Raw genomic sequence first — 144179 nt, 5'->3', positions numbered from 1 at the left:
GTTCTGAAAAGGCCTCCACCGAGCAGTATCGACCAGGGATCTGGGCCACTGTCTCCCTGCTGGGCAGCATCCATCAAGGCTGTACCTGCACTCTTGGGAGCTGGTTTTCCAGCCCTGATGAAATAGGACCCCGGCAGGTTCTTTGCAGGAGCCAGTTTGGGCTTAAGTGTGCCCAAGAAAAGGGGAAACGGAAGGAGGATCGAAGAAACTAGGGCGGAGGGCTTAGCGAAGTTGAGATTCACTACCTCTGGGTGCCGTGGGCCTGGCACCAAGCCCCCTAGCCTGTGAGCTGGCCCCAGGGCCTTGTGCCCAGCTCCCTGGAAGAGCTATCAGTCACCCAGCTGATCAACTGACCAATAGGTCAGTCTTTATTGAACCATTCTCAATGTGTCCTGGAAAATGCCACCAAACTGAGGTGCTTGACCAGTGCCTTGGGGCCTTTGCTAGAAAGAAAATGTTGTCATTCACTTTAAAATGTGAGCCACTCTTGAAAGCTGACCAGTGACTTTAAATATGAAAGGAAGGAATGAGGAAGAGGGCCTGACTGTCTACATTGATTGACCTTTTTAGGAGAGCTGACTCAATGGTAGACGGTTAAATTCAAAAGTACTGAAAAACATTTTTTTTTGAAAAGCAATCTCTTGGTCATTATGAAAACCAGAAGGTGGCCCATGAGAAAGGCAGAGTTGCTGTGCGGAGACACTTTAGAGGGGAATGTGAAAGCCACTTCCAGCAGAAGTCACCAGGAGCCACTCAGAGGGCAGCGGGATGGAGAAGAAGGTGGAGTCTATCCCACAAGTGAAGGCAGAGTTGGAAGCATAAAGCATGTTTGGGGCACAGAGTCACAGGCCAGTCTGACTGGAGCCATGCCTGCCCCACATTATAGGACTGGGAAAAGTAGGTGTGGTGCCTGTGGGCATGGAATGCTAACAGCTCACCTGTGTATGGTGGTCCTTAATAGGTATATATACTACTAACTGGTGAATCCTTCCCACAATCCTATAAAGCAGGTATCATTATTCTCCCCATTTTACAGACAAGGAAACTGAGGTATCAAGAGACTGAGTAAGTAGCTCAATGTCACCTACAAGTAAATGGTAGAGCTGAAATGTAAACCCAGTATCCTGGCTCCCAAACCCTGAATTCTTAGTTGCTGTGTCATCCTGTCTCCATGAGTGTAATTGAAAAAGGGAGCCAGTGTGTGAGGAAGAGGATGCTTTCAGGTTGGGATCTGCTGTGGCACTGAGGTAGAAGCAGCCACCAGGCAATTGGTGATGCCGCCTGAAACCAAAGGTACAGAGGCAGGTGCCTGACATGATTTTCCAAGTCACCTGCTCACACTGTCCCTGTCCTTGGGCAGCGGGGGGAAAGCATTGAAAAATGCCTGGGTTTTGTTTGTTTGTTTGTTTGTTTGTTTCTGAACTTGTCTGCAGGACAAGGTTTTATAACTAGGTTAAAAAGATGGAAGCTATAGAAAGAGGATAGTATAGATGGAGAATGGATATATACACGCAGTCAACAGCGTAACACCCCTTTTCTCTTGGCTATTACAAAGGCAGAGAGGTCTTTATGCTGAGCCAATCAATGACCAGTCAGAGCATTCTTTTCATCTGTGAAAAAATCAATTAGTCAGCCTGAACCAACAAAGAAGAGCAACGGGACAACCCAAGTGATGAAACCTACTTCTGGGAAAACTTACACTGTGTAGTTATTTATTTAACCTTCAAAACAACCCTATGACATAGGTACTACTATTACATCCATTTTTACTGATTGACACATTTCCCATAGACAAAGGCCTTTTAGGTAAGACATGCATTTGTTGGTGGAAAGAGGCCTAGGCTAAGAATCAGAATACATAGTGTGTAGCTTGCACTTTGCTGCTTATAAGTGTGTGTTTTGGGGCCTTGGTCTTCTCACCTGTAAAATGGGAGCAGGGGTTGAAGTTCAGCATTGCTGAAGCTCATTTCTGCCAAGGCTCTATGGTTCCTGGAAAGCCCCAGGGCCTTGTCTTTCCACTGGCTCTCTGGGCCCAGGCTGGGCACTCGGCTCCTGCCCCAGCTGCCCCTCTCATAGCAGGCACAGGCTTGTGGCTTCCACCCAAGCTCGGCCTGCCACCCACTCCACACCCCAGTGCCTTCAGTAAGCATCTGTCATTGCTTTCCTGCTTCTTGGTGTGAAGTTGGGGCGGGGGTGGCACCCTGTGGTTCCTGGCCAGAACACAGGGCTCTCCTCCATCTGACTGAGGAGAGGGAAGGAGTGTGGCAGATGGCGAGCAGCACTGCTCCTACCCCCAGGCCTGGGTGGCTGTCATCTGCCACCTTCAGCTCACGCTGGCCATGGCCTTTCTTTGCTGGCAGCACCCAGCCCACAGCCCAGGGAGTCGCCCAAATGGCCTTTACAGACAAAACACACTGCAACTTGTTTTCATACTTCTCATCACTTTTGCTTTCTGAGTTGGCATTTTTCATTCCATTGCAAGAGGAAATTCAGATTCTCCTCTGCTTCCGGTGCTCTCTGGTGCTAAGTCAGAATCCGAAGAAGTTCAGTGGCCCCTGCCTCCTCCCAGGTGTCAGAAGGCCCAGGCAGAGTCACTTCAGGGACTCACCACAGTGGGACTTACCAAACAGACTTACCACAATGACATGGGTGTTAGGAGTGCCACAGGTCTGGGCTCTGGCCCTGGCTCTGCCGTTTCCTGCTGCTCTCAGAGACCGGAGCGTGCAATAAGGACGGGATGGCGTAGGTGACCTCTGGAGCTATTTCCACTTCTCAGGACCGTTCCTCAAGTCAGCGCACCACAGCCCATGGGTCAAACCCAGCTGGCTGGCTGTTTTTATAAATAAAGGTTTATTGGCACACAGCCATGCCCATGTGTGGTAGCTACCTTCATGCTACGGAGTTGAATAACTACAACAGAGAACATGTGTGATCCACAAGCCTAGAATATTTATTATCTGGCCCTTCCTTTATAGAAACAAGTCTGTGCCCTGGTCAGATAGCTCAGTTGATTAGAGTATTGTCTCAAAGCACAGAGGTTGCCAGTTTGATCCCCGGTCAGGGCACATACAGGAACCGATCGATATTCCTGTCTCTCTCTCTCCCTCTTCCTCTCTCTTTGCTAAAATCAATAAGTAAAAAAAGAAAAGAAAGAAATCTGTGAGCCTTGCTTTTCATAGCCATTGTCATAGTCACAGGAGCAAGCGGGATGGAAATACCCGCTGTTCTCCTTCTAGCCAAGGCTGTACAATAACACAGGTCTCCTGTGGTCAGATATATTTCAGAACTCAGAAGTGCTCCGATTTTAGTATAGGAATACATAATATATACAGTAGTATGTAGTGTATTGCATGTCACGTTCGATGGCTGAGGCAGCATGCCATAATCACACACATTATTTTTTATAGTAATATTTATTGAATATTCTCACTACATGGGATAAATAAGATCATCAACAAGTTTCCATCAATTGAAGCTAGCTCCTACCACCAAATACATCGGGTCAGGGCAGATGTGGCTGTCGAATGAGTTTTAAAAAATCACTTTTGGTTCTCATAGCATTATGGATATCAAAATAGCCACTAAAGCGTCATGTTGTAATTCTGATACTTCATGGGCACTTGGAGTGAGGGTGTGGCTAGGACAACAGTCTTAGGGAGCAATATGATTAACCTGTTTGATAGATTAGGAAACAGTTTCAGAGAAGGCAAATGGCCAAGGTTACCAGCTAATGAGGGACTGAACCAGACCTAAGCCCAGATTCATGTCCAAATTCTAATCCTAGCCTCTTTTTAAGACCCAGATTTAATTCCCACCCCCCACTCCCCTACCACCTTTTTTTTTATGAAGCACTCCCTGAAAATTCAGGTTACATTTACTTCCACTTATCTCTGACTTTCAAATTTTTTTCTTTCTCTCTCTCTCTCTCTTCTCTCTCCTCAAAAATCTAGCCCTTAATTCTATGCTACATGATGTTGTTGTGTCTGGGTGGAAGGGTCTGTGAATTCACTCTCTTCTTATCTCTTCCACAGTGATCGGCACTGGGCCGAGTGCTCAGTCCATCAGTGAGGATCCATTGTTGATCAAAGGAAGTAACTGACTTGGCTGGAAGTCTATTTCCTGCACATGGAAGAACCTGGAACAAGGGGAGGGGGAACTGCTGGGTGTGTGTCACGGAGTAGGGCAGACACAGGAGCAGACTCTACCTGCCTCTGGTGGAAATTTAACATTCTTTAATTGGAGTGACTAGACTCATAAGTACATAAATGTGCAATGGAAGAATATATGTGTCCTATTTTGTTAAACTGGAAAATGCCATGGGAAAGCTGTAGGCATAAAATCCAACTACTGTGTATGGACCCCTTGATGGTCAGGGGCAGCCGGAAGTCAAAGGTGGCCAGCCCTCTGTGGTTGGTGTCAGCAAGGAGGACAAAGACAGTCTGCATTTAGGAAAAGCATTTGGGTGAATCTTCTCACTGAGTGCTCCTGTGGGGCTTGGATAACGTTGATGAATATGTGCATTTTGAACCGATCAGGAGTTTGTCTGTAATCTATCACAGATAAGGATGCCTGTGGGGGCAACTAACCCTTTCTCTACTGCTGTGAAGTCCAACCCTTTATGAGGAAGGGGACCTGGGCAATACCCCACAGTCTTTATCATTATCAGCCATCCTTGCCAGGGTGAGTTACTGATGTGCCTGCTTGTGTCTGGTGCTTGAATAAAGCTCTGTCTAGGATAAGAGCCAAGTCCTCAACACTTCCCTCAGTGATCTTGTGGTCTATCCCATTTCAGCGTGTGTACTAGGAGATCACATGGTAAGGTAGATAAAGCATGGCTTCTGGAGTCCAATAAACCTGGGTGTAGATCCTGGCTCTGCCATTGAGTAGTTGTCTAGTTTTAAGTAAATTACTTCACTTTCTCTTGAGTTTTAGATTTTCATCAGTAAAAGGTGTTGTTAATAATATTTCTTTTTCGGGGTTATTGTTAGATGTAATGAGATGTCCACTATTAAATATTTGTGTAAGCAAATCTTAAGTCCCTTCCCTTCCTAAACACTCATTATTCTTCTAAGGCAAACAGTGACCACGGTTAGGAGGGTGTGGATGTGGAGCATGTGGTATCCCTGCTCTCTCCATGCGTGTGACAGATGTTAATAGTTAATCAATGCCCTGTGTTCTGTTCTGCTAATCTTACATGAGGCCCCAGAATCCTTAACCCAGTGTTCCAGGCTGCACACCAGTTAGGACCTGAACCACTTTCTCTACAACTCGTTTGGTTCATCCTTTAAAAGCAGGACCATTCCAGTTTGTGGACTACTGGGAAGCCCAGTAGAGGTCTGTTTATATGAGATACCAAGGAGCCCTCTGGAAAAGAATTTAGTTTAAGAGAAGAGGGAAGGGAGCCACAGAAGTCATATTTAAGGATAACAGCTCATGGTGTGGGAGCAAGGGTGTGGTTGTTACTGCTCAGAATGACCTAGCCCAATCCTAATTGAACTGATGTCAGGCCCTTATTGATGGAAAGGGCTACAAAAAATAATGAGATTACCTTCACAATGATAGTTCTAGTTGCCAGTTATCTAAGATAGCTGCTGCTTTGGGGCCAGCAACTGCTGCCTCAGAGAGATAGTGTCTCTCTGGATACCTATGTCAGGTATGGGACACAGGCAGGTGTGGGACATGAGCAGGTGTTGGACATGAGTAGCTTTAGCACAAGTCCCAGATAATATCACCAGCAGCAGAGCCCTTAGTGGTGCCCTAATGCACCAGGCTTTAGCAGGCACCCTCTGTGGCTACTGCACGTGGCACTGGTGATGACTGAAAACCTCAGCTCAGCAAGGCAGAGCAGATGATCAGGCTGGTGTCAGGCACCCTGAGTCCTCTATAAACAGAGAGTGTCACCCACTGGGACCCCTCAGAACTATTTGGGAAGAATGTGAGGTGCCATAGAATGGATAAGCAACAGCTAGAAAAATATTTTTAAAATAGTATTCCTAGGGTTCCTCTCCAACCTGGCCCCTGGTGGCCTAGGAAAATACAGAGTTGGTATGTAATGCTGAGCCATTATGCATCCTATATCATCGACATCTATGGATATCTATCTCTATCTATATCTATCTCTAGATCTACATCTATACCTATATCTATACCTATATTTATATCTGTACTGAGTTTTTGGGTTTTTTTTTTAGTGAATTTCTTGTATTGACACTAAAGACAGTAGCTGGATTTTATGCCTCATAGTGTCTTAGGTAGTCTCTAGAACAAGCTGGAATGATAGTAAGCCCTTGGAAAAAGCTTTGTCAAAAAGATGAATAAAGAAATAATGTAATTAATTCATGGATACATGACGTGGATGGGTAGATGGATGGAGTGCCATTCCTGGAAGCCAGTATTGATGGTCCTTTAACATTGATGTTTATTTGCATTTTGTTTTTCCTTCTCACCTCTCTCTTTTCCTTCCTCCAACATGTTTTTTGCTGCCTTAGTTTTTATCGCCTCCATTTTTATCTCCATTGTGAACTTCCTTTCTCATAGTTTCACCCTCCTAAGATCAGAAAGAAAGCCTGTGTCAATTTCCCATTAATTAATTAATTAATTAATTGAGTCAAGAACTACTTATTGAGCTCCAGCTGTTCCTTTGTCCATTCACACAAGGCACCTGACAAGATGCTTATTGAGCACCAGTGGTGTGTCTGAAGTGGTGCCAGGAGCTAGCCGATGGGAGAGCAGAAAGTTCCAAACAAGATCCCTGCTCTCTGAGGTCCAACAATCTAAAAGACAAAACCGACAAAAACTGGAAGCCGCTGGGCCCTGCTGACCCATCAGCCCCACCCGAATCAGTTGCCCCATATCAGGCTGCCTGGGGCAGTCCACTGGCCATGTGGCCTCCTGCCCACTTGCTCATTGTTCTCGCATCACTGCCTGGAGTGGCCATGTAATTAATGTGGAGTTTACAGAGGCAGCCAGGCCCTCTCTCCTCTCTGCCTCTCTTCACTCTGCTCTTCTTATTATTCCAGTGGCCTTGTCTTTAGTCTCTTATGCCCCTTCCTTAACTTGAATAATCGGTTCTCAGAATTAAGAAAGATCTTGGATTGCATGAGGTTTCAGCCTGCACCTTCTCGAACCCGGTCCCTGAGTGCTGGCCCACACCTCTAGCAAAAGCTTCCCCTCTCTGCATAATGGGTCTCTTGTCCCAGCTCCACTGGGGGAGATTCATATGTTGAGCTCAAGCTGACCGACTTTGTCTGCCAGAAGTTAAAGCTCAGGGTAATCCCGATTCATCTTTTGAGCTGCAGCCTGTCAGATATTGAAATTATAGCTATTATGTTTCTTTCCAGGATTTTCTTCTTGAGAGTAAATATTTCCAGTTTCTCAACATTTCCAAATTCAACTATGATCTGTCATAGTCTGAAAGGGCTTTCTCTGAAGAGATTCTAGTTTTCCTATAGACCCCACGAAATATGTCCTGTCCCCCAAATTGACTACTATTAAGTAGTCTACCTAGAAATTGAAGTTAGCTGGATTACTTGCCTTGTCTTAAGTGAGCATCTAGTCTACTGGTACACTCTAAGTGTGCATCTATTACTGTTTGCACACTACTGGCTCTTACTGAACTCACAGCCAACTAAAACTACCACATCTTCTTGACGGCTAAAATGAGATACTTATATGCTAAGGTTAAAATAAACTATAAGAATTATCTAGTAGTCCAATATACTAGTTTTCTTTTATTTTTTGCCAGATGGAAGAATTTTATGGCTTTGTTAACACAAACACAATGTGCACACAATCTCTCTATTCATTTTCTTTGCTGTGCAGCCTGGCATTGGGATTGGTGACTCTGAGGGCCAGCTGGATTGCTCTTTCCACAATGGTTCTGAGGTTCTTTGAGGCAATATGTGAGCAAGCTCAGCACAGTAAGATTTGTTGCACATCAGCAGCACTTCAAGGTCCTTGACCTTGTGGACCAGGAACATCTGAAAAGCAACGGGCAGCACGTGCTTTGTTTTCTTGTTGCTCCCATAACCAGTTCTGGGCATCCAGATCTGGCCCTTCACTCTTCTGTACACTCTATTGTCAATGCCTCTAGGTTTCTACCAGTTCTGCTTAGTTTGATATATCAGTCTGACAGGTGCCAGATGGACTTCTTTGTCCCTTTTTTTTTACAATCTTGGTTTTCATGAGGGGTCTGAGGGTAGCCATGATGCCAAGTTGGAGATGGCAGTCACCTCCATAGGCAGCGCCAAGCAAGAGACCAATCCACTAATTTTCCAGGAAAGGAAATTGAAGCCCAAAGAGGTCAAGTGACTCACAGCTTCTGTAGAGTGGGGCAGAGTAGGGACTCCTATCTCCTGATCTGGTTACTCTTTCTACTACCCCAGGCTGCCTTTTGACTTGTTGTCATTTCAGAAGGGAAGTGAAAAGCATCTTCTACTTCAAGGCAGTTTGTCTCACTCAATATGTTGCACTATTGGATTTTGGAACCCAATACATGACCTTGGGTTTAGTTCTTCTAGATTTCATCTTATTCATATCATTCAATCTGTCAAGATCTTTTCTGGCCTTGATTTGGTGATGCATTGTCGTGGCAGGTCCTCCCAGCCTTGTGCTGGAACGTCTTCTAGCTCTGAATGCTTTTTGTTCTGGATGCTCTGCCAGTTTGCTCCGCTGGAAGCTTGGCAGAGAAGACACGGTGCCAGGAGCCAGGCTCCCCGTGCGCTTTCTGCTCCCCACATCCATCTGCTTGGCTGTTGCCTTTCACAGCGGGTCTCTCTCCTCCCACTTGCCGCTCATCCTGCTTATTGGAAGCCCCACAGATCCATTTCAAATCCCACACCCAGTATGAGGTTTAGGGGCAAATATGACAAGCGGTATTTGTTTCATTTTGTGCCCTAGCCTTTCCTATGACTTTATATGTTGTAATGAGGAAAATCCCTGAACCAGGCATCACCCAGACACTGGTTCCTCTCACTTTAAGGACTCATGTTATTTCTCCCTCTTCAGTTTTCCCATCTGTATAATGGGACAATATGGAAACTCTCAGAGACATCTGCTCATAGTAGCTATGCCAGGGTCTTTGTTTACCATTTGTATTTCACCACAAGCCTACGTAGTAGAAAACATTCCCATTTCAAGAAATAGAAAACTGAGTCAGAAGTTTGTCATGGCACATCCAGTTAGTAAATGGCAGAATTTCTTCACAGCCTTTCCCTCTCTTGTTGAGTAATTATAAATAGCAAGTACTTTAGTAATAAATGTAAAGCTGCCTTACAAGGTATAGAGCATTCTGTAAATATAGGGAGTGTTATCAAAATGCTAAGCTTCCTCACATGCTCACTCTCCTTCTCCTTTCTGTCACCTCCCTAAAGTATAAGCAGCTGCTTTTGGTCCAGGCCTATCAAAGAAACGTCATAAAATCATTTTTCAAAATGTCAAATGCCTGTGTACTTTAGCCCAAAGTAATTAAGCCCTTTTATTTTCACTAAGTCACAATGCACAACCCTGGGATCGCCCAGAATGTGCCCTTTTCCTCCATCCTGAACTAATGGAAATCATCAAGGTTGAAGGCTGAGTTTGCAGGGGAGCCGACCAGAGCCCTTCAGGGCCTCAGAGGCCTGGCCTGACCTTGGTCAGTCTCCAGCAGTGACCACAGAATGCTAAATAACAACAAGGTTGAATTATTTATCCAGGGGGCAGTGACACATGATGGCACGAGTGCCAGGGTTCTGAGGTCTAAAATGAGTGGATACCAGAGGCAAGTCTGCAATCCTCATTTCTAGACCACCCCCCCAACCTCCCCCACCCCCTACACAACAGGCAGAGCAAGGGCACACTGCCTGAAGGGCAGCTAACATTTCAGTGACATTATTGGGTGTCGAAGCTGAGCTAGATATTTGTGCGTACATTTTCCCATTTCATCTCCAAAGCAATGCTTTGTTTCTCTGTGTTTCCTGGTAAAGAAACTGAGTCTCATCCGCCAGGTTACATACTTGGCAAGGGCTGGAGCCAGAATGAGAGCCGACGTCTGACTGATTTCTAGGATACCATATGGGCTTTCTTTTAGAATTTCTCTTTCCTGACACTTAGTTTTTTGTTTTTAGATATACAATACTTTTTATCATTAAAAATGTGACAAAGAAAAAAAGAAAGGAAAATCTTTAACTCCATTTCTGGTTACTTTAATCTTGGTATCAAAAGCAGATTAATAGGCCCTGGCCGGTTGGCTCAGCGGTAGAGCGTCGGCCTGGCGTGCAGGGGACCAGGGTTTGATTCCCGGCCAGGGCACATAGAAGAAGCGCCCATTTGCTTCTCCACCCACCCCCGTCCTTCCTCTCTGTCTCTCTCTTCCCCTCCCGCAGCCAAGGCTCCATTGGAGCAAAGATGGCCCGGGCGCTGGGGATGGCTCCTTGAACGCTGCCCCAGGCGCTAGAGTGGCTCTGGTCGCAGCAGAGCGACGCCCCGGAGGGGCAGAGCATCGCCCCCTGGTGGGCAGAGCATCGCCCCTGGTGGGCAGAGCGTCGCCCCTGGTGGGCAGAGCGTCGCCCCTGGTGGGCGTGCCGGGTGGATCCCAGTTGGGCGCATGCGGGAGTCTGACTGTCTCTCCCCGTTTCCAGCTTCAGAAAAATACAAAAAAAAAAGGCAGATTAATAGCAGTTTCAGAAAGAAAATAAATAAATATCACTTATGATAATAGACCCCCAAATCCTAAATTAATATCAACAAGCTAAATCCAACAACTTACGTGAATGTCAATAAAACTAGTATTGAACAACAAGACATTATGACCAAGCAGATTTTTTTTCCCCAAACAAATGCCATTCTCCTCCCTTCCTCCCTGAAACTCTCTGCTTTAACTCCCATGGTACTAGATAATGTCAGTGACTAACCAGTAAATTTCCTGTATTTGGCAAAGGTTTCTTTTTAATCCTGACCCCCTGTCATTCTCTCTTAAGGTACTGTTTGCTGAATTCTTAGAGATTTAAATGTAAATGTAGATGATGCTTCCAATATACTGACTGCTTAGATGCTTAACCTTCTCTCCTCAAGTGATCTGTCTTTTCTCCCACTCCATTTACCCACTTCTATCAAGACAGAAATTTCATACAATAACTGCTCTACTTTAGCCAAAACTGGAAAAAAAAAAAGTGTAGACACACACACACACACACACACACACACACACACACACACTGGCAAAGGCAGAGTGAAGAACCTTGCACTTTCTATAGGTGTTGTTGACAATTAATTTTAAAAGCACAGTGTAAGTTCAGGTGGTGCCAAGCACAGTCCTGCAGAGCAGTAGGTGCTTACATGGTTTTTAAAACTCTTCCTCTATGATCTTGTCCCATTCTAGTTTCTTCTTATTGCAGACACAATGTTTCCTATCGTCAGAATCATCTTGAAGCTCTTAAATACAGATTCTTAGCTCTCATTCCTGATTTACTGTGATCATAATACTTGATGCTGAGACCCAGGAATCTGCTTTTAAGCCTCCCAAGTGATATGATGAGTTGGTTAGGAAACCATCATCTTATACAAATCTTTTCTTTTATCACTTTCCAAATTGCCTTTTCTGTGACTTCACTCAGTGCCATAGACTTCACTTAGGCTGGCTTTTTTCTACTCCCACTCATCATTCTTTTATGTTTTAGCCCAGCTCACACTCCACCTATAAGGATCTTGATCACCAAGGCTGCCAGGAATGGCCCCAACACCTATCTATGTTCCATGAGCATCTTTGGTCTTCAACTAGCACATGTTAGTTAGGATGTAAATTTAGAAGCTGTAACAGAAATCCAAAATAACATTTATGCCTCACTTAACACCTAGAGATACATTTCTGTCTTCCCTAACAGTGCAAGAAAAATCAGTCCAGTGAGAACTCCAGGACACCGGGACCCAGGTCCCTGTTATCTTTTTGCTTAGCTCTAGGATAGCACCTTCCCCCATGTGGTCCAAGATGGCTCATCACCATGTTTACATTTCAGCCATGGGGAAAGGGAAAATGAAGTGAGGGACAGCAATGACCCAGGAGTTGCGTAGAACAATTTTAATCCCCTTTCACTGTCCTGAATTTGATCACATGGCCATGCTTAGTTACAAAAACGGTTGAGAGATTAAACATTATTCTACGTGACTACATGCCCAGTTACGACTGAGAGTTCTATATATTGTGTGAGTAAGAAGATTAAATAGATATTGGGGAATAACTTAACAGGTTTATAATTCTCTCTTTGTGTCTGTGTACCCAGCAAGACTGTAAGGTTTATGAAAACTGGGCTCCTTCATGGTGTTCAACATATGGAAGGCATTAGATGAATGCCTCTGGTTGACAAGATAGACTAGATTGGTTGATAAAGCTCTGGAATTTGGGGCTGGTTTTTATTCTAGTCTTAGTTCTCTATAATTTAGGAAAAGTTTCTTAACCTCTCTGGGTTTCAGTTTCATAGATCATAAAATTTAATTGGAAGACCCTTTAGATATTATCTATTCCAACCATCTCATTTTATAGATGACTAATCTGAAAAACAGAATAATGGCTTGCTCAGGATGCAAAACTTCATAAATAGAAGAGCCAAAGCTGAGATCTCCTAGCTGCCAACCCAGGCTCAACATTAAGGTATCTCCCCATATCCAGATAATAGGTACCAGGGACAGGTGACCTCTAAGCTGTCAACTCAGAAACTTTAATATATATATATGTGTGTATATATATATATATATGTGTGTGTGTGTGTGTGTGTGTGTGTATGTGTGTGTGTGTGTGTGTGTATATATATATATATATTATCACCTTTCTACTCTTCAGTCAAATTAAATACAAACCTGACAAGAGACCACAGCATCCTACTGAATCCTGCCATGTGCTTCAGCAGCTTAGATAGTCATTCAAGAGGCAGTCAAATTCGGAGCTTCAGGTTTGGAGGTCATCTAACAAGCAAAACTAGTTGGGGAAAGCAAAGGAGAGAAACTTGGATGATCTTACTCCTTGGTCACAAGCAGCAATATTCAATATTCTGAGAAGACACTGCTCTCAGTGCCATAGAGCAGCTGCCCTCAGGAAATTTAAAATCCAGGTCACACCCAGTTAAATAGCAGTGGGAGAAGGTATATGTAACATTAAACAGAAGAAATGTCACAAGGCAAACTGGCCGTAATAATAATAACAGCTTCCATTTATTGCTCAATTGCAGTGTGTGCCCCACTCTGTGATAGGTATTTATTTTACAGGCTTGATCTCATTAAATTCTCACGACAAGCTTCTGGGATTACTGAAGGTCATACAGCTGGTAAGTGGTGATTAATTGTCAGAGGAGTGGTGTGAAGACAATAAATTATGAAACAGTTCAGGAGAGTAGCCTGCGGAAAGAGTTGTCTGGGAAGGCTCTATGGGGGAGGAGAGATTTAACTGGACCCTGAAGATGGGTGGAATTTGTGGAAGGGGAGGAAAGGGGACAAGTGAGTATGAGTGACAAAGGCAGCATATAGACAGGGAACAATGAATAAACAAATTCCCAGGTAGGTGTGGGAGAAGTCAACACAAGGGCAAACAACTAAATTGTGGAATTGTGGGGCTAGGGAGTAGAGGAAGATAATGACACACCCAGTGATAATTTTTGGAGAAGGGGTGACAAGTCAAACTATAGTCCCATAGCCCACTGAAAAAGAAAAGAGAAAATGAAGTGACTGAGAAACTAAAGGCAATCTGTATAACTGCCTTATAAAAAAGTATGTCTCTTTTCATCCAGGAACCTCACTTCTAGGATTTACCTAAAGAGAATTTCAGAGACAGTGTGAAAGCTGAAAACAACCAGCTATCTAATAACAGGGGGATTGTTGAATATATTATGGTACATGTGTCTGACTAAATGTTATGTTGCTTCTACAAAACATACTTTGAAGAATGTGAAATGATATCCCATAATGTCAAGAAGCAGCATGCAAAGCTGTTGTACAAAAGTTTTTCTTTTTAAATTACATATAAAATGTGTGTGTATGTGTGTGTGTATACAAACTCACACAGAATAAAGACTAAAAGGAAAGACACCCAGAATATTTACTGTGATAATTATTGCAGAGTGGGAATATGGGTGATTTAATTTTTTCTTTAGACTTTTCTATATATGCTGAATTTTATTCAGTGAACATTCATTTTACAGTAATAAAAGTGCTCACTTTAAATCTTTTTAAAATATAAAATCCCCATACTCTGCCAGAAACACTATAATAAATGTCTTGCTTTGTCTTTAAAGATAATTCATAATTTCAGCCTCAAGTATAAAGGCACTAATATTCCAACCATATGATTATTCAGTAATTACTGCATCCATAGTTTTTTTGAAAATTCATTTAAACCTGGTATTTCTGGGTTCCCGTATAAAGTTCCTATCTCCATGGCTCCCATTGGATCGGAAACACTGAGGTCTCCCATTAATGTTCTCTGTAGCCATTTAGATAAATTGCCTTCCACAGAGCCATAAATCCTAAATGAACGACACCCTTATTTAGGGGACAGAGATCAACGCCTTTTTTAAACTCAATGATTTATGAATCTGTGGCTTTCAGAATGTCAGGGGTCCTTCATCAATACCCACAGGACCTTTCCCAGTTAAGGAACGTATCACATCAAATGGAAAGCCATTACTGTACTCGGGTCAATAGTTTTCACTTTTATCCTTCCTGCTTGGTTTGGTTTGGGGGCTTATGTTTATTTTTTTCTTTCATTGAAATAGTTAGGATATCAGCTAAGAAAGGCAGTGCATTAAATATGAGTTGATCAGAATCCCAGCCTGTCTTTGCCCTCACTGCTATAGGGGCAACATAAAGGTTAATAATGGAGAGAGGGCCCCATGCACTTAAACATAGTGCAGCACCCCATCGCCAAGTGACAATTAGGAACTCTCTGTGAATGCCAATGACTGGTGATCAGCGCTTCACCCAAATCAGGCAGACCTCTGCATTATATTAGCTCAGCTCTCCATTCATCACTGAGCTGACAGCCTCCAGAGCTCCATGTGGATGGAGCACGCAGCTTAGTCTTTCTGTTTTACCCACCGAAATGATCTATGTTACTAGGAGTGAGTGGGAGAGGTGCAGGGGAGGGAATGAGGGAAATGAAACAGGCTTGTCTTTGGCATGCTTGGGCAACAGCTTAAAGTGTCTGTTTGAGACTTGAGAAGAAATATCGCACAGTGATCTTGCTTGTCCCTGCTTGCAACTTTCTGGCTCTCAGACAAGGATGGCCCTACCTTAAATAGTTCTTTTCTTGCAGGCACTATGACAAATTAGAGCAAGCACATAGCTAGCTGTGTGATTTTGGACAAGTCAGTCTGGGCCTATATTTTCTCCTCCTTAAAATGAATGGGTTGAAAGGGAACAGTGGTTTTCAAACTGCGTTCCTCAAGGTCTTACAGTTCCACAGTGTGCCTCAGAACCTGCAAGGGCAGGGAAGTTGGGAGGTTAGTGATTGACAGGCACAGCTGCTTCACATAAGCTTATTGAAATTTACCGGTGGACAATTTTTTAAAGGTGCAGAGCATGGTCTTACATACTGATTTTATTTAATCTTCACAACTTTGTGAGGCAGTCAGGACAGATGTTACCATCTATTCCAGTTCCTATCGCAGCATAACAAACCACCCCAAAACCAGATAGCACAAGACAACGATTTTATTATGTTCATGGATTCCTTGCGTCAGAATTTTAGACAAGCACAGCAGGAAATGTTTTCTCTGATCCATGATGTCTGGAACCTCAGCTGGGAAAACTCAAAGGCTGAGGGTGACTCAATGGTCAATGGCTAAACTCATCTGGATGTGTCTTCATCCATATGTCTATCTATTGACTGGAACATCTATGCATGACCTTTCTCTGTGGTCTTGTCACAGGGACTAGTTTGGGCTTCCTCACACAACAGCAGCTGAGTTCAAAGAGCTGGTGTTCTAAGAGCAAGGCAGAATTATATGGCTTTTTAATAATCCAGACTAAGAAGTCACAGAGTGCTTCCTCTGTAGTATTCTATTCACTGAGGCAGCCCCGAAGTTTTATACATGATCAAGGAAGAGAACAAGAATGGTTGTCATCATGTAAAAAGAGCGTGTGGGATTGGAGATAGTGTTGTGGCCATGATTAGAAAATACAGTTTGCCAAATCCTCTTTATCTAAAAGATGAAGAGAAAGACAAAGAATTAAGACACATCTACTAAGGGCAGAGCTGGATCATGAACCACTTTCTTCAAATCTGAGCTCCTTCTGCTACCTTGCTGTTTTTGGCTCTGGGTTTTATCTTTCTGAATTGACTGGTCATTAATTTAATGAAAAGACTTATTCAAATATGAATTCTCATCACAGTGGTGCATGATCAGCCCAATAGAACAATACCTTTTAGTGCATGGAACATTTTGGTCTTGTCTATTCTCAGAAAATTGAAATGTTATTATGATGATCATTTTGCAATATATACAAATATTGAATCATTATGTTGTACACCTGAAACTAATATACTGTAATATAATGTTGCATATCAATTAAACCCCAATAAAAAAAGAAAAGAAAATTGAAATGGGAAATGTATATAAATTCCATTAAAATAAAATTAAATGGCTAACTTCTAGTCCAGCATTAGCAGCATAATTGGTACTTTAAAAAAGGTTGTTTTACTGTTTCCTGTAATGAATCAACAGTTGATGTTAAATCCTTTCCAAAGTGAGGGCCATATAAACAATCATTTTAGGTTGCTTTGATACTTTGATTATTCCTACCTGGAGTTTACTTCTCTGTTCATTCATTCTCACCATACCTACGTGTACTTACAATCTAGCAATGAGAAAAATGAGAGATGAGAGACCAAGAGAACCAAAGACATAGGTGGACTCTGGGGAAAGTTGTGAAGTAGAAAATTTTTCACTGATTCAGCAGCCATGGATTAGAAAGTGACAATGCCTGGTCATATGTTGGAATCAGAATCCTGGAACAAGTTAGCAATGGTCCCTGCTATTGAGGAATTCACAGCCTAAAGGAGAAGATATCAAACATAACCAGGGTTAAAGAGAGCCTGACCAAAGTGCTGATGGAGCACAGAGGAAGCAGCAACAAGTACCGCCTGTGAGATTGGCAGGCTTCAGAAGGGAGATAACATTTCATTTGGACTTGAAGGGAGAGGTATGAGCTGTCCAGGCAAACACCATGGGTGGAATAAAGTGCTGAGCATGAGGAATAGACATGGGAAGCACAGAGACATAAAAGAACGTGATGTGTTTTTAGAAAGATTGATATCTGGTCAGTGTTGGAGGCAGGGGTGAAAGGTGGGAAGAAGCTGGAGCTGTAAGTTGAGGTCACATTGTGAAGTAGTATCAGTAGCAGCCCTAGCTACCTCCCTTAGTGTGAGCTTTACCTTCCTCATAGTCCCACTTTACCCCCACTTCTGAGACCCTGCTCTCTGCCTCTCCACAATTAAAATCTGTTCCGGAAAGTGTCTGATATTAGTCATTTACATTCTAGTGAAAAAGAGATTCCTTATAGCCTATAAGCCAGTGAATTCTTTCGTGGAGAGTTTTGTTTTGTTTTGTTTGTTTGTTTTATAAATTTGATTTCAGCTTATAAAACAAAAGGCTGTGTCTCTGTTATTTGAAATAATGTTGTGGAAATTCTTTCTATGGCCAATGAAATTTTAGCCCACAATGAGAAAGTCTTGTGGGCAAACATCTGCCACTTTCACCAGACACTGAAGCCTGGGCTCAACTACTCAACTAACCAGTTGTCCAATTCAATGGGCTTGTATTATCCTTGGTCATTTTGAGCTCCCATAGTCTCTGGATGAGAGCTTAATTATCCTGAGGGCTGCTAACCACTTCTTTCAATAAAACACAGTATACCCCATAATGATCAACTGCAGAACTCTTATCCTTCACATATAACAAGCCATATTCCTAGGCATGGAACAGAATGTAGATGTTAACAATCTCATAGCTCATTGCCTATAAAAACTCTTATATGAGTGTAACAGGCGATTGTCCAGTGCCTGGAGCTAGAGTGATAATTTCACCTCCTACTAGCTGAATGAGATCAGTACTGATTTTCTGTGTGAGAACATACAGGTTATAGTGATGTGCAGAGAAAGCCAGACCTCCCAACACACTGACACAGTTCATCCACAGTGCTGCAAGGGAGGAATGAGGATGCTTCCTTGAGGTGTTTGGTTTCCTCTCCTTGTTGATTATTGCCAGGTACTGCCTGACCTTCTGGTGTATGAGTGTCCTTTCTCAATTCCCACTTGTTGCCATCCTTAAAGTCAACCTGACCAAGTATTAGAAGGCCACTGACTAATCATTAACTCTATTCTTGCTTTTTCTCAGATTGCTCTTTTAACCTCTTCTTGCTGCCATCTCTCACCTCCTGACCCTATAGATGATCTCCTGACTTTTGTCTCTCTTTCTGAGCTCTTGTTTCCAGACATTCCACAATATAACTGGCTTCCCCACCACCACCCCATGCTCTGCTGTCCACTGATTGCGATTGCCAAGGTGACTTTGTAACCTCCTCTAAGTACCACTCTACAAGATCCCTCTGAGAGTAGTATTACCCCAAGAGATTGACACTGAGTCAGCCATACTGTAGCTACTGTGGCTACTTTTTCTGTTCCTCTGAAATGTCCCAGGGCTAGGGAAGAGGTTCTTGCCTTGTTCTCCTGTGTCCAAGCCTTTGCCTGGTGCTGCAATCCTACTCACCAGCTTTATTTTATATCTTATCCTTTTGTTCCAACCCCTGTCCTGTCTGATTTCTTTCTAAATGCTCCATTTCATTCCTTTGGATTGAGGGTCATCTCTTGCCATCACCGTCCAAACTGTGCCCTCAGGAGCTGGAGTCCAGTGGGAGGGGAGCCCCAGTCCTTAGATCCCAAGACTCCTTCTTGTCATTCTCTGTTAATGACAAGCTATGGCTGCTAACACCAACTTGAAGACCCTGATCTGAACTCTGACCCCTTTCCTATCCATCTCATCTCTGGTCATTGCACTTTGTCACCCTCCATAGACTTCCTGCTGCCATCTGTTGCTGAGTCCAGAAACCTACCTTATCTTATCTGTTAGACCAACTGCTATGACAACCCCAAATCTCAGTAACCTAACAGATAACAAGTTTATTTCTCACCCACACTGTGCAAGTATTCACAGTGCAAGTATTTGACAGTCTACCACATGGTGGTTTAGGACCTGGCTCCTTCCCCCATCACTGACTACAACTAGTACCTGGCTGCACCTAGAAAATGCAGTCTTCCTGTGTGTCAGGAGAAAATGGAATGGTTAGTGTACAAATAGCATTGTCTCTGCTACATAGTAGAGGCATCTGTTTCCTTTTTCTTTCTTTTTCTTTTTCCTTTTCTTTTTTAGTGCGCACAAAAAAAGACAGGCAGACAGACAGGGAGAAACAGGAAGGGAGAGAGATAAGAAGCATCAACTTGTGGTTGTGGCACTTTAGTTATCCATTGATTGCTTTCTCATACGTGTCTTAACCGGGGGGCTCCAGTTGAGCCAGTGACCCCTTGCTCAAGCCAGCGACCTTGGACTTCAAGCCAGTAACCTTTGGGCTCAAGCCAGTGACCATGGGGTCATGTCTATGATTCCATGCTCAAGCCAGCAATGCCACGCTCAAGCTGAATGAGCCCTGAGACCTCAGCGTCCCAGGTTGATACTCTATGCACTGTGACACCGCCTGGTCAGGCAAGGCATCTCTTTTCTAAGTGATCTCCTCCTAATCCAGCCCACCTCCCACATCCCAGTTTATCATTCTGTCCAAAATGGAGCAAGGACTGGATTCCTGAGAAGACATCTTACAAGCAAGTGAAGATGTGAACCAGGCTTTCGCCTTTCCACCTGAGCAGAAGACAGATCTCAGGCACTCTGCAGAGAACCTCAGGCCCTACATAATCTCACAAATTGGGCTCTTTTTGACAAGTGTCAGCCTTTCATTTCTTCCAAGAAATATTCTCTTTTCCCTCCTAGGGACTTGTTCAAAGAAGAGATACTCAAGTGATAGGTGCCTCATAAATATCTAGATGGAGGGGGAAATGGCATAAAGAATAATTTAGAAAAAACAGTGTAGATTGCCATGGAAACAATCTTTAAAACACACTAGGGAGAAAGAATCATTGTTAACATGGTTCATATTTTGCAGAGCTATCCAATCATCAAATTCAATTCTGGACCCTTCAATCATTCTATTTCAAAATATTGGGATTGTTACAGTCAGAGAGCACATGCTGGTTTTCAGGGAGCCCTCTTCATATCCATCTAATAATCTTTACTGAAGATAATGCTTTAATTAAAGCAACTTATTGTTTTCTCTGTTGGTTAATTTGAAATCAGTGAAAGGTCAAGTTACCATTAACATGGTGAGTTTACTAAGCTATTCCAGAAGTATTTTTATTGTGACAGCAAAAGCTTATAAGTATTTGTGGAAATGTGCAGAAGGAAAATGAGAGGTTTATCCTTTTTATTGCAAGGAAAGAAAAAGAGAAGTCATCCTTAACTACTCAAAAACAGTTTTTCTCAGATATTTCTGCCCCAACATATGTACAAAAGTTTATAGGTATGGATAAACCTTGGTCAGTAATAATAATTTAATATGGCCATTTAAACAAAACCTCTGGAGGTTGCTAATGAACAGTATGTTCCAGGTGCTACTAAAGAAAAAAAAGGCCCTGGCCGGTTGGCTCAGCAGTAGAGTGTTGGCCTGGCGTGCGGGGGACCTGGGTTCGATTCCTGGCCAGGGCACATAGGAGAAGCGCCCATTTGCTTCTCCACCCCCCCCCTCCTTCCTCTCTGTCTCTCTCTTCCCCTCCCGCAGCAAAGGCTCCATTGGAGCAAAGATGGCCCGGGCGCTGGGGATGGCTCCTTGGCCTCTGCCCCAGGCGCTAGAGTGGCCCTGGTTGCGGCAGAGCGACGCCCCGGAGGGGCAGAGCATCGCCCCCTGGTGGGCAGAGCGTTGCCCCTGGTGGGCGTGCCGGGTGGATCCCGGTCGGGCGCATGCAGGAGTCTGTCTGACTGTCTCTCCCCGTTTCCAGCTTCAGAAAAATACAAAAAAACAAACAAACAAACAAACAAAAAAAAAACATGAAGCCTCAGAGATGTAGGGTCACTACAGTGCAGGTGCTGGGCCTCTAACCTGCAGGTGTGAAAATGCAGCACCTGCCATGGTTATCCTGCCACTAGTCTCACAGGGCTTTGTCCCCGCCCATTCTCCAGGTTCCCATCCTTCCTAGGGAAAAGTCAGATGTCTTCTCATTGGAAGGTAAATCCATTGTCTTCTCTCATGATCTCGGGCCAGCTGATCACAAGTCATGCTCCATGCACCCTGAGGACTTCTGGAGAATGTGTTTGTGTTCTCTTCTCCCGTTTTCTTGTCCCTATACTTCCCAATTCATGATATGTGCAGGCTCAGGGAGAAAAGAGTCAGTTCGCCTGCCTGAAAAAGATGCCAAACCTTGGTAAAATTATAGGATTCCTTTCTTATTTTCTTCCATTTTTTTCCTACATATATTTGTTGAGCATGTACTATGTACAGAGGGTCCTCAAATGACGTTTCATTCAATGTCATTTCATTGTAACATTGGTGAGGGGAAAAAAAAATGATACCTGGCTTGGGCCACTGTCTGTGTCTCTGTTTGTTCTCCCCACGTCTGCATGGATTTTTTTCCAGGACTCTGGATTTTTCCTACATCTCTAAGATGTGCACATGACCTGAACTGGCATGTCTACATTGTTCCAATCTGAGTGAGTATGGGTGGGTATGAGTGGCCCTGTGATAGAATGGTGGATGTCCGCCTTGTGCCCTGAGCTGCCAGGAGAGGCTCCAGCCACCTGCGACCCTGAACTGGAATAAGCAGGTTAGGAAATAATCCTCTTACTTGTTTCTATTAATTTTTCTTAAATGTATGTATAGCTCATATTTGATTTAGTGTTTAATATTAAAAAATGTTTTGGGTCTGTATTTAGAAGTTTGATGATATTTTTGTGACCAAAAATACTCCGTAAAAATGTATTATTGCCTGACTAGGCAGTGGCACAGTGGATAGAGCGTCAGACTGGGAGGCAGAGGACCCAGGTTCGAAACCCCTAGGTCTCCAGCTTGAACTCAGGCTCATCTGGTTTGAGCAAGGCTCACCAGCTTGAGCCCAAGGTTGCTGGCTTGAGCAAAGGGTCACTCACTCTGCTGTAGCCCCCTGGCCAAGGCACATATGAGAAAGCAATCAATGAACAACTAAGGTGCCTCAACGAAGAATTGATGTTTCTCATCTCTCTCCCCTCCTGTCTGTCTGTCCCTCTCTCTGATTGTCTCTGTCTCTGTCAGAAAAAAACAAACAAACAAAAAACATATTGTTAATATCAGTTGGCCTATGGTCAAATTGGTCTAGTTATAATTCACTTTGCTTAAAGTCAGTTTCCAAGAACCTATCCACATTAAGTGAGAACTTACTGTATCTGGCAAAGGGAAATGGAATAGTAGAGCTTGGATTAGCTCAAACAAGGTTCATTCCTGGAGCAAGGACATTGCTAAACTAAAGTAGGGTTCTGTTAGAAGGAAAGAGGGAGTGGGTTTCTTGCTGTTAGCTAGGAAATCAGGAGTGACTGCCCAGGATGCTTTGTCATTAACTTATCTGCTAATGATTGAGAACTTACCACATGCAAGGCACTGTATATTTCTGATTCTCGTCTAGTCCTTGTGGCTTTTTTTTTCCAATGGCAGAAACCGTGGCTTATGCACTTAGTAACCATCCAGTAAGTATTTGTTGATTTTTAAAATTGACGGCGAAAGGTTGAAAGAGGGCATAGAATTCAGTTTTTCTGGGATTTTGTGGTTCAAAGACTTAATTTTTGCCCTCACTGTTAAAGAAAATGAAAAATTACCACAGCTGTGTTATGGCCATTTAAATCATAGGAATGCAAATGGATCTCAAATATATCTTCTTAGCTAAGGTGACCAATTTTTTTACAATGAAAAGGAGGACAAAAATAAATTGAACAAAACAATATCGTAAATAAAAGAAACATTTTATTCATTGCAACAATAATACACTATAACATAATAAATTCATAATAAAAACATTTGTAATATTTTATATTGTAATTATGCTTACATGCCTATTAATTTTTAATAATAATTATAAGAAAAAGTACTCATTTAGTAAAACTAAATATCAAACAAAACCACTAATTTGGAGTGATATTCAGGTGTATTTATCATTTTCTTTTTTTTTAATTATTTTTATTTATTTATTCATTTTAAAGGAGACAGAGAGAGAGAGAAGGGGGAAGGAGCAGGAAGCATCAACTCCCATATGTGCCTTGACCAGGCAAGTCCAGGGATTTGAACCGGCGACCTCAGCATTCGAGGTCGAAGCTTGATCCACTGTGCCACCACAGGTCAGGCCTCATTTTCTAATTAAATAACATCTGTTTTATGCAACTATTTAATCAAAATGCATTATTAATAGGTATGGTTTGAGGTTAGATTTTCACTTTAAAACTCAAATTTCGGAGAAATACTTGTAAATAAAATTACACATATTTGGAAATTATTGAATAGATAATAAATTAATAAAACGTGAATTGTGCTTACTGTCTATGATTGAACATTCACTGAGAAAGAAATAATCGTGCATCTACAATGTTGTATGTGCCGTGTCGTGTTTCAGTAAGAAGTACACAAAGTCATTTGCATGCTGGGTATATCACGCGCTCTCTCAAGGTCTCCCATGCCCAGTGCATGCGTCTCATAAGTGCATCTTGCCGCACTGTACTGATCCTTGACTAATCGTCATGTCAAATACAAATACGTCACATCACACACAATGGATTGACTGCAGCGATCAAATACGGACATTTACAGATTAGTCTTCCAGTATCAAAAAGGAGGACATGTAGGAGGACACTTTTCAAGGGAGAACAGAACTTATAAAAGAAGGACTGTCTTCCCTAAAGGAGGACGATCAGTCACCTTATTCTTAACAGTAAGTTATCTCATGGTCAACTTGTAAATTATTTTACTCTGTATGTATGGTCCATCTATATGAATCTTATACATGTAAAATGAATTGAGACAGGCAATGGATATAACTTGACTAATTGGTCTCCCTCTTTTTTTCTTTTTCTTTTTTTTTTTTGTATTTTTCTAAGTGAGAAGCAGGGAGGCAGAGACACAGACTCCTGTATGCACCAGACTGGGATCCACCCAGCATGCCCACCAGGGGGCGATGCTGTGCCCATTGGGGCATTGCTCCCTTGCAACCAGAGCCATTCTAGTGCTGGAGGTGGAGGCCGTGGAGCCATCCTCAGCACTGGGGCCAACTTCGCTCCAATGGAGCCTTGGCTGCAGGAGGGGAAGAGAGAGATAGAGAGGAAGGAGAGGTGGAAGGGTGGAGAAGCAGATGGGTGCTTCTCCTGTGTGCCCTGGCCGGGAATCAAACCCAGGACCTCCACATGCCAAGCCAACAGTCTACCACTGAGCCAACCAGCCAGGGCCTGGTCTCCTTTTTATGTGCCTTTTTCTCACTTTTTATTTAATAGGAAAACTGCTCTCCCACTGAATCTTAATTCACAATGTTAAGACACCAGAAATACAGTTTTATATTCAGAAAGAATTTCAATCTCCTTACTGTCAAACACACTCTGCCCTCACATGGGCACTTAATATTGTCAGGATGTCAATTTAATTTTGACAGAGCCCCCAAAGATGGAATTTTCAACATTTTATTCTTAGTTAATATGGCTGGATAAGAGGGTGTTTGAGGGGTTTTTCCTCTCTGTTTTTATGGAAACATATGCTTTCTCATAAAATTGAATGACAGTAATATGTTTGTAAAGCACTCAAAGCCTTTGAGAGTAAGAAGTTTCTGTATTGCTCAAAACCTACTATTTAACTGCCCTGGTTATTGTCATCTCCAAATTCTATGCTGCTCTTACTAATCTCTAGGACACTGGGATCTTTGTTCCCACCAAGAAATGGTTTTCTCCACTTTCTTTTAGTGTAGCATCACTTCACTTTTAGATGTAACAAGTAAAGGTGACAAATCCATTGTTCTTTGCTCTTTAGGTCATGTTAGTGCCTGATGAATAGTAGGATGTGAGTTTTAAAATTTTGTCCAGGAGTAGGAATGGACTGAACTACTCTCAAGACTCTCAAAATGGCTAGCTATGGCTGCATAACAAATAATTTCAAAATGAGGTGGCTTAAAACAAAAGACATGTACTACCTCATACAGTTTCTGGGAGAGGCTTAGCTGGATGATTCTGGTTGAGGGCCTCTCATGACCTTGTATCAGAGTGTTAACCTGGGGCTGCTGGCATCTGAAGGCTTAATTGAAGTTGGACTGGATTTCCAAGATGGCTCACTCACACAGCAATTGGCTGGAAGCCTAAGTTTCTTTCAATGTGTGCCTCTGTTTGAATATCCCTAAGACAGCAGCTGGCTCCCTCCAAAGTGAGTGATCAAAGAGCGAGACCAAGGAAGAAGTTACAATGCCTCTTAAAACCAAGTCTAAGTCATACACTGTCACTTGTGCCATGTTCTCTGTATTAGAAATGAGTCACTGGTCTAGTCCATACTCAGGGAGAGGGGAATTAAGCCCCACCTCTTGAAGGGAAGTATATCAAAGAATTTGTGGACATGCTTTAAACCATTACAACTCTCTTGACTTCTCCCCTTTGTTACAGGTTATTTGCAAAAAACAAACCAAAGTCAGAGATTCATGGTCAGCAAGTGGACAGATGAATATTGCTCCCTTAATGTTGGGATAAGTCACACAGAATTTCAGCCTTCCAACCTAACCAAAGAGGTGCTCCATCAAAACTCAAAAAGCATGGAGTGGAGGCTTTGCGTTTCTTGTGAATATGCAGTGGCCAGGAGGTAGCTCTTCCTGGGGCATATGCAGAATGGGACAGCAGTAAGGATGGGTGTTGACCAGGGATAGATGCATTTGTGTTTGGTTATACTTGCCTGGACTAATAGGTCAAATACAGGCATCAGATGGAGATGTGTGCAAAGAGTTAGCTGGTTTTGTTCCGCTGCTGGTTGGCAAAGACCAGCCACAGATGGTAAGAGTGAGGCTATGAGTAGAATCGACTCTTGGGATCAAGTAAGCGCCACAGCCTCCTGCTGAAATTATCCACAGCACCAATGAGGGATGTGCAGAATCTGTGGGCGGAATTCTAGGCTTGGATTTAGAAAACAGAAACCATGGTGGTTCTGGCTCTTATTGCAGGACGTAAGGAAAGGAGCACTTGGTACCAGATGGAGAGGTTGTGAGAACAGAGCATGACTGTCAGGCCACAGAAGGAAGCATCATGCCATAAAGGCAGATGGTGAGAGGGGTGCCCCCGTCTGTGGTGGCTTACTGCCTTTTCTGTACTCATCCTGCCTGTGTACCCTTCACACAAGTCCTCTTCAAGAGCATCTACTTCCAATGCATTTTAATTTAAAAGTCAAATGTAAGTGTTCCCAGCTTTAGTCCAGGCTAAGAGCACTTCATACCTTTTCTTTTTTCTCACTAGACACACCTGGGACTCTGATACACTAATAAGAAACTGTAGAATGGTTTAATTTATGAAACCAGGCCAAAAAAAGGGATGTCATATAAAGACAAAGTAGAATGAAGAATAAAGTTTTCTTTTCAGTATATTCCTGCTAATAAGATACCAGTGGCAAGAGAAGAGGCAGTGGAAAGCAGAAAACACAGATTTATATACTGCTCCCAAAAATTAGGGGATATTTCAAAATGAATATGAAGCGATAAAATATCCCCTAATTTTTGTGAGCAGTATACTTCAAGATACAGATCGATTATACATGTCAATACGCTATTACATAAATTCAGTGACTCTCTGAGTACCACTAACAGATGCAGGTAAGAGAGGCCTGCCTTTAAAGTCTCTGTTCTGCCCCTTCTCCAGAACAGAGCTTCTACCTACCACACCATCAAGCCGTAAAAAGTGTACTCATCCAGAGCTGACTCGACCCCTTCAGACCTTTCTCCAGGCACCCAGAAGCCAAGATTCCTGTGCTGATGGCCCTGTGCCAGTTTCCGGGGCCCATATGGGATTCTCCTTTAGATCCTGAAATATTACTCCTGGATCCGTGGAATAGCCCAGAAGTGACAGTTTTATAGAGGGAAAAGTGGGAACAAAGTTTAGACATGTGGGCTGGAGTGCCCTGGGAGTAGAAAGTACCTTTCACTGCGGGGTTGAACTAGCTAAGGGAAGCAGCAGGGGAAGACTGCTTTTTGTGGAGACCAGTTCTCCCTGTTCTAGCAAAGAACTCTGAGAAGTCCCAGAATTCTAAGTGCAAACAAGGTTTTCCAATTTTTCCCCCCTTTTTTTCCCCAAAGTTAGAAGCTGGGAGGCAGTCAGACAGACTCCCGCATGTGCTCCACCAGGATCCACCCGGCATGCCCACCAGGGGGTGATGCTCTGCCCCACTGGGGCACTGCTCCATTGTATCTGGAGCCATTCTAGTGCCTGAGGCAGAGGCTATGGAGCCCCCAGGGCCCCAGCTAACTTTTTGCTCCAATGGAGCCTTGGCTGCAGGAAGGGAAGAGAGAAACAGAGAGGAAGGAGAGGGGAAAGGGTGGAGAAGCAGATAGGCGCTTCTCCTGTGTGCCCTGGCTGGGAATCGAACCTGGGACTTCCACATGCTGGTCAACGCTCTACCACTGAGCCAACTGGCCAAGGTTAAGGTCTTTCAATTTTTTAATTTCACATAATGTTGGCTTGTTTTATAACTTTTACATATTTAGCCATTTGATATGCAGGCCTCCAAGTGTAGCCGTTTTGTGGATCCTAAAATGTCATGGTTGGTTCTAGTTCCCTGTTTAATACAGAGGCAAGCTGAATCAGCTTGCCTGATTTTTAAGGCCTTTTACTATTGGATGCTCTCTGATCTGACCTCCCATTGCTCTTCTGCAGGAATCTTACATCCATCAAACTGAACTACCCATAGCCAGACTCCACCTACATCATTGTCTCTGTGCTCAGGTTTACTGAAAGTCCTTCATTTCTGCCCTATATTTCAATAGTTTGAGCTACTGTGTTAAGACTCAGCCTCAGAGTTGTGTCTCTTCCCTCTGGAGTCTTCTAATAGCTTTTGTCCAAGACACTTATTGGCACTCAAAGTGTACAATAGTGTATAGCTATTTTTCTTACTATGCACAATGTGTGCCTATAAGATAAGGAAACATCAATATGCTGGTTTTCAAACCAGGAATGATTTAAAAAAGAAGAAGAAGAAGAAAGAAAGAAAAAGAAAAGTCAGAAGAGGAGCTAGAGAATCAGGAAAATGTGGTTTAGTCAGGTACTAAAGGAGGAGATGGTCAGCATGGTCTAAAGGCTGCAGAGAGGTCATTGGGAAAGATGCCTTCAAATAGGCCATTTGCCCATCAGGAAAGAGGTCTTTTGTGACCATTGAGAGAACAGCAAATTGTGTGGGCAAAAGCACCATTGTAGTGGGGGAAAATAGAGATGTGAAAGTAGAGACAGCAAATATACTTTGATGTTTCTCGAGAAGTATGAATCTGAAAAGAAAGGAGAAGAAAGGAGATAGAGTAGATTGAGAGGGTGGATGAGGTAAGGTGGTTTTGTTCTGTTCAAGAGATGGAGGGGATTGAGTGTGCTTGTGGAAGAAAAAGAGCTAGATTAAAGGGAGAAAACCGATGAGGAGAGAAAAGATAGTTGATTAAACAAAATCTGGGAATGGCTGCAATCCAGTGCACAGTTGCTGGGGTTAACTTGGATGAGAGAGGGCACTTTTTGCCACTGTAAATAAGGCTATGAGGAGAGGACCATGAATGAAGGCTACAGGACAGGCATGACAATGAAAAGACTGGGTTTAAGGGAGTGGCTGTCCTTATAAAAGAAAGGTTTGGAGAGCCAGCATTTTGGGGGATGGATTCAGATGTCCTATATTTAAATGACATTCTTCATTCACTCCTTTCACATTTTTTCAGTGGCCTGCGTGTGCCAGACATTGGGGTCTACAGAGATACAACTTTACATGCAATCTGCTATAGTGGTGACTTACATAAGATTTTTTTACTTTTTACTTTTCTAGAAGCTTTAAGTAGAAATAAATGCACGAATTAGAAAAGAGCCCTTTGTCAGACCGATGTCTAGAGTTGGGGTTCGGAAAATATAGGCACCTCAACAATGGCACCATGTTAAAGTTGGAGAGGGAGGAGAAGCTGGGGTGGGGGAAATGTAGTTTAGACCCGGGTAACCAAAGAGGGTGTGCCTTCAACTAGGAAGATGAGAACCTTTTGCGCACTTCACAGCGCTGTAACCAAGGGTAACAGCGCTTCTGCCGAACAGGTGCGAAGAGCAGCTTCTACCCTAAATCAGGTAGGTGTATCTACGAAAGCTGTGCGGGTCCAGATACAAGCCAAGATCGCTATCCAATTTACTTTCCCCCCAACCGCCTCTGACAAGCTAAGGTCGCTGCTACCTTTGGCCCTAGTTTATTGATGAAGGGCGAAGGAGGGGAAGTAGTAGTGGGCGGGGCGAATCACCTTTCCTATTTTATAATTGGTCGTAATTGCTCTGAGTCCCGCCTCCTACACCGCCGCCAACACGCTGTGAGCGCTGTCACTCGAGCTGCCGCTACCGCCCCTCGCCGCGGCTCCGCCCCTCGTCGTGGCTGGGATCTCGCGGGAAGAGCGGCGGGCACGGCTGTGGCTGGGTCTCCTGGCTGCGCGCGGAGCGGGAGGGCTCTCTCCTCACACAAGCGCTTGCTCGCGGAGAGGTTGGAGCTGCGGCAGCCGCAGGCCTGGGCCAACCCTTCTTTGCTGCCTCCTTCGCTTCCTCAGGGCTCCCGAGTCCGCTCGCCCTCCGACGCTGCCCAGGTAAGGAAGCCCAGAGCGCGTCTCCGCCGAGGAGCAGTCGAGGAGCCGGGACACGGAGCAGCTGGGGCAGGCGGGCTCCCGACGGGGGCGGCTCCCCCGGCAGCGCGGCGTTGCCTGTGGGCGCAAGGCTTGTCAGGGTTCGGGAGTGCGTGGGGTGAGGTGGGAGTGTGGTGGGATTGGGTGCGAGCACCCAAGGGCGGCGTAGCGGGTGCCAGAGCTCCTCGGGGTGAGGGGCGGTTTATTGGGGGTCCTAGGGCTGCGCTGGCTTTGCGTGGCGTGGGTGGTGGCGTTGAAGGTGCTGGGTCTTTGGGATAGGAGACTTAGCGGGGTCCTGCGGTTCCTTAAGGTGGTATAGCGGGGTACCGGGACAAGGGGTCCATTTATCGAGGTCTTAGGCTCTTTGGGAACAGAAATTTCAGTTTAGCAATGTGCTAGTAAGTCTCTGAAGGGACAGATCATTCGGGTGTGGGGAATCCTTTGAGCAGGAGTGGATGTCCGTTTCGCATTTCTGGAAGGAAGAAGTTTATTAGGGTTCCGGGGAAAGAGGTCTGTGTAGAGGGGTCTCCGGGCTAGAGGGCGATTTATCTGCGTCCTGCAGGGGCCGGGCCGCCTTGGTGTGCTTCGGGGGGCGAAGGGTGTACCGCAGAGACCAGCATCTTTACTGGGGTTTTTGCTTTGCCCAGAGGGGGGCGGTAACTTGACATAGTCTTCAGTCTTTTCGGGGGCGACAGGGCGAGTTAGCGGGTCGCTGAGTGATCTTGAATGGAGGGTGCGGCTCAGCAGGCGCTGGGGCGGCTCGCAGCGAGAGGCGACTTCAGTGGCATCCTGAGCCGGCCCAGTAGACAGTCTGTGGCTGATCAGCATCTTGGAACAGGTCTTTCAAGATAATGCACTCAACGCTTAGTTGGAAGATTGATCCGTTTTGTTGTCTAGTAGGAGAAATAGTGGGTTTGTTCTGCAGTTTTCTTTCCTCTGCCCCAGGATCCCTGTGGGGCCGTTCTAACCTGGCTGCTTTGGGAACAAGATTGGCAGCACCTTAGATAGGGGTGTAAACTGTAGGTTCTTTAGGAGGTGAGTGTCCTCAGGTTGAGCGTGGGAGCCGCCGAGGATGGGGGAAATGTGTAGTTTTGGTGGTTTGGCTTCCCTTCCCTAGGTGATCTGCCTTACTGATACTGCATTATTAGATCTGCGCAAAAGTCTCGCCTGAATGTTAGGAAGAGTCAAGTCGTGCTGGGAAGTGTGTTCTGGCTTCTCTAAAGCATTTGTAGAGAGGGAGAACTTCAAATTTAGTCTCTTAAGTAACAGGCTGGAATTTGAAGTCCCAATGCTAGAACTCTGCAGCGTCATTTGAGACCTTTAAAGGTGACAGAGCTCTTAGAGAATCTTGCTTAACAGTTTTATTGTAAAGGTACAGTTAGTTGTGAAACATATGTAGAATTCTTGGTAACTAGCTGAGACTTAGGTGGAATTCAAATTAAATGACCTGTATATATGTGTATGTGATTAAGAAATCTGTAGGTCAAAAAGTCTGTGCATTTGCCTGACAATTATTCTGGTTAGATAGCTACCTTATCATAGAGGCCTGTAAATGAAGTCTGATGTGGCAGGCAGGGGAGCCTGTACTCACAGTAATGATGTAATTTTAGGTAAACAGACAAATTTGAGTATGCCAAAGCAAAGAATTTTGTCTGCCTTAGTCTTTTTTTTTTTTGTCTTAGAACCAGAAAGAATAGGGATAATGTGCTGAATACTTGAATCTTGCAATCATTTTTAAAAACAATAGAATCCTTTTCCTGTCCCCTATTCCTACATACTGCTGTCTCTCTGTTAGTTACAAGTCATTGGCTAATGAGAAATTTAGAGAGGTGACTCTAGGGATGCTTCCTTGAGGACTGACTCCTTGGGTGTCGGACACAAGCAACACCACCACCCTGGGGGTGGAAGGTCAGTAAATCCAGCCCTCAGAGTGCCCTCAGCCCAGACTTCAGAAAGGGGAAGTCAGTCTTATTCACCTTGACTCCAACCTGTGGGTCAGTATTGCACCTTTCCCTGAAGATCAGGCAGAGCACCGCTGCCTTTTTTCTAACGCCCTCAGGACAGAGCAACTCTATTTTAATTGTGCCCTAGGGGTTCTGGAAGGGAAAACAAGGAGTTGAGATTCTATGGCCTGATTAGCCCCATTCTAGGGCTACAGCTGGGAAAGGTATAGGAGCTAGAGGAAGGTTGGGATGTTAGGGTGCAGTTAAGCTCACCAGGTACCAGTCGGCCTCTTACCCCTAAACTTCTCCAGTCCAGGAGGTTGCCTGGGATCTGGCATTAGGCCCAGACACTTGAGCAGGCACCCCTCCCTGTTTACTCCTTACCACCTCTGCACCTGTTGTCCTGAGACTCAGCCCAGCCCCAGGCATTCCACCTGCTCCTAAGCCCCCACTGTCTCGCTGTGACAGATGAACTTTGAATACTGTCTCGGGTCCGGTATATGAATTGTGAGCGGGGTTCATCTAAAAATAGAGAATATCTCAAAAAACACACACAATAAAATCCTAATAGCAATATTTAACTCTTTGGAGAGGTTTTGTTGTTGTTATTGTTCAAACCAAAATACTTGATTGATTTTTATAGCTATCAAAAGTGATCAGTTAAGCAGATATAGTTTGGAACTACAGCCAACCCCCCCCCCCAAATGTGAGCAGACTTTTTCCCCTTCACTTTTGAATGACAAATGATAAATTAAGCCGATAACTTCTTTCAATAAATTTTTTTTAAAGCAGCTTTTTTAATTTAGTAAACATGCTGATCATCAACAAGTATTTGATTATCTGCTAGGTGTCAAGCGCTTGGAGGTACAATGATTCCAGCTCTCGTGTAACTTACGTACATGGAGAGAAAAAAAATAAATACATACATAAAATAATTGAGATGCTGATAAAGAGGAACTAAACAGCGGTACTTGGGGTTTAGCTCACTTTTTTAATAACCGCTGAATGATAATATAATTGATGTCTGTTGTGATAACCAGACACCAAGCAAGATCATGATCTACCTTCTGAATTATTAAAGAAAGATTAGATTATCATCAGTAGAGTTTGGGTGTTAAATATATATTGACTTTTTGAGGATTAGCACCTTTTGTTATGTAAGCATAAAAAGTCTGTAAGGACTTATCAGTGTTTGGGGGATTCTTCTAGAGAAAATTGCAAGGTCATAAGACAGCTTATTAATTTTATGTTTTTATATTAGTTGAATCTTTTTCAATGAACAGGCATTACTTAAGTGTAAATTAGAGAAGTCTAAAAATTAAACATTTTTGGTCGCTGCCAATTTGTGAAAAATACTATATCAGTTTTTTTCTTTGTGTTTTTACTTCTACTTGTGTGTACTAGTGAAGGGAAAATGTATTTCAATGATCTAAACATTATAGGAGTGGGGAACATGACAAAATAAGAAAAAGACTGAGAACTAAGTAATGTTAAAACATGTTAAAGATGTTGGAAATTTAATTATATGAAGGTAAATTAATCTTAGACCTTTCTTTCAAATTTAATTGTGTCCTAAGCTGGACAAATGAAAATTTTAGACATCCTACAGAAGAATAAAATGTGTTTTTATGGCAGAGGAGGAAGTGTTCTTATTGTAGCACAGACCTCAGGAAGAGATTTATTTTTGTGAAACATGCAGATCTAATAGATATGTTTTGCTTATGAGGCATATGAAACATAAAAATAGTTCTATAGTTATTATTACATTGCTGAAAATTACAATACCAGTGTCTTTTGGATTATCATTCAACATTCTAGAATCATAAATATGATATACTAAAGCAGTTTCTAAAAAGGAAAGCATAAGACATGAATTCCCATCTTCACTGTGCCATTAACCATATGACCTTAGGTAATTCCCTAGTCTTTTAGCGCCTCAGTTTCTGTATGTATAAAATTAAAGCAGAAGTCTCTGTAAATAATCAGTATATATTCCAATGCCAAGGATTTTATTGCATTGGTTTTTATGTTGCAACTCTGCAGTATTATATGTACAAAAAGAGATAGATGCCTTAAAAGTAGCTAGTTCCATGTAATTTTTACATATCATACCTAATTTTATTTAATTAATTTTTTATTGACTTGAGAGAGAGAAACAATCTGTTGTTCCACTTATTTGTGCATTCATTGGTTGATTTCTTGCATATACCCTAACCAGGGATCGAACCCAAAACCTTGGCATATAAGGAGACAGTGCTCTAGCCAACTAAGCTATCCGGGCAGGGATATACCGAATTTTAGAAACCTCTTCCTTTTTAAGATACATAGGAAATACTTGATTCTAGAATATATATTCATGAGGGTAAGCTATCTCCTTTTGATAGTTTAGTTTTATCTGTTAAAGCATTTTTGTTTTTTATTTCTGATCCCTGGTTCGATAGTAGAATATCTATATGATAATCTAATGTCCTTATTTAACTCCGATTGTAAAATGAGGTCTCTAATGATTGACCCCCCCTTTTAATCCGTCCTTTTACAATACCACCAAGATGATTTTTCTAAAATGCAAATCTGTTGAATGCTTCTTTCTTAAAGCCCATACTTCCTTACCTATATTAGTTAGTCCAAACTGTTTATTGTTATGAGGCTCTTCATCATCTGACTCACCTCTTGCCATTTCCTCACCATAAATCTCAAGCTGTAATAAAATCAGTTCACTGAGAGAGCTGTACTGTTCCCTAATTTGGAGTCTTTTCGTATATTCTTCCTGCTGCTTAGAATACCTTTCCTTTTCCTGTCTTGCTGACAAAGGCTCCTGATTTTTCGAGGTATAACTTAAGCACTCAGCTTTTTAAGTCTTATGTGTCCTTTGGTCCTCTCACTTCCCACCCCACTTAGTTATTCACTCTCTATATCTTGTTGATTCATTCTTTTATGTTCCTTAGTTTGCTATAATTATTTATGCCTATCTCCTCCTGGATGCAAAGTGTGTCTTATTGCTTTTTAAATCTCCATTTTTATTTTAAGTGAGAGGAGGGGAGATAGAGAAACAGACTCCTGCATGTGCCCTGACTGGGATCCACCCAGCAGCCCTCATCTTGGTCTGTTGCTCTGCCCATCTGGAAAATACGCTCGCATCCAAGCTATTTCTAGTGCTTGAGGTGGAGGCTCCACAGAGCTATACTCAGTGCCTGGGGTCAGTGTGCTTGAATCAATCAAGCCATGGCTGTGGGAAGAGAAGAGGGGGAAGAGAAGCTTCTCCTATGTGTCCTGACTGGGAATCGAACCCAGGACTTCCACACACCGTGTTCACGCTCTACCACTGAGCAAACCTGCTAGGGCTCTATTGCTTATTTTATACTGTTGACTCATATATTTGAACTCTCAAGGCCAACTTTAATGTCTTCATAATATCTGAGATGAGTTAAGCCCAAATCTCAGTCTTGTCCTATTTTTCTAAAATTTGGGGCTTTCTAAACTATGTTATTCTTTTGCCTCAGTGACCTCATACTGACATTAGAGCTGTAGTTATTCTCATATCTAGGATGCGAGATTCTCAGAACTATAGGAATTAAGAAGACTCACTCTATTAAACTTGTAGAAGAGTCTTGCCAAATTTTGAGGCAACCAGTAATCCTTATATTTAAAATTGCTAAGGGAATTATTATTAACTATGTAGTTTGTGTAGTTCATATCTTGGATATCAGTGATTTGGTAGGTATTTTACCTTGGTTGCTTTCTGTATGGGAAATGATCATTGCCAGTGTGTGTGGGTTTTCATATTTGCTTAATAATGGTTTTACATACATTGCCTTTAATTTTCAAAGTAAGTCCTATAGATTTAATAACTTGCACAGGGTCATTATCTACTAAGAAACAGGCTATGGCTAGATCCAGGTCTGTCTTACTCCAGATTCTATGATTTTTTCAAAATAGTACACTGCTTTCTTAATATGACTGCTTATTCATTGTACTTTAAATTATTACTAGATACTTGACTCATTTTATAAATTAAAGAAGTAGATTGTAAAGTTTATCCATTTAGATTTTCAAAAGGCTAAAGTAGAGAATTTGAGATTGATTAGACTGCAGAGACTATTTAGTTCAACTCCCTAATTTAGCATATGAGGGAACTTGCATAAAAGAAGTTGAATGACTTGATCAACATCACACAGCTAGTTGGTTAAGAGTTTAAGTTAGTTGTGAACATTGGTGTTATTAAACCATTATTTGAAAGGAATACAGATGCCAAATATTCCCCCCCAAGAAAGAAAATCCTAGAGTGGCCTTTAGGAAAGGGATGTTGAGCTCAAAGTCTTAAGGACATGGCTCAAGAGATAATCCTAACTTTGGATCTTGACACACAGAGATGCCTCAGTACCTTTACTCGCGTAGTTCCCTAGTCTTGGTTTCTTTCCTTCATCTTTATTTTTAAAAATTTATCCACAATTTACTAATCCTATGGCTGATGAAGTTATTATTAGCAGTTGCATTACCAGTAATCATTTAAGTGTCAATCATAGGCCAAGTACTAGGGATACAAAAAAGCATAAAATCTAGTCACTGTTTTGAAGAGGTTTGATTTATTTGGGAGTTGAAGGCAGTATATACAGGGTTTGGCAAAAGTAGGCTTACAATTATGACAATGTGAAAATTCATTCTTGTATTATTTATTCATTAATTATGGTATTTATTCTGAAAAACCTACTTTTGTCCACCCTGTATTTAATTGCAAGCTGGTATATAAAGATGCCATGAATGATACAGCTGTAGGATCAGAGAAGATTAGCTAACTATAGAGTGGCTAATTATTACAGAAATGTCTGCATAAAAAAAGGTTTATCTTTTTTTTTTTTGTATTTTCTGAAGTTGGAAACGGGGAGGCAGTCAGACAGACTCCCGCATGCTCCTGACCGGGATCCACCCGGTGTGCCCACCAGGGGGCGATGCTCTGCCCACCTGGGGCGTCGCTCTGTTGCAACCAGAGCCATTCCAGCACCTGAGGCAGAGGCCACAGGGCCATCCTCAGCTCCGGGCCAACTTTGTTCCAGTGGAGCCTTGGCTGCGGGAGGGGAAGAGAGAGACAGAGAAGAAGGAAAGGGGGAGGGGTGGAGAAGCAGATGGGCACTTCTCCTGTGTGCCCTGGCCAGGAATCGAACCCAGGACTCCTGCATGCCAGGCCGACGCTCTACCACTGAGCCAACTGGCCAGGCCCAAAAAAGTTTATCTTAAGTCAATCTTTAAATAAAGAGTTGGAGAAATGTTAAAGGACAAAAAGACTGGGGGAAACCTCTATTTTTTTTTTTTTTTTTTTAATCTTACCCTTACTCACTTGCCTTAAATCACAGTGGCCTCCTGGCTATTTCAGCATCCCCAAAACATGTTCTTATGGATCTCCATATGTCTCCTTTCCTACTTCCTTCAGGTCTTGATTAAAATATCACCACTCTGTGAGGCCTTTACTGGCAAATTACAGTATCTCTTTTTATAGATTCTGTTTGTATTCCTCTAACCTGCTTTGTATCTCTTTAGTGCCTTTTAGATATCCAACATACTCAATATTTTTATTGTCCTTTTATCTCTACTATAATGTAAGACCCATGAGGGCAGGGATTTTTACACATTTTATCAATACTAGATACATAGCACCCAGAACAGTACCTATTACAAAGTAGGTGCTCAAATTTTTGTTGAGTGAATAAGACAATTGAACTTTAAAGCAGAAGTGTGAAGATCATTTGATCTAACCTCTCCTTCCTTTCTACCTTCCTTTCTACTTTCCTTCCCTCCCTTCCAGCTGGCATAGCAGAGGAAGAACCTTTTCTTCCATTATTAAAAAATTTTATAGGACTTTAAAAGAAGTATATGCAGTAAATGACAGACATCATAAACATCTCCATGAATTTCTACATATATAATCACCAACCAGATCGAGATATAGAATATTTCTAGGACCTTAGAAGGCTTTCTCATGTTCTCTTAGTCAGTACATCTCAAAGATAACCACTATTCTGACCTCCGTTACAGTTGATTAGTTTTGCTTATTCCTGAACTTCATATAAATAGAATCAAATCATTCTTTTGTTTCTGGTTTCCTTTCTTCAACATTGTGTCTGTAAGATTCATCCATGTTTTTAGAGTTAGTAGTAGTTTATTTTTCATTATTGTATAGTATTCCATTTTATGAGTGTGTGTGTGTGTGTGTGTGTGTGTGTGTGTATTTCTGTTCTACTGCTAATAGACATTTGGGCCATTTCCAGTTTTTAGCTCTTCAAAACAAAGCTGTTGTGAACAATTTTGTCTTTTGGTGGTGTAATGCTGGTGGCCGAGGCCAGGCAGGTCTACATTGGATTCGAGCAGAGGCTGTAGAGAAACTGCAGAGCTAGAAAGGGTTGGGCCATTACTGTTTAATAGATTCTTGCAATAGCGAACAAGCCAACAGGCAGGTGAAAACCTCTTCTCACAGGAGCAAGTGAACGAACAGCAAAATAATCCCTCATAGTGGCGGGCAGGCAGGCAGTGCACAATCTGCAATCCACCACCTGAGCACAAGCACTTGTAGCCTTACATAGACTATCCACAGATGTGCCTCTGCCACGTGCTCACACACTAATCAATCAAAGTGCTTGCAGCTGGTATACCAGCGAGCAAGCCTAACACAGCTGTTTTCCCAACAGGTGGGCATTTGAATTTATTTCTTAGCTAAATAACTAGGAATTAACCTCCTATCTCTCTCTCTCTCTCTCTAGATAGATGCACGTAATTTTTAATTCCACCATGGTTCTTCACACATGCTAGATGATCATTTAATGATTTAAGATAAATTATTAACCATGTACTATGAGATTATCTCAAAATATTAAGATAACTATTCAAAATATTGTAGAGCAGTTCCTACACATTTTCTCTTGCTTTGCTTTTTTAAAAAAGAAACATTCTTTATTACTTGGTGTAATGCCGATGGCTGAGACCAGGTAGGTCCACATTGCATTCGAGGAACTGTGAAACCGGAGAGTGTCAGGCCATACCCGTTTATTGGAGGCTCGCACATACAGGCAAGCAAATAAGAACAAAAGGGATGCCTGACCAGGCAGTGGTGCAGTGGATAGAGAGTCGGACTGGGATGCGGAAGACCCAGGTTCGAGACCCCCAGGTCGCCAGCTTGAGCACGGGCTCATCTGGCTTGAGCAAAAAGCTCACCAGCTTGAGCCCAAGGTCGCTGGCTTAAGCATGGGGTTACTCGGTCTGCTGAAGGCCCACGGTCTAGGCACATATGAGAAAGCAATCAATGAACAACTAAGGAGTCGCAACGAAAAACTGATAATTGATGCTTCTCATCTCTCTCCGTTCCTGTCTGTCTGTCCCTATCTAGCCCTCTCTCTGACTCTCTGTCCCTGTAAACAAACAAACAAACAAACAAAAAAAGAACAAAAGGGAAAGAGCTAATAAACAAAGGAGAATCTGCTATTCACAGTAAGGGCAAGGGAGCAAGGAAAACTGCACCTCACTACGGCTGGAGAGCGATCTGGGAGAATTGCCACCGGGGGAAGCAGTGCATCCAGAACAGTACCTGTTACAAAGTAAGTGCTCAAATTTTTGTTTATACAGTGTGTCCGTAAAGTCATGATGCACTTTTGACTAGTCACAGGAAAGTAACAAAAGATGATAGAAATGTGAAATCTGCACCAAATAAAAGGAAAACCCTCCCAGTTTCTGTAGGATGGTGTGGCAACATGTGCACATGCGCAGATGGTGACGTAACACCGTGTATACAGCAGAGCAGCCCACGGCCATGCCAGTCGAGATGTGGACGGTACAGAGGAAAGTTCAGTGTGTTCTGTGGCTCGCTAAATTCAAATCTGTGACCAAAGTGTAACATGAATATCGGCGTGTTTATTATCAGCGTGTTTATAACGAAGCACCACCACATAGGAATAACATTACTCGGTGGAATAAGCAGTTGAAGGAAACCGGCAGTTTGGTGGAGAAACCCCGTTCTGGTAGGCCATCAGTCAGTGACGAGTCTGTATAGAGGCTATACGGGATAGCTACCTAAGGAGCCCTAAAAAATCTTTGCATGAGCCCACATCAAACTACACTGAATAGGTATGAAACTGGGAGAGTTTCCTTTTTATATATTTGGTGCAGATTTCACATTTCAATCGTCTTTTGTTGCTTTCCTGTGACCGATCAAAAGTGCACCATGACTTTATGGACACACTGTATTACCTTCTACATGCCAACACCTGCTGCACGTTAGAAGGGGACCAGTGGATTGCCAATTTCACACGGGGCCTCAGGCCCCCACCCGTCCCTCTATTTGAACTGGGACAACGGATCTCGGGGATCCTGTAACCTGAATGCCAGCCATTTTCCTGGCAGATGCCAGGACCACCCGCTTCTCCCACTTTTTTAGCAGTTGAAACCTCTGTTCTGAGTCAAGCTGCCGCCAAAGCTCCAACAAGACTTTATTAGGCTTATCATCTATATAATTTCTCTTTATCTGCCCCGGCTACAATCATATCTACTCACATCTGTGTTCGGATAACTTTCACAGGTCTGTTTCTCTTGTTAGTTGGGGAGCAGCACAGGCAGCAGCCCTCATAGCCTTATGGTCCATCTCTGTTCTGGAGAGCAGGATGCCATCCACCCTCCTATGTCCCGCAGCTGCACCAAGCAGGCTGCCAGGGGCTCAGTGGGTTTCTGCCTGAATTTCACCCCCAACTCCATCAGCTCTGCCCGGATGTAGGGCTGGACCACAGAGTGCTCCAATACCTGGGGAGGGGGCTGTGGCTTCCCCTGAAGGACTCTTGGCTGCTGGGTCTTGACCTTCCTGGAGACCACTAGCTGGGCTCCAACTCTGTGGGTGGCAGTTGCAGCCCAAGTCTCCCCCTCAGAAGAGGAGGAGTTGGAAACCCCTGCTCTCGCTGACTCAGAGCCACTCCACTGGCAGGAGTGCAGCTGCACCTTCCGTGCCTGCTTCAGCTCCTGTGGCTGTCAGCTCGCAACCTGAAGCTGACTCTCAAGCTCCTGAACCTGCATTTGTTTCTCCAACAGCCATCCAGGGCAGACTGCAACTCGTGAACTCATACTCTTTGTTCAGAGAGTGCTCTAGTTCCAGGTGCCGTTGGCGCTCAGCCTGCATCTTACACTGCAACTCTTGGACCCAGGCAGCCTTCTTCTCCAGTGCTCGCTCCGCTTCACACCATTGTTGGTGCTCAGTGTGCAGCTCATCCTGGAGTTTTCTACCTCTCTCAGGTTCTTGCACAGAGCTCTTGGTTTCTTCTCACAGGATTGTAAAAAACAGCCCAGAGTCCCCAACAGGAGAGCCACCGGAAACAGCTACTCCTCTCTTCCCCCCTCAAGGGTGTCGACGGCTCCATACCCATCTGCTCTGAATCCTGCCCACTACACCAGATGTAATGCCAGTGGCCGAGGCCAGGCAGGTTCAGATTGGATTTGGGCAGATGATAGAAAAACTGCAGAGCCGGAAAGGATTGAGCCATTCCGTTTAATAAAGTCTCACAACGGTGGACAAGCACACAGGCAGGGGAAACTGCCTCTCAGGCAAACAAACAGCAAAATGGCCCCTCACAGTGGCTGTCAGGCAATCTGCGCATCCACAATCCCCCATCTCTCTTGAGCGCAAGCACCTGTAGCCTTACATAGGCCATACACACGTGGTACAGCCACACGTTCACAGACCAGTCAGGCAAAGTGCTTGCAGTGAGTAAACCTGCAATCAAGCCTAACACAGCTGCCCCATACTTGGTCTCCCTCCTCCAGAACGTGGGAGAAATATGTGCATAAGAAAAAATCAAATTCATTTCAAGGTGTAAATTTCAGACCTAATTGGCTGTTTTCCTATCATTTTTCCACAATAAAAGTCATTTCTCTCTGATAGTTTGGTTTTACCATACATTATATTTCCTACTACTCTATAGTTTGAAATCAATGGGTAGAAGAACTATGAATCTATTTTTTAGTTCTTTGATTTGTTAATAACTTACATTAGGGGATATTTCAAGCAAAGGCTTTCTTTGATGGCCTTAAGTCATTTTAGAAGTGGCTTTAGACCAGGGGTCTCAAACTCAACTCAGCATGTGGGCCGCAGAGCAAGATCACAGCCGTTCGGCGGGCCGCACTAGGTCTACAAAAGGCAACTGTTACGCAACACTTTTCTCACTGCAGTCGAAAACAAAAAAAAATCAGTACAACAAGCACAATCGTACATGCAGTTTACTCAGTGTCACAAAACGACCAGAAACTGTAGTTCGCATCACAACTGCTGTTAACTAAGCTAATATCTAGCTAGGATGCTAGAGAAATGAAAAATACAAATAGGCCCCTAGGCTTACTTAATTTTATCCAAAATACTTTGAACTTCGTGGATTAGTCTGTGGGCCGCATAAAATTGTTCGGCGGGCCGCGAGTTTGAGACCCCTGCTTTAGACAGTGAAGAATGCAAATGAGACCTCCTACAATAATACTATAGAAAAAGATCTTCAGAAATATTTATCTCATTTTGGAAAAGTTTTCAGTTCCTTTTTGAAGTGATTCCTAAGCTAAGTTTTAAAAGATGAATAGGAAACAAGATTGATGGGGATACCTTAGGACCGTGATGGGCAATCTTTTGAGCTTGGTGTGTCAAAATTCGCCAAAAAACTGAGCATAACTCGGGTGATGTGTCACTTCGAGAAAAAAACCCATAATTTTGCGATATTTATAGTTTAACAAAAATGTATAATTGTAATATATAACTGTATTTAATAAACCAAAAACTAATTATTTAACTTACCTGCTTAGTGACTTCTCCGTTCATCTGTCAGTCGGTTTCTTTTGTTGGTCTTGATATTATTTAACTTGTGTGGAGTGCCTTGAACTAAGATAAGTGAGGGGGAGGGGGAATTCTTTAACTAACCTGCCTGTTAGTGACCTTTTTTTTGCTGAATTTCATTGGCTAAATCTTCAATTGAAGGTTGGTATTTTGTACACTTCAAGCCCAAGCAAGCACTACTAACTTCATCTGTCAATCTGTTTCTTTTGTTGGTTTTGATATTATTTAACGCTGAGAGTAAGGTCTCGCAAAAGTACCTAGAGGGAAAAATTGTGAGTAAAGCCATTGCTCTATTTTTCAGGGTGCTAAAAGTGTCTGGTAATCGGTTCTAGGCACTCCAAATTTCCTGTTCGTAGTGGCACTCTTGATTCTCCAAGCGGCACCTTTCCAGATTCTCAAGCTTTGATCTCAAGTCGACAAACACCAGGTGCTGTCTTGAAATTCTGCAAGTTGCATCTTACGTAAATTAAGATGGCTGCCGCTATTTCTAATGGCGGTAAACAGCACCCATAGCACAGGCCCTCGCCTCTGCCTCTCCCAGCCTCCCCCTCACTTATCTCAGTAATGATGGTCAATTAGAAATCCATGACACCCCAGAACAGTAGATTGTATGATGGTTGCTGTGGTTATGTAGTTGCTGATAATGGCAATCACAGGGCCCCCAGAGATGCGTCCCCCATGGCATTCCGCTGCTCCCTGCTTCGCTGGCCAAAAGTTAGGTCAAAGATCCCCTAACGGCCTAACCGGAAGTCCCAGAACTAGACGCTCTGTGCCGGAGTTCTGTTGTTTTGGCCTACAGACCTCCAGCACAGAGTGTCTACCAGGGGTCTCCAAACTTTTTACAAAGGGGGCCAGTTCCCTGCCCCTCAGACCATTGGAGGGCTGCCAAATACAGTGGTCCTCTCACTGACCACCAATGAAAGAGGTGCCCCTTCCAGAAGTGCAGTGGGGGCTGGATAAATGGCCCCAGGGGGCCGCATTGCGGCCTGCGGGCCGTAGTTTGGGGACGCCTGGTACACTACAGCAAATGTTTTATCCTTGGCTACTGCAATTGGCCGTGCAGGAGCCGAGGATGAAATGTCCTTCTCGGCATGCAGCCCCATACTTTTCTGGTATGCGGCCACATGTGTGTCATCGAAAATGGCTGTGCGTGTCAGTGCTGACACACGTGTCATAGGTTTGCCATCACGGCCTTAGAGGATGAGGTGGGTAAAAGCATTTTATAAATAGGCAACTGCATTTGCAAAGAAAGCAGGGCAGATCTGGGCATCTGCAGGCAATTTAGGAGGGGTAGAACCGTGGATTTCAAATGATAACATGCTTATGAATCCCCTGGTAGGAGTGGGACACATGAATTTGGAGTTCTAACATGTTCACAGGTGGTGGAGATGTTGATTTAAGGATCACATTTTGCAAACCACTGGGCTAGAGCATAGGAAGCAAGTGAGAATGAAGAAGTAGGGGTGAAAGAGGCAGGCATGAGGGTTTTTATAACCAATGTAAAGACCTTGCATTTAAGGCAGTGGTTAATCCACTGAAGGATGCTAAGCATAATAGTAACTTGGTGAGATTTTTGATTTCCTAGTGGGCAATTAGTGGTAGAAATAATTTTTAGTGTAAATGCTATCTACATTTGAGACTATACAGATTAGTTAATGTGTGAGAAATGATTTACCCATTCATTATTAAGTATTGATTCTCCCACTAGCAGACTCAGTCTATTTAAAGGAAAAGTTTGGTTATATTTATTTAGATGTTATATGTTAGTTTAATCAGTTCCTTCTTCCAGGAATATGATTTATCCTAATGAATGTTATCATTTAACTCATAATTACAGTATTCTATTTTATGGGGTTTAAGTTTTGCCCATATTTTACCATATGATAATCTGACATTTTCCTTTTTATTGTATTGATTTAAAAATAAGCTAGCAGGAGTGCTTATTGTGTATTGAACATCATCTTAATGATACATAGTATGTAGACTATTTTATCATTGGCTTTCATAAATGGTATTAATTAGGTTTAAACTTAATTTATTTTAGCTGTTTAAGTACATATTAGTTTTATAATATTATAAATTTAAGAATGTGTGTGTGGTCTATAGATATATAAAATATATATATATAATATTTTCCCCGATTATATAAATTCTGGGAACTCATTTTAAAAACTTGGAGAACACAAAGGACAAAAATTTAATGTCTCAACCCAAATATAAGCATTGCTAATACTATGGTATATATTCTTCCCCTCTCGTGAATATATTTATTAATTTGTATGCTGTGTATCCCCACAGCAATTAGTTAAAATTATTTCAACCTTATTTTTTAAAATATCAACAGAATATTCTATTGAGTGGATATATAATTTAACTATTCCCAGTTATTGAACATTTTATTCTTCTGATGATAATGTTGATGAAAATCTTTGTGCATAAATGTTTCTGCATACTTGATTATTTTCCTAGGATAGGAATGAAAATGTTCATTCAAAAGGTAGAACTTAAAAAAATAGGTATTGGCACATTGCTTTCTAGAAAGGTTATGACAATTTATATGCCAATATTTAATAGTAGTTTTTAAAACCTTTTCTAATTTGATAAGCAAAAATGATTTTACTTTAATTTATATTTCTCTGATTATAAGTGAAGTTGAGCATTGTAAATTATTTTTAAAACTAACAATAAAGTATTTTTAAAAGATAATGCTTCATACATTATTTTTAAGGTGATAAAATTAATGGGGATTTTTTGTTGTTGTTTTTTAAATTAAGTGACGAGGTGGGGAGGCAGAGAGACAGACTCTCGCATGTGCCCCAACCAGGATCCACCTAGCAAGCCCCCTACCTGGCGATGCTCTGTCCATCTGGAGCCGTTGTTCCATTGCTTGACAACCGAGCTATTCTAGCACCTGAGGCAAGGCCATGGAGCCATCCTCAGTGCCCAAAGCCAAGTTGCTCAAACCAAGCCATGGGTGCAGGAAGGGGAGAGAGAGGGGGAGAGAGAGAGAGAGAAAGAAAGAGGAAGGGGGAGTTGAAAAGCAGATGGTTGCTTCTCCTGTGTGCCCTGACCAGAAATCAAACCTGGGACTTCCACATGCCCAGTGACATTCTACCACTGAGCCAACCGGCCAGGGCCAAAATTAATGCTTTATTGTAGTTTCTTTCTTTTTGATAGATAAATTAGTTTTTTGAATAGTTATTATAAAAACCCAAACAGATGCCCCAGGGGCAATCTCTGTTATCAGTTCTTTCTGTATACTTCCAGAGGTATTGAGGGGACAATAGATGAATTATGGAGAACATTCATTAAAATACTGTCTAGTTAAAAAAATACTGTCTAGTTCAGATGTGGTTTTGTGTACTAAATTGTGTAGTAAAAATTAGAAAGGGTCTAAAAATGATTAGTATCTGGCTACTGGCCCAGAAGGAAGAAAAGCAGGGTCTGGCAGTATTTGGCAGTAATTTTCTATAAGACAAGTGGCCTTAGCTCTTTTTATTATTGGATCAATTCTTTGACAATAGCTCTTCTGTTTATAGTACCAATTCTATAGTACTATTCCAAAATGGAAAGCCAAGGTTTTAAAAATCAGACAGTTGGTACCTAAAAGAAGCTCTTTAAAGTATAAAAGCTATTTGGAGGTATTTAAGAGAACATTTAGGGGAAAGATACTTTGTTCTTAGGTATTTTAGGATTTCTTTACTTGATGGTTACAATTTTAGCAGAACTTTCATGACTTCACTGCTTAACAAGTAAAAGTTTGAGCTTGAATAATTGCAAATAAAATTTATCATTTTCCTAAATTTTCTTAGTTACCTAATTAAAAAACCAATCAGCCATGATATAAACATATTTTAAAAATATATTTTATAAGATTTTCATGCAAATAGTATAGAATAATTTGTCTCATACTCTGAGATTCTTGAGCTTGACTTAAATGACACTGCTAAATAAGTAGTTTAAGCAATAAGAGTCAGAGGTTTCAATTGGATTCTACAGTTTTAATGCTTTAGGGAAAAGATACTTACTCTGGGGATGGATTTTTTTAAGGCCCTTGTTCCCGAAAGAAAAATTTGGGGGACCTGGCCAGATAGCTCAGTTGGTTAGAGCATCATCCCAAAGTGCAGAGGTTGCTGAATCGATCCTTGGTCAGGGCACTTAGTGGAACAGATCCATGTTCTTCCCTCTCTCTCCCTTCCTTTCTCACTAAAATCAATAAATAAAATTTAAAAATAAAATAAAATTTTGGAAAAAATCAAATAAATAAAATAAAATTTTGGGATGACTATTTACTGAATACTACTTGTGACCCAGGATAAGTAGGGGTATTATTAAGACTTCCTATTTGCTGGAATTTGTGTCTCCTTTTCCACATTAATTATAGAGCTATAAAGGCTGTTAAAGAATTTGCACCTAATAGTAGTTAGTAATATTTGAGAAATTTTAAGGAAGAATTTATCAGAGGTGAAAAAAGATAATCTGGATTTTTTTAAATGTTTAATTTTGAAATAGTTAAATATTTATAGGAGAAGCGCAAAGACAGTACAGAGAATTCTCATACACCTTTCACCCATCTTCCCTTAATGTTAGCATCTTATATAACCATGGTACATTTATCAAAACTAAGAAATTCCTCTCAATTTTTAAAAGAAACAAACCTTGTTTTTGAACATCTATGTGTGTAAAACTGTTTTAGCTGCTGAAGTATGTACAGTATTGGAAAGCAAATAAAGGTTGCACATAATTATAATAAACTAGTAACTTTGGTGTCATTCCTGAACACATTCTCAGATTATTGAGCACATGTATTGTTGGTACTTAAAAAAATAAAATAAATATAAAACAGTGATCACTAGGAGCCAGCATGGGGTCATAGAGAACAAGTCATGCCATACTAGCTTCACTTCTTTTCTTACAGGGTAAGTAAACTGGTAGGTATCTCAAGAGCTATTCTAGACAGACTCTGTGGAATTATAGCTACATTTATTGGATTTTTAATTTTGTGCTATGCACTGGTAAAAATGCTTTAGATAGGTTGCCTCATTTAGTCCTGTTTTATAAATAAGGAAAGGGACCACCAAGGTTATACAGTTATACATTTGACAGCCTTTTAAAATATCTTCGTAGACAAGAGAAATGTAGTCTGAATAATTATAGGTAGGTGGATTTGTAGTTGATTTACTGGTCAATGTTATAAATAAACTACAGTTTATTCTTAGTGGTTTGCCTCCAAGTGCTCTTTCCCCATGTCCTATTTAAGATGTTTATCAGTTACTCTTAAAATTGTGAGGGGGAGTGCTAATATATTCATTATGTGACAGTCAGGAATTGTTAAGTGACAACTGAATTAAAAGAAAAAAAACTGCATAAATGCAGAGTTGGAGACTTGGAAACCTACCAGCAGTCAGCACAGTAGGTGGGCTTTTTTTGTTTGTTTGTTTTTGTTTTTAAGCAGGTGTGGGCCTGGATGTGTCTTACTTGTTTGAAGTTGGCTAGTCAGTGGTTTATTATAACAACCCAACAAGTTAATACCCACTAAAAAGATTTATTTTGAAGTGTTGTCCAAAACATAGTTGAATCTCTTTTTGTACTCTGCATTTAGCTTAGTATTTTCACTTCTGTTTGTCACAGTGTAAGGAGGGCATTGATAAACAATGTATTCAAAGGAGAGTAATCAATATGAAGCAGTGTCTTGAAACAGATACAAAATAATTGAAACATTTCAGATTTTCAGCCTGGAAAAAAGGACCTTTTAGTGGAATATATGGTAATGCTTTTAAAATTGGGTAATTGAGTTATCTTTAAAATTCTTCCTGTCTCAAATCTGTGATTCTGTGAAACTCAGGAAAGAATGGCACATGGAAGAAGAATTAAACATATCTTTTGCATTCCCAGAGAATAAAAGTAGGAACAATGAATGAAAGAGGAAGAGAACTATTGGTACATAATGTTTTTAACAATTGAAGTGAAAATAGAGTGGACATTCTGTCATTGAGGCATTCAAGTATGGATTGAACAGAGTTTTTAATCAAGCTGTTCTCTGTGGACTTTTCCAGCCCCCTCCCTTTTTTATTCATTGATTATAATTCCCCATAGTAAAACTTTCTGTTAGGTACATCAGTTGTTCTCAACATGTTATGGTTTCATATAATATCAAGTGTGAATAATAAAATATTATGATGCAAATTTAAACTATAGCAGGACATTTGGTACATTAATAACATGTAACTATTACCTGTATCTAGTTCCAGAATATTTCATTACCCCAAAAAGAAACCTTGTATCTATTAAACAATCATTCCCCATTCCTCCTTTTTCCCCAGCTCCTGGCAATCATTAATCTTCCTTCTGTCTCTGGATTTGTCAATTCTCGAAATTACATATAATGGAATCAAGCACTATGTGCCCTTTAGTATCTTGCTGCTTTCACTTAGCTTATTGTTTTCAAGGTTCATCTATGTTGTAGCATATACACTACTTCATTCCTTCTTAGGACTGAAAAATACTTCCCTGTATGGACAGAGCATATTTTGTTCATTCATTCATTCATTGATGAACATTTGTGTTATTTTCAGTTTGGGGCTGTAGTGAATACTGCTACTGTGAACATTTGTGTAAATTATTTTGTTGTTTAAACATATGTTTAGATGTATCTAGGAACAGAATCGTTGTGTGAAATGGAAATTATATGATTAACTTATTGAGGAATTACTATAAAGGGGTGGGCAAAAGTAGGTTTATAGTTATGAGTACATGAAATAGTTTATTTTGTATTCTTTATTAATTGTAGTATTTACTTGTATTACAACCACAAACCTACTTTTTCCCTCTTCTGTTTTTTATAACAGCTACAATATTCTCACTGACAGTATATGGTGGTTCTACTTTCTCTACATCCTTGATGTTAATTTTTTTTAAATTAGTCATTCTAGTGAGTTGAATTGGCATTTCATTATGGTTTTGATTTTAATTGCCCCAGTGACTAGTGATGCAGATCATCTTTTCATGTGCTTATTGTCCATTTGTATTATCTTCTTGGAGAGATACCAGTTTTTTTGCCCAAATTTTAATAGGGTTATCTTTTTGAGTTGTAAGAGTTATTTATTTACTCTGGATACTAGATCCTTGTCAGACATGATTTGCAAATATTTTTTTCTGTTCTATAGGTTTTCTTTTTGCTTTCTTTGTTTTTATTTTAAGAAAATTAAATTTAATGGGGTGATACTGATCAATAAAAGTACATAGGTTTCAGGCCCTGGCTGGTTGGTTCAGTGGTAGAGCGTCGGCCTGGCGTGCAGGAGTTCCGGGTTCGATTCCCGGCCAGGGCACACAGGAGAAGCGCCCATCTGCTTCTCCACCCCTCCCCCTCTCCTTCCTCTCTGTCTCTCTCTTCCCCTCCCACAGCCGCAGCCGGGGCTCCACTGGAGCAGGGTTTGCCCGGGCGCTGAGGATGGCTCTGTGGCCTCTGCCTCAGGCGCTGGAGTGGCTCTGATTGCAGCAGAGCAACGCCCCAAGATGGGCAGAGCATCGTCCCCTGGTGGGCATGCCGGGTGGATCCCGGTTGGGCACATGCGGGAATCTGTCAGACTGCCTCCCCGTTTCCAGCTTCGGAAAAGTACAAAAAAAAAAAAAAAAAGTACATGGGTTTCAGGTAAACATTTTTATAGCATTTGAACTGTTGATTATGGTTTTTTGCTTTCTTGATATTATCTTTTTTTTTTTTTTTGTATTTTTCTGAAGCTGGAAACGGGGAAAGACAGTCAGACAGACTCCCGCATGCGCCCGACAGGGATCTACCCGGCACGCCCACCAGGGGCAAGGCTCTGCCCACCACGGGGTGATGCTCTGCCCCTCCGGGGCGTTGCTCTGTCTCGACCAGAGCCACTCCAGCGCCTGGGGCAGAGGCCAAGGAGCCATCCCCAGCGCCTGGGCCATCTTTGTTCCAATGGAGCCTTGGCTGCAGGAGGGGAAGAGAGAGACAGAGAGGAAGGAGAGGGGGAGGGGTGGAGAAGCAGATGGGCGCTTCTCCTGTGTGCCCTGGCCGGGAATCGAACTCAGGACTTCCATATGCTGGGCCAACACTCTACCACTGAGCCAACTGGCCAGGGGTCATGAAGATTTTAACCCAGTATATTGTTCTTGAAGTTTTATGATTTTAGATGTTTTATTTAGGTCTTTCTCAATTTTGAGTTAACTTTTCCATGTGGTGTGAGATAGAGGTCCAAATTCTTTTCCCTGTGGATATCCAGTTATCCTGGCACCATTTGTTGAAAAGAGTATGCTTTCCCTATTTCATGGTCCCTGTTGAGGGTCTTGGTACCCTTATGCCAAAAAACAGTTTATCTTAGATGAATGGGGTTTATTTCTGAACTCAGTTCTTTTCCATTGATCTGTATGTCTATCTTTATGCCATTATTTTAATTTTTTTTTTTTTTCTGTATTTTTCTGAAGCCGGAAACGGGGAGAGACAGTCAGACTCCTGCATGCGCCCGACCGGGATCCACCCAGCACGCCCATCAGGGGGCGACGCTCTGCCCACCAGGGGGCGATGCTCTGCCCCTCCGGGGCGTCGCTCTGTTGCGACCAGAGCCACTCTAGCGCCTGGGGCAGAGGCCAAGGAGCCATTCCCAGCGCCCGGGCCATCTTTGCTCCAATGGAGCCTCGCTGCCGGAGGGGAAGAGAGAGACAGAGAGGAAGGAGAGGGGGAGGGGTGGAGAAGCAGATGGGCGCTTCTCCTGTGTGCCCTGGCCGGGAATCGAACCCAGGACTTCTGCACGCCAGGCGGATGCTCTACCACTGAGCCAACCGGCCAGGGCATGCCATTATTACATGATTACTGTAGCTTTTAGTACAGTTTGAAATAGAGAAGTGTGAGTCCTCCAACTTTTTTTTTTTCAAGATTGTTTTGGTTGTTTGGAATTCCATAGAAATTTTAGGATTGCCTTTTCCATTTCTACAAAAACAGCTATTGAGATTTTGATAGGGATTATGTTGAGTCAGTAAACCACTTCAGGAAATATTGCCATTTTAACAATCTTAAGCCTTCTCACTCATGAACATGGAGTGTTTTCCCATTTATTTAGATCTTCTTGTATTTCTTTTAATAATCTTTTGTCACTAACCGTGTACAAGTCTTGCAGTGCAGAATAATCACACCTCTCCTCTTTCATGAACTCCACCTTCTTCCAAGTGTTTCAGGACTATTTAATTCAGAAAAATATTATATTAATTTTAAAAATTAAGAATAGATTTTTCTATTTCTTTTTCAAAGTTTATTCTACAATCTGTTTCACTTATTTTATATTACTACATCTAAATTACCCACTGAAGAAATAACAGTGGTTCTGAAAATCTTTTAAAATCTAAGAGTTCATTTTGGTTCTTAGGCACCTTGTATAGTGCCATCAGCTAGATGTATTATCTCCATGTCTGTTTCAGTTAGGCCCCTTCCATCTGTAGGTATCAGAAAGCCCAACTCAAACAGCTTTCATGAAATTTATTAGCTTCACATAACTGGAAGTCAGGGGCACAGTAGGCTTCAGGATTAGTTGGTTAGTACTTTAATGAAGACAGCAAGGATTCAGATTCTTTGCATTGTTCCACTCCATTATTCATTATGCTGGCTTTATACCAAAGCAGGATTTTTCTTGTAGTTGTATGATGGTTGCCAGAAAGAAATAATTTGTTCTACAAGGAAGAAAAAAATCTGGTTTCCTCTTAGCAGAAAGGACATACTTAACCAGAAACTACCAGGACACCTTTACATACCTCTTTTGGCATGATTCCTCATTTCTGAATCAATTTCTGGTTGTGATAGGTTTACCCTTGAGCCCAAGTCAGTTCTCCAAATTGCTGCCTCTTAGAATTGTGAAATAGATATTGGAGCATGCAATCATAGTATCTGCTTTGGTTGTGTCCTATTGCTCTGAGTTTTTTTCTCCATTCTTTTTTTGTTATACTGTCATAATGAGTAAAAATATGCTTAGTCATGTTTTATTGGTTTAATTGCCCAGTTCAGAGCTTTCTGTCATATAAAGCAATATAGCAATTATTAAGTATTCCTTTCTTTAAAAAGAATGTCGAAGTAATGAAAAGATTGGAATAGTTGGCAAATTTGAATCTCTATCTTCTTGTAACCAATAATTTTTCACCACTTTCACATCTAGATAATTGACTTAGCTACCATTTACATAAAGACTTTAGTAATTTGATTTGTATCTCCTTTCTCTCTTCAAGTTGCCTGGAGCATGTGGCAAAGTAGAAAGTGAGCTGGGTTATGATTAAGGTTCTAATTAATTCTAGCTTCACTGCCTTACAGTTCTGTGTGATCATGGGCAAATCACTTTATCTCTCAGAACTGCAACTGTGTTTCTATAGACTGAGAAAATACTACCTATCTTATCACCAAATTGTGTCTATGGGAGTAAAATAAATAAAGTTTCATACTTATATATAAATGTAAAAAGTATAGAGTAGCATACAATTTTAAATTGTCTTACTATTACACTAAAGAATAGGCAATTAAAAGAAGAAACATAAATAACATGGGAGATTCTGGTCCTAAAAAATAAACATTTGATCTAGATTCTGAGTATTCAGATTACATCAGTAGAAAATAAAGATGTGTCCAGTGTTTTTGAAATTAAATGCTTAATGAAAAGAAGACGTCTGTTTGAAAGCTTGATTCTAGTTAGTGTAATCTAGAGCTACTTTTTAAGTATTCCTCATAATTATTTAACTTCCAGTTTTTGCCCTGGTTTTTGGTTAAAGCTGTTTCTGAAGATAAAAAATATGGAATAAATTATAAACTATAGTGCTTTATATGGCTTGCAGAGTATGATGGATACATTTATTTACTTCAGTTATAGACTTTTCTTATATATACTGTTCTTTTCCTTTCTTGGAACATTATCCTTAAATTAAAAAAAAAATACTGAGGTTTCAAACTCAAGTGTTGGTGGAATTTGGTTGTTAATCACCAAATGGGATGTCACATTTCATTGTGTTTGAAGTTGAATGAAATTAAAATGACATTAAGGAATTTGACTTATAAAATATTGCTTAATATATTCATGTATTTGGTTAATAAAGATGTTGAGTCTGAATATGTTTGTTTGTTTTTATTAAGTGAGAGGCAGGGAGGCAGAGACAGACTCCCGCATGCACCCCAACCATGATCCACCCAGCAAGTGCCCTGTCAGGAGATGCTCTGTCCACCTGGGGCCTCAGCTCCGTTGCTTTACAACGGAACTATTTTAGTACCTGAAGCCGAGGCTGTGGAGACATCCTCAGTGCCCAGGGCCAACTTTGCTTGAACCATTTGATCCATGGCTGTGGGTGGGAAAGAGAGAGAGAGAGAAAGAGAGAGAGAGAGATGGTGGGGGAGGGGTGGAGAAGCAGATGACTATCAATGTGCCCTGACTTGGAATCCAACCGGAGACTTCCACCCACCTGGCCAATGCTCTACTGCTGAACCAGGGCCTGAGTCTGAATGTTAATTAGCTATAGAGTATTAAGTATAGTTTCTCTCTTATTACTATCGGTAAAACAAAGCATATATGCTTCTTGAATTGATTATTGACATTTTGGTTTTTAGCTAGTTGCTATTATCTGTCATGTTGGATTTGGGGTATTACCCTTTCCTAAATGAGAGATTCATCTTATAGTATGTCTTTTCCTGTTATATTGGTGATACTATATATAGGCATTGAAAAGAAAGGAGAACTAACATGTTGACCCTGCTACTATGTACAAGCATACCAAGCATCTAACATTTATATAACTTTATTCTTCCTCTAAGAATAAGAGTATTAGTGTCCCCATTTTAAAAAAATAATTAAGTTTAGAGATGAAATAAACTCAAAATTACTCTAATGGAGGAATCCAACTCTCCTTTCCTCTCTCACTCCTACTTTCATTACATTTTTTCATACCTGCTTTTATTAAATTACTACAGCTCCTCTTTGAGGAAGATGTTATTTTCTCTTAAATGAAGAAAAGAGTTCAGTGTACAGTTTAAGAATAAGAATATGCATACCACATTAAGGAATTGAATTTTTTTTTTAAGGAATAGAATCTTTATTTTTTCTGTATTTTTCTGAAGCCGGAAATGGGGAGAGACAGTCAGACTCCCGCATGCGCCCGACAGGGATCCACCGGCACGCCCACCAGGGGGCGACGCTCTGCCCACCAGGGGGCGATGCTCTGCCCCTCCGGGGCGTCGCTCTGTTGTGACCAGAGCCACTCTAGCGCCTGGGGCAGAGGCGGAGGAGCCATCCCCAGCACTCGGGCCATCTTTGCTCCAATGGAGCCTTGCTGCGGGAGGGGAAGAGAGAGACAGAGAGGAAGGAGAGGGGGAGGGGTGGAGAAGCAGATGGGCGCTTCTCCTGTGTGCCCTGGCTGGGAATCGAACCCGGGACCTCTGCACGCCAGACTGACGCTCTACCACTGAGCCAACCGGCCAGGGCCTAAGGAATAGAATCTTATATAAAGTTTTTTAACATTGATTCATTTTCAAATGTTAAACCAATTTTGCTTTTCTTGTAAAAACACCACTTGGTCATATATTAATACTTTTTATTTATTGTTGGACTTAAATTATGGAAATGTTTAGAATTTTTACATTTATGGGAGATTTGGCCTTATACAATGAGTTGAAAAGGATTCCCTTCTCTTCAGTTTTCTGGATGGTTTTTAGAATTGGTTTTCTTTATTCCTTAAGTTTTTAGAATTCACCATTAAGCTAGTGGGCCTAGAGTTTTGGTTTTTTTGTTTTGTTTTGTTTTGTTTTTTATGGAGTTTTAACTATAATGCCAAATATCATTAATAGATACAGAATTGTTCTGATTGTTTCTTGGTAAGTGAGCTTTGGTAGTTTGTCTTTCAAGGAATTTGTCTGTTTTGTTTGAGTTATTAAACTCATTGACATCAAGTTATTCATAACATTTTCTTGTTCTTTTAATGTTTATTTTTTTCTCTGATTTCTGATGCTGGTATTTTGTCTTTTTTTTCTGATTAGTCTGACTAGATAGAAGTTTATCAATTTTACTGCCCTCAAAGAACCAGTTTTTGGTTTCATTAACTTTTTTTTAAGCATTTTTAAATAGACTTTATTTTTTAAGAGCAGTTTTAGGTTCACAGCAAAGTTGAATGGAAAGTACAGAATTACCATATACCCACTCACTCCCTTCTCCCACATATGCACAGTCTCCGCCACTACCAGCATTCCTCTCCATAGTTGTATATTTATTACAATTGATGAACTTACATTGATACATAATTATTACCCAAAGTCCATAGTTTACATTAGGGCTCTCTCTTGTTATTGTACATTTTATGGGTTTGGACAAATGTCTAAGGATCACACAGAATAGTTCCAGTGCCCTAAAAATACTGTGATCTGCCTAGTCATCTGTCCCTCTCCCCAGCCCCTGGAAACTACTGATCCTTACTGTCTTCATAGTTTGCCTTTTCTAGAATGTCATATAGTTGGAATTACATGGTATGTAGCCATTTCACATTGGCTTCCTTTACTTAGAAATATGCATTTAAGCTTCCTTCATGTCTTTTGATACCTCATTTCTTTTTAACCCTGAATAATATTCTGTTGCCTGCGTATATTACAGTTTATCCATTCACCTATTGAAGGACATCTTGGTTCCTCTCAAGTTTTGATAATTTTAAATAAAGCTGCTATAAACATCCATGTGCAGGCTATTTTGTGGATTAAGTTTTTAACTCATTTGGGTCAATATCAAGGAATCTGATTGATAGATTAATGGTAAGAATATATGGTTAGTTTTATAAGAAACTGCTGATCTGTTTTCCAAAGGGTCTTTACAATTTTGCTTTTTACTGATCTCAAAGAACTAGCATTTATCTCTGATTTTTTTCTATTTTCTGTTTTTTTATCTTTATTTCTTCTATCTGTCATTCCATTTTTCTGCTGTCTTCTGCTTGCTTTTCTGTAAGAAACTTTTCTTACTGCTTAGGTTTAATTTATTCTTCTGGTCCTGGCCAGTTGGCTCAGTGGTAGAGCGTCAGCCTGGCATGTGGATGTCCTGGGTTAGATTCCTGGTCAGGGTGCCATGGACCAGCACGGCTAGTAATTGTCCAGGTCCTGAGTGAGAACGGTGGGGAATGAAGAAATAAACTCAGAGAAAAAGGATGGGATCAGGAGGCCTCTGCAAGCTGATGGCAAGCCAGAGCAAGAGCAAACCATATGCAAGTAAGGAAGTCTCCAATACGAAGTCACATCTCCAAGACAACCCACGAATTCTCCCAAATGCAGAAAACCCTCCACCCTGCTAACTGAAATCAACCAACATCAGAACAAACAAGTGCTGAGAGGAAGGGCATGTAAATTGCCTCTAGCAACTTAAACAAGTGAGGTGGGGGTATGGGACTAGTACAAATACTCAGCTTCATAGCCAATATGGAATTGTGGGGAAAGAGCTTAGCCTTTAGCTTAAGCCTTAAACTGAGAGGGCTTTGCCAGCTTGCAGTCTCCCACATCAGGGCACACAGAAGAGCCCATCTGCTTCTCTACCCTCTCCCCCTCTCACTTTGCTTCTCTCTCTCTCTCTCTCTCTTCTCTTCCCATAGCCATAGCTGGATGAGAGTGAGTTGGCCCTGGTGCTGAGGGTGGCTCCATGGCCTCCACCTCAGGTGCTAAGAAGAGCTCGGTTGCTAACGTCCCAGATGGGCAGACATCACCCCCTAGTGGGCTTCCCAGGTGGATCCTGGTGTGGGCACATGTGGGAGTCTACCTCTTGCCTTCCCTCCTCTCACTGAATAAAAAAGTATAATAATAATATAATTTGCTCTTCTATTTCTAATTTATTAAGGTAGAAATTTAGGTCATTGATTTCAGACCTTTTTTAAGATTTAGAAGTGTGTCCTTTAGTTTCCAGATTTTGGGGGTTTTATTTTTTGTTTTTTTATATGTTCTGATTTTAATTTAATTCCCATTGTAATCAGAGAATATACTTTGTATCTTTTTTTTTTTTTTTCGAAGCCAGAAACGAGGAGGTAGTCAGACAGACTCCCACATGCGCCCGACCGGGATCCACCCAGCACGCCCACCAGGGGGCAATGCTCTGCCCATCCGGGGCGTCGCTCTGTTGCCACCAGAGCCACTCTAGCGCCTGAGGCAGAGGCCACAGAGCCATTCTCAGCGCCCGGGCCAACTTTGCTCCAATGGAGCCTCGGCTACAGGAGGGGAAGAGAGAGACAGAGAGGAAGGAGAGGAGGAGGGGTGGAGAAGCAAATGGGCGCTTCTCCTGTGTGCCCTGGCCAGGAATCGAACCCAGGACTCCTGCATACCAGGCCGATGCTCTACCACTGAGCCAACCGGTCAGGGCTACTTTGTATCATTTTAAATCTTTAAAATTTATTGAGACTAGTTTTATGGCTCAGAATGTAGTCTGTCTTGGGTAATGGTTCTGTGTGTACTTGAAAAGAATGTGTATTCTGGTATAATTGATCGAATGAAATGTCCTATAAATGTCAGTTAATTCAAGTTGGTTGTTAGTGTTGTTCAATCTTCTAGATGATTAATTTTCTGTCTTTTTGTTCTATCAATCTTTGGGAGATAAGTGTTGAAATTTCTGACAATTGTGGATTTTTCTGTTCTTTCTTGCAGTTCTTTCAGTTTTTGTTGTGTGTGTTTTGAAGCTGTTAGTTTAAGATTCTTATAGCCTCTTGATGATTTGATTCCTTTATCATTATGAAATGACCCTATTTTTCCTTAGTAATTGTTTTTGCTGTGAAATATACTTCTCCAGCTCTCTTGATTAGTGTTAACCTGGTGTATCTTGACTGTCTTTTAATTTTAAATTTTTTGTTTGTATATTTAAAATGTGTTTCTTGTATACCACATTTTATCCAACCTGACAGTCTCTTTTTATCAGGAGTTCAGACCATTTACATCTAATGTAATTGCTAATGTGATTGGGCTTATGTCTGCCATCTTGCTATTTGTTTTGTCCTATCTGTTCTTTGCTTTTTTCCTCTTTCCCTGTCGTCTTTGGAAGAGGTGTAAAGCTTTTTTACCTTCATAGTTAAATTGCTTTAACTTCTCTCCAACCACTTATTTTCTTGGAGGAACTGTAATGAAGTTGACCTAACATGTCAGTCCCTGGGTATTGAATGAAAAGAGTATCTGAGGTAGCAAATACTATTCCATAGAGCCAAACCATGTGTGCTGAAGCCTTACCTATTTCTAGGTTAGTCTGACTTGGCCCTAGAAATGAATTGGCCCTCCCCACTTAGGCCAGATTCTGTTAATTCCAAGTGTGCTATTGCCCACTGGGTTTGCAGCCATATGTGCAATTTGAGAGTCCCAATAAGCCTGATACGGCTTTAGAAATGAATCTAGATTTCTGCTAGGGCAGAAAGAATTTATCCTTATTATTTTCAGCCCAGATTTCCATGGTCATTCAGATAAGCATCTGGTATGAGGTCTAGCAATAATGGTATGTGATTTTTACCTGGAATAGCCTCTGTTAAATAAATATCTTCTTCTGGCAACAGTGATATTAGATATCTGTTTAACAGTTTGAAGTTTCTAAAACATTGATCTTTTATACAGAGAATAATCATTAATCTCATGTTTCTATTGCTTTGGATACTAAGTTTTCTTTTGTTGATTTTTATTGACTTCTTGGGCTTTTTTTCCCTTGTTTTCTGTAAGAATATTAGCACATTTGTAAACATCTGCAAAACACTTTTATAATAGATTGGAATGTGGAAAAACCCAATCCTGAAGGTAGATGCCTTTACAGTCAAGTTTTTGAAGACTTATGCTGTGGTACCTTTGTTTAATCACCGGGTGAGGTAGTATGTCGTGATAGAAAACACTGGACTTCGATTTGAAAGAACTGTTATAGTCCACGTGAAACACTGATAGTTCATTGACCTTGAGCAAGTCAGTTAATCTCTTTATGACTCAGTTTTTCCATCTGTAAAGTATGTGTATGTATGTTGAAGATGGGAGAGGATGTGATTATATCTGCATGCTTATTGTACATTCAGTATGAAGATAGTAATAGGTAAAGATTTAGTAGTTCTGTGGAAATATATATAACACTGTCTGTACAAATACAAATGTTAAAATAATATTCATAAAATTATTTTCTCAGCTCAGTCAAGTCCTGTTTGAAAAATTGCTTAGCTTCATATAAGTAGTTTATTTCTTTATCACTGATAGTTTTTTTTAAAAAGGAAATGAAGTATATATACTGGTAAATTGGAAAAATGGATGGAAAACAGATGATATTATCTTAGACAAAGGTTATAAATTACCTATACAAATTTATAAAATCTCCTTAAAGTGTTTTGTGTTTTTTTTTAAATTGGGTACAGGTTCAGGTGTGAAACTTACTAACACATCATCTGGACACTGTCTCATGTGTCCATTGCCCCAAGCAAAGTCTCTTTAGTCTCCATTCCACGCTCCCCTTTTGCCTACCCCCACCTAACCCCAACCCCCTTTCCCTCTGGATATTACCACATTGTTGACTGTCTGTATATGTTATATATATGGTCTTTTTTGTTTTGTTTTGTTTTGGTTGTTGCTTAATCCCTTCACCTTCTATCATCCAGTCTCCCAACCCCCCACCCCTTTGACAGCTGTTGATCTGTTTCTTGTATCCTCTGTTTCTAGTTTGTTCTTCAGTTTAATTTGTTCATTAGATTCCACATATATAAATGAGATCATATGATATTTGTCTTTCTCTGACTGGCTTATTTCATTTAGCATAATAATCTGCAGGTCCATTTATGCTGTTGCAAAAGGTAAGATTTCCTTGTTTTTTACCGCTATGAAGTATTCCATTGTGTAAATGTACCACAGCTTCTTTATCTACTTATCTACTGATGGATACTTGAACTGTTTCCAGATCTTGGCTATCATAAATAACAGTACAGTGAACATAGGGGTGCATATAGTCTTTCAAATTAGTGTTTCAGGATTCTTAAGATATATTCCCAGTGGGCTTTTTTCATGCTGATAAAATTTGATTGAAATTTTTACTCATTTTCTCTTTTGCTCCTAGACTTTGAAAATTCTTAACGTTATATTTTATGAAATGTTGTATATGGGTTTTCCACTTTGGACTATCTATAAAAAATTATTTTTTATAATCAGAATCTGATTGCTTCCTGTTGTCTAGGATGATTCTGAACTTTTCTTCCCCTCCTAATTAGTATGCATTGAGGGGAATGCAAACTATTTTATTATAAGCCCAATGTGAGTATAATTAAGGAGTTAAATCTGTCAGAACGTAAATCACATAAAGTATGAATGTGAAATTTGGTACCTTTGACATTTTTGGGATTACTCCCCTATATTAGAATGGATCAGAGAGAGAATCCTCTTGGTTGGTACAGTCATTCATTAAACAAATATTAATACAGTGCCTACTATTGTATTTACATATCTCTCACCTATTACTAGATTGCTGATGTCTTGATCCTATTCATTATTCAACTTTTGGTTTCTTCAGTACAGTGCTTTTACTCATTGCTGTGTGCCTATATTAGTTATCTATTGCTGCTTATTAAATTATCTCAAAACTTAGCAGCTAAAAACAACATTTATTATCTCACAGTAGATCAGGAATTCAGTAACAGCTTAGGTAGGTCTCTTAGAAAGCTACAATCAATGAGTTGACTGGGCATACAAGCAGCCATCCATCCTAAAGCTTGCTGTAGAAAGAACCACTTCCTAGCTCACTTACCTGGTTGTTGGCAGGTTCATTTCTTGTTGGGATTGGTCAGAGACCTCCCTCAGTTCTTTGCCACAAGGACCTCTTCATAGAGCTTCTCTCTCAGAGTAAGCAGTTGAGATCAGAGCAAGTAAGTGAGAGGGCAAGAAAAAGTACCAGCAAGGGCATCACAGTCCTTTGTAACCCAAAGAAGCGACATCACATCACTTTCACCATATTCTTTTCTTTAGAAGGAAATTACTAGGCCCAGCTCACACTCAGAGGAACAGGACATTACACAGCATGCGAATACTAAGACGCAGAGATCATTGTGCTGCATCTTAGAAGTCTGCCACCCAGTCCCCAAACCTGGTACTATAAAGTGCTCAACTTGTTGAATGAATTAACCTTTTCCCCATACCCTCCTAACTGGTAGCATGCCTTTGTAAGAGGCTGGCCAGGGGTACAAATTAAGTTTGAGACTGTCAAACAATAACTTGCTACTTAGGGATTCTTTCAACCCATGTTCGTGGTGTCATTAGTGATTTGCTTTAATGAAATAAGTTAGTATTGGTAAAAAGTCGAAATCATTTAAAAAAATTTTAGGACCTAAATGAAACCAGGAATACTATTTAAGAAAATCAGAATACATGCAACATATAATTTAATGATAATTCAAGAAACAGTCAACAGCAAGCTATATTTTGAGATAATTCAAGCTTCCCAGTCATTCCCAACACATATATTTTATTACCTATCTATACATAATGATATACCAAAATCTGCACAATTGAAGTATAAATAAATTTCTACTTTAAGATAATCTTTCCTTACCAAAATAAGCTTTTAATGGCTAGAATAAGAATTAAGTCATAGATTTTAGTTTTTTAACTTTTTGCATAATTTAAATGTTGAGGCAATTTAATCTTAAGAACTAAGTAATTCAGTCATAGGCTTGTAACCTGTTAGATATTAGAAATGACTTTTTCAACCCTATCTTTTTACAGATGAGGAAGTGGCTACCCAGTGACATACCCAGGGTTGCTGGTGGTAGAGTCAATGCCAGATCCTAGACCTCCTGACTCCGTTTAGTGCCCTGTACCATGCCACATTGCTAATAATAAACCACACTGGAACCACTTGGGGATCTTAAGAATACTGATGCCTGTCCCATGCCCAGATATTCTGATTTAATTGGTATGGGATAGAACTTGAGCATTGGGATTTTTAAAAGCTTTAAGTCTGGGAGACTGCTCAGTAAAGGTATTAGTGTGCTTAAGGACTTGGAACCAGGGTGAAATCAATAGTATAGATTTCCATCCGTTCTGATTCTTTAGTCATATATTTGGCTAGGTTTTTTTCTGGGCAATAAGAAAAGTCTTTGCATTGAGAAATAGTCAAGAGTTTTGCTGAACAAAAGCTTTCTAGCTCTTTTTTTTTTTAAGTGAGAGGAGGGGAGATTGATAGACCCGCATGCGCCCAAACGGAGAGCCACCCGGCAACACCTGTATAGAGTTCATGCTCAAATCAACCAAGCTATTAGTGCCTAAGGCTGACATGCTCAGACCAACCCAGCTATCCTCAGCACCCAGGGCCATTGCTCAAACCACTTGAGCCACTGGCTACAGGAGAGGAAGAGAGAGAGAAGGGGGAGAAAAGCAAATGGTCATTATGCTTCTCCTATGTGCCCTGAGCAGGAATTGTACTCAAGATGTCCACATACTAGGCAGATGCTCTATCCACTGAGCCAACTGGTTAGGGCCTAACAAGCTTTCTTAATAAAGTTGCCCTTCCACTCATAAGTATATATTTAGTAAATAAGATAGCCTGAACAAGATTCTTCATACATATGAAATAGGGGAACAGTTCTTTGACACTGATCAGGCTAGGAGAAAGTCTTTAGCCATCTGTGTTGTTGCATGTTCTGCTGTTGTTTTAACTAGATAAATTCTAATTACTGTTAAACAGATTGTTTATGAGGTTGTTTTTAATATTTTAAAGCAAGTGTATAAATATAAAGGGGCAAAAAAATGGTTCCAAATTTAAAAACAAAAGGCCTTTCCTTTAAAAGTAAGTGAATCAGGATTTGACATACTGAGTTAATAACACATTTCTGTGTATGCCCTTGGTACTGTAGGTCTCAAAGAATGGGAAATTTGCAGTTTGATTATAACCATTCTATAGGGCTGTCAAGTACTCTTCGTTGGCACAAGGTGGCCTACCGTTGTAACTAGAAAATACTAATTTTTTGTTTGAAGATACCTGTTCTTTTAATGAGCTCTTTCCTTTGTAATGGCAGGTGTGAGAAGTGTGAAGTAGAAGAGTTAAGAACAGGAGATTGTGATCAGATTGAAGCATATAAGAATTTTAGATCTTTTATTGAAGTGTAGTGTAGGATGATATGAGGCTATATATTTGGGTTGCTAGAATAGAGGTTAAAAGGGATGTATTAGTTTTCCATTGCTGCCATAGCACATCACTACAGACTTAGTGGTTTAAACAACAAAAATTTATTGTGTTATGTAGGTCAGTAGGACAACACTGGGTTCCCACAAAGCTAAAATCAAAATTTCGGGCTGGTGATGTTCCTTTCTGGAAACTATAGAGCAGGATTCTTTTCCTTGCAGTTTGCCTTGCTGGCTGCTAGATGAGGGCTCTTCCCAGCTCCTGGAAACCACCCTGTTCCTTTACTTGTGGCCTTCTTTTGTCCATTTTAAAAGTCAACAACAGGTCAAGTCCCTTTAAAACTTCCAATATCTACTCCTGCCTCACAACTTTGACCCATCTTCTGTTTTTCTCTTCCACTTTCAAGGACTGTGTGATTAAATTGGGCCTACTTGGATAATCCAGGATAATCTCCCCATCTCAGTGTCTTTAACCATAATTATAACTGAAAGTCCCTTTTCCCATGTAAGAAAAGCTAGTCTAGGGGTTAGGGTGGAAGGGCAAGAATCTTTTTGAAGAGCCATTAAAGGAGGCTAGGTTCCTGGAGTCAAGGAAGCCGGGTATCAGTATTGACAGAACTGTTGAAAGTCTTCATTCATCCAACAAATAATATTTGAGTACTTTGTGCTAGGTATTTCAGTAGACTCTGAGGTTACTGTGGTAGACAAGACATGGTCCCTGTCCTTATGTATATAGCAGTATACTTATTTTTTTTTTTAAAGTGAAAAACATATAACAATACTTTATAAAGGATTGTTTGTGTATTTTACATTTATATAAGTTCTTTGAAAGCAGGTACTCATTCATCTAGTGTGTTTTTGTTTTGGCCCTTTCCTCACCCTGCCACTATAACACTGTTTTACATACTAGATACTCAACAGATGTCGTTAACAAAGGCTTTTGTTTTTACTCTGTATTAGGAAATTGATTTAACTCTCTTTTCTGCCATGTTCTACTCCAAAAGCAGTAAAGAATTTTGAGTTCAGTAATCCAGATTCAGATGACAGTTTAAGATTCTGCTTAAAAAGGCCTTAAGAATTATCATCTACTCCATTTTATTTTTTAGTGAAAACACTGAAGTGTTAAAGGCAGCTTTACAAAGGCTGTCATTATATGTATTAATTGGCAAGCTTTTGCTTTTTTCCCCTGCATTCAGTAGCCATAAAGTACTTATTCAAATAAAAAATAATCAGCAGTTGCTTTAAAGCAGTATTCATCAATAGATAGTGAACAGTTGCCAACCTAGAAGCACATTAAAACCAACTTCTCAATATGGCTTTTCTGTGAGTGGATAGACTTTATAAAATAATGGAAGAGATTTACTATCTGTTGCTTACTACATGAGTGAGCTTCTGTTTCCCTCATATACAATTCCCTATTACACTCCCACTATGTGCTGTCAGTCAACTCATGGAAAAACCGCAGGATTCAGGATTCTTACATATTGTTCGAAGACCTCTAGAGACAGTTACCTAATTTTTTCAGAGATGGTCAAGGTTACAAATCTGTGTTACATAGTTTCCCAAAGGAGCAGTGGGGAATTTTAGTAATGCTGAATTTGAGCAAGCATAGGTATATACAATTTATAGATAATCTACCCAGACATTAATTTCTAACTTGACCATTACAGCATTTTTTAAAAATCAGAACTGCTAGTGAATGGCTAAATATACCTGGTAACACCAAGTTTGGGGTATACAGTGTAAATGTCACATGGGTTCTTAGGGTACCTTAATACATACCAAGTTCTACAGCCAATATTCTTTCATGATTCTTTGGCAATTTAACATTATTTATGGATAATTTCTTGTCAGTATTACTCTTTAGGTCTCTAAATAGCCTAAATGTGTTTATACATATTTTGTTTCTGAAAAAATAACTTTTGGAATAGTGGATAGAAAATTCACTTTATTTGCTTATAGAGAGATGGCTGTTATCATATTAAGTTTGGATGGTACAGCCCTGGCCAGTGGCTCAGTGGATTAGAGTGTTGGCCCGGCATATGGATGTCCCAGGTTCAATTCCCAGTCATGGCACCCAGGAGAAGCAACCATCTGCTTCTCTCTCCCTTCTCTCCCTCTGCCCCTTCTCTCCCTCATCCCCTCCCGCAGCCAGTGGTTCAGTTGGTTGGTCCAAGCTCATCAGCCTCAGGTGCTGAGGATAGCTCAGTTGATTTGAGCATGGACCCAGATGGGGTTGCCAGGGTAGATCCTGGTCCAGGCACCTGTGTGAGTTTGTCTCACTATCTCCTCTCCCATTTTCCTCAAAAAAAAAAAAGAAAAGAAAAAGAAAGTTTGGATGATACTAACGGGTAAAGAAAGGTAATAACTACTTTTATTTTTTAAACATGAACTAATGCACTATAATCTTTAAAATGTTAGTAGACAATACTTACCTGGCAGGGGAGATACCATGATCATGAAAGTGGTTTTCCCAGGGCGAGGCTTATCCATTGCACTCCGGATGTGCTGACCCCTGCGATTTCCCCAAATGTGGGAAACTCGACTGCATAATTTGTGGTAGTGGGGGACTGCGTTCGCGCTCTAAAAAAAAAAAGTGTTAGTAGACATTGTTGATTTCTGTGAACTTCTATCTTAGTGTCTAGGAAAGCGTAGCATACTGTTGGATTTAGTTCATATGTAAAAATTCTTATTACAGGGAAACTTGAAAGCTGGAAGTATATCAGTGAAGGGAGCAATGATAAAAATGACTGAGGTTCTCTTGATTTTTTTGAAAAGAGAAAAAATCCTTTGTGGTTATGGACATTAAAATAGAGTAATTTAGGCCCTGGCTGGTTGGTTCAGTGATAGAGTGTCGGCTTGGTGTGCAGGAGTCCCGGGTTCGATTCCTGCCCAGGGCACACAGGAGAAACGCCTGTCTGCTTCTCCACCCTTCCCCTTCTCCTTTCTCTCTGTCTCTCTCTTCTCTTCCCACAGCCAAGGCTCCATTGGAGCAAAGTTGGCCCGGGCGCTGAGGATGGCTCCATGGCCTCTGCCTCAGGCACTAGAATGGCCCTGGTTGCAACAGAGCAACGCCCCAGATGGGCAGAGCATCGCCCCCTGGTGGGCATGCCGGGTGGATCCTGGTCAAGCGCATGCGGGAGTCTGTCTGACTGCCTCCCTGTTTCCAACTTCAGAAAAAAAAATACAAAAAAAGAAAAAGAAAAAATAGAGTAATTTAAATACATGCAGTATCACAGAAAGGTGAAATTTACTGTCCTATGGTAAAGCTTTTGACAGATGCATAGAATCTTTAAAGTCAGGGTAGAATTATTAAAAGCAGCTTTATTTAGTAAATTGAGCGTATACTGAGAAGATCACAGAAGGAATAAGCACATTTTAATGGGTGTTGAAACAACTGAAATGACCTATGAGCTGTTAAAGCAACTACATACAAATAGCTTCAGTTAGAAAGGGTAGGGTTCCAGATAAAAGGCGTATATTTTTCCAAACATGTCTCTGGGAAAAATAATCCTCAATTCTTGAAGCAGGCCAGTTCACTTTTAATCAGATGTAATATTAGGAAAACAAAAGGCCTTAAGGCAAAAACTGTTCCTTAAAGAAGTATTTTGGTTTTCATTTAGAATTAGTGTAGCTGTAGATTGGTCTTTTATAAAATCTGATTCCTTTAAATAAAATGTAGCAATATGCAATTGTTACTAAATTTACTAGCACAACTGAATACAGTTGTATCCCTTAAAAAACAAGTAATCATTGAGTTTTACTTAAATAGAAGTATTTGACTGAATATGATTTTAAAAACACCTAAAATAAACAGGAATCAAATAGATTAAATAATATAAAGGTGTTTAGGACAGGTAGTACCTTTGCACTCATGTTTTTGTTTTTTTTTAATTTTTAATTAATTCCTGTAGTATATGGATTTGAATGTTTTGTGCTATGTGTATGTATAGTATGTAATGGAAGCTTACAGTTCTAGTTTATTAGTTGGGTACAGTTCTAGTTTATTAGTTGGGGTAAGATAAATTCTTGCAGAAGAATACAATTAATTCTGAAATACTATGTTATCTTATTTACATTTTTGTTTTACCTTGTCCTATTTATTCAAATAAAACAAGTAATTTTTACCCTGATAATAAAGGTGGAAACAAATGATTGCTTACTTTTTTACTTTTAGAATGCTCTCTATGGTTTTGAAGAGAATTAATCACAAAACTTTTTTTCCCTCCCTGGAATTCTCTGACTATAAAGCGGTATTCTTTAAAAGAAAAAGAAAAGACAACTCTAATGGAAGTTCTTTTATGATGCCATTAAGTAGATGTCAGGATTTACTCTTCAATTAGATGGGGTTGTGATTGTTGGCAGGTTAAATTCCTTTGCAGGTGATGCACTACCTAGAGGAAGTGATATTTAGGCTATTGGTCCTCTAGTGATTCTACGTGTCAGGACTGAGCTATGATATTTGTCACTGCTCTATCTTAAAATTAGCCAGAATAAACAAGAAAAATATAATAGCCTATAAAATCCAAACTAAATATCCTGGGAAAACCTTGATGATTTAAAGGTTGTTTGTTTAAGTATCATAAATTTACTTTTAAAAATGAACATGCAGTAAAATTTACTTTTTCTATATACAGTTGATGAATTTATCATTTCAGGCAGTTTAATTCATAAAACTACATGCTATCCCTATCTCATTGTAGTTGTTCCGTCCCCTCCCCGTCTTGACAACCCCTGTCATTTTAGTTTTGTCTTTTCAAAAATGATTATTAATGGAATTATACACGATATAGCTATTTGAAAGAGTTACACATGCATTTATTTAGCTTAATGCCTTAAGATTACTTTTAATTGCTGAGTAGTATTCAGTTGTATGGATGGATATACCAGAGTTTGTTTATCCATTCATTCATTGAAGAACTGAGTTGTTTCAAATTTTTAGCTAATTTGAATAGAGAAGCTACAAGCATTCATGTACAAGCTTTTGTGTGAATGTGAGTTTTCATTTCTCTTGAGTAAATGCATACTAGTGAGATTGCTAGATATGATAGTAAATGTATATACTATTTTAATACATTTATTTATTTATGAGAGCGAGAGAGAAATGTTGATTTATTGTTATATCTATCTATGCATTAATTGGTAGATTCTTTACGTTCCCTGACCAGGGATCAAACCTGCAACCTTGGTGTATAGGACAACGTCTGCCAAGTGTATAATTTAACTTTATAAGAAATTGCCAATCAAATAAGCCCCCTGCTGAGATCAGTAAACAATACCACTGAGTTAAGAAAACTTGAGAAGAAAACAAATAAATCAAGACTTCAAAGAGGCTCTACTAGGTAAGGAGATCACAGCTGGAAGAAGTCTACAAGTCATAGAGAATAATGCGTAGGCAGAGGAGAGTAAGTCATATGCTTCAATAAGATAAATCCTCTGATCAAGTCTTGGACAAATCGGAAGTAATCAAATTACTGGATACGGAGTATAAAATAATGATTTTTAGGATGCTTAAAGATTTCAAAGCTACAATGGATGGAATTAATGAACACTTCAATAAATAAATTGAAAGCATCAGAAAGGACACGGAAATCATAAAGGAGAACTAGACAGAAATGACAAACACAGTATCAGAAATGAAGACTACACTGGAAGGAATTAAAAGCAGGCTGGATGACGCAGAGGATCTAATCAGTGACTCAGAGGACAAGATAAGTGAAAGCATGGAAGTGGAGCAGTATAAAGAAAAGAGACTGAAAAAATCTGAGGAAACTCTAAGAGAGCTCTGTGACAACCTAAAGAGAAACAACATCTGCAACATAGGGGTTCCTGAAGAAGAGGAGAAAGAACAAGAGTTAGAGACAACTTGTTCAATGAAATGATAGCTGAAAACTTTCCTAAATTGATGCAGGAAAAAAGTCACACAAGTTCAAGAAGCACAGAATTCCCTTAAAGAGAAACCAAAAAAAATCTACACCAAGACACATCAAAATTAAAATACCAAAGCTAAGAGATAAAGAGAAAATATTAAAAGCTGCTAGAAAAAAAATGGCTATCACCTACAAAGGTGCCTCCATAAGGATGACATCTGACTTCTCAACAGAAACGAGGCCAGAAAGGAATGGCAGGACATTCAAAGTAATGTAGAACAAGAGCCTACAACCAAGACTTCTTTATCCAGCAAGGCTATCGTTTAAAATTGAAGGAGAAGTAAAAAGCTTCTCAGACAAAAAAAACAAACTGCAGTTTCTGTAGGATGATGTGGCATCATGTGCGCATGTGCAGATGGTGACTTAACACTATGTATACAGCGGAGCAGCCCACGGCCATGCCAGTCGAGATGTGGATGGTACAGAGGAAAGTTTAGTGTGTCTGTGGCTTGCTAAATTCGAATGCGTGACCAAAGTGCAACGTGAATATCAGTGCATTTATAACGAAGCTCCACCACATAGGAATAACATTACTCGGTGGGATAAGCAGTTGAAGGAAACCGCAGTTTGGTGGATAAACCCCGTTCTGGAGGCCATCAGTCAGTGACGAGTCTGTAGAGGCTACAGTGATTTTCAACCTTTTTTTTCATGGCACAAACACACACTAATTACTAAGGTCAGTGTCCCTGACTAAATACAACCATTTTCATCTCATGGCACAAATAAATAAGTTACTAAGGAAGAAGAGGTCAGGGCCCCTTTTTCTTTAGTAATTAGTTTATGAGTGCGTGAGAAACAAAGGTTGAAAATCACTGCATGGGATAGCTACCTAAGGAGCCCTAAAAAATCAGTGTGTGAGCCCACATCGAACTGCACTGAATTGTTATAAAACTGGGAGAGTTTTCCTCTTATTTGGTGCAGATCTCACATTTCTATCATGTTTTGTTGCTTTCCTGTGACCGGTCAAAAGTGCATCATGACTTTACAGACACTGTATTATCTCCCTGTTTGTAGCTTGTCTTTACATTATCTTAGGTATCTTTGCACAGCAAGAGTTTTTAATTTTGATAAAGTCTAATTCATTATCATTTTTTACTTAATGGAGTCATATTTAAGAACTCTTTGCTTGGACCTAAGTAACAAAGATTTTGTTCCCCTCTTTTTTTGGTAAAAGTTTTATAGTTTCATATTTTACATTTAGGCTTATGATCCATTTTGAATTAATTTTCATATAAAACAAGAAGTATAAGCTAAACTTCCTTTTTTTTCTTTGCATATGGATAGTCAGTTGTTCCACACCATTTGTCAAAAAGACTATCCCTTTCTCATTGTATTTTCTTTGCACCTTTTTCAAAAATTGGTTGGCCATGTTGTGTGAAACTGTTTGTGGATACATTCTGTTCCGTTGATCTATATATCTATCCCTGTGCCACTATCAGACTGTCTTGATAACCATAGCTTAAAGTCTTAAAATTGAATAGGGTGATTCCTCCAACTTTCTCCTTTTTTAAAAATTTGTTTTTAATAGTTTTGGCTACTTTAGCTCTTTTGCCTTCCATATTAATTTTTGAATCAGCTGTCTATAACTACAAAAGGTCCTGGGATTTTGATTGAAATTATGTTAAATTTATACTGTATACCATATTGGGAGAGAATTGACATCTTTACTGTTTTGAGTTTTGCAGTCTGTAAGCATAGTCTGCCTTTCTGTTAACTTAGATCTTCTTTTACAAACAAACAAACAACCCTCACGGAAGTAATAAATGAATTTATCAAGGTAAAAAATATAAGGTCAATATCAACTATATTTCTTTTTTTTTTTTTTTTTTTTTTTTTAAATTTTTTTTTAAATATTTTATTTATTGATTTTTAGAGAGAGGGGAGAGAGAGAGAGAGAGAGAGAGAAGGGGGAGGAGCAGGAAGCATCAACTCCCATATGTACCTTGACCAGGCAAGCCCAAGGTTTCGAACCGGCAACCTCAGTGTTCCAGGTTGACGCTTTATCCCACTGCGCCACTACAGGTCAGGCTCAACTATATTTCTATATACAAAACAATGAGAACTTTTTTGGTAGGCATGAATCCAAATATATTAATAATTATATTAAATGTAAAAGAACTACAAAGTATAAAAAGAATAGTAGAAACATTCTTTAAATATAATGGCATAAGTAATGAGACCATTGCTGAAAGGGGTCAAAAGCCAGGGAAAATGAGCCCCTCCTGACAATGGCAATGACAAAGAAACTCCCCCATAGAGTTTCCAGAAAGAAATTAAGTCTTGCTGACACCTGAAGTTTAGGCCTCAAACTTGACTTCCAGAACTGTAACACAATAAAGTTTTGCTGTTTATGCCAGTGTTTGTGGTAATTTTTTAAAATTTGCATGCAATGATACAAAACCAATGCAATGGATCATAAAACAAACCTTTTACAAACTGAAAAGAAACTGAAACCACACATAGAATGTATCTGACCATAATTAAATTTGACTAGATATCTGTAACAGAAAGATAACAGAACAATCTCCAAACAATAGGAAATGTTAAAACATACTTTTAAGAAATCCATGGGTTGAGCCTGACCAAGGGGTGGTGCAGTGAATAGAGCATTGGACTGTGACATGGAGGACCCAGGTTCAAAACCCCGAGGTTGCCGTCTTGAGTGCAGGCTCATACAGCTTGAGTGTGGGGTTGCTGGCTTGACTGTGGGATCATAGACATGACTGCATGGTCACGAGATTGAGCCCAAAGGTCGCTGGCTTGAAGCTCAAGGTCACTGGCTTGAGCAAGGGGTGACTTGCTCTGCTGTAGACCCCTGGTCAAGGCATATACGAGGAAGTAATCAATGAACAACTAAGATGCTGCAGTGAAGAATTGATGCTTTTCATCTTTCTCCCTTCCTGCCTGTCTGTTCCTATCTGTCCCTCTCCCTGACTCTGTCTTTGTAAAAAAAAAAAAAAAGATTAGTAAGAAATAAAACAGTTCTTATTTTTAAGTATCATGATTATCTACAAAGTATAAATAAAAAGATAGATTTAACTATAGTAAGTTGTTTTATAAAGATTTATTCTGCCAAACGTAGCGAAAATCTGACATAAAGTACTTGGTAAGTAATTATTATTATATGCTTTAACTTGCTGTAACTCTGCTTTATAAATTTTATAAAGTAAAGTTACTTCCCTACTTTATAAATCACCGTTACTGTGGAACCGGTAGGCGGTTAGAAAATTTTACTACTAACAGAGATACAAAAGTGGGCGCTAGGTATAAAAAGGTTGACTACCCCTGTTATAAACAATGGGAATTTATTTCTCAGAGTTTTGGAGGCTGAGAAGTTCAAGATCAAGGTGCCAGCAAATTTGGTGTCTTGTGAGGACTCACTTTCTGGTTAATAGATGATTGTCTTTTTGCTGTGTCCTCATGTGATGGGAGAGGTATAAAAGGGCCCTGATTTCATCTATGAGGCAGGGGCCCAATCACCTCTCTAAGGCCCTACCTTCAAATACCATCACATTGGGAGGTAGTATTTTAACATAAATTTTAGGAGTAACACAAACATTCAGTCTATAGCAGTCAATGTTTTAATTTTGTAGATCCTGATCAATATCATTGTATAGCTTTCAGGTCAATAAAGAAAAGTTCGGAAATGAATATCCAAGGTTTATTCTCACAGGAGATAAAGTACAAACATCTTTAATTGACCACTAGGGGATTTTCTTTTAAAAATGTTAAGTATTCTTAAAAGCTTTTCTTTATATATAGTCACTTTATTTTCTATCAAAAATTGTTTTAAAATAAAAACAATTTGATTCACAGAATTTGTTATCAAGAAAGGTATACAGGCCCTGGCTGGTTAGCTCAGTTGGTTAAGCATGTCCTCCCAAAACCACAAGGTTGCGGGTTTGATCTCCGGTCAGGGCACACACAAGAAGCAACCAAGGTATGGACGACTTGAGTGGAGCAACAAATGAATGCTTCCTTTACCCCTCCCTTCTCTCCCCTTCCTCTCTCTGTCTGAAAAAATAAAAATTAAGCCCTGGCTGAATAACTTGGTTGGTTGGAGCATTGTCCTGGAGCATGGAGGTTGCTAGTTAAATTCCCCCATCAGGGCACATACAGGAACAGCTCGGTGTTCCTGTCTCTCTCTCCTTGTCCCTAAAAAAAAAAAAAAAAAAAAAAAAAGAGTACACACACTTGAAAGAGTAAAATGAAAGCTATTTTTTAAGGCTTTCTTTAAAAAAAAAAAATTATTTTGGAATAATTTTAGATATACAGGTAAGTCCTAAAGATAGTACAGAGCTTTTGTATATTCTCTCCTTAGCTTCTCTAGATGGTAACATCTTATATAACCGTGGTACAATGGTCAGAATGAAAGAATCAGAAATCACTACTAAAGAACAAACTTTATTAGGATTTCACCAATTTTTCCACTAATGTCCTTTTTCCAGGAGCCTACATTATTTGTCATACTTTCTTCATCTCCTCCAATCCAACAGTTCCTCAGTCTTTCCTTGTATTTCATTTCCTTCATACTTTGGAAGTGTGAAGTTGGTCAGGTATTTTGTAAATGTCGTTCAATTTGGTTTTCTCTGATGTTTTTTTCATAGTTAGATTGGATTTACAGATTTGGGAAAAGAATACTGGAGAGGTGATGTGTCCTCAGCGCATGATATCAGGGGTTACTTGGTGTCAATATGACTCATTACTGGTGATGTTATTAAGCTTGATCACTTGATCTTGGTGATGTCTGCCAGATTTTGCCACTGTAAAGTGACTGTTTTCTCTTAATAAATATTTGGGGAAAATACTTTGAGGTTACACAAATAATCTTGTTTCCCCTTAAGCATTTGGCCACTAATTTTAATATTAACTAGTGGGTCTTGCCTACAGCAATTATTACTGATATTCTAATGGTGATTTTCTATTTTATTTCTTCCTCTACATTCGTTAATTATAATTCATCTGTAAGAAGGAGTTGTCCCTCCCCACATTTATTTTATTTAATCATTTATTTATGCAAGTGCACAGTCATGGATATTTATTTTATTCTCTGGATTAGAATCAGTGCTGTTGTTATTTATTTTGTTGCTCAAATTGTTTGAGCTTTGGCCACAGGGAGCCCTTTGAAATTTGCTTCTGTGTCCTTTCTGCCTGTTTTGTTTTCTTTTGTTTTAAGTAATTTCCTACTTTCTGCCTCTACAAGATGCTCCAGGCTCATCCTGTATTTTTCCTGTCCCAGGCATGAAATCAACCCTATTCTCCAGAGAGCCCAGTCCATCTTACTGAAAAGTAATATTTAAAAACCAGCTTCTAGATACTAGATATGTTCATTCCTACTGAAGCCTTACTACTTCTAGGCCTTTCAGTGGTTAGAGTAAGGAAGTGAATGCTTATGTACTCACCCATTTATATATGGGGAATTCACCCCTTTTATTTCTGGAGTACTCACCCATTTTTATATGGAGCACTCACCCCATTTATATATGAGGTGAGGCAAAAGTAGTTTTACAGTTGCTTCCAGGAAAAATAATACAATAATTAATAAATAATAATACAAGAATAAACTTTTGCATGCTCACAACTGTAAACCTACTTTTGCCCCACCCTGTATATATACCCATCTATTTTATTTCTGTATATACTATCTGTGTATACAGAAAACAAATTAGTTTATACTGATACCTCCCAATTCAATATAGCACCATACAGATTATTCTAGCATTCCTCTTGCTTATTTGTAACTACATTTACCTATTTGCTGTACATGTGTAGGTAGTAATTTTAGAATTGCTAACCCATACTCCTATGAGAAACAAGTTTACCAAACAGAATGCAGAGTTTGTGTAGTGTTCTTGTTTATCTTTATTCTCATAGTATCCAGCCAAAATGCTCTCTTCTAAAGTTAGTTAAGTCAGGTCTTTTCTTCCATATCTCCTTCAGTCTGTAATGTCATTCATTGTAATATAGTTAGATTCATTTTTCACATTTTGCATTCTATCTTCTTTTCCCTGACACCGTGGTTTGTTTTATTTTGTTTAATTTGTGTCCTGTAAAATTCACTCTTTGGTGTTGCCCAGATCTGGGTTTTAAGAAACGCATAGAGTCCTGTATTTACCAACAATTCCATCACCCTCTAAATTCCTTTGTAGTCAGCCCCTCTTCCTACCCCAAATCCTAGCAACTGATGATATATTTTCCATGCCTTTAGTTAGCATTTTTAAAAATATCATATAAATGGAATCACTGGCTTCTTTCACTTGACAAAATACATTTAATATTCATTCATCTATTGTATAAAGCATTAGTTTGTTCTTTTTTTTATTGCCAAGTAGCATTTCATTGTATTACCACAGTTTTGTTTGTATTTTTGAGAGGAGGGGAGTTAGTGAGACAGTCTCCCACATGCACCCAACTGGGATCCCCACAGCAACCTCTGTCAGGGGCTGATGCTCAAATCAATCAAGGTATTTATAGCACCTGAGACTGGCATGTTCTGACCAATTGAGCTATCCTCAGTGCCCGGGGTTGATGCTCAAGTCAATCAAGCCACTGGCTGTAAGAGGGGAAGGCGGAGAGAAGTGGGAGAGGAGCAGATGGTCACTTCTCCTGTGTGCTCTGACCCGGAATCAAGCCTAGGACTCCATATGTCAGGCCGACGTTCTATCCACTGAGCCAACCGGCCAGGGACTAACTACAGTTTGTTACCCATTTACCTGTTGAGGGATAGCTAGAATGTTTCCAGCTTTGGGAAATTATGAATAAGTTACTACAAACATTTATGTAAAGCTGTTTTGTATTGTTAACATGTTTTTCTATCTTTTTTAAAAATCTATTTTTATTTTTACTTTTAATTTATTGTGTTGAAATGGTCTCAAGTGTTCCACTTAATATAACACCCTCTACACACCTCATCATGCCCCCCATGCAAAGTTTCTTTTCACCCCTGTGTCGTCCCTTTATTTCCCCTCCTCCTAACTCCACCCCCTTTCCCTCTGTTTATCACTACTCTGTTGTCTGTATATATGTGTTATATATATGTTTTGGGCTAATTCCTACACCGTCTTTGATTCAGTTCCCTCTTCCCCTTTTTCTCTGACAGTTGTCCATCTGTTCCCTGTGACCCTGCCTCTGTTTCTATTTTGTTCCTCAGTTTATTGTGTTCATTAGATTCCACATATAAGTGATGTCATATGATACTTGTCTTTCTCTGACTGGCTTATTTCAGTTAGCATAATCTCCAGGCCCATTTATGCTGTCGTAAAAAATATGATTTCCTTCTTTTTATGGCCACATAGTATTCCTTGTGTAAATGTACCACTGCTTTGTTATCCACTCGTCCCCTGATGGACACTTGTGCTCTTTGTCTTTGTTTTTTATTTCTTTTGGGTAAATACTTGGGAGTAGGGTTATGAACTTGAGCGTAGTGTAACTGTGTATTTAACTTCATAAGAAACAGCCAAACTTTTTTCCAAGTGGCTACACAATTTTGCACTCCTACCATCAGTGCATGAGAGTCCCTGTTGCTCTGCATAGTCTTCAGCACCTTGGTATTATTAGTTTGCTTTTGTCTTTTAGCTGTTCTGCTATATGTGTAGGGGTATTTTGTGATTTTAATTTGCATTTTCCCAATGACTAATGGTGTTATGCCATTTATATGTTTGTGAAAGGGCAATTCGTCTCCTTTATATTCTCTTAATCTTCTCCTTTTATGATCAACCAGGTAGATAGAATTTTTTTCAGTATATTTTTTATCGAACTAGTTGCTGTCATCTCTGAATGTTTGGCTATATTTTATAATAAAAACATACATTTCCATATATGAGTTTTGGTTTTCTATGCTATTACAATAGAATTAATATATAGGGTTTTTTATGTAGCTGAGTATTTGAATAATTTCATTGTTGTCCAAAACTAGATTGCTTTATAAGAATCTATTGATGAATTATATCTTGGACTGAAAAGACATGTAAGACTAGGAAAGATGTAATATATTATACTAGTGCAATACAATCCAAGGTTGGCTTTGGATTGACAAACATCACGAGAAAAAGAAATTTTAGGGTTTTAGGTAAGATCTTTTCCCCTTTGTCTATCAAATGAGCAAAGAAAACCTGATACTTTCTTGGGATGTCTGTCAACATATGCAACCTTTGATATGTTCATATAAGTAGTCAGTTAATATTAGGTGAAAGAGATTACAAATGAATGAATATTTTTAAACATGGGCCTCTTTATATAAACATTTAAATTGACGAACAGGTTAAAAACACTGTATTTTCATAGGTACTCAACTCAGGGACCTGGGTTTTAAAGAGCATTTTATGAATTTGACTCCAATGGCAAGAGAAGTGAAGGCAAAAATTAATGAATGGGACTACATCAGACTAAGAAGTTTTTGCTCAGCAAGAGAAACTGATAACAAAATAAACAGAAAGCCAACTAAATGGGAAATGATATTTTCAAACAACAGCTCAGATAAGAGCCTAATATCCAAAATATACAAAGAACTCATAAAACTCAACAACAAACAAACAAACAATCCAATAAAAAAATGGGAAGAGGATATGAATAGACACTTCTCCCAGGAAGAAATACAAATGGCCAACAGATATATGAAAAGATGCTCATCTTCTTTAGCTATTAGAGAAATGCAAATCAAAACGGCAATGAGATACCACCTCACACCTGTTCGATTAGCTGTTATTAGCAAGTCAGGTAATAGCAAATGTTGGAGAGGCTGTGGAGAAAAAGGAACCCTCATACACTGTTGGTGGGAATGTAAAGTAGTACAACCATTATGGAAGAAAGTATGGTGGTTCCTCAAAAAACTGAAAATAGAACTACCTTATGACCCAGCAATTCCTCTACTGGGTATATATCCCAAAAACTCAGAAACATTGATACGTAAAGACACATGCAGCCCCATGTTTATTGCAGCATTGTTCACAGTGGCCAGGACATGGAAACAACCAAAAAGCCCATCAATAGATGACTGGATAAAGAAGATGTGGCACATATACACTATGGAATACTACTCAGCCATAAGAAATGATGACATCGGAACATTTACAGCAAAATGGTGGGATCTTGATAACATGATACGAAGCGAAATAAGTAAATCAGAAAAAAACAGGAACTGTATTATTCCATACGTAGGTGGGACATAATAGTGAAACTGAGAGACATTGATAAGAGTGTGGTGGTTACGGGGGGGGGGGGGGGAATGGGAGAGGGATAGGGGGTGGGGAGGGGCACAAAGAAAACAAGATAGAAGGTGACAGAGGACAATCTGACTTTGGGTGGTGGGTATGCAACATAATTGAACGACAAGATAACCTGGACTTGTTATCTTTGAATATATGTATCCTGATTTATTGATGTCACCCCATTAAAAAAATAAAATTATTAAAAAAAAAAACAAAAAAAAAAAAACACTGTATTTTTTGCTCCATAAGACGCACCTGATCATAAGACACCTAGAGTTTTAAGGAGAAAAATAAGAAAAATAATTCTGAACCAAATGGTATGTTAAAATACTTAATAAAATACCATATTTTTCACTCCATAAGAGACACAGACATTTTCCCCTCCACTTTTAGGGGAAAAAAGTATGTCTTATGGAGCAAAAAATACGGTAATATGTTGTTTCATTGAGCTAAATTAATAAAAATGTGTGTAATCCTCATTACCTGTTTTCTTGAGTTTCAAAGACTACTGCTAAAAAACCTGTAATTCATTAACTAATTAAATTCTTAGTTTATATTTAGCTTTTATCAGAATGGAACAAAGACAAAGTTTTAGTGAGTGATATTTTTTTTACACTATTTGAGCCTTATATTTATTGAGCCTTATTTTTATTATTACTGTTTTTATAAAGACCTATATTTAGTCTACTAGAATATGTACAAGGATACCATGTTATTTGAATAGATTTTTCTGTTTGCTGTATAAAGTTCTTTCAGGAACTTAACATATTACATAGAACATGTATTTTTTAAGTGACAGGAGGGGAGATAGTGAGACAGACTCCCTCATGTGCCCCAATCCTGATCCTCCTAGCAACCCCGTCTGGTGCCAGTGCTCAAAACTGAGCTATTTTTAGCACATGAGGATGACATGTTTGGACCAACCAAGCTATCCTCAGTGTCTGAGGCCACATTCGAACCAATTGAGCCACTGACTGTGAGAGGGGAAGAGGGAAAGAAGCAGATGTTCACTTCTCTTGTGTGCCCTGACCAGGAATTGAACCTGGTACATCCATACGCCAGGCCGTTGCTCTATCCACTGAGCTGCTGTCCAGGGCTGTTATATCAAATTTATGCTTAAATTAGAAAAATAATATATGCCTTAAAGGATATCATTCCTGTTACATCATTTGGGTAATTATGATTGATTCCCTAAATACAATTCTAGTTAAGTAGGTGCATTATCCCCTGTTTCAATAGGAGAAAGCTAAAACAGTATTTTATTTACATATTCAGATTCTGAACATGTTAGTATTATGAGTCGTTACAAATGGAAAGATAACTTCTTTTGTGCTTCAGAATGAGCATATCTTTTTAAACATCCTACTTGGTAGAGTGATTATGTCACTACTATTTCTAGTGGCTATACCCAGGTTTGTTGTAGTTATGATGATGACAGTCTTTGAATTTAGGCCAGCCAGTTTTAAATTGGAAGGTGCAACCCTTTCTTATAGTGGCTGCTCTGGTCACTGTTTATAACATAACTTATACTGTCCTACCTTCTTGGGCTCTCTTTGTAAATAAGATATAAATAAGACAATATTTTCCTAGCCTTGTGAGAGGGGCGAGAGTGCGAAAGTACTATATATATATTTATAACATAAGTATATATTTTATTTCCCTCTTCCCTCTTCCTGAATAGTGGGGATAAAAAAGGAAAGTATGGGTTTTTGTTTGTTTAGGTCTTGATGACAGCCTACTTCCTTATGTATGGAAGACTCAAAAAATGAGGTTTGTGACTTCAGTTGAGTATTCTTTAGGGTCAGAGACTAATAAACTGGCAGCTACAAGTAGTTGTGCTTGTATGACAGTTGACAGTATCAATTTTACCTGAAACAACCATTTCTAAAATTGGGGAATTGAGAAAGGATGAAGTTTAACTTCTTTTGAGCAACAGTTTTTTTGGTCAACTCCAAGTTGGGCACTTTCTTTTGTGTGTTATTTAGCTTAATCCTCACAGTTGGCTTCCATGGTGTGCATGGTTACCCACATTTTACAAGTAAAGAAAAATTATCCAAGGTAACACAGCTAGTAAGTCAGGATTTGAACCTTTGTTTTCTTACTTAAAAGTCCACACTCTTATCTACTGTGCTACACTGCTTCTCCTAAGATTAGAAAAATAACGAAAATTATTAGAAAGTCTCTAAAATTTTAAGCCTCTGGGAGGGAAGGTAATAATTAGATAAGACTGTGATTATCTCACCCTTATTTAATGTTTTCTTCACCCTTAAGGGGCATCACTTTTGGAAAATCTATGTTACACATGTTATGTGAGGGAACAGCCAGTATAGTATTCATTAATGCTAATTATGGGAGTGAGTCTCCAATTGATATCCCAGAAAGGATTCTCTAATGATATTGATTATAACTAATAGCTTTCTTGAAAATGAAAATCATCTATTTTAAGAAATAATACACATCTGCATTGCTGTTAGCAGTAAAAAGATCTCAAAAATTTAGTGCATTTGCAGAAACTTTTTAATGGTCTAATTAAACTCTAGAAATAATACTTGCTATAACATTTGCAAAACAAACTCTTGTATAACTGCAAATAATGCTTTAAACTGTTTTGTCAATAAACTCATTTTATGGTAGATCAATAAATTCTATTTCACAGTGATTAAACCTTCTTTATCTCAATGGTATTTTATTCTGTAGTAATGTTATACTGTCAGAATTAACGACCACATGTAGAATTGTTGGTTGTAAGAGTTTTTCTTAACATTTTTGTTATATTAGTGATCTTATTGTACACTTAATTTACCTAAAGGCCAGTTACTAGTTATTTAGTATTTATTCCTAGCATATTGAAATTCTCAAATGACTGAATTATAAAAAGTATTTCAAACATGATAAAATTTTATAGGTAATTGTTTCAGTATATATACATAGACTTTTTGTTTAAAAATGCTAAATATCAGTTGACATTTAGTAAGGAAAAAATCCAGAATTCAATATTTCAAATTATTAACTGAGCCTATTTATTTATTTATTTTCTTATTTTGGTGTTGCAGGTAGATCAATAAAGGCAGTAAGTTGAAATAGAAAGTACAGCCTTAGAAATTATTAGAGTTAAGGTCTAATGTTGGTTCAGCCAGTACTAGCTGTGTGATTTTGGACAAGTCATTAAACTTCTCTAGATTTTAATTCTTTTGTCTATAAATAAAGTAATTAGACTGTGTTTTCTAATAAGATTATTTCCAGCTCTATGATTCTTATGCCAGAAGTTTTGTCACTGCTAAACCTAACATAAAAGGTATATTTGTTTTACTTTTCTGGTTCTTAAGCAATAGGGATTAGGGGTTTTGTCTGTTTTTAGAATGGGCAGCCCAATGTAATTATCCTGGTGAATTTAAGGGCTTATGGTACTATATATACCTACACTAATACAATACATGTAAAAAAAAATAGTATGATTCTTGCCAATAGGAATAAAAGATAATAACATTTAAAAATATTTTTAAAGCTTTTTTCCCCCTTTTTTTTGCAGAGGGAGATTAAGGAAGGGTTAGATCAGGGGTCCCCAAACTTTTTACACAGGGGGCCAGTTCACTGTCCCTCAGACTGTTGGAGGGCTGGACTATAAAAAAAACTATGAACAAATCCCTATGCACACTGCACATATCTTATTTTAAAGTAAAAAACAAAATGGGAACAAATACAATATTTAAAATAAAGTACAAGTAAATTTAAATCAACAAACTGACCAGTATTTAAGTGGGAACTATGCTCCTCTCACTGACCACCAACGTAAGAGGTACTCCTTCCGGAAGTCCGGCGGGGGCTGGATAAATGGCCTCAGGGGGCCGCATGTGGCCCATGGGCAGTAGTTTGGGGACCCCTGCTCTAACCAACTGAGCTACCTGGCCAGAGCTGAATATAAGGTTTTGAGGGGCAGTTGTTATACCTCTTGTTTTTATATCCCAGTAACCAAAAGGTGTTCAATAAACTCTTGTTGATTGGGTCATCATAGATAAGGAATAATATTGTTTTGTAGCATAGTAAAGGTTTTGAAACTTGGTTAAACACTAGGTTGAAAGTATATACAACTTCCTGTGAAATGTGTTTAAATTAAAATTTTTAACTTGCCTGACCTGTGGTGGCGCAGTGGATAAAGCGTCGACCTGGAAATGCTGAGGTCGCTGGTTCAAAACCCTGGGCTTGCCTGGTCAAGGCACATATGGGAGTTGATGCTTCCAGCTCCTCCCCCCCTTCTCTCTCTCTCTGTCTCTCCTCTCTCTCTTTCTCTCTCTGTCTCTCCCTCTCTTCTCTAAAAAATGAATAAAAAAAAAATTTAACTTGTACTTTAAATTATTAAAGATTCTTTCTCACTTTTTTCTTTTAATGTGGTGGTGGTAGTGATGGGTAGTATTTTCTAATATTTATTGAGTACTTTTTATGTGCTTAGCATTGATGATCTAAACACTTTACATACATTAACTTTACATTAACTTTTGTATGTGTGTGTGTTTTTCTGAAGTTAGAAGTGGGGAGGCAGTCAGACAGACTAACTCATGCGCCCGACTGGGATCCACCTGGCATGCCCGTTGGTGGCCAAAGCCATTCTAGCACCAGAGGCAGAGGCCTTGGATCCATCCTCAGCCCCAGGCCAACTTTGCTCCAGTGGAACCTTGGCTGCGGGAGGGAAAGAGAGAGAGAGAGGAAGGAGAGTGGGAAGGGTGGAGAAGCAGATGGGCGCTTCTCCTGTGTGCCCTGACCGGGAATCGAACCCAGAACTTCCACACACCAGGCCAGCACTCTACTGCTGAGCCAATTGGCCAGGGCCTTACATACATTAACATTTAATCCCATCCTTTGAAATAGTTATTCTTGAAGACCATAGATTTATGAGGAACGTGAGATGTAAACAAGTTAAATAAATGTCTTAAAGACACAGAATTAATAAGTGATAGAGTCAGGATTCAAACCCAGAAGGAACAGTTAGAAACCTTCACTACTTTTCCTGTATAGCTAGAAAATCCTTCACTACTTTCTTGTATAGCTTCCTGATGTTATGTGTGTGTGATGTTTCAAATTTTTGTTGGACTGAGGCCCTAAATTCATCAAAACTCACCCTCCTAAGCACACATGTGCGCTTCCTAAACACAATTCTTTGTTGTGATTAGACTATCTTGTGCTCGTGGAATTTTCTTTTGATAAACCTCTTATCTTTAGGTGAGTTGGATAAGAATTAGATTTTTGATACAAATATCACTTTTGTTCCAAATTATTAACACTTTAGAACTATCTATGAGTAATAAACATGATTTTAGCAAAGTTCCAAACACTGCTGTTGTTGGAAGTGTCAAACTAGATAGAATTCTGAGTACTCTAGTAAGATAAATAAGCAATGCAAATTAAATAGTTTTATTAAGATCTCGTAAATTTTCTATTCTGTATAAACCCTGCTTGTCTTAAAAATGTACAAATGCAAAAGATAGGAAAATCTGGGGCAATAATATAGCCAGTCAGACAATTTGGTGTACAGAGATGTGTTGTAGTATTGTAAACCTGAAACCTGTATAATTATGTTAACCAGAGCCACCCCAATAAATTCAATTAAAATAAATAATAATGTAGCCAGTCAGTCACTCTCTAAATGTAGCATTTTTACATAGTGTGTATTGCAAAGCAGCATAGGAATAATGGAGTCTCAAAATAATGCTAAATGGCCAAGCAGGAAAGTTCATAGTAAAATGAATTCTAGCATCTTAGTGAAAATCAGAACATGTCTGCATGGAAGCATTGTTAAGTACTTAATGTTAATGAACACTTCTAGTGTTGAAATTAGGACTTTTAATATAGATTTCAGTCTTCAGCCCTAGTAAGCCTGCTAAGGTAATACAATCTTGAGTAGATGTCAGTGGAAACACACACACACACACACACACACACACAATTATTGCCTAATTAAATCAATGGTGATTGTTTAAATGTAATTTGAATTTGAGACAGTAGACCATGTGTGAACAAGAAATAAATTTGTTTTGCTAAGTCACTAAGGGTATGGGGAATATTTGTTACTGTCCCAGGCCTTGATTATCCTGACTAGACTAATTTGTATGTTTTATAGTAAGAGTATCCAATTAATCATTAGAGATACTCCTATTTATAGAAAAGGATACTTTGGAGAGAGAACATCAGTATTAGTGAAGCCCAATAACAACATTAGTCAGTAGTTTGAATATTATATTATTATACAGCTGATGCTGTATAATAGAGTAGATGTGTGAGAGGAAGCTTTTAAAAATGCATTCAGTAGAATGACCTGTTAGATAACTAAGAGGAGTTATCAATTTATTTTTTTTTATATAACAGGAAAAAAGGGTGATAATCTTTTCTGAGCAAAGGCTTTGGGCCAAACATAAGCTCTGCAACATTCTTCTACAAAGAATGTAGAAGGTAGAAAATAAAAGTTAGAGCCAAAATTAATGAAGTAAAAAACAAAGACTCAACAAAATCAATACATTTAATAAAGTAATAAATCCCCTGGAGGACTAATGAAGAAAAAAAGGAAAAGGCATAAATTTCCAATTTCAGGAATGGAAAAAGAACATCTTATATTTTACAGAAATTTTAAAAATTACATTATGTCAATAGACTTGAAAATTTAGACAACTTTGAACATAAAAATCTGAATAGTTCCATATTTATTAGTGAAATTGAGTCTGTAATTTGGAACTTTTCCATGAAGAAGTTTCCAGGCCCAGATGGCTTCACACATTCTTCCAAGAATTGTCAGAAGAGTTAACATCAACATTACTAAAACTCTTTCAGACACTAAAAATATAGAAAATATTTCCCAACCTGTTTTGACACTTTCATAACTTAATATCAACACCCGGTAAGGACATTATAAGAAAGGAAATTTTCAAGTCCATTTCACTTGCTAATATAGATTAATAAATTCTAAATATATTATCAAATCTAGATAGACAGACAACAGATAGACAGATGATAGATAGATAGGTAGATGATAGATATAGGTAGAGGTCATAAGCAAGTTGCATTTACTATAGGAGAACCAGTTTATCTTTACATTTAGTCAATGTAACTGGCCAAATTAATAGAAAAAGAGAAAGAATAACATCACAATAGATTCTGTTAAATAGAAGTATTTCTCAAGATTCCAGATTTGTTAGTTCTTTGATATTGGCAAGCTGAATCTTGAATTATTTGATAAAATTTACCTGTTCCTGATTTTATTAAACGCCTTTAGCCATCTGTTAGTAAAATAGACTACCAACAACAAGCATCACATTTAGTGATGAAATAGTGAAAGTGTTTATCTGAGATAAGGAATAAAGTAAGGCCTGACCAGGCCATGGCACAGTGGATATAGAGCGTCGGACTGGCATGCAGAGGACCCAGGTTTGAAACTCCGAGGTCACCAGCTTGAGCACAGTCTCATCTGGCTTGAGCGAGGGCTCACCAGCTTGAGTGCAGAGTCGCTGGCTTGAGCGTGGGATTATAGACATGACCTCATGGTTGCTGGCTTGAGCCCAGAGGTAGCAGCTTAAAGCCCAAGGTCACTGGCTTGGGCCCAAGGTCGCTGGCTTGAGCAAGGATCACTCTACTGTAGCCCCCCCAACCTCCGTCAAGGCACATATGAGAAAGCAGTCAATGAACGACTAAGGAGCTGCAACGACGAATTGATGCTTCTCATTTCTCCCTTCCTGTCTTTCTGTCCCTATCTGTCCTTCTCTGACTCTGTCACACACACACACACACATACACACACACACACACACACACAGAAAAAACTTAAGGATGCTTGCTTAACCACTTGTATTCACTGTTATGTCAGAGATCCTAGACCTGAGCTATCTAATACCACATGTGAAAATTTAAATATTTAAATTTCAATTAGTTAAATTTAAAATTATAGATCATCTGTCACTCTGGCTACATACCAGGTGTTCAATAGGCACATGTGGCTAGTGGCTACCATATATCACAAATATGGAACATTTCCATTATCACAGAAATTTCTATTGGACAGTGCAATAAGGGAAAAAGCATAATGATTAGAAGGAGAGGAATAAAACTTCAGTTATTTACAGATGACATGACTGTTACAAAGAAAATTTAAAAAACAATATAAACAATAGAATTAAACAGTGAATTTAGCAAGGTTGCCAGGTACATAATTGATACACAGAAATCAATTTTAGGCCTATTTACCAGCAATAAACAAAAAAATGAAATTTAAAAAGTGATATCAATATATCAAAAATATCAAATACCCAAAATTAATCCAACAAAAGACTTCTATACTGAACACTAAGACATTAAGAAAAATTAAGAAGACAGATAAGTAGAGAAATATGCCAGTTCATGGATTTAATGTTATTATAAAGATGTCAGTTCTCTCTATATGGATTCAGTGCAGTCTCAAAAAATATTCCAAATTTGTTTGTTCTTAGAAATTGGCAAGCTGATACTTAAATTATTATAGAAATGCAAAGGGCCAAAAATAGCCAAGACAGTCTTGAAAAATAATAAAACTGGTAGATTTATACTACAAGATATCAAGACTTATCATAAAGCTGCAGTAATAAAGACAGCATGGTTCTGGCGTAAGAAAAGACAAACCAGTGAAACAAAATAGAGCCAACAAATGCATATATGTATATATAGTTACTTGATTTATGTCCGATAACATTGTAGTGTAGTGAGGAAAGGATGCTCTTCAATAAATTGTGGTAGGTCAATTAGATACCCATGTGAAAAGAAAAGATGAATCTTGGTGTCAACCTCAAACCATATAAAGAAATTAATTACAGATGAATTATAGATATGAAAAGTAAAACAATAAAGCTTCTGGAAGTAAACAGTATCTTGATAACCCTGGGGTAGGGAAAGATTCTTAAACAATACATAAACCATTAACAATAAAAAAAAAAGGATAAATTGTCTACATTAAAGTTAAGACATGCTCTTCATTAAAAGACACCATTAAGAATGAAAAAGCAAGCCCTGGCCAGGTAGCTCAGTTGATTAGAGCATTATTCCCACACACCAAGATGGCTGGTTCAATATCTGGTCAGGACACATATAATAATAAACCAATGAACGCATAAATAAATAGAACAATAAATCAGTCTCTCTCTCTCAAATCAATAAATTAAAAAAATATTTTTAAAAAAGCATGAAAAGGCAAGCCACGGAGTAGGAAAAAAATATTTGCAATTTGCATTATATATACAGACAAAGAACTCAGCCAGAATATATAAAAAATTTCTACTCAGCAGTAAGGCAGACAGCCCAATAGAAAAATGGGTGATATGCCTGACCTGTGATGGCGCAGTGGATAAAGCATCGACCTGGAAATGCTGAGGTCGCTGGTTCGAAACCCTGGGCTTGCCTGGTCAAGGCACATATGGGAGTTGATGCTTCCGGCTCCTCCCCCCCCTTCTCTCTCTCTGTCTTTCTCTCCTCTCTCTTGGTCTCTCTCTCTCCTCTCTAAAAATGAATAAATAAAAAAATGAAAAAAAAAAAAAAAAAAAAAAAAAAAAAAACTAAGGAGTTGCAATGAAGAATTGATGTTTCTTAAAAAAAAAAAAAAAAAAGAAAAATGGGTGATACACTTAAATGGTCACTTCCCAGAAGATACTTAAAAAGCAAACACATATTAAAAGATCCTCAGTCTCATTAGTCATCTGCAAAGTACAGATTAAACCTATGACGAGATACCACTACCTACCCTATAGAATGACTAGACTTGAAGTCTGGCAATACCAATATTGGTGAGGAGGTATTGCATCTGCAATTTTTTTTCCCACAGCTGATGGGAATATAAATTGCTTTAACAACTTTGGTTAATACTTAAAAAAAGACTTTTACTACTAAAGTTAAACTTATATACCACATGACCTTACAATTTCTGTCTTCAGTTTACAGTTGTTTGTATGGAAAAAGACATGTAGGTTATGATTATTACAATAGTTTTGTAAACTCAAAGGAATGTCACAGTGATGCCTGACCTGTGGTGATACAGTAAGTAAAGTTTTGCCGGGAACCCTGAAGTCTCCAGATTTAAACCCTAGGCTTGCCCAATCAAGGCATATATGAGGAGCAACTACCATAAATTGATGCTTCCCACTCTTACCCCCTTTCCCTTTCTCTCTCTCTCTCTCCCTCTCCTCCCTTTCTCTCTCTCTCCTTTTCCCTTTCTCCCTCTTCCTCTCTCCTCTCTCTAAAATCAATAAATATAAAATACTAAATAAAAAAAAGAAAAAGAATGTCACACTGGCACAGTAAACTTACTTTTTTCCTGCCTGACCAGGCGGTGGCACAGTGGATAGAGTGTCAGACTAGGATGCGGAAGGACCCAGGTTCAAGACCCTGAGGTTGCCAACTTGAGCGCAGGCTCATCTGATTTGAGCAAAGCTCATCAGCTTGGACCCAAGGTCACTGGCTCAAGCAAGGGGTTACTCAGTCTGCTGAAGGCCCACATCAAGGCATATATGAGAAAGCAATCAATGAACAACTAAGGTGTTGCAACGAAAAACTGATGATTGATGCTTCTCATCTCTCTCCTTTCCTGTCTGTCTGTCCCTATCTGTCTCTCTCTCTCTGTCTCTGTAAAAAAAAAAAAACAAACACTTTTTCCCCCAGCTCATATATACAATAGAAATGTGAACATTTTTTCATCAAAACACGTGTGAGAGTGTTCACAGAGCAGTATTCATCTAGCCCCGGGGTTGGGAACCTATGGCTCGCGAGCCAGATATAGCTCTTTTGATGGCTGCATCTGGCTCGCAGACAAATCTTTAATAAAAAAAAACACAAAACGTTAAAAATATCAAATATTCTCATGTATTACAATCCATTTCCTACCACTCATGTTCATGGTTGCGGGTGGCTGGAACCAATCACAGCTGTCCTCTGGGACAACACCAAATTTTTATTGGATAATGCATAACATACACGGGTTGTTATATGGCTCTCATGGAATTACATTTTAAAATATGTGGCGTTCATGGCTTTCTCAGCCAAAAAGGTTCCCAACCCCTGATCTAGCCCAAAACTGAAAACAATCCAAAATGTTTGGCAATAGCAAATTGGATAACTAAATAGTAGTGTATTTGTATGCAATGTAATGCCATACAGTAATGAGAATAAATGAATATTGCAGTGCAGAATGACATAGTTGAGTCTCAGAAACATAATGTTCAGTGGAAAGGACCAGTCACAAAAAAGTACCCATTGTGTGATTCCAGTTATATAAAGTTTTAAAACAGGCAAACTGATTTATTGTATTAGAAGTCAAGAGAGTTGGTCCTTTGGGGGAAGGGTTTCAACAGGGAAATAACACGAACAGATGTTACGTGGCTAGTTAAGGAAGTTCTGTTCTACAGTTAGTTTGCCATAAGCTTTTAATAAAATCAGGAGAGGTAAATTTTATCAAAAGCTTTTATTTAATAAAACCTATTCAGATGGTGTGATATTTCTCCCTTTTTCTATTAATTTGAATTCTGAATGTGACCCTGGCCAGTTGGCTCAGCAGTAGAGCATCAGACCAGCGTTTGGATGTCCCAGGTTCGATTCTTGGCCAGGGCAACAGGAGAAGCAACTATCTGCTTCTCCACCGCACCCCCTCTCCTTTCTCTCTCTCTCTCTATCTCTATCTCTCTCTCTCTCTCTATCTCTATCTCTCTCTTCTTCTTCTTCCACAGCCATGGCTCAGTTGGAGCAAGTTGGTCCCGGACGCTGAGGATGGCTCCATAGCCTTGCCTCAGGCTCTAAAATATATAGCTCGGTTGCCAAGCAATGAAGCAACAGCCCCAGATAGGCAGAGCATGGCCCCCGTGGGCTTGCTGGGTGGATCCAGGTTGGGACACATGGAGGAGCCTGTCTCTCTGCCTCCCCACTTCTCGCTTAAGAAAAATGATTAATAAGTAAATAAATAAAATTCTGAATGGTAAACCAAGCTTGTGTTCTTACAGTATTGATCTGGGTACTGTTTACACAGGTATATTCACTTTGTGAAAATTAATCAAAGTGTATACTATATATTTTTTATTTATTTATTATTATTTTTTTTTAGATTTTATTTATTCATTATAGAGAGGAGAGAGAGAGAGAGAAGGGGGGAGGAGCAGGAAGCATCAACTCCCATATGCGCCTTGACCAGGCAAGCCCAGGGTTTCGAACCGGCAACCTCAGTGTTTCCAGGTTGACGCTTTATCCACTGTATACTATATATATTATACTGTGATATGTGTGTCCTAGATCAACTCTTTATCCATTGCACCACCACTGGTCAGGTGAGTAAGGTTTTTTAAATTGCAGCAAAACAATGGCATAATAATTAAACAGAATTTATTAATGGTAAGAATTGACTCTCAACTTTACTTCTCTTTTTCTAGTTTGGTTTTTCAGACATTGGATCATAATCTTTGAGAAAAGAGAAGCAAGATGAGCCCACAGTTTTTCCAAGCTGCAGTGCAGGGTGAGGGAACCTGTCAGCCCAGGAGTCTCACAGGATTGAGTCTGGAGTTCACAGATGAGAAGGAAGCTACAAGTGTGAGGGCAAAATACGGGAAAGGAGAGGGCTGCACAAAAGGAGAGTGCCAGAGACCTGTAAAGGGCCCCTTCCAGTCCTTGCCTTAGTATCAGTTTGTGTACACATATGAAGTGACTACTCAACACTAGGAAAAGAACCTCTGGAAGGAGTAGGAAGAAAAAGTCCTCAGAGTTCACACAGAGTAGGGTGGCCTCACCAACCAGAATGAAAAAACCTCCTAATAAGCACTGGGTAAAGTCTTAAGAAGCCTTAGACTTTCAACCTTTTTCATCTCATGGCACACATAAGTTTTTTTAAATAAACTAAACTTCTGCTGCACACCAAAAAATAGTTATAATTTTTATTAACTTATAAACAAAAAAACATTGTAGTAGCAATTACCTACCCTTTTTGCTCCAAAGTGACTTTTTGAAAAACCAGTTACCTATACTGTAGACAAGGATTTCTTGTACCAAGAATTATCGAATCAGACACAATCTTATTCAACGTAACCAGTAAGTTGAAACTCTATTATATGACCTACATATTTATGGTTTCTAACAGGGCATTCACACCAGAAAGCTATTGTTGTGTTGGCTGTTGTTATTTTTTTGACAATCTGAAGGAAAAGAGGTCTATTCCTTGACTAAATAGTCAACATATATCATCTTTTAAAAGTTCTTGCGGAACACGCTTTTGAAAATTGCTGCCCTAGTATATGCTAAAAGTAAGCTTTAAAATGATCAAATTATTGCCAAGTAACTTAACTACACCCAGAACAAAGCTCAGAAACACTTAAAGGGACACAAAAATCCATACCATCGGATCCAGCAGTCTCACATCTAGGTACAATATTTGATAAAAATAATTAAATCAGGATCTTGAGGAGATATTTGTGCTTCTCTGTTCATTGAAGCATTACTCACAACAGCCAAGGTGTAGAAGCAACGTAAATGTCCATCTACAGATGAATAAATAAATAAAATGTCATATATACGTACAATGAAATATATACATATAATGAAAAAGAAGGACTTCTCTTATGCAACTACATGGATGAACTTTGAGGACCTTATATTAAGTGAAATAAGCTAGTCACAAAAGGAACAAATACTGAATGATTCCACTTATATGAGGTATCTACAGAGGTCAAACTCATAGAAGCAGAAAGAAGAATAGTGATTGCTATTGGTGCTAAGGGAGGGAGAGATGGGGAGTTGCTGTTCAATAGCTATAAGGTTTCAGCTATGCAAGATGAAAACATTCTAGGCATCTGCTATGTAACATTGTGCGTGTAGTTAACAGTACTGTACTGTACACTTAAAATTTTGTTGAGGGTAAACAAATAAAGTGTACAAATTCATTTGTCCACTCAAATTCTCTATAAATAGCATTTCTGCTTTTTAAAAAACTGCAATATATGTATATAATGAAAATTAAGCATGAAAGATAAATACATATCCACAGCAAATCTGAAAAAAAAAATCCAGTACCCAACAATGTAAAATTCTTAAATGTTTTGTATCCTATAAAAAATTACTAGATATTAGAGAAGGAGGAGACTATGACCCATCATGAGGACAAAAATCAACCAGTAGGAAGAGGGAAAGAAATGACATGATCAAATTATCAGACAAGGACATTAAGGCAGCAATTAGAAATATACTCCATATGTTCAGGAGAGTAGAGGAAAACATGAACATGCCAAAGAGAGAAATGAAAGTTATTTTTACAAAGAGAGACCCAAATAGAACTTCTAGAGATGAAAAATAGAATATCTGAAATGGAAAATGTAGCAATGAGATAAACAGATTAAACACTGAAGGAGAAAAAGATTAGTTAAAACCTAAAGACAGCAACAGCAACTAGCTAAAAAGAACCACCAACGGAAAAAATAGAACTTGGGATAAAAAAACACATCAGTGAGCCATGGAACAGTATCACATAGTTTAACACAAGTGTCACAAATTTCAGAAGGAGATGGGGAGACAGAAAAAAATATTTTAAGAAACAGTGGGCAATATTTACCAAGTTTGATGAAAACTTTAAACCCACAGATTATAGTTCACAAATCTCCAAAGAATAACCAAGCACCGTAATCAAATTGTTGAAAACAAATAACAGAAATCTTGAAAATTATCTTAAAAGCATCCAGAGGGAAAAAAAAGTATCACCTTAACAGATGAATAGATAATGTAAGAATCATGTAGACTAGAAGAAAAAGAAGGAGAACGAGAGGAGGAGGAGGAGAGAAGAAGAAGAAGGGAGAAGAAGGAGGAGGAGAAGAAGAAGGGAGAAGAAGAAAAAGAAAGAAGGAGGAGGAGGAGAAGGAGAAGAAGAAGAAGGAAGAAGAAGAAATAACCTGACAAAAAATATTTTTCCAAAATGGAAGTAAAATAAAGACTTTTGGATAAAAAAGATGAGAGAATTTGTCACCAACAGACATGTGCTACAAGAAATGTTAAAATAGTTCTTCAGGCAGAGCCTGACCAGGCAGTGGCGCAGTGGATAGAGCGTCGGACTGGGATGCAGAGCACCCGGGTTCGAGACCCCGAGGTCGCAGCTTGAGTGTGGGCTCATCTGGTTTGAGGAAAAGCTCAGCAGCTTGAACCCAAGGTTGCTGTCTCCAGCAAGGGGTTACTCGGTCTGCTAAAGGCCCGCGGTCAAGGCACATATGAGAAAGCAATCAATGAACAACTAAGGTGTTGCAACGCGCAATGAAAAACTAATGATAGATGCTTCTCATCTCTCTCCGTTCCTGTCTGTCTGTCCCTGTCTATCCCTCTCTCTGACTCACTCTCTGTCTCTGTAATAAATAAATAAATAAATAAATAAATAAATAAATAAATAATAGTTCTTTAGGCAGAGGAAAATAGTATCAGATAGAAATGTGCATCTGTATAAAGAAATGAAGAGCACTGGGAATGGTAAAATGTGGGTAGATATAAAAGCTATTTTTCCCTTCATTTAAGATTTTTTTTTCCTTGAAGAGAATTGCTTCCAACAAGAATAAAAATATAATGTAGTGTCTATAACATAAGTAGAAGTAAAAAAAAAATAAAAAGGTATAGCTGATAAGTCAGTAGTGGATATAAGATAGAATCAAAAAATACCAACAGATTGTAGGAGAAAAAGAAAACAAAGATGATATAAATAGAGAAATAGCAAGATATATCAAGATTGGAATCTAACCAACTCAATAATCACATTAAATGTAAATGGTCTAAACACCCTCATTAAAAGATTGTTTAGCCCTGGCCGGTTGGCTCAGCGGTAGAGCATCGGCCTGGTGTGCAGGAGTCCTGGGTTCGATTCCCGGCCAGGGCACACAGGAGAAGCGCCCATCTGCTTCTCCACCCTTCCCCCTCTCCTTCCTCTCTGTCTCTCCCCCCCACCCCCCAGCCGAGGCTCCACTGGAGCAAAGTTGGCCCAGGCACTGAGGATGGCTCCATGACCTCTGCCTCAGGTGCTAAAATGGCTCTGGTTGCAACAGAGCAACGCCCTAGATGGACAGAGCATCGCCCCCTTGTGTGCGTGCCAGGTGGATCCTGGTCCGGGCGCATGCGGGAGTCTGTCTGACTGCCTCCCTGTTTCCGGCTTCGGGGGGAAAAAAAAAAAAAAAAAAAAAGATTGTTTGATTTATATGTTTTACAAAAAAATTCAATTATATACTGTCTACAAAAAACAAACTTTGAGTACATAAAGATACAGATTAAAAGTAAACAGATGAGAAACTATAAGGTCTACTGGAAAGTTCTGTTCGTTTCTATCACAACAAGTTTCGACACGTAAGCACATGTTTATTTGGTGCATGTGTGCTTCTCTATTTTTATCACTTAATGTATACATATTGACATAGCAAATTAACTAAAACAAAGTTGATTCACGTTAGTCTTATTGTGTGAAGCGATAGTGTACCCATGGCTACTGATAAAGTTCATTTACGCCACTTCATTTTGGGGAGTCGTCAAAAAACTGCAGAACTAGGCTGGGAAATTCTGTCGCATCCACCATATTCCCCGGACTTAGCACTCTCCGACTATCACTTGTTTTTGTCCTTACAAAATTTTTTGAAGGACAAAAAGTTCAAAAATGAAGAAGATATCAACCAAGCACTGGTTCAATTTTTCGCATCAAAAGATAAAACAGTTTTCAAAAATGGGATATACAAATTGCCCTCACGCTGGCAAGAAATCATTAATAATAATGGCAATTATATTATTTAATAAAGTTTATTGATGGTAAGAAAAATTTGTATTTTGTTTTATTTCAAAAACGGACAGAACTTTCCGGTAGACCATATATATACAATGTAGACACTAATCAAAAGAAAGCTGGGTTCCTATATTAGTATCAGAAATGTAGATTTCAGAGTAAGAAATATGAGATATTCCATATGTGTAGGCATCCAATAATAGCTTTAAAATAGTTGACGGAAAACTAGAAAAACTGAAAGGAGAAATAGTCAAATACACAATTATACAGTAGTTGGAAATTGTATTTTAGTTAGGATTTGCTCTCTCATTAAGCCAAAAGGTTATGCCTGCCAAACCTGATTATGGAAGTAGTATTAAAGGTGCAGATTCTACATAAGTATGTACAACCAGGAGTCAGTAATATTGGGGCTTTCTAATTGCTAGGTGTATTAGTTTCCTATTGATGTTGTAACAAATTACCACAAATTTGGTGGCTTAAAACAACACAAATTTATTCTTACAGTTCTGGAAATTAGAAGTCCAAACTGGGTTTTACTGGCTACTTCTTACAGGGAAGATGTAACTTGTGTTTAGGATAGCAAAGTAGAATTTGAAGTGGGAATTATATTCATAGGAATTTATTCAAATGTATTCCAGGTATAATTAGATTTATATATGGAAGGAAAACAAAACTGTATTGTCCTAAGTGCTTTGAGGGGGGGAAATAATTCATTTACACATGGTTTCTCCCCTCAAGGAATTTGTTTTCTGACATAAATGCAACAACAAGGATATATAAGAAATTCATCCTTGGAGAGTTGCAAGGTTTAGATTAGTCTAAAGTCATAAGACTAGCCTGAACTATGGTAGCACAGTGGACAAAGCATCAACCTGGAATGCTGAGGTCACTAGTTCAAAACCCTGGGCTTGCCCATGCAAGGCACATACAAGAGGTAAGTACTACGTATTGATGCTTTCCGCCACCCCCCCTTTCTCTCTAAAATCAATCTTTTTTTTAAATATAAAAATAAAATCATAAGACTAATTGAGAGTGTTTCTGTTTCAATGGAGATTGTGCTGTTTGGGGAGGAAAAGCAGGCTGGAAGGAATGAGGCAGAGAATATACAAATGAGAAATAATTTTCTAGTAACAAAGAAATAACTTATTTATTACTGAAGATGGAGAATATCCATATTTGGGCATTTTAGGGTAATTTCTCATTTTCCTGGAAAGGCTGAAGGAAGGTATATTGGCTTTGAATTTGATGAGTCTTAAGGAGTTCCTTACAGAAAGTATGTTTAGGTTGGGCATATTTAACTTTAGGGTGCTCTGTAACTGCCAAGAGTTTTAGATCTAAAGTATATTAAAAACCTGTAAAAAGATTCCATATAACTCCCTAAAGTCTTGAAACTACCAACTTCCCTATGACCTGCTTAGTCACTTCTTGTGACTAAAGTAGAGACTAAGAAAGAATAAAATTTCACTGACTTTATGCTTGTTTTTAGCTTATAAAAGCCTGACCTGAGCCCTGGCCGGTTGGCTCAGCGGTAGAGCGTCGGCCTAGCGTGCGGAGGACCCAGGTTCGATTCCCGGCCAGGGCACACAGGAGAAGTGCCCATTTGCTTCTCCACCCCTCCGCTGCGCCTTCCTCTCTGTCTCTCTCTTCCCCTCCCGCAGCCAAGGCTCCATTGGAGCAAAGATGGCCCGGGCGCTGGGGATGGCTCTGTGGCCTCTGCCTCAGGCACTAGAGTGGCTCTGGTCGCAACATGGCGACGCCCAGGATGGGCAGAGCATCGCCCCTGGTGGGCAGAGCTCGCCCCATGGTGGGCGTGCCGGGTGGATCCCGGTCGGGCGCATGCGGGAGTCTGTCTGACTGTCTCTCCCTGTTTCCAGCTTCAGAAAAATGCAAAAAAAAAAAAAAAAAAAAGCCTGACCTGTGGTGGCACAGTGGATAAAGCATGGATCTGGAATTCTGGTTCAAAACCCCAGGCTTTCCTGGTGAAGGCACATACAAGAAGCAACAAGTTGATGCTTCCTGCTTCTCACCACCACCATCACCTCCCCCCCTGCCTTTCTCTCACCTCTCTCTAAAATCAATAAATAAAATCTTTATTAAAATAGCTTATAAATAAAATCCCCTTGTTTCATTTCTCCATTCAGGTTATATTAATGTACTGTGTAAATTGCTAGAAGGATTTAATTTTCAGGCAAGAAATAGACACCAATAACATACTTGAATACCCCACCCCTTCCCTATTCCAGGCAATAGTAAGGGGATAGAAAACAATGATGTCATGTCTTCAAATTCAATATATAATATTAAGCTTCTTTTTAAATTCACTGTTTCCTAGAGATGGAGTTTTAGTACTAACCAACAAAAAAAAATCTCTCCTCATTATAAATTTGCATCATAAGGCATAAGAGAAGCCCAATTAATAACCTAGATTTCTGCTGGATTGTTTAGAAATCCTAGCTGCTTTGTAGTTGGCTTAATAGAAAAGGAAAGATTGTGTACCATCTTAATTTCTTATTCCTTAATCAGTATTTGCCACAGTTTGAAGCCTAAAGCTTGTAAGATGTGGGATACTTTTAAGTTCTATTCTAAAGGAGCAATTTTTTTTTTTTTTAAGGCGGAGAGGGCGAGACAGGAACATCAAGCTGCTCCTGTATGTGCCCTTATCAGGGAATTGAACTGGCAACCTCTGTGCCAGGACGACGCTCTAACCAACTGAGTTATTCGGCCAAGGTTTTATTGATTGATTGATTTTTAGAGAGATAAGGGGGAGAGCGGAGAGGGAAGCATTCATTTGTTCCACTCAGGTGTGCATTTACTGGTTGCTTCCCTTGTATACCCTGACTGGGGATCAAACCTGCAACCTTTTTTTGGGATGACGCTCTTAACCAGCTGAGCTAACAGGCTAGGGCAGAAGGAGCAATATTTTAAAAATATCTTCTTGCAGGAAGAAAATATGTATCTATATAGGTATAGATAATATAAAATATACATGATACACATGTTTATGGAGAAAATTTTAATTTGGGGAGAAAATTACTTTCTCTGCCAAATATTTGTAATTCAAATTTCACCTTTGTAAATTACTCCAGTGCCAAGATCTGAGACTTTATGTAAATTTCAGTGCAAACTTATTAGTTTCGACCCTTAGAAAATGTATAGAAGTCTATACATTAAGAAATACTATTTTTGGCCCTGGCCAGTTGGCTCAGTGGATAGAGCCTTGGCCCAGTGTGCAGATGTCACAGGTTCAATCCCTAGTCAGTGCACACATGAGAAGTAACCCCCTGCTTCTCTTCCCCTCCCTCTCACCCTTCTCTCTCTCTTTCCCTCTTGCAGCCAATAGGTTGAGTGGTTCGAGTGCCAGCCCCAGGTGCTGAGAATAGCTCTGTTGGTCCAAACATCAGCCTCAGGCACTGAGGATAGCTCAGTTGATTTGAGCATCTGCCCCAGATGAGAGTTGCCGGGTTAAGCTCAGTCGTGGAGCATGTTGGGAGTCTATCTCCCCTCCTCTCGTTTAAAAAAAAATACTGTTTTTGATAAATTTCCTCTCTACCTCAGCCACCTCATTTCTTGAGATAAATGGAATTTGAGTTGTAGTTTACATTTGTCTCAAATTTAAAAACCATCAAAGTATCTATAGTATAGATACTTGCTCAGCATGCAGTAATGTCATAAGTAGGAGTTATGTGAAAGTTTTTAGTCCTGAAGTTAATTCAATTTGGTAACCTTCCTATTTGCTTAGAAAATTGTACATCTGGGAAATCTTAGCTTAAATTTTATTTAATTCACCTTTATTGCTGATACAATTTATGTTCCATCCCAATATATCATTCTGTGGAAAGGCAGATTGTATTTGTTTCTTGCCTGCTGTTCTTATCACTTTTATAACATAATAAAAATTGCAGAAGCTTAAAGAAAAATGTCTTTTCTGGAGCAGAGAGGAATGTACTTCTCTCTTTTCAGATTGTCTATTTGGAAAATGTTAACATACCATGTAGTAGATGAGTAGCTAATAATATGTTGATTAAATTAACTGGTAGAGATGCTTACTTTTTTATTGATTTTTAAAAAGAGCCATCACTTCGTTAATAGACAGTTTCTTTTGTTTGCCTGCTCTCTGATGGGAACCAAATTAAGTGTTTGTTTAATCTTAAAACTACTTTATAAAGTAGACAGTCTGATCTCAGCTTTACAAGGAGAAGTCAAGATTTTGAAAGGTTACCTAACTTGTCCAAGATTGTCCAGTTTGCCAGTATTCAAATTTAGGTTTATCAGACTCAAGAGCTCAGTTTTTTTCTAAAATATACTATCTCCTTTTGTTTATTTGACCTATTTTATTAGTTTCTTATATTTTTTCATAGCCTTTATTACTCAAAACCTATAGAAATAATTTTATTCTAATTTTACAAGTTGTTTTAAAAGTCAGATGTATTGAGGTATAACTTCATACAATAAAATGCACTTCTTTTAAAGTATACAGTTAGATGAGTTATGACAGACATACATAGTCATGTAACCTGCACCACAATAATCAAAATCTAGAACATTTTCGTTACCACTTCCCGAAAGTCTCTCATGATCCTTTATAGTCAATCCCTTTCTGCCACTACTGATCTTTTATCCCAATAGCTTTGATTTTTCCAGAATGTTACATAAATGGAATTATATGTTAACCTTTTATGTCTGACTTCTTTCACTTCGCAAAATTCTTTTAGGATTCATCCATGTTGTTGCAGATATCAGGTATCAATTTAGTACTGAGTTGTATTTTATTGTATGAATGAAACACAGTTTATCTAATCATCAATTTGATGGACATTTATTGTTTTTTTTCCCCAATTTGGGATTATTATTAATGAACTGATATAAACATTTGTGTTTAGCCTGACCAGGCAGTGGCATAGTGGATAAAGCATCAGGCTGGGATGCAGAGGACCCAGTTTCGAAACCCCAAGGTTGCCGGCTTGAGCACAGGCTCATCTGGCTTGAATGTGGGCTCACTAGTTTGAGTGTGGGGTCACTGGCTTGAGCAAGGGGTCACTCAATCTGCTATAGCCCCCAAATCAAGGCACATATGAGAAAGCAATCAATGAACAATTAAGGTGCTGCAACAAAGAATTGATGCTTCTCATCTCTCTCCCTTCCTGTCTCTTTGTCCCTATCTGTCCTCCTCGCTCTCTCGCAAAAAAACAAAAACAAAAAATGACTTTTATGTTTATAACCTAATTAACTTTAGAATTTCTGGATTAGTATGGCATTCTTTTGAGTGACTAGATCAGAGATACTTTGGCCTTGGGTAATCTAAGACAAGACTCCTCACTGAGGACCCAGAGCCCTCTATTAGAAGTTGGGGATGAAAAACAAGTGTACTGTTTTCAAATTTTGGAGGTATTATATGACATTTGGGACAGACTTTTTTAATTTAGCATGCTGTAGAAGTAGAAAGATAAATGCTATGAAATGAAGTACAGTGAAAATGTAGTGTGATGGCAAACACTGGACTAAGTTCAAAAATTGAATTTGAAACTAATCTGGTGTCAGTTTCCGGCTCTATATCATACTAGACTTCGGATAGATTTTGACTTTGAACAAATTAGAAACCCTCTGCAAGAAGAAAAATAAAACTAACATTTCCAGGTTTTAGCTATATACCTGTACATTGTTTCATTTAGTTCTCAAGACCACCCTTTGAGGTGCCTATGAGTTACATAGATAGTACTAGTTCTGTTTTACTGAGGAAGGAACTGTGATTCATGGAAATGAAGTAACTGGCTGTGGCAGCAAAGTTAGGAAGTAGGTGGTTGAGTCATAGAGGTAACACCCACTTTGTAGTTATGAGAATTACATGTGATTAAATTAATAAGGACTTAGAACTGATTTTCTCTGCCTCTCCTTCCTTTTACAAATGTCCCTCTTTCTCTTTCTCCTGCCCTGCTGTTCTGCTGTTATTAAGAGAAGTCTAAAATGTGAGTGGTAACTTTATCCTTTTTAATTACAAAAGATTGTATAGTGTCAAAAGGCTGTGTATCAGATGTTTCTATCAGAAACAATGTCAACTAGCAAATAGAATTCATAATGTAATCTAACAACCTGACAGATAATTCTCATGTGATTCTTTTTAGCACAGTCTCAGTTATTTTTTCCAATGTGATGCTTTCTGCATTGCTTTGTGAAGTAGCTCAGAATTGCATTCTATTTCAGTGTCAGAAATTAGCCCGGCAAGTTCTCACATTTAAAAATCAGGTTGGGTACTGATTTCTTCCTCATACAGCTTGCATGGCCAAGATTATATCTTAATGCCTTATGATTGTTTAAAATCAGTGTAAGCAAGCACCTTGATGAACCTTTCCCCTATTGTCATTCCTGTTTTGCAGGATTGTGCCAAACTTGACAAAACATTATCAGCAGCTTTTTTTGTAGAACCCCTAGGATAATTCTACCAATTTGTATAGTAAATCCCCATGTCCATGAGACATGCAGAGTAAACACATCATTAGGTTTTCTTTCTCTTGGCTTTCCTAATGAGGGGAGAGATCTTACACAGCTGGAGAAGCCTGGGACTCCTTTCTGAACTGATTTATTTACATAGTATATGCTTAGTTTGACACATTGCTTAAAAGAAGCAGAGACCTTTTTTTAGTTACCGGTAAGTACTAGACAGTACTTCAGAGAACATTTTAGCTACACTGTAATTGTTTAACTTTTCTGGATACAAAGCTGTTTTTTGCTCTTTAAAAAACATTCCTGTCCCAGTTCTTTATATTGCTTTCAGAGTGAGAGAAGATTAAGCTGAATACATTCAGAAGCTCTTTTCAGAAACAAATTTTCGTTTCAGAAGTTGCTGCATAATACTCCGTAGTTTAAGATGTCTGCACAAACCAAGGGCAAATCATTGTGCTCTTATCTCGTTGGTGAGAAAGTAAATGGTGACTTGGAGTTAGATAATATGCTATTGTGGTCTGATATAAAGAACCTGCACTTTGAAGGCAGATAAATCTAGGTTTAAATCCTACTATGTGCTTGCTAATATTTTTTTTTTCAGCAGTTAAAACTGTTCAGTTTTCTCAACTCTGATAGTGATAATAAGAGTTCCTTTTCAGGGTATGATTTCAGTACCTGAAAGTATATGTTGCACCTGGCATATGATAAAACTACACATTAAATATTTCCTTTCCCTGTAACTTCTCCTCCAATCCCATAAAAAAAAATACTTTTTAAATCATTCAAATGTAATGAAGTAGTTTTTTAAAAAACCTAAATATGTCTCGTATACGTTTGAGGATAGATGAGGGTAGCAGGGTAGACCTACCTGGAGTGCTGGGGATGATTTTCAGCACCACCTCTGGACTGTGGGAAGATTTGGTTGCTGTATTAGGTAAACACAAGCCAATCGATTAGTTTGAAAATATACATGACTATAGGCCCTTGCTGGTTGGCTCAGCAGTAGAGCATTGGCCCAGCCTGTGGGAAGTCCAGGGTTCAATTCCCAGTCGGGGCACACAGAAGCAGCGACCATCTACTTCTCCACCTCTCCTCCTTCTCTCTCTCTCTCCCCCCTCCCTTGTCCCTCCTCCCTCTTCTCATCCCATCCCATGATTCAAATGGTTTGAGCAAATTGACCCCAGGCATTGAGGATGGCTCCATGGCCTCACCTTAGGTACTGAAATAGTTCGGTTGCTGGGCAATGGAGCAGCTGCCCCAGAACATCACCCTCTAATGGGCTTGCTGGGTGGATCCTGGTTGAGGTGCATGCAGGAATCTGTCTTCCTGCCTCCCTCCTCTCACTTAATAGAAAAGAAAAGAAAATATACATGACTATAAACACTGTGTCTAGATACATACCTGAATAAGGCATATCCCAATTTAATATTTGAGGAGTACCCTACCATGGATAAGACATTCTATTGAGTGATGATAAGCTCGTTCTGTCTTTCATTTTCTTTCTGGACTATAACACAAACATGATGACTGAGGCTTCAGAAGCTTTTTTGGGCCATAGCATGATGTAAAGAGGTAGAAAGTATCTAGATCCTTAATGATGTAGGTATATATTAGCTCCAGACTGTCTACTTCTGAGTTTTGTCAGTTGAAAGCGTTGTCACCAATTCAACAGCAACAAGAGTTCCCAATTTATAGTGCAGTGAAGGGTGAGAGACTTTATTCAGTACAGATAGTTCAGCTGTGATTCAGCTCAGCTATGGGACAGTACAGCTGTGTGACAGCTCAATAGAGATATAGCATGATTTGGAACAGCATGTCTGTGAAACAGCTCAGGCAAGGAGGCCTGTATTATAGCTTCACTCTACTGCATGACAGCTCCATCTCTGGTGTTATAGCTCCAGCTCTGATGTTACATCTCCACCTGGGGATACACCGTCTTTGATGGAAACTTAAAGTGCTCTCCAGTGAGACAGAAGTAGTTTGATTATATAGATAGTAGTGCCTGCCCCCAGTCTCTGATTGGTTGATGAAGATGCAAATGAGTATGTAGCTTGCGTAGCTTCAATTGGACAGGAAAAGTCTCAGTACTATTGGTTGAAATACAGTCCCAGCAACTCTCTCAGCCAGCAGATACACAGTGCAGGAGGCTTGACAGACCAGTCTTGGCTTTTGCCTGAAATGCAGCCATGTGCAAGAGACCTCTGCAAACAGTGGCTGCTAGACTCTGGTTATGAATTGGAGCTCAGTTAACCACGGGCAGTCCTTTTTGGCAGGTATATTCTTCTCAGGTTCAACAGTTTCTTTTACTATTGTAAAAAATAACAATGGCTAGAACATACAGTATAAGGATTTATCTTCTGGTATCATCTAGTAGCAGCAGAACCAAATCCGAATAGATTCAGACAGCTGTGTGAGTACAGGCATTTGACTCCCTGTAATAACCCCCACCTCCAGTCACTATTGAAATGACTAATACATCTAAAAATATTACACCAATACTGAAACATAAAAAGGGGATGTTTATATACCTGAAATTTAGAAATGTCAAGGAATTTCTAATAGAAGTAATCTAGATATTTCCACTAAAAGCAATTAGGACTCTGAGAATGACTGTTTCAGATCTTGCAGGAAGTATGGCTGATGAACTTGGGATATCTTGTCATACAATTATGTTAGAACTTAGGAGCCAGCTTGAAGAATTTGCACTGATGAAAGGTGGAATCTCAAGGGACCCCAAATAGCCAAAGCAGTCTTTAAAAAGAAGAACAAAATTGGAAGACTCACATTTCTAATTTTAAAATTTACCACTACGAAGCTACAGTAATCAAAATAATGTGGTGCTATCATAATGTCGGACATATAGATCAATGGAATAGAGAGCCCAGAAATAAACGTTGGCATAAATGGTCACATGATTTTTTGATAGACATATCAAGAATTAAATCACAACTGGATCAACAACCTAAATGCAAGACCTAAAACTATAAAATTCTTTGAAGAAAACATTGAACAAAGAGCTTCACATTGGCAATGATGTATTCAATATGACACCAAAGGCATAGGCAACAAAAGAAAAAATAGACAAGTTGGACTTCATGGAAGTTAAATTTTATATAACAAGGACAATATCAGCAGTAAAAAAGCAGCCACAGAATGAGAGAAAATATTTGCAAGTTATATAGCTAATATGGGATTAATATTCAGACTATAGAGAGAACTCCTAAAACTTAATAACAGAAAAGCAGCCCAATTCAAAAATGGGCAAAGGACTTTTATTAGATATATTTCCAAAGAAGATAAACGGCCAGTAAGTACATGGAAAGATTCCCAACATCACTAATTAGGAAAATGCAGATCATTACCACAATGGGATGCTACCTCACATACATTAGGATGGCTAATATTAAAAAACAAACAGAAAATGAGTGTCTGTGAGGATGTGGAGAAATTAGAACCCTGGACACTTTTGATGGGAATGTAATATGTTAAAGCCATTATGAAAAACAGAATGGTGGTTCCTCAGAAACTTAAAAATAGAATTACCAGCCCTGACCGGTTGGCTCAGTGGTAGAGTGTTGGCCTGGCGTGCAGAAGTCCCGGGTTCGATTCCCGGCCAGGGCACACAGGAGAAGCGCCCATCTGCTTCTCCACCCCTCCCCCTCTCCTTCCTCTCTGTCTCTCTCTTCCCCTCCCGCAGCGAGGCTCCATTGGAGCAAAGATGGCCCGGGCACTGGGGATGGCTCCTTGGCCTCTGCCCCAGGCGCTAGAGTGGCTCTGGTCGTGACAGAGCGACGCCCGGAGGGGCAGAGCATCGCCCCCTGGTGGGCGTGCCGGGTGGATCCCGGTCGGGCACATGCGGGAGTCTGTCTGACTGTCTCTCCCCGTTTCCAGCTTCAGAAAAATACAAAAAAAAAAAAAAGATAGAATTACCATATGATACAGCAATTCCACTTCTGGGTATATATCCAAAAGAATTGAAAACATGATCTTGAAAAGATATTTGTACACCCATAATTATAGCAACATTATTCACAATAGCAGAAAGATAGAAACAACCTAAGCATCAATCAATTGATGGATAAATAAGTAAAATGTGGTATATACATACAATCAAATATTAATCAGCCTTAAAAAGGAAGGAAATTCTGGCACGTGCTACAACATGGATGAAACAAGGTCTTTATATTAAGTGAAATAGGCCAGTCACAAAAAAACAAATACTGTGTGATTTTACTTATATCAGATATTAATTTAGTCAAAAACATAAAGACAAAAAGTTGACTGGTGGTTGCCATGGGGTGAGAGGAATAGGAAGTTATTATTTAATGTTTACTGAGTTCAGTTTTATAAGATAAAGTTATGGAGATAAGTGGTAATGATGGTAGTACATTATGAATATACTTAATATCACTTAACTGTACACTTAAAATTGTTAAAATGATAAATTTTATGTATGTGCATTTTACTACAATTTTTTTAATGGGGGAAAGAAAGAGAGTGACTTTCCACCCTCAGGAATAGTAGGAGACAACAGGTGGTCTTAGCTTTTCTTGCAAATATGGCACTGTACCACAAGTATACCTTTCCCCAACTCCCAAGTTCTAGTTTGAGTGTTTACTAAATAATTAACATATTCTTTATGAGTAACTGAGCAGATAAATTTGAGCTTTGATGTCACAGGTAATTTGTATTCTGAGGGTAATTACAGACAATCCATATCCAAGATTACATATTCTTTCCAGAAATTAAACTAAGTAGAAAAAAAAGTTAAAACATTTATATTCCAGGTTGATTTTTTTGTTTTGTTTTGTTTTTTGGCCATAACTAATTAAAAGACAATCATGAAATAAAAATCTTTTTTTTATCCTAAGATTTGTACATTTTATACCCTAGCATTTTATACTATTGCTAGTTACTCTCTTCATATATACTGCCACCTTGGGATTTTTAGAGCATCAATACATTATTTTCAAAGCCTCAAATTAGCGTGGACTGATGAACTGTTATTATGCTCCATTTCTATCTCTGGAGAAAGGTTTTGCTTCAACACACTATCCCAGAACATCATAATTATTAGCAGACATGAAGCTTTGTAATGCATTTGTAAGTTGTTGCTGAATTTGTGGGGCCAGGGGGGATCCTCTTTTCAATGCTTAATTATTCTAATCTACCTGGAGACCAGGTAGCTTTATTGAACTGTATATACATAAATATTTATAATTATGACTCATTCCTCCTTTTATATTAATATGGCATGTAATTACATTGTTGGATTTCAAGAAAATTCAAAAATTTCATTAGCTTCACGTAAAAATACCAATAAAATTTTAGAATACTAGATTACTCCTAAAATTGTATTTTACCTTTGCAGACAATTGATTCAAGGTCAGAATTCAACTTTGTCTAGAATAATACCTATTAATGTTTGAGTTCAGTTCACAACTGGTAACTTGTTATAATATAGACTATTTTGGCCCTGGCCAGTTTGCTCAGTGGTGGAGTATTGGCCTGGCGTGTGGATGTCCCAGGCTCAATTCCTAGTCAAGGCACACAGGAGAAGTGACCATCTGCTTCTCCTCCCCTCCCCTCTTCTCTCCCGCAGCTTCTTTCTCTTCCTCTCCTGCAGCCATGGCTCGATTGGTTCCAGCATGTTGGCCTTGAGCACTGAGGATGGCACATGGAGCCTCCTCCTCAGGCACTAAAAATAGCTTGGTTGCGAGCATGACTATAGATGGGTAAAAGCATTGGCCCAAGATGAGGGTCACCAGGTGGATCCCAGTCCGGGTACATGTGGGAGTCTGTCTCATTGTCTCCCCTCCTCTCACTTAAAACATAGATTAGCAAAATTACCATCTCAGTTTGTCCTTTATTGTGAATAATTACCAGGTGTTTACATTACTAGAAGAGGCCTGACCACCAGAAATATTAGGCAATTCTCCTTTGAGTTAGAGCTATCACAGAATACTTAACCATTTGACTCTGTAATTTAAGTCTTGGTCTCTCAAGCAGTGAACAGATGGAACATTACTAAGAGCATAATTAAATTGTAAATCTGTTTTAAAGAGGTGGCCAATATACAGCATCACAATCTATATTCCATTGTATCCATTTTCATTTTTATTTGGATTATGATTTCAGAATACCCAAATATGGGAAAGAAAGCAAAGTTGTCTTTTAACTTTGTTAGTTTTAGAAATTGTTAACGTTGTTCATTCATTCACCAAATCTATACTGAATGCCTGCTATGAATTGGACACATTTCTAGCCACTGGGAATCCAGGAGAAAGAAAATCTTAGTCTTTGTGGAATTTAGGTTCTAGTGGGTTGAAGATGTATACATAATATCAAGTGGTGATAAATAGTAGGAAGAAAAATGAAGCCGAGTAAAGACCTGGAGAATAACAGGGTGAGAACTGCTATTTTAGATAGGGTGGTCTGAAAAGTCCTCTTTGATATACTGACCCTTAAGCAGGGACCTGAAGAAGTAAGGGAGCAAGCCAATGGGTGATATTTGGGGAAACTATACCAGTAGAGAGAATAGCAAATGCAAATACCCTGAGTTGTAACAGGCTTGTCCACAGATCTTCTGCTCATTCCACCTTGAAGCTTTCTTCAACAGCTTAAAATTTTAAGGGAGAGTGATGGGCTTCCTCCTATGTGTTTCATACCGAATTTATATAGCTTTTTTTTTTTTTTTTTTTTTTACAATTTTTGCCTTATAACATTATATATATAATCAGTTTGATTATCTCTGGAACAACTACCGTTTCTTCTTTTTATTTGGTACCAAGGAATTATATCAAATAGAAGTTGTCAGATACATAAATAAATAAAAGAATGAGCAAGCAAGACTTGGACTACAATTCAGAGGAAAGAAAAAGCCAATCATTTCTTTCAGTGAAATCTTTTACAAATTTATTTAAAAGTTGTTCTTGGCCCTGGCCGGTTGGCTCAGTAGTAGAGCGTCGGCTTGGCGTGTGGACGTCCCTGGTTCAATTCCTGGTCAGGGCACACAGGAGAATTGCCCATCTGCTTATCCACCCTTCCCCCTCTCCTTCCTCTCTATCTCCTTCTTCCCTCCTGCAGCCAAGGCTCCATTGGAGCAAAGTTGGCCCCGGGCGCTGAGGATGGCTCCATGGCCTCCACCTCAGGCGCTAGAATGGCTCCCACTGCAATGGAGCAACACCCCCTGGTGGGCATGCCAGGTGGATCCCAGTCGGGTGCATGCGGGAGTCTGTCTGACTGACTCCCTGCTTCTAACTTGGGTGGGGGGGGATAGTCACAGTTTTAATGTTTACTAAAGTACTCTAATGGTTATTTGAAATATTTGATTAGGAAAATGAATTTGAAAAGTAAGGTATCATGGAAGAGTTCTTTGAATTGCAGATCACTTTAGAAAGGAACAATTTGCTCTCCCAACGAAAAACTAAGTTATATATTGCTTTCTCTAATTTTTTTATCTATTTCTGCAGTTTTTCCAGTTTCTTTGACATCTTACTGAATGTTATTTTCTATTTTAGATCACCAAAGTTACTAAAACCAATTTTTATTGCATTATGTTTCTAATAAAACTTAGGGTTAGCAATAGATGAGGTTTCAAGGTTTTTGAATTTATGGTTTTTTAAAACTCTTTTTGTAACTTGAAAGGTTAATCTAGTTCATGGATGTCAAAAGCTTTAAAGTACGTAGGAAGCTTATCATCACTCAGCAGAAAACCCTCATTTTAGCTCTTAAAGTTACTATCATTTATACTTAGCAAAATGTCAATGCAATCTACTTTTTGAAATTTGAAAGTTTCTGTGGTCAGCTTTCTACAAGTTGAGCAACATTATAATAAAATGTTCATATTTACCTATGGATAAGCCTTATTTAATAGTAAACACCACATGCCAATACTCGGATTTTTTTCCATCCTCTTTATGTCTCCCCAATCTCTCCCCCTCCCCCAAAATGTCAATGCCTACTTTGAAAACTAAATACTTATAGACATTTTTAACATAAAATTTACATTTCTTTCTTCAAATATTTGAACAAAATTTTCTTTGGCCTTTTGAGTTTTCAAATTTTATGGTTAAAAATAGCAAATATAATCATGAAAATTAGAAAATAAAGACCTATGTATGCATTGTTTACTGAAGTAAGATCATACTGTATTGTTGTTTTATAACCTCTTTTTTTTAAATTAACAATCTCCCTATGTACTTCAAGCTTTCTTTCTTACCAATCTCATACTCAAATTTCCCAGTGTGGGTCACATCTGGTTGTTATCTCTCTTACATCATAAAAGAAGAAAAAAAGAAAGAAATCTGATCCAGTCCTCTTTTTCGTTTTATACCACTAATTTATTGGGGAGACAAGGCCAACTCTTCTGCTGGATGTCTTACCTTTTAAATATATCTGATTGGCCTAACAGCGTTGACCTGGGATGCTGAGGTCCCAGGTTCAAAACCCTAAGGTCACTGGCATGGGCTCATCCTGCTTGAGTGCAGGTTCACCAGCTTGAGCGGAGTTGCTGGCTTGTACATGGGATCAGTGACATGATCCCGTGATTGCTGACTTGAAGCCCAAGGTCTTTGAGCAAAGGGTCACTGGCTCAGCTGGAGCCCCTACTGTTTCTTTTTACTTGGTACCAAGGAATTAAAACAAATATAAATTGTTAGATACATAAATAAAAGAATGAGCAAGCAAGCCTTGGTCAAGGCACAAATAAAAAGCAATCAATGAAAACTAAAGTACCACAACTACGAGCTGATGCTTCTCATCTCTCTCCCTTCCTATCTCTCTCTCTCTCAAAAGTAAAAGCAATCTAATGGCTTCCACATTTAACTTGTTCCTCTATACCAGGGGTAGTCAACCTTTTTATACCTACCGCCCACTTTTGTATCTCTATTAGTAGTAAAATTTTCTAACCGCCCACCGGTTCCACAGTAATGGTGATTTGTAAAGTAGAAAGTAACTTTACTTTATAAAATTTATAAAGCAGAGTTACAGCAAGTTAAAGCATATAATAATAATTATTTACCAAGTACTTTATGTCGGATTTTCACTAAGTTTGGCAGAATAAATCTTTATAAAACAACTTACTATAGTTAAATCTATCTTTTTATTTATACTTTGGTTGCTCTGCTACTGCCCACCGTGAAAGCTGGAACGCCCACTAGTGGGCGGTAGGGACCAACTTGACTACCACTGCTCTATACCTTGTACTCCTGTTAACTAGAAGTTAAATCTTAAGGCCTGAAAGATTTGTTAAACATTTTTGATTAGAGGCCTTGGCCAGATGCTCTGTTGGAGCATCATCCTGATAAGCCTAGGTTGTGGGTTTGATCCCCAGTCAGGGCACATACAGAAAACAACCAAAGAATACATAAATAAATGGAACAATAAATCTACATCTCTCTCTCTCTCTCTCTCTCTCTCTCTGTTTCTCCCTCCCCCCTTCTTCTCTCTAAAATCAATTAAATAAACTTATTTGAAAAGACATTTTTTATTGGGCTATGTGATAGGTTATGTACTTTTTAATTTAACTCATCAAGAGAGATAGTATTTGGATGAGTCACCCTTAATGAGACTGAATTTGACCACTGAATTAGGGTAATGATGATTCAGTCATTCACCATATAAAGTTTCATCTTTTCCTCCTGTGACTAGAAAATAACTATATTTGGTGTTACTTGGCACAGTTTAAATCTTTAGGTCCCTGTCAAACATATACCTGATTCTAATACTTGTCTAAATTAGTAATTTCATGAGGGATCCCATAACGCTACTTTTCTAATTAAGAAAATTTATTTTTCTATATTATTAGCCACAATTTTTTTGTAAAATAGAAATTTTTAACAGCTGAGGCTATGGATTTATTCTTCTGCAAAGATCTAATAGGTAAATTCTTTCACTAGCTCAGAAGATACATAAGTGGTTTTTTGTTTTTTTTTTTTTGTTTGTTTTTTTTTTAGAGAGGAGAAAGAGACAGAGAAGGAGAGAGAGGAGAAAGAGACAGAGAGAGAGAAGGGGGGAGGAGCTGGAAGCATCAACTCCCATATGTGCCTTGACCAGGCAAGCCCAGGGTTTCGAACCGGTGACCTCAGCATTTCCAGGTCCACGCTTTATCCACTGCGCCACCACAGGTCAGGCTAAGTGGGGTTTTTTTCTGGCTTTCTCCTTTTTTACACTGCTCACAAAAATTCAGGGATCAGGGAATGTGCAGATACTCCAGTACTTTCAGCCTTTTGTATAGTGCATTTTCACAAATGAAATAAAAGTTGGTTTTGCATCTCATTTGCATAACTGAACAACTTTCTTTGACTTGCTTTTCTGATTTTCTTGTTTAATAAAAAAAATCAAATGCTTCTTTTTTTTATCGCTTCATACTCATTTTGAAATATCTCCTAATTTTTGTGAGCAGTATATCATTGTAAACTCATGGATTTTTATTGATTCAGTGTTTTTCAGTTAAGGTTTGTCTTTATTTTCACAACTTTGACTAGTGGGGAAGGGGACGTTTCAGGCTGATTCCTGTCCTGTGTCTTTTTGCCATGATACTATTTTTTGAACTGTGGATATCTTTAAACATAAACAGAAGTATAAAGAAAAACATAGTGAACCTCCAAGTTATCTTACAGCTTTGGTAATTTTTAATATATTTTCAATCTTCACTTATTTGTTCTTTTCTACTTGTTGATCTCCTGAATTACATACAATCCAGTTCATATTTGAAAGTTTTTTTGTTTTGTTTTGTCATGGCGTATGCCCCAGACCTGGAATGATCTATTTCTTTAAAACGTCCTGATTGCTTTTAGTTAGGAATCTGGGCATAAAGGTTATTGAAAGATTTATTTGTTTGTTTGTTTGTTATTCATTTTAGAAATACCTTAAACTCATACCTTTGCCTCCTTTTCCTCCTGATGCCCCACTGAAATAAAATGTATAGAAATAAGAAGTGAAGAAGCCAATAACAATAAATAGGAAGACTACCTAAGAGTGATGATTGAAAAGATTTCTATATCTCTTTTCAAGTACTAGAAGGCACAAGTGTACCTTCTTCCCACCTTCCTATACTTCTCTCACCCCTGCATTTGTACTACAGGTAGCTGGCATGAACCTAAGCAAAACACCACACAGATTTTCTTTAGAGAAATTGGGAAAAGCTAAACCTTCTGGAGTACAAGTTATGTCCCCAGAACAAAAGAAAAAGCCATCTTTATTCTGGCATTTAGAGGGCCTGCTGATTCCCCACCTACACACCCTAAAGGAACACTGTATACCTAGCCCACATAGAGGCCCCCTTAGGAGAGCAATCAAGCCAAAAAACAGACCATCTCGACAGTAACAGAGAAAATTCATGTTGTCTAATGAGTCATTCAGGCCTCAAGATGAGTGAGTAACCAGAGATTACCAGGCATGAAATAGAAACTAAAATAATCGGGGGAAATGCCACTAGAGAAAATAGAGCTAACCAGAGAGAACTTTATGAAAAAGGAAGTCTAATGTACTCAGAGCTGCAAGAAGATACTACATCCATTAAATAAGAAAAAAAGAACACAAGATTTTAGATTGAAAGGACACACTGAAGTAGTGACTCAGATATTATACTGTAATGCATTCACATGGACCTGCAGCATTCTTAGGATAAAAGATCCAGAGAAAAGTCATGTACAAAGTAACAAGTATCAGTCTGAAATCAAACCTCTCCTCGGTAACCTTTAATGTTTTAAGGCAATAAAATATTGCCTACAACATTTCAAAAGAAAATTCTGTGCAACCAGGGATTCTATATCCTGCCAAACTATTAATCAAAGGTGGTGAGAGCCGAATAAAAGTTGTTTTCAGACAGGCAAGAGCTCAAAGTTTACTTTCTCTTGGAATTAAAAGAAATGAATGGATTAGAAATTCACCATCAATCTTCTTGAAAAACAGAAATTCATTGTATAATTTTTTTATTATACATTTTCATTTTGGGCTTTGATTTTTTTTTTTAATCTCATTGGTGCCAAAAGGGTTTATTGAGAGGAAAGGGGGAAGGAGAATTGCAAACAATAAAATATCTAGTTGTGAATTTATACCACAAAATAAATTACAGAACTGTAGCAAACAGTAGTGAGACTACTTCTTTTACTCTCAGCAGGAAATATCCCATATATTGCACATATAACTAACCCATAATTTTTCATATTTCTCAATGACCCCAACAAGCAACTGGGGACTGCTTACATGTAATCACAGCTGGCTAGTACACTATATGACCAGCAGAGACAACAGCATCAAATTCTTCTCCCATCATGATTGCAATGACAATATCTGGCTTATATTTAAAAGCATCATTCTCACTGCTGTGTTGAAAATAGACTTGGGGATAGAATAGTAGAACAAGGATAGAAGCACAGAGACGAGTTTGGACATCATTGCTTTATTCCAAGTAAAAGATGACAGTGGCTCTGATGTGATGGTAACAATAGTAACAGAAAAGAGGTCAGATTCTAGGGATAATTTGAAGGTACAACCAAGGGATGAGCAAGAAAGGAATCAAGATTTCTCACCCTGGCCTGTTGGCTCAGTGGATAGAGCATCGACCTGGCGTGTGGACATCCCGGGTTCAGTCCCCCAGTCAGGGCACACATGAGAAGAGACCATCTGCTTCTCTTCCCTTCACTCTTCCCTTCTCTCTTTATTCTCCTCCCACAGCCAGCGGCTCAATTGGTTCAAGCATTGGCCCTGGGATGCTGAAGATAGCTCAGTCGGTCTAAGTCAGGGGTCCCCAAACTGCGGCCCCCTGAGGCCATTTATCCGGCCCCCACCGAACTTCCGGAAGTGGCACCTCTTTCATTGGTGGTCAGTGAGAGGAGCACATTGACCATCTCTCATTAGCCAAAAGCAGGCCCATAGTTCCCATTGAAATACTGGTCAGTTTGTTGATTCAAATTTACTTGTTCTTTATTTTAAATATTGTATTTGTTCCCATTTTGTTTTTTTACGTTAAAATAAGATATGTGCAGTGTGCATAGGGATTTGTTCATAGTTTTTTTTTTATAGTCCGGCCCTCTAGTGGTCTGAGGGACAGTGAACTGGCCCCCTGTGTAAAATGTTTGGGGACCCCTGGTCTAAGCATCAGGCCAGGCACTGAGGATAGCTTGATTGATTCGAGCATCTGATCCAGATGGGGTTGCCGGGTGGTTCCCAGTTGGGGCACATGTGGGAGTCTTTCCCTCTACCTCCCCTCCTCTCACTTAAAAAATAAAAAAGATTTCTGGTCTGAGCAATAAGAAATGAGGAACAGGTGGAGATTAGGAGTTAAGTTTTGGGTGTTATATTTCAGAAGCCCATTTGACTTCCAAGTAAAGATGTTAATTACATGAATTGGCACTTAGATATATGTGTCTGCAGTTCTGAAAAAGGTCTGGCCTGGAAATAGAATTTTGGGAGTATATAAGTTGTATTTAAAGCTTTGAGATAGGGTGAGAAGAGTGAGAGAGATAAAGAAAAGGTCTGAGGACTGGAGCCCTATGTCACTCCCAGCAATTGAGGTTCTGAGAGATGAGAAGGGGAATGATCAAAGGTGACTGAGGAGGAGCAGCCAGTGGAGCATGAGGTGACCCAAGATAGAATGGTGCCCTAAAAGCCGTGGAAGAAAGTATTTCAACAAGGAGCCACTGACAATGTAGGATGAGCACTGAAAATTCACTTTTGGATTTGGCAACATGGGTGTCCTGTTTATCTTAAGACCTGTTATGTTTTTTAAACAGCTACTATGTTGTTAAGATAAAAATATGTATTAAGTTGTTTGAGCACAACTACTTAATAAATGGAACTCTTAGATAGTTCTTTGGGCCTAGGGGCTTTGTGAAAAAATTACTGAGATATAATACAAATGGAGCCACAAAGTTTAGGAATCTCTGCTTTAAGTTTAGAGGATCATGCCAACTTAGCATTTTAAGAGGGGAAAACACCTATTGCCTTTTCTTTGTCTCTGCTGAAAACTTTCAGTTAGTAATTTTAAATCTGATTAAATTACATGCAATTAATAAAACTTTCCTAATGTGGTTATTCAACATAAAAAAAATAAAATCATATCTTGTGAAATGTCAGTAGTACATCTTTGCATGAATTTTTCTTCTTGACTCCATAGGTATGGTCTGAATATGCGTTGCTTGGCAGCTCGGGTCAACTACAAGACTTTGATTATCATCTGCGCACTCTTCACTTTGGTCACAGTACTTTTGTGGAATAAGTGTTCCAGCGACAAAGCGATCCAGTTTCCACGGCACTTGAGTAGTGGTTTCAGAGTGGATGGATTAGAAAAAAGAGCAGCAGCATCTGAGAGCAACAACTATGTGAATCATCTGGCCAAACAGTCAGAAGAGGCATTTCCTCCAGAACAGCAGAAAGCACCCCCTGTCGCTGGGGGTTTCAATAGCAATGGGGGAAGCAAGGTGTTAGGGCTCAAATATGAAGAAATTGACTGTCTCATAAATGATGACCACACAATTAAAGGGAGACGAGAGGGAAACGAAATCTTCCTTCCATTCTCTTGGGTAGAGAAATATTTTGATGTTTATGGAAAGGTGGTTCAGTATGATGGCTATGATCGATTTGAATTCTCCCATAGCTATTCCAAAGTCTATGCACAGAGAGCTCCTTATCACCCTGATGGTGTGTTTATGTCTTTTGAAGGCTACAATGTGGAAGTCCGAGACAGAGTCAAGTGCATAAGTGGGGTCGAAGGTTGGTATCACTGTTCCACTGCATTTTTCTATCCTGATTATGTTGAGGAATAAGAAACTGTAGGTATTAATTATATAGCAAGTACAAATATAATTTACTACCAAGAGACCTTTTATCATTTGGACTTAGCAGGGAGGAATAATTTATTCTGAACCTAGGGCAACTTTCTAGATGGTATGATTTAAGGCTACAGTAAGATCATACCTGATTAAATAGATTATTCCATTAACCTGCCTCAGAATCTGAAATTTTCACCAGTAAGGCTAAGGCATAGGATCTCCAGAAATTTCGTGTTAAAATATATAATTATCCTATGAGAGGAGATGGAGAAGGAACAGAGGCCATTCAGTGGACCCATCAGTATTCCAATACAGTCTTGTTACCAGGTTAGCCAGGGATCATCTCTGGATGGAGGTTTAGAGTCCTCAGAGCTAACAATACGTAGATACCATTTTCTCTGAACTTATTCTGAACTCCTGTAGTCTATTACATACTGTCTTAAATTTGGAGTGGGGGTTCCTTATGAGTATATTAATACAATTTGAAATTTATATTTCAAACCTAGGATTGATCAGAAAGCCTAATTGAATTGGACTTTTAATTTACTTATGATTTGTTAATTTTAGAAGTTTTCAATTTTATTTACTAAACTTAGGGGTTGTTTTACCTCTTCTTTTCTTGCTTAGAATGTCATTTGCCACACCATGATCAGCTGTTCCTCTGTATTTTCTCTAATAGCTTTATGGTTTTGTTTTTTTAACATTTAACTTTTTCATCCAGCTAAATTGGTTATTTTGGGAAATGGTAAAAGGTCAGGATCTTACTTGAGACTTTTTTTCCTAACATATATTGAATAATCTCCTCTTTTCCCCAGTGATTCATGGTATGAACTTTATCATTATACTAAAGTATTTTGAATACTAGAGTATATTTCTGGCCTACTATGCATTGATCAGTCTATCAGTTCTTATGCCAGTTCTACATTATTGTAGCTATTATCCATCTTTAGTGAGATATATAAGCCTTCCTTTTATTAAATGAAAATAATTGTTTCCTAGTTTTAAAAAAATCCCCTCTTGGCCTGACTGGGCAGCGGCGCAGTGGATAGAGCCTCGGACTAGGATACGGAGGATCCCGGTTCGAGACCCTGAAGTTGCCAGCTTGAGCGCTGGCTCATCTGGTTTGAGCAAAGCTCACCAGCTTGAGCCCAAGGTCGCTGGCTCAAGCAAGGGGTCATTCGGTCTGCTGTAGCCCCACGGTCAAGGCACATACAAGAAAGCAATCAATGAACTAAGATGCCGCAACAAAGAATTGATGCTTCTCATCTCTCTCCCTTCCTGTCTGTCCCTCTCTCTGACTCTATCTCTGTCACAAAATAAATTAAATTAAATTAAATTTTTTTAAAATCCCCTCTTGGAGAAAGAATTCAGAAGTTAAGAACTTTATTTGTAACCTAGATCTCTTAACCTCTGTAGCCTCTAATTTTTTAAACTGTGTTAAAACTACATCAGAACACATACAGTTTTATAGGTTCCTAGTTTCTGCTGGGACTGGAACTACATACAGATAAGAGTTTATCTTTCAACACATACACCATGATGCAACAGTACAGTAGTTTGTGCAGTGTGGTGTGATTTTATTTCCCATATAGGGAATTACTAAAATAAATACTGACACCAAATATTTAAATGTTTTCCTTAGAACTTTACAAGAAGTAATCCATTAATGAATTATTTCAAGAATCTACTGTATATTTAAACATACAGCTTTAATTTATACTTTAAGTTGCCTAATCATAACTGTGTTCTGATTAGGCAACTTATTTTTTAATTTAAGTGAGAAGCAGGGAGGCAGAGAGACAAACTCCCACATGCACCCTGACCAGGATCCACCCAGCAAGCCCCCTATGGGGCTATGCTCTGTCCAGCTGGGGCATTGCTCCATTGCTCAGCAACCAAACTATTTTGGTACCTGAGGCGAGGCCATGGTGCCATCCTCAACGCACAGGGCCGACTTGCTTAAATGAGCCATGGCTGTGGGAGGAGTAGAGAGAGAAAGAGAAGAAGGAGGGGTGGAAAAGCAGATGGTCACTTCTCTTGTGTGCCCTGACCGGAAATCAAACCCAGGACTTCTACACACCGGGCCAATGCTCTACCATTGAGTGAACCAGCCAGGGCCATAACTGGGTTCTTAAGCAAATGTGTTAACAATCAGATTATATACTTATGACCACATCTTGACATTGATGGTGGAGATGAGTATGTAATTAACTTGATTAAGTAAAAATGTTTAAGAAAATTTCAAGATTGATATTCTAGAATAAAACTATGGTAATATTATCTACATGTATTTAAATTGGGCAAAACTTGAATTTGTGAAACAGAATTATGAAACATGACGCCTATGCGCAAAAGTAATACACATAAAAAGTCAGTCCTTAAAAGATTATCTACATTACATTGCTATCAACAAATAATGAATGAGAGTGAACAAACAATTTAGTACTACTTTTTAGATAAGTATGTAAACAGTATAATATGGAAACTCAAATTTTGCTGATGACCTTATAATATCCCCAAAAGTAAAACAGTGAGGAGTGGTGTTCAGAGAAAACTCACAAATGTCTGGACATAATAATTAATGATTTTGCTTCTCTATTTTATAGGTGTACCTTTATCTACACAATGGGGACCTCAAGGCTATTTCTACCCAATCCAAATTGCACAGTATGGGTTAAGTCATTACAGCAAAAATCTAACTGAGAAGCCTCCTCACATAGAGGTATATGAAACAGCTGAAGATAAGGACAAAACCAGCAAGCCCAGTGACTGGACCGTGCCAAAGGGCTGCTTTATGGCTAGTGTGGCTGATAAGTCTAGATTCACCAATGTTAAACAGTTCATTTCTCCAGGTAAGTGATACATTGTGTGTCTGCTAATTTTATGTTGATTTATGGCATCTGATACTCTGTTAAAATTGTTTTTCTACTGCATGGTAGGCGTCTCCTTCTAGGGATCTATACCCATAAGAACGAAGTTCCTTCGTTTATTTTAGTATTTCAGTACAGTATTCATTCTTTAATTTTTAAACTCTTTTGCATTAAAGTAGAAATTTTCCTGTAGAAAGAGCCTATTTTTTAAATTCTTTTTTCAAAAAAGACAGCATTAACAACTAGGCCTGCTTCCCATATTGAATTTTGTTATAGATTGTCCCAAACTTCCTATAAAACCATTTCATTAATAAAATCATTTATAAAATCAAATTAACTTTGTGCAACGTTTCCCCTTTTACTAAGACAGTCTCATTAATTAGGATGTAATGCATTTTCCTCCGCTAATCAATATCCATGAGAATTAATGAGTTCATTACTTAAAAAGACAATGAAATCATTTTAGTTAGCACCTCAGGTTTAAATTCTCTATGGAGAAATGTTGTCAAGAACCGAACTCCTTGCTCCCCCCCACCAACCTTGCAGTAGGTAAATAGAAAGAAAAGGTTATAAGACCTCTTCTGTATGCTCTCCGTGTCCTTCATTGATAACTGTAATTCACAGACCTTGAAAGCCACAATACAAATCTACTCATTTTGGATGGCCTTAAGTAATGGATTTATGAGTACTTAACGCTGTGCAAATAATGGGTGACCTTTCATTTTATTCTGTGACTATAACGTCTTTTCTCCTTTGGCATTCTGTGATATTCTAGTACATAGAACATCTTTGCTTATTGTAAAATAGCAGCTTGGTTGGCTGAGAAAGTATGTGGAAATGTTTAACAATATTTAGCTTATGATACTTAAGAGGTTATTGCAGCAGGTCATGGTTAGAATAAGCAAAAGGATATTGGTTTGGGGTACACCAAAGGCGCTTGTTTTTGCACTACTTAATAATGTTGTCTGGATTAGGGTGGAAAACAGCCCTCATCTTAACCTACTCAAGTGCTGGGAGGTTTTCTAGAAAACTCTTTGGAACTCTGTCCTAGTTAGAGCAATAGATTTCATGGTGCACCTTTGGATATCCTGGGTAATATAAATGATAGGGCCCTTCATACTTAGTGAGGGATCCTCACTTGAGTGCTTCTTTCTACGGCCTATAGCTAGAAATAAAACTACTTCCCAAGGTGGTTTTAAGCATGTGGAGAAGAGAGCTCTGTGACAGTAACTCTGCCAGTAGGACACAAGCTACTCACAGTTGCAGCTCCCTGTTGGTGGGAGTGTGCTAGCTGGGGGTGGAGTGCTGGTTTTGATGTCCTGGGTGTGCCTGGTGTCGCATTCGATACAAGTGTTCAAGGAGAGTGAGTTGGAGTTACATGGGAGTTGTTGCTCAGCAGGAGAAAGGAATCCCAGAGGTGGGTTTGTTTTTTATTAAAGCGTTGGTATGGAAGAAGAGGCTTTTTATAGACCTCGTGGGAGATAAATTCAGAGAATGACTGTTGAGAAGAAACCGGGACTTGTGCATAAACGCACAGGCCTAAGTGAGATGAGGCTCTGGAGGACAAAGGCCTGAGTGCTGTTGGCCTTCTGTTTTTTCTTTTTTTGGCTTGGAATATTTTTTTCCCTGGAAGGGACAAAATCATCTATAATCAAAAATATGCTGCAGAGAGTCTGCAGCATTTTTTTTTTGTTTTATTTGTTGAGTAACGTTTTTCTCTTCCTAATTTTAAAATGGAATGAACTGAAAACTGAAATTTTATACCTGTTATACTCTATTCAATTAAATTAGCTTTTTCTTGCCTGACCTGTGGTGGCGCAGTGAGTAAAGTGTCGACCTGGAAATGTTGAGGTTGCCGGTTCAAAACCCTGGGCTTGCCTGGTCAAGGCACATATGGGAGTTGATGCTTCCAGCTCCTCCCCCCTTCTCTCTCTCTATCTTTCCTCTCTCTCTCTCTCTCTCTCCCTCTCCTTTCTAAAATGAATAAATAAAAAAAATTAAAAAAAAAAAAAAACACAATAAAGCTAAAAAAAAAAAAACCCTGATGATTGATGCTTCTTATCTCTGTCCGTTCCTGTCTGTCTGTCCCTATCTATCCTTCTCTCTGACTCTCTCTCTGTCTCTGTAAAAAAATAAAATAAATAAATAAAATAAATTTTAAAAAAAGAATATTATTTTAAAAAAATTAGCTTTTTCTTTCACAAAGCACTCTCTTTACTTCATTTCCATGGCCTTATTTTTCCCTCTGTCTATAGCCATTCTTTCTTAGGCTTCTTGTGACCTCTTCTTCTACCTGACCCTTACCTCTCAGTGTTCCTGGAGGTTCTTAGTATGGCCTCTTCTCATTCCACATAATAAGCCTGTTGCCTAAATGAATGAGTCATTACAGTTTGTGTTGTATGTGAAAACATTGATTTTAAAGACTATTAAATATTTATCATTCTTCGTTGCCTAAAGTACAGGTACACATATGATAAAAATAGACATTTGTAGTGACTGCTGGGAATAACTGCTCGGAGAGGAGAGGTCATGAACTTCAAACAATTAAACTCAGAACTTTCTATTAGTAGATTTAAAGCACTATCTGTGGTTACCACAATCTAGTCACATTCCACTGTCTACCATTCAGATCCTTCTGAGCAGTGCTGACAAGTTAACATCTCTGTGTATCTATACAATGGAACTAAAAGAACTGTCTCGTAAAATTTTTGTGAAAATGATTGATTTAAACTGGGGAGTGTGACTTCTCTGTCACTTCTCCTATGTGGCTTAATATTCCCCTCAGGTGATGTTAGGTTTTAGGAAAATTAATAGTGGTTTTTTTAAAAGGTTACATCCCGTGACATCATTCATTACTGAGTTCTTTGAATTAATCTGTTACCTTGAGATATAAGGTGATTGTTTGAACCATATCATTTCATTGGATTTGTATACATAAAGTGAAAATCAGAATGGATTTCTGGGAGAAAAATGGGTACTTCTTCAGCTTCCTCCATTTTGGATTTCTAAAGATGGGTTATTGTTACCCATTTTGGTGAAAATGAATGTCATAATTAATACCTTGTCTGATTAATAAGGCATTACCCTAAGAATGAAAAAATAAATAGCATTCAAAATAGTCTGCTTTGCTGAATATAATTTAATCTTGAGTGATTCATAAGTCAACAGAATCCTGTACTGAGTGTCAGGTTTTATTTTAATATTGACGCAGAAAAATGCTAGTTAACAGAGAGATTGAATGTTGATATCTTTCCAGATTTTTACTGCATTAGAAGTATACTTAGGAAATCACTTTTTAAAAAATCACTCAAAGTGTTATTTGATGCATGAGTCTGTCAAGATGTTCTCATTCTTAATACAATTTCCATAATTGTCCATCAGATGAAGTAATTAAAAGCCTTGGGTCAGTTATCTCCACACTAGTAAAGTCCAATGTTGGGAGAGTTAACGATCAACTCAACTTGATAATACTCCCCAGATTAATCACACTAGATAAACTATCACCAGTTCACATTTCTAATCTTTGCTCCTGGTTACACACTAAAGATTTCCTTGAGGACTCCCTAAAGCAGATCTGCTTCTATGGCTGAATATTTAAGAGAAATAACTCTTACACTGATTATTCTTATGAGAATGCCACTTCCAATATCATTTCTTTTTCAGTCTTTGAAGTTGGGTTCAGGAATCCTGGTTTCTAGTCCCTGCTCCACCACTAATTAGCATATGACTTTGGGCAAACCTTTTAACCCTGCAAAGAAAGCCTCCATATCTTCACTTTTAAAATGGAAGTTTAATTCCTGCTCTACCAGTCTTGGTAGACTACTGTAAGGATCAAATGAAATAAATACATGTGAATGTGTTTTGAATATTTAAAAGCTCTCTAAAGACCAAGATATTTATATTTATTTTTACCATTATAAAATTTGTACTTTTTTTTGCTGTTTTTCTTATTCTTCCTGCTGCTGCCATCTGATTTCATGTGCTCCGTTTCTGTGTGTGGTAGATCTAGCCCAGCAGTATACAGAAAGTCATCTTTCTGGAAGTCACCCAGCATTGCACTACAGATATGCAAGAGAAATTTCCTGTTTGATAATTTGCCAGATTAAACAGCTTTTCCTATTTTATCAGCTTCTGAAGCCAGTGACTTTGGAATAATAGTAATAATAATAGTAATCACTATCATTTTTTATATGGTCCAAGATACTGTCTTTTCTTAAATCCTCACAGTTACCTTCAGAGTAATATTTCCATTTAACATGTGAAGAAACTGAGAATCAAAGAGGTATATTTATTGAACATCTCAATGCTAATAAGTGGTAAAATAAAAGTTCCTACAAGGCTATTATTTTTTTAACTCCAAAGCCTGTGCTTCTTCTTCCTCTACCTCCCTCAGTTTTCCTCACATTTTGTTGACTACATGAGCCTGTTCCTTAGTTACCAGAAATTTTATTCATAATTCCAGCAAATATCTGCATACAAACTTACCTTTTTTAATATCAAATAGTGATTGAGAGCATGTATTGTGGACCAAACTAGACAACCTGGGCTCAGCTAGCCTTTGGCTTTTTTGTTTCTTTTTGCAGAATGGGTATACCAGAGTAGTCACTGATGATTGATAAGCTGGCATTTGATCCAGAAAAGGCAGTTTGATGAACTATACCTTAGCCATTTGCTCTTAACCCTCTGATGTAAACCACATGGGCCAAAGGATCGGAGCTTTAGCCTGATATTCACAGGCCATCATGGACTCATCAATCTTATCATTTGTGGTTAATTTTAGTAAAAATAATAACAATGATGATCTGACACAAAATATTGAAGTATTTAAGGATGAATTGCAGTTAACTTTTAAATACAAAGAGGCGTTTATTCTAATCAGTCTTTGTTGGTATATTTTATCCCCTACAGAGACCAGTGAAGGTGTATCTTTGCAACTGGGGAACACAAAAGATTTTATTATATCATTTGACCTCAAGTTCTTGACAAACGGAAGTGTGTCCGTGGTTCTAGAGACTACAGAAAAGAATCAGCTCTTCACTGTACATTATGTCTCAAATACCCAGCTAATTGCTTTTAAAGAAAGAGACATATATTATGGCATCGGGCCCAGAACTTCATGGAGCACGGTTACCAGGGACCTGGTCACTGACCTCAGAAAAGGCGTGGGTCTTTCCAACACAAAAGCTGTCAAGCCAACCAAAATAATGCCCAAGAAGGTGGTTAGGTTGATTGCAAAAGGGAAAGGATTCCTTGATAACATTACCATCTCTACCACAGCCCACATGGCTGCATTCTTCGCTGCCAGTGATTGGCTGGTGAGGAACCAGGATGAGAAAGGTGGCTGGCCAATTATGGTAACCCGTAAGTTAGGGGAAGGGTTCAAGTCTTTAGAGCCTGGGTGGTACTCTGCCATGGCCCAAGGGCAAGCCATTTCAACATTAGTCAGGGCCTACCTATTAACAAAAGACCACATATTCCTCAATTCAGCTTTAAGGGCAACAGCCCCTTACAAGTTCCTGTCAGAGCAGCATGGAGTTAAAGCTGTGTTTATGAATAAACATGACTGGTATGAAGAGTATCCAACCATACCTAGCTCTTTTGTTTTAAATGGCTTTATGTATTCTTTAATTGGGCTATATGACTTAAAAGAAACTGCAGGAGAGAAACTCGGGAAAGAAGCGAGGTCCCTGTATGAGCATGGCATGGAGTCCCTGAAAGCCATGCTCCCCTTGTACGACACTGGCTCAGGAACCATCTATGACCTCCGGCACTTCATGCTTGGCATCGCCCCGAACCTGGCCCGCTGGGACTATCACACCACCCACATCAATCAACTGCAACTCCTCAGCACCATTGATGAGTCTCCAATCTTCAAAGAATTTGTCAAGAGGTGGAAAAGCTACCTTAAAGGCAGCAGGGCAAAGCACAACTAGAGCTCACAACCAAAACCGTATCTCAGCCTCTCCTGTACACAGAAACGACGGGCCCTGTCTCAGCGAGCACAGGCACGTGTTCAGACGTCATAGACTGCGTTTTTGTAGATGACATCAAGTGATAAATGATCCTTCAGACCAGTCTTCTGAGATAACCGCATTCCATGGGGTGGGTGTTTAGAATTGTAGGTGTCATTTAGAGCAGAAAAGTGTTTAGTCAGTGGGCTGAACAAAGATGTTTAATCTTGCCTTGCTTATCACCCTGTACAGTTCCACTGGTAGCCCAGTCCCTCTTGGTTTGGGGGAAATCAGTGCTAAGTAGCTGTTACTGGCCAACTATCTATCACCTGAAAACTTAGTATGGGGTGCTTTTAAAATGTGATTATTTATGTTTATGTTGAAAGCAGACTTTAAAAATGTGCTATAATACAGTAAATATTTACTTGTAGCCTGAATAGTTGACTGTGTACACCTTTTTAAAATGTTTTTCTTTTCTATAGATTAACTCCTTGGGGGCAAATGAGCATTCATTGCATTTGTTCAATTTGTTATATATGGAGAATATTTTGAATTTATGGTTTTCTTGATATGTAAATTAAAAACACAGTCCTTGTTCAGGCTTCACAGTTATGTAATGTAAGCACAATTAAAATGAAACATGTTGACTGCACAAGAAATTACAAAAATGTTACCTGTTTTGTGAAACTTGATCTACAATCAGTAAAGGTTTGATAATCAGTCTCTCCTTCCCCTTTCCCCATTGTGATGCTTTCTTTTGTCATTATCTAGAATTTTGTATTTCATTTCAGACTACACTCAAGAGTTTTTTCTATTTGGGGGACATATTTGGGACATTATTTGGGAATTTTATTATAAACCTAAATTTGAGAAAGAGCTAGTAATTTTGATAAGTCCACCACCCCTACCCTTTTAGGAATTTTTTCCCCTTAAAGGAAATTACTAGGTCAGATATTACATACAAAAGTCACAGCCGGTTGTTATTTTTCCTAGAGCATTCTTGGTCATTGACGCTGAGCATCATTGTTTTTCCTTTGAAATTTTTATTTTAAATTATTTCAGCCATTGGATAGAAGTGATGTTACTGCGCTTGTTGTATGTACATGTGTGATCAGACTTTATTTGGCTTTTCTATCTCACTGTACCCCACTATATCTGTACCTCCCGGTTCCTCAGCCCACATACCTGGGTAGTGAGTGTCTGCTGTAGGGCTTCAAGCATTAGGTCAGAACCAAAGGAGGCTGATTTTGCTGTCTTGTTTTAGTGTATGACAGCTCTCTAAATCAATACTGTAACTTACACAGATTGAGAATATGAGTCCCACACTTTCAGGGGTCACACACCAACAGTGCAGTTCGTCTATGACCTATATTAAAGACACGTCGCATCTGTTTTGTTCACAAGAAAACAGTTGTGGGCTATTAGGTTTTCCCATAGCTTTTGACCTTTGTAGTTTTTACGCATTAGCTGTCTCAACAAGAATATCTGGATGCCTTCATTTTTCATTTCAGTGCTCAAAAGCAAACATTCTCCAATCTGGGAGCCCTTTCTACTTCATCATATTTGTTATTTTAGAAGAGTCCAGACTTCTGCCTTGTGTTTGCATACTGGTACTTCAGATCAAGGGACTCAATGAAAACAGTATGGTACTGCTTCTGTGACAAATATCAGTGCCTTAACAATGTGTCTGTCCTTTTCCACTGGAAAAGGAAAGGCATTTTGATCTAGAAATGGCATTGCTATTTCATTGCTGTTGGTTCACACTGCCTTCCACATTGCAACAGCAACTTGATATTTCTTGTGATCTCAGAATTTCCTGAGAGAGAGTTGAACCTGTAGCAGCACCGTCAGTACAGACTAGTGGTTCTCACACTTTAGGACGTCTCAGAACCACCTGGAACTTACTGAAATACAGATTCCAGATAGTCAGTAAATCTGCCTGTTAAACCATGGTAACCTGTGTTTTTCACAAGCAGTCAGGTGACTCTGATGCAGGTGATCTCGGGGCATACGTAGAGGAACACTGCCCAAGACCATACATTGCATTTTTGTTCCTAAACACCTATGGAGCTTTCTAGGGTTTTAAATCATGTAAAATGTTTACTTATTCTGAGCTTAAAGAGAATGGGGAAGGCATTTTAAAATTTTGTTTCTTTAAATTTGTGTTTCAAGATTATGGGTATTAGTTTACACTTATCTTGAGTTAGCTTTTGTGTTAAGTTAAATCTATTGCCACTTCAGTTTTTAAACCAGCCAAAAGTTTCAGATAAAGGTCAAGTCTGACCCTTTAGCAGTTACTGTACATAAAGGCTTCATCCAAAAACCATCCAGTGTATGTGAGCAAATACGGAAATGACACACAAGCACAACTCTCCAGATGTGGCGGTCCTTTTCTTTGTTAGTGTGCAAACTTTCACTGAAAGCTGCTATTTGCATCCTCCTTGTAATTGTTTTTCTTGTTTTTTCTCCATTGTACATGTGGGTTATACACCATGTGTTAAATATGCAATAAAGTGTTTACTGGATGCCCTTCTGAAGGGTAGTCCTTTGTAAAGCTGTACAGACTTTGCAGTTTAAGCACAATGTGCACATGTTAGTTTTATATACAGCAAAACTTGATTTTTTGCAGATGGAAAGGTATTTTGTTTCTATACAAAGTAAATGGATTGTTTGTGCTTAATGTAAAGCTGCTTTATAAAATTGTAAAATAAAGTTTTTTATCTTAAAAGGAATATATACCTTGGCATTTCTCTTTTTTCTCTAATTATCCTAAGAGTATTTGATCCAAGCAAGCAGATTTCTGACCATCATTTTCTGTGCAGCCTGTGAGAGCTATGTTCATTAGGAGGGGAATCGGACCCTTTAAGACACTGTGGGCGGGAATATGTCACATGGACCTTTACCAGGAGGTGTAATCTGTAGGGGTACACAGTGTCCACAAAGCAGTTTCAGAAAAATACAATGCTGCTTTATGTGGTCAGGTGTGTGGAGGAAATGGAACCTAAGCGGGGGCTTCAGGCCTGGCACCAGGTGGACGGAGAGGAGGGCGTATCAGGAGCAAAGCCAGGATGCCATGCCAGCTGTGAAGACCCCGAGTTGGCTGGATTTGATTTGTTACTTGCAACTAATGAACCCTAATTAATAAGTGTGTCCATTATAGAGAGAAATACAATTGTCCCTTGCCATATTGCGGTTCACTTTTTGCAGTCTCACTGTATACAGATTTTTAAATTGTATATATCTAATTTTGTATTGTGGATTTTTCCACTATATCACGGATTTTGCAGTATATAGGTATTTTTATATATTATCTTAATTATTTAGAAAGTGTTTAAGAGCATAGGAAGCGTTTATAAGACTGTGGGAAAGGTTAATAACAGGTGGGAAAGGTTTATAAGAGTGTGGGGAGGGTTTATAAAGCCTTAAATATACATAAATAGGCCCTGGCCGGTTGGCTCAGCGGTAGAGCGTCGACCTGGCGTGCAGGAGTCCTGGGTTCAATTCCCGGCCAGGGCACACAGGAGAGGCGCCCATCTGCTTCTCTACCCCTACCCCCTCCTTCCTCTCCGTCTCTTCCCCTCCAGCAGCCGAGGCTCCATTGGAGCAAAGATGGCCCGGGCGCTGAGGATGGCTCTGTGGCCTCTGCCTCAGGCGCTAGAATGGCTCTGGATGCAACAGAGCAATGCCCCAAAGGGGCAGAGCATCGCCCCCTGGTGGGCATACTGGGTGGATTCCGGTCGGGCGCATGCGGGAGTCTGTCTGACTGCCTCCTCGTTTCCAGCTTCGGAAAAATGAAAAAAAAAAAAAACATAAATAAGAAAATAAATATAATGTTGCTACTTCGCCGATTTTCGCCTATCACAGGGTTCTGGAACCTAACCCCCGTGACAGACGAGGGACCACTGTATAATGTAAATTCTACATTTTCCTCCAATCTGGACTAAACTATTTGCTAGGGCTGCTGCCGTTAACAAAATACCACAGACGGGGTGGCTTAAACCAGGGAAACATTTTCTCACAATCAGAGGCTCAAAGTCCAAATTCAGGGTGTCAGCAGGTTTGGTTTTTTTCAAGGCCTCTTTCCTTGAGTTGCAGATGGCCACCTTCCCTTGTCCTCTGTGTGTTGTCTTTGTCCTAACCTCTTCTTATAAGGACATCACTCATACTGAATTAGGGACCATTTATAAGACCTCATTTTACCTTGGTTACCTCTTTAAAGGTCCTGTGTCTAAATCCAGTCACAATTTGAGATCCTAGGATTTAGGGCTCCAACATGGAGGCCATAACCCCTCTTCACTCTCAAGTGCACAGAAACTGAACTAGTAGGGTTTCATTCAGTTTATTGATAACCAGTTAAGGCCAAAACTCAGAAATCTTTGGACCATTCTGCCGCGGACCAGCCCAGCTCCTAATAACGGTGCGGAATTAAGGAAACATACTCATCAAGAAAAAATGGGAAATGAGACCGGAAGGACTCTTCAAAATGCCGATGGCAATATCCGAGTGCTCCATAGCCCCGGTTTGCTTTATTATATAGCCATATGCAAATCAAGAAAATCCTTGATACAAAGTTACACATCTGAGGCTAAAGCAGGAACTCTTCCCAAGGCAAAAACAGGATGTATTAGTGAAATCTACCAACAACATCTGAAAACAAACAAAGAGTCAGAAGAAGGGCATGTAAATTGCTTCCAGCAACCCAAGGAAGCAAGTGAAGTGGGTACAAATAATAGCCAAATATGGAGATGGAGGGGGGAGAACTCAGCCTTTTTTTTTTTTTTTCTCTGAAGCTGGAAACGGGGAGAGACAGATAGACTCCCACTGCACCCAACTGGGATCCACCCGGCACGTCCACCAGGGGCGATACTCTGCCCACCAGGGGGCAATGCTCTGCCCCTCCGGGATGTCACTTTGTCGCAACCAGAGCCACTCCAGCGCCTGGGGCAGAGGCCAAGGAGCCATCCCCAGCGCCCGGGCCATCTTTGCTCCAATGGAGCCTCGGCTGCGGGAGGGGAAGAGAGAGACAGAGAGGAAGGAGAGGGGGAGGGGTGGAGAAGCAGATGGGCGCTTCTCCTGTGTGCCCTGGTCGGGAATCGAACCCGAGACTTCTGCACGCCAGGCCAACGCTCTACCACTGAGCCAACCAGCCAGGGCAGAACTCAGCCTTTTGCTAAGCCTCGAATCTACAATGGCTTTCTGCCATTTATGGTCCTCAACACCATTCTGTGGACAGAGATATAGACTTGGGACTCAGAAGATAGGGCTTCCTTGTTCTTCCATTGTAGCATCAGGAACTTCCTCCATTCCATGGGCTTCCATTTTCCATTGCCACAGTCCAGTAAGAGAGAACAAATTGATATTAATCTTTTCTTTATAAACCAACAAAAGGTAACCTCTAAACTTGGGTAGTGGTGTCAAATAAATAAATATATATATATAATATATATATATATATTATATATATATATATATATGCACCAACATCAGCCACTAGATTCTTATTCTTTCTACCCTGTGCCATTTCTGTCAGCCCATTCTGAATATAGAACTCTGAGTTATTGAAAAAATATAGAGATACATAGTATATGAAAATAGCGAATTGTGAAATTGGTTTAATGACAATTTTTAAAATCTCAAGACTGCATTATTGTAACTTACAAACAGTTAATAATATAGGGATAAAATATTGATTTTCATTATGCCAACTCAGTAAGGTTGTCAAATTGAAAATTGATGTGAATTTAAATGTTGTATTTGGTGATGAAATTGAACGTTTGCTGCTCACTTTCTGATGAAACGGGATACATTTACCATCTGGTAAGCATGATTAGTAACGTGTGTTTGCGTGTGTGTTGCATTTCGTGAATGTTAACTAGCAGCAACACTGCAGTTTTGCTCTTCCTTTTCCAGGAGTAGAAAGGTTTTATGACAGTGCTGCAGAGCAAACCATCGAGGAGCAGTAGCAAAGAACATGGCAGAAGGGAAAGGAAAAGGCTCTTTGAGGGGTCAGAAATAGAGCACCCAATAAACTAATGGTAAACAGTTTAGACTGGGTATTAGGCGACCCCCAGCTCTCTGCATCTAAGTTCACCGCCTGGAAGAGCCAGTGCCTTCGTGGGATTTTGTGCTATGGACATCAGCATCTAGTGAAGTCACTGAGATAGGAATGGCTGCTCCCTATTTGGTTTAGAAAACCTACAAGTATTCATCTCTGGGGACTGGAAAAGGAAAAAAAATCCCTGGGGTGGGGTGGGGAAGGGGGTGGGGCCCTGGCAAAAGTGCATGGTTTTAATTTAATGCCTGTTCCTTTGTCTTTTCCTTTTTAACACAAGTGGAATTACACTGCTCACAAAAATTAGGGGATATTTTATTGCTTCATATTCATTTTGAAATATCCTCTAATTGTTATAAGCAGTATAAATCAATTGAATATAGAGTGGGAGGCCCCAAACTAATTCTCAGATCCAGTCCGTGACATGGCAAGGTAATCGGAACACGAGTGGAGGGACGTAGAGGGGCCCTGGCTTCATCTGGCAATGGCCACAGGACAGTGGCTGGCAACCTCTTATGAGCTTGAATAGATATTCAGAGTTCTTAGTGTCCGAGTAGAGGAAACTATGATTCTGGAATGGGCCTTGTTGGTTTAAAAATAGGGAGAAGGAACAAGCACCATTATAAGTGCTCCTCAAACTAATTTTCATTTACAATTCACCAGGGCTTGAAGCCAGACTCCAGAGGTAGTAAGAAGAGGAAACCCTGTTTAATAATAACTTGCTCCAGGTCGTGAAATCCTTTTCACTAAATACCTAGTGAACACCTTTCTACCAATCATGTGCTACCTACTGAGACAGAAAAAATAATATCCCCTTCCTGCCCAGTTACCAACTCTTCCTCTGGGAGGCTTTGGGTGCCTTCCCTTCCCAAAATCAAAGACCAAGCAATGGTGTTATTCAGTGGTGGGATTCAAGTAATTTAACAAACGGTTCTCTGCCCTAATGACCATTTTAAGTATAAAAAAAGATAAGCGAAAGGTAGTTTGTTATTTCATACATTTAATACTTTAAGAATAATGAAAGAGGTACACAAAACTAGATTGTTATAAGAGTTTTTAAATATTAATGAAAAAATATTAAGTAATATCTGACCAAAAAAACCCAATAAAACTGTTAAGATATTTCTATATTGCTTCTTTTTTTTTTTTTTCTTCATTTTTCCGAAGCTAGAAATGGGGAGGCAGTCAGACTCCCGCATGTGCCCGACTGGTACCCACCCGGCACGCCCACCAGGGGGCGATGCTCTGCCCCTCCGGGGCATTGCTCTGCTGCATCCAGAGCCATTCTAGCGCCTGAGGCAGAGGACACAGAGCCATCCCCAGCACCCTGGCCATCTTTGCTCCAATGGAGCCTTGGCTGCGGGAAGGGGAGAGAGAGACAGAGAGGAAGGAGAGGGGGAAGGGTGGAGAAGCAGATGGGCGCTTCTCCTGTGTGCCCTGGCCCGGGAATCGAACCCAGGACTCCTGCACGCCAGGCTGACGCTCTACCGCTGAGCCAACCAGCCAGGGCCTATATTGCTTCTTGATTGGCATCCTCACTTGCAATTTTTTTCACCTATGGACAGAATGAACATTACTACGGGCATTTAGAATATGCTGTTGCACAGATAAATGTTAAAAAAGAATAAGGAATGTACATTTGTGATTTCCCAATTGGCAGCTGCCCAGGCACCCACCTTAGAAAGAACCCTGATTACTGGTGTCATTTTAACAACCGGTTCGCCGAACTCAACAAAAGAGTAGGTATTGGTTCTGCCAAACCAGTACAAACCGGCTAAATCCCACCACTGGTGCTATTACTCACAGCTAAAGTGGCCAGAGGGCCCACAGTCAAGCTCTTGCAAAAGGACTCCACATGCATTCTTCCTAATCCTGGAAATGTGGTGTGTACTTTATAGATGAAAAACTTGGAGAAGTTAAACAACTTGCCAGATGCTCTTCGGTTATTTGACAAACCAAGGTCTGGAAGCCAGGTATGTCTGGCCCCAGAATCCATGTTCTACCATCATCTCCAAGCAGTAGCCATGATCCACCATCTTTCCTGAGTGCCCCTCCCCCAGGTGCTCAACCAGAGATGCAAATCTCAACCCAGTGCTCTCCCACACCCACCAGATGAGAAAATGAGCCCATTTCATCTGGGGACTCTGTATCAGATCTGCTCAGATAGGTACTTGCTCCACTAAATGAGGAGAGGAACTAAGAAACAGACAGGAGGTTTTTCAGCGATCAGTCTCCTTGGTCTGTGCCCCTGCCTCAGCATCCCTGACCATTTGTTTACATTGGATTCTGGACAAGTCAGCATCACAGCTTCTCCAAGCCCCTCCTGCTGGTTACTGTCTTCCCTAACAGACCTGCACAAACTATATAAATATATTACAGAGAAAAGTAGAAGTCGAGTGTGCTTGTGTATGTGCAGATGCACACACACACACGTAAATGCACAGGGAACATCTGGAAGGATTCCCAGCAAACAGGGACCAGGCACTCTGCCTTCTGCTGGGGCCACAGAGCTGAGTAAGCCTGCCCCTGTCCCTCTGTAGGTCTGTGAAGTAACAGATTCTGGAGGCGCACATTTTTTATTCCTGGCTACGGAAACAGAACACATTTAAAATACTAGTTTGAATGAATGAGATTCTATAGTCCTTCCATTAGTTCACTTTATCCTCAGCATGGTCTTAGGGGACCGGTGGAGTGGGCATCTCCTTTTAATGGAGGCGCAGAGGACTGGTGTGTGGTGACTGCAGGGCCAGTGTGCCGGTAGCAGAGCGGAACCAAAACCCGGGCCTCTGGGCTTGAAGAGCTGTCTTCCCATCCCACATGGGAGTGTGGAAAGGAGCCCCAGGGAGGGCGCTGTCCGGTGCCGGTGCCGACCCAGGGGGCCTTGTCTGCTTTGTCCCGAAGCTCGGTGTGGAAAGTGGGGGGGGGGGGGGGGGCGGGGCAACGTCTCTCTTGGTTTCTCTGGTCATTGGTTCCGCTCTATCTCATCACACCTAAGTTCTCCTTCCGGAAGAAGGTGACCCAGAAAACCACCCGAAGTTCTGCCTGCATGTTGCTGGGTCACCATGTTAAAGCTGGGTGTTTATGCATAGAAAACGCATTTTAAGGGGGGAAAATATACTGTATCTTAAGATGCCGATTACTTCAATTCGAAGGAAGATGGTTTTATTTCGTTCCCAAGGGACACCCAGGCTGTCTTACCACTGAGTGGCCCCCTAGCCTTTCATTTTCTCACAGCCGTGTGAGTGGCTGCACCCCGTGGGAGGGGACTGACCCACTCACGGTTCACTGGCTGTGGGAGGTCGAGCAAGTTACTTCACCTCTCTCTCCACAGCTCAGTGACTCCCCCTGCTGTGTGGACACGGGCTTGCAGGGGCAGGAGCGGAAGGGGGGTGATCACTGCAGGAGCTCCAGTGGGAGGGGACGTGGCCAGGACCGAGGGGAGGTGTTGAGATGGGGATGGACTAAGGATAGATGGCAGAGTTAATGGGCTGGCTGTGCGGGGTGAGGAGTAGCCAGGAATCAAGGGCAACTCCTAAGTACAGGGGTCCTCTAACGACTAGGTCCTCTCCTGGGCTCGAGATCAGGGTATGTGAAGGTATGAGGAGGAAGGAGGATTTAGAGTACGTCTGTATTGCACCTCTTATTCACAGTGGGATTTCACTCCTGCCTCTCTAATCCTGTGTCCACATAGCCAGCAGAGACATTGGTTTAGAATAAAAATCAGATACTTAAAACTCTCCAGTGGCTCCCATTGCCCCAAAACAGAATCCAACCAAATTCCTCACCAGCGAGCCGGAACCCACAGCGAGCTGGCCCTGCCTCGCCCTGGCCTGGCCCTCTTTCTTAGCCTCGCCCCATCACCCACCACGCTGCACACTGGGGCCTTCTTGACCGGCCAGGCTCCAGCCTTGGCACTTTGTAGTGCCATTCCTGCTGCCTGGGACTCTGTTTCATGATTTTTCATGAGGCTGGCTTCTCATTCAGTCATCAGCTCCGAAATCAGCCCCTTAGCGAGGCCCCTCAGACCCCCCAGCTAAGGCAGCCTCCAGGGTGCCCACTGAACAGGACCTTGCCTCCCGTGTTTGCACAGCCTTTCCCCCAACAGAAACGGACTTGCTCACATGTCAGTTCACCTGTGCACAGCCCTGCCTGCTCCCTGTAGAGCAAGAGCTTGACTCTGGCCTCTGCCTTCTTCCTAGCACTCAGTATAGAGCCCTGCCCATTGGATGAGCTCAACAAATAGTCAGGGTTTCATTAATTAACTAATGAAACCTTCCAAAGAGAGGCCTGAGCACTAGCTCTCTCCTCACAGCACTGTGAGGGAGCTCTCTCTACCCTCCAGCATCAGCACGAGCCTCAGCCGGGAGTGCCCTGGGAGTAAAGAACCTCGGGCTGCCTCCCAAACCTTCTGCACTGGGGTCAGTGCAGTGCGGCTGCCCCCAGGTACTGACCTGCACACTGAAGCACTTCCCAGTGTGCTGATTCCCAGCCTTGCCTGCATGTTGGCATCCCCCGGGGAGTTACACAAAACACTGATGCCTGGGCCCCAGCTCTCGTCTGTCTGGGTGTGGACTGGACTGTGCAGCCCACTATAATGTGCAGCCACGTGGAGACAGAGCTACTGTCTGGTGTTCTTTCCTGCTGGGGAACAGAGAGCAAAGCGCCAGGGACGGACAAGGGGCAAGGCCTGAGTCCCGCAGGTGGAGAGAAGGAGGGAAGCGTGCGGTTGCCTCCCTGTCTCTGGCTCGGTTGTGCAGAGCACTTTTTGGCCTTATTGGTTATATGGGTGCGCCCTTCTCTTAGCGCCTAGGTTGCTCCAGGCCCTGCTTTCTTCTTCCTCAAAGAGTTCTCTGAATGGAGGGCTGTGACTCCCCCGTCACTAGGGCATCACCCTGGGTGGGGGATAAACCCCATCAGACAGGGACTTCCCTCAGGCCTCTCATTTTTTCCACTTCCTCCAGAACAAGCCAGTTCCCCTGAGTTCCCAGCACAGAGTGGTCTGGTGGGTCAAGGACAGGGTGAGCCCCGCCCCCCCAGACACGTGTGTGAATACACATGCATACAAGCACTCACACACACAGTGGACACCCTGCCAACCTTTTTAACTTTCAAAAAGGCTGGATTTACAGAAAACCGGGAGAAGTTGGGAACATCCCACCAGCTGCTGTCACTTCAGTGGAAAGGGGAGTCCGTGCCCGCGCTAGAACCACTGGGAAAATTGCCGGGTTGTGCTTGGGTCTTGGAGAACCCTTCCAATTCTCAGATGAAGAAAAGGGACTGGGGCTGAAGACAGGACTTCCTGGTCCTTCCCCAAGTCCACCTCACAGACCAATGCAAAGTTGTCCTCCACCCTTACCTCGACCCCAGCAAACCACCAGGGAAATCAGACTCAGCCGGGGGCTGAACTATGATTCCAGTCAAATGCAGAGTAAGCTGTTTTCAACATCTGCACCTTGGTGTAAATGGAGTAACCAGGTCCTGTTTTAAAAGTGGTTTGCTGTCTGACTGCCTCCCCATTTCCAGCTTCAGAAAAATACACACACACACACACACACACACACACACACACACACACACACACACACAAGTGGTTTGCTGGGAGGCAGCACAGCCCAGGAGCCAGGTGAGAGAGATACTGGTGTGGCCCATCCCAGCCTGGCCCAGCGGCATCCCTGGCTGACGGCAGCCTCCCCGCTGCAAAGCTTGTCTCCCTCTCAAGCTCTGTGTCCTTCAGAGTGGCCTCTTAATGAGTGGAGGAAATCATTAACTGAAGGCTTTCTCTCTGGTTCACGAAGTCACTCACTTTGCCCGGCTGCCTTAAATCAATGCGCCCAGCCCTCTGGTGACAGCCACAGTGCCTGCCTGTGCTCTAAGCAGATCTCACAGTGCATTAATATTTTTAATTACCAAATGAATTAAAATAGACTGAGAGGAAAAGGTGAGCAGAACTCAGCTCTGGGTCTCTCCTTTACTGATCGCACAAAATTTCTCCAGGGACCAGTAGAGGTCCCCTCCCCACCTAGCTAGGCCTCTTTCAGGAGAGATGGGGAGACCCTTTGAAGAACTCTTTGATAGCCACAAACTCTTTCACAAGAAAAATGCTCAGAGACTCTCAGATACCTTTCAGGGCCTCAGGGTTCCTGCCTATAATTGTGGAGCCTCCCAATGCCATGAATATTATCCAAAGATCTGGAGAGAGTCCATGAAACCCAAGAAATAAATCACTGTACTTTTTAAATATATGTTTAAAAATATAAACTCACAGTCCTGGCCGGTTGGCTCAGTGGTAAAGTGTTGGCCCAGCATGTGGATGTCCCGGGTTTGATTCCTGGTCAGGGCACACAGGAGAAGTGACCATCTGCTTCTCCACCCTTCCTCCTTCCCTTCTCTTTCTCTCTCTCCCTCTCTTTCTCTTACTGTCCTGCAGCCATGGCTCAATTGGTTCAAATGCATCAGCCCCGGGCACTGAGGATGGCTCTGTGGAAGCTCCACCTCAGTTGCAAGCATGGCTCTAGATAGGCAGAGCATCGGCCCCAGATGGGCGTTGCTGGGCGGATCCCGGTCAGGGCGAATGCACGAGTCTGTCTCTCTGTCTCCCCTTCTCTCATTTGGAAAAGAAGAAATATCAGGTCTACCGGAAAGTTCTGTCCATTTCTATCACAACAAGTTTCGACACGTAAGCACATGTTTATTTGGCGCGTGTGCCCCTCTCTATTTTTATCACTTAATGTATACATACTGACGTAGCAAATTAACTAAAACAAAGTTGATTCACGTTAGTCTTATGTGTGAAGCGATAGTGTACCCATGGTTACTGATAAAGTTCATTTATGCCACTGTATTTTTACGAATTTCAACAAGGAAGAAATGCTACAGAAGCATGTAGAAATTTGTTGAAAGTGTTTGGTGAAGGTACAGTTTCTGATAGGACATGCAGAAGATGGTTTGAAAAATTCAAAACAGGTGATTTCGACCTTTCTGATAAGCCACATTCTGGGCGACCATCTTTGATCGATGACAATGTTGTTAAGACCATGTTTGAGCAAGATCCTTTTCTGACAACATCAGAGATCGCAGAAAGGCTTAATTCAGCTCAGCAAACCATTTTGGACCATATTTGGAAGATAGGATTGGTGTGGAAATATTCAAGATGGGCGCCACATGAATTAAGTCAGAAGAATTTGTATTTTGTTTTATTCCAAAAACAGACAGAACTTTCCAGTAGACCTTATATATATATATGTATATGTGTTGGGCAAACAAGTGTGTTAGGCTTGCTCGCTTGCACTTTGCCTGATTGGTGCATGAGCACAGGGCAGCACCATGTGTGTATAGTCTGTATAAGGCTGCAGGTGCTTGCCCTCAGGCTGGCAGATTATAGATTGCAGACTGCCTGTTGCCATTGGGAGGGGCCTTTTTTTGCTATTGTTTGCCAGAGAAGGGTTTTTTTTTCTCCTGGCCTGCTTTGCTCGTCAGCCCTAAGAGAGAGAAGTGATTTTTCCTGCCTGCTTGCTTGTCCACTGTTGCAAGACTTTAATAAACAGAATGGCCCACCATTTTCCAGCTCAATAGTTTCTTTCCCCTCTGCCTAAATCCAATGTGAACTTTCACAGCCATGGCACTGGCCTTACAATATATATATAAACTCACAAGTCTTAAGAAATCTGGCAGTTAAAATATTGTAAATGGCCCTGGCCGGTTGGCTCAGTGGTAGAGCGTCAGCCTGGAGTGCAGGAGTCCTGGGTTTGATTCCTGGCCAGGGCACACAGGAGAAGCGCCCATCTGCTTCTCCACCCCTCCCCCTCTCCTTCCTCTCTGTCTCTCTCTTCCCCTCCTGCAGCCAAGGCTCCATTGGAGCAAAGTTGGCCTGGGCGCTGAGGATGGCTCTATGGCCTCTGCCTCAGGTGCTAGAATGGCTCTGGTTGCAATGGAGCAACGCCCCAGATGGGCGGAGCATCGCCCCCTAGTAGGCATGCCGGGTGGATCCCGGTAGAGCACATGCAGGAGTCTGTCTGACTGTCCCCCCCCCCCCCCCCCGTTTCCAACTTCAGAAAAATACAAAAAAAAAAAAAGTAAATAAATAACATGTCAGTGGATGATAAGGAATGGTGGGGACTATGGCTAAATTTAAGCATATAAAATTTCAAATTTAACTTCAAAAATTAAATTAGTTCCTGATAGACCAAACAAGATGCATCTTTAGATTAGATTAAACTCATGAGTAACCTATGTACTATCTTGGATATTTTCGGTATTTATCCCTAAATTCACCCTCCAATTGATAATGAAATCTGCCCGTTATTTAACCTCAATCACGCCCTCCAGAGCATAAGCCTGTTTCTCCTCAGTCTTACCTGGTGAGAGTTCTTTCAACCCTTTTCCTCTGTGCTGTCACTAGTCCTTGCAAGGTTCTGCTAGGGTCCGAGGCCCAAGTTAAACAGCACCACAGCCACGAAGCATCTGGCAGCGAGAGCCACAGTGCACTTCCTGAGCCCTGTCTGATGTGGTTGTCAACACCCATTCCCTAAGCCAGGGGAGATTGCCCCTAGGGCAGTGGTCCCCAACCCCCGGGCCATGGCCGGTACCCATCCGTGGGCCATTTGGTACCAGTCCGCAGAGAAAGAATAAATAACTTACATTATTTCCATTTTATTTATATTTAAGTCTGTACGATGTTTTATTTTTTTAAAAAATGACCAGATTCCCTGTTACATCCATCTAAGACTCACTCTTGACACTTGTCTCATAAGTTCAACAATTATATAAATATTTTAAAATACCATAGTTTTTACGCCGGTCGCATCATTTTATTTTGTGCATTTATCCATCCCACCCTAAAGGCCGGTCCATGAAATATTTTCTGACATTAAACCGGTCTGTGGCCCAAAAAAGGTTGGGGACCACTGCCCTAGGGGACATTTGGTAATGTATGGTGTTGGTCAAATAGTTTGTAAATACGATATATGTTTGCTCGCTTATAGTTTGCATTGGGTGCAGGGGAGAGGGCGGGGGGGGGGGGGCAGGCAGGGTGGTTATAGCCTAAGGCTTAGTTTTAAGACTAAGCTTTTCCCCACACCCTTAACTGATTGCATGATGTGGGGTGGTGCACTCTCATTAGGAATTCCATTGTGCCTCAGATAAGTGACTTTGTATCAGAGACTTCCTTGTTTGTATATTGGATTAAAGGTTTTGATTTCTATACTATAAAGTGGGGCAGACCGGGAGCTTGCTCTCTCTTGGTTCCTGAGATTAGCTTTAGAGAGGAGAGCAGAGAAAGGAGAGCAGAGAAAGGCCACGTGGAGGAGAGCAGAAGCAGCCAAGATGGCAGAGTGCTAAAGGAGAAGCCAGTTTGTACAGAGAGAAGGAGATGGGGAACAGAGGAGAATAAGGCTAGTGAGCTAGAAACCTTTGATCCTAGGAAAACTCGGATAAGTCAGTAGCTTTGTGAGCGCTGAATGAGTGGGTTTGGAGACCAGTGTGTATTTTTACTTGCCCGCCGGGTGCAATCTAGGATTAAAGGTAATGGCCCACCAGTTTTTGGCTCCATTGTTTCATTACCGACTGTCCAAATCAGATGTGAACCTGCATGGACCAGGCGGCTGTGATGGTGGCCGTGGCTACTGGCTTTACATATGGAAACATTTTTGATGGTCACAATTTGGGAAAGAGGGTGCTACTGGCATTTAGTTGGGAGAGGCCAGGGATGTTGCTAAACATCCTACGGTGCACAGGACGGCCCACAACAAAGAATGATCGGCACAAACGTCCACAGTGCTGAGGCTGAGAAACCCTGTCGTGAGCAGCCTGGCTCCTTCCTGGAGGGCCGGGCCCTGCGTGGTTAGTGCTGTGCTCCCAGGGCCCTTGTTGCAGGATCTGACACACACTAGGAACTCAGCTTGGGCCCGTTGATGAAGTGGAGTGCCTAGAGGGTGGGCCTAAAGGAAAAGCTTTCATCTCAGCCCAACTAGCACACAGCAGAGTCTGGATGGTGACCTCCACCCCACCCCACCCCACCCCACCCCACCATGCACCTTGGCTCACCTCCACACAGACACCCACAGCTGACCACCCTGAAGTGAGCTTGCTGGGAGGGGCTTCACGAGTACGCAGAGGGAGTATTAGAATTGTTTGTTTAGTTGGGTTCTCTAGGTTACAAGAAAAAGAATACACCCAGGGCTCCCTGAGAGGGGAACATTCATCGTGAAGAGGGAAGTGAATGGAAACCCCAGCCTCAGGAAAAGCAGAACAGCTGCAGGAAGACTTCCTTCCTGCCCTGCCCCACCCCACCCCCAGCTTCATCTAGAGGTCAGCTTGCCCTTGGCCTGGGCTCCTACCAGGGCCAACTTACCTATTAGCCAAAGTGTTTAGGGCGCACAAATATATCTTAATTTTAAATTCTTTCTTTTAAAATCAGAAGAACTAAAGAATATACTAATAATGAATAGAAAATAATGAATCTAGCCTGGATTATATTCATCATTATACCAATGCAGTTACATTATATTTAATACTGTATTTTTATAAAATGAAGAAGGCCCACTCCCAAAGAAACTGACCATCACCCCGTCCATGCCCCTCTCCGCCCTGACTTCTCAGGTGCCACCCCCAGCACGGACCACCCCCCTTGTTTCTTACTGAAAATCCCACAGGAATCCACTGGAGACATTTTGAATACAAACAGGCAACTAGGAAGTGTGTTGACTTTGATGAATTTTCCTTGGGAAAGGGTTTTCCGGAATGGACTTCATTAAGTCAATTTAATTCCTTGATCAATTTTCTACAAAGCTCAGTTAAGCTATTTCCCATTTTTTCACTTTTTCATTTTGAGTAGACTGAAACTATTTTCATTGGGACCAATTCACTTTTTCACTTAAATTTTATATCAGAAATTTGGTTCATAGATCAAATTTTTATCAATATCAAATTTCACTGATGATAGCTTCTCTCCGGCAGGTTTTCTACTGTAACCTTTGCTGCACCCAAGTCCATTTTCTGGGATCACATTTCATTCTAAATGTTGTCAAGAATATTTGATTCTTTCATGAATTCTAGTAAATAGCAACCTTATTGAGCCATCTAAGTTATTCTATGCATTGGATAAAAGAGATTAGAGTTTATAACTATTTCTTAGCTTAACCCACAAGAAAATCGTGACTACATTCATGAGGTGGAGAGACAGAGGGAGGTGGGGGGGGGGGGGGTAGGGAAGAGAGAAGTGTAGTGGCATTCCTGGGCTGTTGAGGGCAGGCCGGAGGGCAGGATTTCCTGGGAGGGAGAGGGAACCAGTGAGAGGGTGACAATGTTGTTTCCTGTTCAGTTGATCTTAGTCTACTCTTATCTTACGTCATAGGTCACTTGACCACCTTTGGATCATCTGTGGGTTAGAGCAGTGGTCCCCAACTCCTGGGCTGCAGACCGGTACTGGTCCATGGGCCATTTGGTACCGGTCCGCAGAGAAAGAATAAATAACTTACATTATTTCTGTTTTATTTATACTTAAGTCTGAACGATGTTTTATTTTTAAAAAATGACCAGATTCCCTCTGTTACATCCATCTAAAACTCACTCTTGACGCTTGTCTCGTAAGTTCGACAATTATATATATTTTAAAATACCACAGTTTTTACGCTGGTTGCATAATTTTATTTTGTGCATTTATCTGTCCCACCCTAAAGGCCGGTCCGTGAAAATGTTTTCTGACATTAAATCAGTCTGTGGCCCAAAAAAGGTTGGGGACCACTGGGTTAGAGGAAGCATGTGGTAGAAAGTATGGTGGCTTAGACCTGCCACTGAGTCAACAGCTGGGATAAGCCACCGTTCCTTTGGAAGGAGGTAAGGCATGAGACCAGGGGGCTTGGGCTGTGGGCAGAAGAGGTTCCATCCGGACAGTTCTCCTGCACGTCATGGGGCACTTCCATGTGGATTATCTCACGTGGTTTCTAAACAGCACTGTGAGGCAGGCCGTATCACCTTTGGTTTATGTATGGTAAAGCAAAATAAGTCGAGTAAGGTGGGTCCTCTTGTTTCAAGCCCAGGAGTCCCATTGTTCTTCCTGTGAAAAGAAGGTGAGTGAGGCACCTGAGTGACCCGTCCCAGTTGGCAGAGGTCTTTGGAATGGCTCCTAACTTCCTGGGGCCTAAAGGGTACAGGCATATGTCTGTTTGCCATATGTTTAAATATTTAGCCTGACCTGTGGTGGTGCAGAAGATAAAGCCTCGACCTGGAATGCTGAGGTCACTGGTTCAAAACCCCGGGCTTGCCCGGTCCAGGCACATATGGGGGTTGATGCTTCCTGCTCCTCCCCCCACCCCGTTCTCTCTCTCTCTCCCCTCTCTCTCTGAAAATGAATAAATAAAATCTAAAAAATAAATAAATATT

General features: G+C 40.1%; 1 protein-coding gene, 1 non-coding gene and 1 pseudogene across 2 annotated transcripts; 2 read left to right on the top strand and 1 right to left on the bottom strand.

Annotated features, from left to right (window-relative positions):
• Window positions 1–7797: 7797 nt before the first annotated feature.
• On the bottom strand, window positions 7798–8220 carry LOC136376406 (large ribosomal subunit protein eL32-like; annotated as a pseudogene).
• Window positions 8221–29694: 21474 nt separating this feature from the next.
• On the top strand, window positions 29695–128481 carry GLCE (glucuronic acid epimerase). Its single transcript, XM_066341784.1, has 4 exons — window positions 29695–29884; window positions 116274–116869; window positions 119535–119780; window positions 124707–128481. The coding sequence occupies exons 2-4, from the start codon at window positions 116287–116289 to the stop codon at window positions 125729–125731; spliced, it is 1854 nt and encodes a 617-aa protein (XP_066197881.1). The 5' UTR covers window positions 29695–29884; window positions 116274–116286; the 3' UTR covers window positions 125732–128481.
• Window positions 66240–66398, top strand: LOC136377671 (U1 spliceosomal RNA). Its single transcript, XR_010746349.1, has one exon. It is a non-coding gene; the product is annotated as a U1 spliceosomal RNA (small nuclear RNA).
• Window positions 128482–144179: the final 15698 nt, after the last annotated feature.

The sequence above is a fragment of the Saccopteryx leptura genome, chromosome 6 (genome assembly GCF_036850995.1).
Source record: "Saccopteryx leptura isolate mSacLep1 chromosome 6, mSacLep1_pri_phased_curated, whole genome shotgun sequence".
Taxonomy (NCBI): domain Eukaryota; kingdom Metazoa; phylum Chordata; class Mammalia; order Chiroptera; family Emballonuridae; genus Saccopteryx; species Saccopteryx leptura.
Note: the sequence above shows the minus strand (reverse complement) of the source record. Positions and strands in the feature narration are given on the sequence as shown.

What these genes read in the sequence shown, in the direction of transcription:
- GLCE (XM_066341784.1), top strand. Translation starts at nt 116,287, where the DNA reads ATGCGTTGCTTGGCAGCTCGGGTCAACTACAAGACTTTGATTATCATC. An exon ending in GTGCATAAGTGGGGTCGAAG is followed by an intron (nt 116,870 to 119,534) that starts GTTGGTATCACT and finishes TCTATTTTATAG; the next exon opens with GTGTACCTTTATCTACACAA. An exon ending in TAAACAGTTCATTTCTCCAG is followed by an intron (nt 119,781 to 124,706) that starts GTAAGTGATACA and finishes TATCCCCTACAG; the next exon opens with AGACCAGTGAAGGTGTATCT.